The sequence below is a fragment of the Cheilinus undulatus genome, linkage group 5 (assembly GCF_018320785.1).
Source record: "Cheilinus undulatus linkage group 5, ASM1832078v1, whole genome shotgun sequence".
Lineage (NCBI taxonomy): Eukaryota > Metazoa > Chordata > Actinopteri > Labriformes > Labridae > Cheilinus > Cheilinus undulatus.
The window spans coordinates 1,519,561-1,663,739 of record NC_054869.1 but is presented as its reverse complement, the minus strand read 5'-3'; the positions used below and the strand labels follow the sequence as shown (position 1 = coordinate 1,663,739).

Genomic DNA, 144,179 nt, shown 5'->3' with positions numbered 1-144,179 from the left:
TGTGTGTGTGTGTGTGTGTGTGTGTGTGTGCGCGCATCCACTTTCAGCTTTAGGAGAACAAACCCAACAACACGTACACACTACACTGCAGGTTTTGACTTTAACAGCTCATTTTTCAGCTCCTCTTTATAAACTTTTCACACATTAACCACAGCAGAAGTCTCTGCTCATAATCACTGCAGCACTACACTACGGTGGCCCATGAAGGTCAACAACAAAAACATTTAAACAAATCCACAAAACAATTATTAAACAACATATTTTTTAAAATGCAAAAAACATTAAACAAAAAAAAGGATTAAATGCAAAAACATTTCACTAAATAAAAAAATCATTCGTGTAAAATAAGAGCATCCTGTGAGTCAAATGTTAATCGAAGCTTTAGTGCATTTATTTTTTTACTCTCAGGCTCTTTTGTCCTTTTCAACACTCTTTGGTTCAGCCACATCAGCGTCTTTTTTTGTTTTAACCTCCTAGCATGCACGTATGAGGACATTACATGTTGGCTTTCCTACAACAAAGTAATAATTTCTGCTATTAGAATTTTTGAGATTTTTGTCCAGAATTTCCACTTTAGTGTAATTACTGAGATGGACCTGGATGCTTCGGAGGACCTCCACTTCACACTGGAAGTCGGACGAGTGCCGCCATATCTCTTCTTCTAATACCGGAAGTCACTTGAACTGAACGTCTTCTTCGTTGTTTTCTTTGTGCATCGCCACCATGTTAATAGAGGCAAGTTCGTCACATAAAGAAATGTAAGAAGATGAAAATTATGTGACTTTTCAGACTAACAAGCACAGCAATTACATAACACTAATTTTACTAAATTGATTTATGACCCAAATTCATGTATCACTTTGCACAGACATAGTATGCGATGGGGGACTGGCTGGCCGGACGCTGACGTCACCGCCATGTTGCCAAAGGCTACGTCATTCACTACAGTAGACAAGGACGGTAGACATTTTCAGCATAAAAAGCTCAAACAACGAGATTACATGAATTTGAATGAATCATTTAATAAATGATCCATGTTAAAATAATAACTGATAGTGAAATATAAGTATATATAAATAGTCGTGAATTGTTCTTCATGCAGACGGTCCATTTTGGCGGAAGTGGTCCGGCACAATAAATGCTGAACCAGAAGTACTTTGTATACGAGTGAAAAAGGCCTTGTTGTGAAAGTTATAGAAATAAAAAGGCCAAACGATAAGATTTATATATAAATATTCAAAATAGAAAATATCTATACATATATGAAACTGTGTTAAATATAAAATTATTTTATTTTAAATCATGGAGTACATCTTTTCATTTAACTGAGAAAATACAAGAAAGCTGATTCTGCTTTTATGTTTCACTCTCAGTTATTATTTTAACATGGATCATGTATTACATGATTCATTAGAACCCATGTAATCTCGTCATTTGCGCTTTTTCATTCTGAAAACGTGACCAGTCCTTGTCTACTGTATTGAATGATGTAGCAACTTGCCTCTGGCAACATGGCGTCTACGCCGATGTCCGGCCAGCCAGTCTTCTCATATTCTGTCTGTGCTCTGTTTTACATTAATTTGGATCAAAAATCGATTCATTAAAATTAATGTAACATTATCCCTGTGCTTGTTAACCCGAAAAACTACTACTTGGTGGACTTGCCTCTAATAACGTGGTGATGACACACGAAGAAAAACAACGAAGAAGACGTTCAGTTCAAGTGACTTCCAGTATCAGAACACCAGATATGGCAGCGATTTTCCGTGAAGTGGAGGTCCAGGTGCCCGGTACTCTTGAATTAATTTGCTTGAAATGATGAGATACATTGCTTTTTGTTTATTAGGAAATTTGCTTGGAAATTAGCAAGAATTTTCATGAAAATATTGAGGAAATAAGCTGGTAAATTCTGGAGCATTTCACCGGAAGAGTTTTGGTAAAATTGCTTGGTGTTTTTTTTTTTTTTTTTTTTTTTTTTTGGCCATTTTCTTGGGAGATTGAGAGATTTATTTGTAAATTTTGGAAATTGAATTGGGAATTTTCAGGTAGAGGTTGTTTTTGTAACTTTTCAGGGATTTTTGGGAAATTTTTGGTAATTTATTTGGGGGTCTGGAGGTTTCCATCATTTTCATGAAATTTTGGAGTATGCAACGATTGTTTCTTTTTTTTTTTTTTTTTTTTTTTTGATGTTTTTTTTTTTCAGAATTTGCCTTTAAATTTTAGAGTAAAGTTCATAGATACTTGGGGGATTTGTTTGAAAATTGTCAAGATTTTGCATGGAATTTTTAGGAGATTTTTTTACTGGAATATTAAGGCTTTATTATAAAGCTTGAAAAAAGATTTGATGTTATCTAAAGGAGCTTTGGGGTACTTTTTAAAGTTTATTTTTTCTTTTGGTTTTTGGAGAGAACATTTTTCCAAGAAATTCCTGTTCAAAAACCTGATGTTTTAACTTATCAGACCTTTCTTATCCAAAAGATCAGCAGATTTCAAAATGCTTTCCAAACAATAGCTCTGGTCTCAGGAGGTTAATCTTCATGATTACAGCTCACAAAAATCAGAAATCCACTACCTCGAAGAAAAGTCCAGTTTCTTGTTGGTTAGTTTTCTCAGTTCAGTTTAGTACACACAACCACAATCATGGGCAAGACTGCTGATCCAATGGTTGTCCAGAAGACGGTAACTGACACCCTCCACAGTGAGGGTAAGCCTCAGAAGGTCAAAGGTGAAAGGTCAGGCTGTTCTCAGAGGCTGGATCAGAGCAGATTCATGACAGATGACTGAAGGGAAAGTGGTAAGAAAAGGAGACCAACCAGCAGGGCTGAGCTCAGCCTTCAGAGGATTGTCAGACAAAGAAAATTCAAGAACTTTGGGGAGCTTCACAAGGACTGGACTGAGACTGGAGTCAGAGGATCAGGGACCACCACACAGACAGGACCAGGACATGGACTACAAGTGTGGTGATCTTAGTGTGGAGCCAATCCTGGAAGACAGACGTCATCAGAGTCTCACCTGGACTAAGAAGAAATGGAACTGGACCGTTGTGGTCTCAGTGGTCCAAAGTCCTGTTTTCAGATCCAGGTCCCAGAGTTTGGCCCAGAATCCTTCAGGTCTTGCAGTCCAGTGTTTCCAGTCTCTACAGTCAGTGGGGTCCATGTCATCAGCTGCTGCTGGTCCTCTGGTCTTTATCAAGTCCAGAGTTCATGCTGTCCAGTGTTAATTTTAAAACTGTGACTAAAACTATGACTAAAAATGTTCGTCGGCAGCCTTTTTTTCCATGACAAAAACTACACTAAGACTAACAAAAATAGATCTGTGATGACTAAAACTGACAAAAACAAAGTTTAGTTTTCATCAAGATGACTAAAACTAGACTAAAATGTCATGTAGTTTTCGTTGTACATTTAAAATCCATGATATTTCTCCACTGTGGGTAAATCTGTCAAGAACAATGCATCTGCATCTATTATGCCTCTCAGCTGTAGAAAGCAGAGACCCCAGGTTTGGCAGAGAACACGCTACCATGATTTGGTACCAGATTTAGGCAAGAGAATAAATGCTTGGACTAAAAGTAAAGACTAAAGTGTGAGGACTTTTTATGGACTAAAACTAGACTAAAATGTTTTGTGTTTTTGTCAACTAAAACTAGACTAAAACTAAAAAGGATAGAAATGGCTAAAATGTGACTAAAACTAAAATGCATTTCATTTAAAGACTAAAACTAAGACTAAAATTGAAAATAGTTGCCAAAAATAACACAGATGCTGTCAGCCGTCTATCAGGAGATTTTAGAGCCCTTCATCAAGATTTATGGAGATTAGGGGCTGGGCAATTAATCATAAATTACATTCAATCTCATTACAGCCTGCTGCAACTTTCAAATTGCAGAAGTTTCAATATTTCTTTAACTTGAAATGTATCAAAATATCAGTTTAATAAATCAATTTTTGCAGCAGCAGAGATTTTATGCACATTATGCAAACATGCAAGTGTCATTTTCATGTTTTATGTATGTTTTTCTAAATCAAAACGAGTGACATAAAAATGATAATGTCCTTAAACAAAGCAAATGACATCACATTTGCAATATGAGCAAAAATAGTTATCTCATTCAAAATAAAACTGATGAAGCTTCACTAAAGTCAGACCCCAGCTGTGTTCAGCTGGTAGCCAGCCTCACCTCCTCCACCCCAGCCTCCTCCTTTATAGAGTACAGCTTCACCTCCTCCACCCCAGCCTCCTCCTTTATAGACTAAAGCTTCACCTCCTCCACCCCAGCCTCCTCCTTTATAGACTAAAGCTTCACCTCCTCCACCCCAGCCTCCTCCTTTATAGACTAAAGCTCCACCTCCTCCACCCCAGCCTCCTCCCTTATTTATAGACTGAAGCTTCACCTCCACCACTCCAGCCCCCTCCTTTATAGACTAAAGCTTCACCTCCTCCACCCCAGCCTCCTCCTTTATAGACTAAAGCTTCACCTCCTCCACCCCAGCCTCCTCCTTTATAGATTAAAGCTCCACCTTCTCCACCCCAGCCTCCTCCCTTATTTATAGACTGAAGCTTCACCTCCACCACTCCAGCCTCCTCCTTTATAGACTAAAGCTTCACCTCCTCCACCCCAGCCTCCTCCTTTATAGACTAAAGCTTCACCTCCTCCACCCCAGCCTCCTCCTTTATAGACTAAAGCTCCACCTCCTCCACCCCAGCCTCCTCCTTTATAGACTAAAGCTCCACCTCCTCCACCCCAGCCTCCTCCCTTATTTATAGACTGAAGCTTCACCTCCACCACTCCAGCCTCCTCCTTTATAGACTAAAGCTTCACCTCCTCCACCCCAGCCTCCTCCTTTATAGACTAAAGCTTCACCTCCTCCACCCCAGCCTCCTCCTTTATAGACTAAAGCTCCACCTTCTCCACCCCAGCCTCCTCCCTTATTTATAGACTGAAGCTTCACCTCCACCACTCCAGCCTCCTCCTTTATAGACTAAAGCTTCACCTCCTCCACCCCAGCCTCCTCCTTTATAGACTAAAGCTTCACCTCCTCCACCCCAGCCTCCTCCTTTATAGACTAAAGCTCCACCTCCTCCACCCCAGCCTCCTCCTTTATAGACTAAAGCTTCACCTCCTCCACCCCAGCCTCCTCCTTTATAGACTAAAGCTTCACCTCCTCCACCCCAGCCTCCTCCTTTATAGACTAAAGCTTCACCTCCTCCACCCCAGCCTCCTCCTTTATAGACTAAAGCTTCACCTCCTCCACCCCAGCCTCCTCCTTTATAGACTAAAGCTTCACCTCCTCCACCCCAGCCTCCTCCTTTATAGAATAAAGCTTCACCTCCTCCACCCCAGCCTCCTCCCTTATTTATAGACTGATGCTTCACCTCCACCACTCCAGCCTCCTCCTTTATAGAATAAAGCTCCACCTCTTCCACCCCAGCCTCCTCCTTTATAGACCAAAGCTCCACCTTCTCCACTCCAGCCTCTTCCTTTAGAGCTTAAAGCTTGTTGCACCCCATATTCAGAGTCATGCTACTATGGATTAACGCAGATTAATGCATTCATTGTTTTTAATGCACATGGTCTTATTCATGGAATGATTTATGGCTTGAATTTGTTAAAAAAACAGCTGGTCTCACCTGACCCCACCAGAGGATCTCTGGAAGATGAGAGACCCCAGACTCAACAACTCAGATGAACCAAATGATAAATTAACATAATTTTACAGAGGGTCAACACCTCTTTATCATAAATTATCTGTGATTTGTGTTTTATAATATTCTAATATTTAGAGAGTGGGTTTTTTATTTGTGTGAGCCGTAAACTGAAATGATCAAGATTCAAATGAAGAAGTCCTCAAATATGTCACTTTGTCTGAGATGAATCTAGAAATTATGGAAGTTTGACGTTATGAAAAATGAACTTTTTCATGATTTTCTCATTTTTTTAGACGCACCTGTGAATAGGTGTGCCAACTGTCCCATATTAGGTGGGATGTCTTGTATTTTCGGGTAAATGAAGCCTAGCATAAGTAGAAGCAGGAATGTTGATTTCCATTCATCCTGCACCAGTAATCACTCTCTCGTGTCTCCCTCCGTTTCCTGCACTGGTGGTCAGCTGGTACCGCCGTCTACTCGCACATTCTACCATGACCTTTCTCTAGAGCAGTCATACTCAACATGTGGCTCTTCTCTGAGGATTTGTGGCTCTTTTATGTCTTCATTTGAAACTTTTTTTCCCCAGAAAACCTTAAAAAGGAAATTTGACCTTAGAAATTATCCATTGCAGGTAACATTAATCAGTTTGTTTCCCACACTCACACAGTAGGCTTTAACTGTCAAACTTAATTGTCAACCTCTATTTTTTTGTCTGTATATTTCCATTGCTTTTAATGGTAATTTTTTTGCTACTTTAATTCCATTTTTACTTCTTTTAGCCCATTTTTTACACTTTTATCCAGCTTTCTGCATTTTTCTTGCCTCCTTTTTGCCACTTTTCGCCCAATTAAGCTGCATTTTGCATTTAAATGCTACTTATTTCCCTTTTCCCACTCTTTCATACTGTTTGGCCATTTTAGTCACTTTTCACTCATTGTTCTCCATGTTTTTCCAACTTTTGGACCATTTTGCCCCCTTTAACTTTTTTTTTTTTGCAACTTTTCACCCATTTTTGCTACTTTCTGCTCTATTTTGCAATTTTTTCCCCTTCATTGTCTTTTCTCGCCCATTTAAGCTGTTGTTGCAAATAAATCCCACTTTTTACCAATTTTTCACACCTTTTTTCTGATTTTTGCCCATTTTTGTCACTTTTGACTCATGTTTTGCAACATTTTGCCACTTTTAACTCATTATTTGGTCACTTTCCACCTACTATTGCGACTTTTCTCCCAGTGTTTGCTGCTTTTTAACCATTTTTGCCACTTTTAACTTATCTTAATTGCCACTTTCACCACTTAGATTGTGGCTCTTGCAAATGTATTTTTCAACAACCTGGCTCTTTGGTTGAGTAACACTGGTCTATCCAGTCATCCTGTTGCTGTCATATTTTAAATCTGTTCTCCTCTCCTCCACAGTCAGTCTGTTGTTTCAGTGGAACCGCTGCAACCCACCTCCATTACACCTCAGTGGAGTTAAAGTCCAGCTCCTCCATGCACCCTGCATCCCTTCATTGCTTCTCTAAAGTCTTCTCATCAGTGTCTGAGTCCAGCTCCTCGGAGGTCACATTCTTGTCTAATCCTACTCCTTCCATTCCCACCCCCAGAGTCTAGAGGGGGGTATCCTATCCTTTATGACCTGTGCTGCTGACCTCTTGGCCAGGTCACTCTTGTGAAAGAGATCCTGATCTCAATGGGTTTTACACTTAAACTTTGTAAATAAGTCAAACGGCACGGCTTTAATGCTCCTCTTGTTGTGTTGACTGCACAGGGAGCAGAGACGCTGAGCCATTATGCAGTTATTTGGGGAAAACCCCCATCCATGTAAATCGGTGTTAATGCATGAAGCCTCTAATCATTGGGCGGTGATAGCATGGCATAAATAAAGATTAGCCTACTGTCTGAGAGAGCTGATGGAAGTGTGTGGCAGTTTTTATGATGCACAAACTTTCCAGAGATCAGGGAACAATTCCACCTCTGTGTGACTGAAAAGAAATGATTATGTGTAAATACGGTCTGTGAATATTACTTTGACTTTACTAACAGTGACCCATATCTAAGAGTGATACTAATACTGTGTTTAAATACACTCACTCCATGCACTCAAACTGGCATTTAAAGGATTAAAACTCTTAAAATAATGTCATGCTTGGTAGTTTTGATCAGGACTGAAGTTGATGAGAAGAATTAATCACAAAATTGTGGAAAAATGAAATGAATGGAGGGATTTCCCAGTGGGGAAGCACGGTGGTGCAGGGGTTAGCGCTGTTGCCTCACAGCTATTAGGTCCCTTGTTTGCTTTCCAGTCAGGGCCTTTCTGTGCGGAGTTTGCATGTTCTCCCCGTGCATGCATGGGTTCTCTTTGGGAACTCCGGCTTCCTCCCACCACTAAAGACATGCTCATTAGGTTAATTGCTGACTCTAAAATGCGCCGTAGGTGTGAGTGTGAGCATCCCCTGTGACTGACTGGAGACCAGTCCAGGGTGTACCCCGCCTCTTGCCCAATGACAGCTGGGATAGGCTCCAGCCCCCCTGCGACTCCCAACAGGATAAGCAGAATAGAAAATGGATGGATGGATTTCCCAGTGGAAATTTTTGCTCATGGATGTCTTATTAGGGTGGTAAATCTGAATGATGCTGGAGTGTTGTGGATTTCCTACATGGCTGCATTTACAGAGACATTTGTACAAACCAACCTCAGCCCTCTGTTAGAGAGAGCCAAAGCAGAGAGTTTGTGATGTACATGCTCTGATTGACATTTCAAACAATGCCTCTCAGCCCTGCAGAGGAAGTGAGAGTGAATGTGATGGGTTAAATAAATGGTGGGAGGTTGAGTCTGTAAAAATAGCTGGTGACAAACAGAGACGTGTTCACAGTGATGCTGCTTTCAGCCAAAACATGACAATGACAAAATGATGCTAACGGGTAGAGAGGTCCAGAACACACCCTCCAAATCCAGATTTCTCTGCTGGGTTTAAAGATAAATATATAACGTAACATACCGCAGCCATTCTTTACCACCCATCATTACTGTGCAGCATGCTGCTGTAATGCTTCTGTGTGTCCACCAATCAAGGCTATTTAGAGGTTTTCTGCTCTGTGTCATGTTCCATATGTTCATTATTCCTGTTCATTAATCATCTTTAATAGAATTAGTCACAACAATCCTAGGTTTAGAAATCCTTGGTGATTGAAAGAAAAAAGAAGCCGACCTCACAGCTCAACACTAATGATTGAGATGTAAAGGTGGAAAAATATCTTCTCAGGATTTTTTTATGGCTGGATCATGATCTAAATTCTTTTTTTTCCCTTATTTTTCAGGCTAATTTGAAAGTTGCTAAACAAACAACAAAGTTATTTCTCATAACAGCCTGATGGTCGATGCATGGAGGTATTTACATACGGTACTCTGCAGAACTTTGAGCCGTGTTTGGGCTGAACACTGGGGCTGATGTGAGGTGTAGATGTGGCGAGCAATCCTAAGAACACCATCAGACAGGAAGGGGGATTGACACAACCCCAGTCCTGCTCTGGATGTGACCAGGGGCACGGGAGAAGTCCGCACTTTAAGGGTGGAGTAACAGATGAATGTGGGGATAAGTACAGCCTAGAGTACCGTCTGAGTGGGTAGCAGGGTATTTATACTGTGGATGTTCCACCGGCGGTCTCCAGCCATTTTACCAGGGGGGATCAGGTCCAGACTAAAGAGATGCCTGTTTGACCCTCAGACCAGTCAGGAGAAGGGAACAGGGGGATTTTCTTTGGCGGATCATCCAAACATTCTATTTCTTTGTGATCTAAGGGCGCTTTCACATTAGGCCCAGTTGTTTCAAACCACGCCGCAGTGCGATTCCTCACTTACTTGTGGGCAGGATCTGCTGTGACCTTCACCGGAGCACCTCTGTGTCATTGCCGCCTCGTACCACGGCGGCAGCAGCCGCTTTAAAAAAACGCTCGGCATTTCGGGGGACTCCTCCAGCAAGGAGGTGGTTTTCAGGGTAGTTACCGCGCGGCGGGGTGAACCAACTAAAGGCCTGACTCCAACTGATGAATCTGAAATCTGAAAATGGCTCATTTCAGCACACATTTTCTGAAAGGTGTGGGGGTCTTGATCTGATTCTTGGGGGTATTGTGGACAGGCCAGGGGCACTTTTTTTTGTTAGAAAAGCCTGAAAAACTGTATTTTTCATAATATGTGGCCTTTAAGTGTGCTCCGCCGTGGAGCAAAGCTTCACTTTTTCTTACATGACAGTTTGATGCAGCTAGATTTTACTGTAAGAATAATCACACAGGATTATAGTAGCATTAATCTTTCATTCCCTGACCTATTCCTATGGTGGTTTCATGAAGCTACGGGTGTTCTTTAACCAGTTTGCTTTCCCTTTTATGAATGCATTAAACATTAACGTCATGCAGCCGTGTCAGCAAACATGCATGGAGCGTGCACGAGCAGAACTGTGGTCGATGTTTAACATTAGTGTCTGTTTGCAGGCAGAAGATTTACATAAAGAGATTCTCTTTGATTTCACATTGATTTCCTGACCACCGGACACGCTCTCTCACACTCATCCTCAGGGGGAAAGTACACACATAACACAATAAACATACACACAACACAATAACACAAACACAAAAACACAGACCAACCTCGCAGGTTTCCAGAGTTTGCGCGGCGGCGGGATCAGCTCTCTCTTGTTGAGGGGGGCGACCCCGAGCGCCGCCTGCATGATGGTGATGAACTTCTTGTATTTCATGTTATGGCTCATCAGGACTCTGGTCGTATGGCAACACCTGGCTGTCAATGTGTTGTAGTTGCAGTCGAAGCGTTTGTCCGCCTTTTCTTCCAGGTGTTCGGGGTCCCAGCGAAGACTCGAACGGGTCGTGTGAAGTCCAGACCAGAGGATCAGCAGAGGAGGAAACCCACGATGTGTGTGGTTTGTGTTGAAGCATCAGTGTTACATAATTCTCAGAGTAAATCCCACCACAGGAGGATAATAGTGGTACTAAGCCTCCGGGTGCTTAGAGTTGTAATCCGCCTGATCCATCCTCAATTTTTCCTTTTTCTCTTTTTTTTTTTTTTTTTCTTTTTTTTTCACTGTTTGGGCAAACTCAGGTCAACGCCCACACAACGATGTTAAATCAAACACATTCTAGATCATTTTTACACATTAAACCAAAATCTTCATTAAAACTAACCAATCAGGAGTCAGATTATGAGACAGTACAGATCTGTGGAAAAGTATGTGCCCCATCATGCTTTCTTCTTTTTCTGGATATTTGTCAAACTTTAACGTTTCAGATCATCAGACTAATATTAGACAAAGATAACCTGAGTAAATACAGAAGTCAGTTTTAAAATTATGATTTCATGTATTAAGGGAAGAAGCCATCCAAACCCCTTAACTAGAACCAGTCTGACAAAAAGTGAAGCAGGCTCAAGGATCTCCAACAATCATGGAACCATCTAAAGAAGAACAGATGAGAAACAAGGTCACTGACATCTATCAGTCTGAAAGGATTACAAAGACATTTCTGAGGCTTTGGGACTCCAGCCAACCACACTGAGAGCCATTACCCACAAATGGAGAAAACTGAAAAGCGCTGAACCTTCCCAGAAGTGGCCGGCCTACCAAAATGGCTCCAAGAGAACATGGATGACTCATCCAGGACGTCCCAGAAGAACCCAGAACCACATCTAAAGACCTGCAGGCCTCACTGACTCAGTTAAGGTCAGAGTTCATGATTTAACAATCAGAAAGAGACTGGGCAACAACGGCATCATGGGAGAGTTCCAAAACTACTGCTGACAAAAAAGAACACAAAGGCTAAAAACATCCTGATGATCCCCAAGGCTTCTGGGAAATATTCTGAGGACTGAGCAGACAGAAGAGGAACTTTCGAGATGGTGTGTGTCCCGTTCATCTGGAGTCAAACTAAGGCCAGCCACACACTACAGGATTTTAAGCCCGATTTTAGCCAAGATTTGACTCCCCAATGATTGTGGGGACATATACTGACTGGAGCCTCGTCGCAAACGATTATTTGTCTGAGTAGTCCGCATGTGTGTGGTGTCAACACTTTTAATTTACTGCTCCAAATTGCGTTGTAGCCTCCCAGACCCTGAATCATAAATATCAAACATGTTTGATATTTATGATTCTAGGTCGTAGTGCCACTGACAGAGTACCCACAACAACCATGAGATCGAGCACACCAGTCGTGTCACCAGACGAATCATACATACTTTCACCGTTTACAACCATGAACACAACTGTACTGTAATTCCAGCCAGGATTTCGTCCTGAGTCTTTCCCCTGTTTTATGATTGTTGCTGCACCTGTAACGCATGCCAGGACAGCCTGTTGTGGAGAGACAACAAGACGGTATCGACAGACATCCGTGTTTTTTTTTCTGAAGTCACATGATCACACAAGGTCGTAGGCAGGTCGGCAGGTGTGTGGTCTCCAGTGATCTGACAATCTGGCTGAGTCGTCTAGTGTGTGCGTTCAGAGGATTAAAGATGAAAAATCTCTGGAAATCGTCCTGAAGTCTGTGGTCTCTCATGGTTTTAAAATTGTTTCAGATTAAAAAAATCATCTAGTGTGTGGCCGGCCTAACACAGCATTTCATCAGAAGAACATCAGACCAACAGTCAGACATGGTGGTGGTAGTGTGATGGTCTGGACCACTAACTGGACCACTAGAACCATGAACTCTGCTCTCTAGCAGAAAATCCTAAAGGAGATCGTCCGACCATCAGTTCTCGACCTCGAGCTCAAGCGCACTTAGGTTATGGAGCAGGACCATGATCCCAAACACACCAGCAAGTCCACCTCTGAATGGACTGAAAACTACATGAAGGTTCTGGAGTGGTCTGGTCAAAGTCTGGACTTAGATCTGACTGAGATGCTGTGGCATGACCTTAAACTGTCTGTTCATGCTGGAAAACCCTCCAGTGAGGCTGAATGAAAACTATTCTGTAGAGAAGAATGGGACAACATTTCTCCACAGTGATTGTCAGTTATCATAACAATCGATTTCACTCATTACACATGAATTAGAAACATAAATAAAACTGAAAAAGTAGACTTAAATTGCTGTTATTAGTTTGTTTTCCTAAGCGTTGATAGTATGGTTGCTAAATTTGCAAAGGATGCTGACTAGACATGATCAGAAATGTCAAATATGCAAGGATGTGGACGGTAGATTAATTAAAATAGTTTACATTAATTGGTACAAATGTGCATATGAGGTGAGGCTATAACTCCAGTAAGCTTTATTACAGGTCTTGAGTCACAGTAAAGTTAGAGTCCAATGGAAGGCCCCCTTAGCACAGGGGTGTTTTCCCACTTTGGGAACCAGCTCCATAGAGCATCATTATTTAATTTCTATGGGGGTTTATTTGTATTTACACTAGGGCTGGGCATTGTTAAGAACCTCACGATTCAATTCGATTTCGATTCTTTAGGTTGCGATTCAATATCGATTCAATATTGATTTAAAAGCTTCAATGTCGATTCAGTAAGAAGTAGAAATACACAAATAACCTGTCGACAATTTTTTAATAATTATTTTCATGCCTATGTGAACATATTTGGTAAGTCACCTCACATTTTAGAGCAATAAAACATCTGAAAATACAAATTTGCAAAATAATAACTTATTTGAGCAGATGGAGAACAAAAGTAAAAAAAACATGACAGTTCTGTATAAACACTAAAAAATTAAAGTGCATGTAAACTTAAAGACTATTTCTGTCCTCTTGGAAATTGAGATAAACCTCACATAACATGGTTATGGTTGGTTGTGGTTGTTTGGTCTAGTGTGACCTTCGTCCATACAACGTGAACCACACGCACAGCGACCCCCACTGGCCAGGAGGTGAATCGATTCAGAGGATTTGCTGAATCAATATTGAATTGGGGGAGGAAATATTGCGATGCATCAATTATCGATATTTTTACCCACCCCTAATTTACACGGTTGCTTTTGTTGTCTTTGTGTTGCTGCAGTGCCCGAGTTTCTGCTCTGGGATCAATAAAGGATTATCTTCTCTCTTTGGTGGTAAAATGTAAACACGTTTTATTTTCATTTTTCCATTAGCTCTCAGCATGTCAGCGCTCTCTCTGATCCCTCAGTCAGACTGTGGCAGCCGGTCTGATCCAGGATCAGGATCGTGCCCAGAGGATCAGCTGGTATCTGTGGTGAGGAGGGGGTCATATGTAGACACTGAATTCATCATAGACCAAAATATACTCTCCAGTAAATAAAGACCCTAAGACTAAGTACTATTTGTAACCCACATATTATATTAGAGGTGGAAGAGCAACGTTCAAAGTATTGATGAACTGTAGGAAGTACTGGACGAATCCCACTTTATTGTTCTTTGTTGTTTGCAGATCACTCTACATCAGCGAATAACTCCACCTAACCAAAATACTAAAGTTTGTGCCATTTACAGCTGCACCAGCAGGACAAACTAGGATAAGAACAACAACAAGATTAAAACAATTAACAATAAGAGTAGCGAAATGTTACGTCAAAAAGACAAAACGCTCATGGAGAAATATCAGCAGACAGATTAAAATCCTCCGCCTAAACTTAGAGGGGCCAAGTCAGACCACCCCCACATATGGTCCGTTTTCAACAAGCGGTCCAGTTTGGTTCAGTCCAGTTTGTCACAGTAAACCCCGACCTCTGTTGTGTTTCTACAGTTCATGTCTGTCCAGCCTCACTCATTGTGACAGGAAATCCATCTCTTTTAAGAGCTCTGGATCATTTGGCTTGGATCAGTCATCCAGCTCTCATTTCGTACCAGTTTGGCTTTTAAAACGTGGACTAAATAACAAAAATGAAAGAAAGGAGACTGGCTGTCAAACAGGACCCAGCTCCTGTCATTCATAGTAAAGTTAACCTTGCAAGGCAGATGGATACGCCCGTTTCTGTGTTTCTTACTGGTGAATCCATCTTGCAAAGCTCCCGTCTGAACCGTTTGGGGCCCGGTTAGAAAGTGAAAGGACCAATCAGCAACGAGGGGCAGTACTTTCAGGCGCAGCAGAGTCGTGGAGTAAGTAAGCAGCAACAAGAGGCCGGTGCAATCATGGCGGAAGAGATTAAAGGGGATGCTGCTAAAGCGCCAGTTTTCTCAGAACTTGACATTTCTTTGTTAAAGTGGAGGTATTATGCCTTTTTTCAAAGCTTTACACATCTCTCTGATACCCACGTAGTAACTTCACATGGTTTACAGCTCAAAAAACTTCTCATGTTTCTCACACTGGCGTCCTGAAGAACCCTTACGTTAACCTCCATCTGAAATGCTTCGTTTTCGCTGCTGCCTCTTTAACAGCCCCCCCTCCACGGACCCGCTTTCCTCCGGCTGGCTGATTTTCCGAAAGCTGGTCAGCAGCAGGACTCAATGTTTTGTGCCCGCCCCCTCCAATGTGGCTATGTTGCTATGCTAGTACTTGTAAACTTTGAATGAACTGGTCCGACCGAGTAAAATATGGCAAATTTTGATGGACGTCCGTACGTGTTAGACCTGGAGTCTGATCCTGATAGTTTGGGGAGAGAGGGGAAAGAAAACCAGCAGCAGTGAAGGATAGAGAAGGACGTATCTGTTTGGTGTTTAATTACTGTGTTACTAAATGGCTTTGATAATGGTGGACTTGTCCCTCGCCACACTTAGCGGTGTATTTATTCATCTCTGTTCATCTTGTGGGGGCAGTCTGTTCCGCTTTGCCAGCAGCACAGACAAACCATTCAGGAGATCCTATTGCGGTGACCTCATCAGTTCGCTCCATCAAAATCCCATCTCGGGAGGATCTCGGAGAGATTCCTAACGAACCGTTTTCATCAGTTTACACTCTAATTCCAAGATTCGTTTGAAAATTTGCAGACGTGAAGTATGGACACCCAACATTGTAACTTTGTATTTATGTTTAAAAAAATAAGAAAAGTACAATACCCCCTCTTTAAAAGAAGAACAAAGAACAGCAGTGAGTTGTTTTCTTTTCAAAACAACAGAAGTCATGTACTGATATGTCTACAGTTGCCATGGTTCGTGTTATTCCTCAGTAGCTGCACACGCGCATCTCGGGTGCGGCTACGTCACGTGTTTTGTTGCTTCGACTGGCCTGTAAAGATGTGACAGACAGAACATTCATCCAATCACACTCAGAGTTTTTTTCAAATCCTCTGTCCTTTCCCAAACGCTATGTATTGAAGGTTTCCCAGATGAATACATCTCAGGTTATAGAAAATACTCAGCTCATGGAACTGACGAGGAGCGAGGAAAATGGAGTGAAAAAGCCAACATCATTCCAAGCTTCCCCAACATTCCCTCCTCTACAGTTGATATCATCCTTTAAAGTCTATGAAAAACACCATACCTGCCTTTTAACATGTCATCCTTTAATGTATTGAAACATCTCTGCCTTTGCAGATGATTTCGTCCTCTAAAGAGCCTGTAAAGTGAAATCCAAAGTTTGTATCTTAACTCTCTAGAAATGTTGAAATATGGTTGCTGTAAACACGTGAAAACACTGAGATCTACATGTGACAGAATTCAGGATTTAGACTGTTTGAAAGTTTTATATTTTTGTTTTACTGCCTCATTTTTCATGATTTTGAGGTTTGATTTTATAAAACTTAGAAACAATTTATCTGACTGAAATTTGACCTGGTGTTCATAGTACAGCGGCCTGTCATACAAAAAAACCTAAATACAGATTTATTTTCACTTCAACAGAGGGGAAAAACTTCTGTATTCTTAACACCCGCCTATGTAGACAAGGCCACAGATGAAACATCACAAACAAACTGACGGCATCAAGAGGGGGCGGTCTCAATGCCGCCCTCTCTCTCCCATGCTCCTCTCTTCACCTGTCCTGTCTGAAAAAGGCAAAAAGCTAAAATATAACCTTAATGACCAATGTGATTTGTGTGGATGGTTAGGGAGACTGTGTGTGAGGCTCAAGATAAACATTTTAATATTTAATGACAATGTTTAATAATCACCTCAAAATAAAAACATAAAACACATTATCAGCAAAAATACAGAGAAGAGAAGCTCACATTTATGTCTCTGACATCACCAACGCCAGCTCTCAAAGCACACTGATAAATTATACATATATATACTCTGCTTTGGCTCTGTTTTGATCAAACAGTAGTGCAACTGGTGAACAAAGGTCCAGGTTATCTATAACTGTGTTTGGTTCCTGTGCAAACTCACAGTGGTCTGATGACGATCTGCTGTGGTCTGATGTGCTCTGACAGTTAACTTATGGTGGTCTGACATTGTCTGACGTGGTCTATTGGTGGTCTGACAAGGTCTACTCGTGGTCTGATGTGGTCTATTGGTGGTCTGACAAGGTCTACTTGTGGTCTAATGTGGTCTATTGGTCTGACGCAGTCTATAATGGTCTGACGTGGTCTATTGGTGGTCTGACGTGGTCTATTGGTGGTCTGTCTTTGTCTATCATGGTCTGACATGGTCTACTGGTGGGCTGACATGGTCTCTGATGGTCTGTCGTGGTCTTTCATGGTCTGACATGGTCTTTCGTGGTCTGACATGGTCTATCGAGGTCTGACGTGGTCTCCTGGTGGTCCGACATGGTCTATCGTGATCTGACAGTGGTGTACTGGTGGTCTGACGTGGTCTATTGGTGGTCTGACATGGTCTATTGGTGGTCTGACGTGGTCTATTGGTGGTCTGACGTGGTCTATTGGTGGTCTGACATGGTCTATTGGTGTACTGACATGGTCTAATGGTGGTCTGACATGGTCTATTGGTGTACTGACGTGGTCTAATGGTGGTCTGACATGGTCTATTGGTGTACTGACGTGGCCTATTGGTGGTCTGACATGGTCTCTGGTGGTCTGACATGGTCTCTGGTGGTCTGACATGGTCTCTGGTGGTCTGACATGGTCTCTGGTGGTCTTGGCTGTCACAGATGATGTGTAGAGCAGTTCTGCATCTCATCAGACGTGTTTGCCTCAGGAGTACGGCAGCACTGAGAGGTCCATGTTTCTTTTAAAGATGAGTGAAAACTCCTCAGAGAGCAGCTGGTGGAGGCCCATGCCATCGTGTGTATAAACCCAACGCTCGCCAGTCCAATCATAACGCTTCGGTCCACTGAGGGAGCAGAAAACAGAAACATGATATATAAAATACAACAGGGTTATTAGAGTCAACTAAAACAAAATTAAACTAAATTGTCAAAATCCTTGTGGGAAACTTTAACTATACTGTCCCTTTAGGGAAATTTCCTTTGCAGATGGGCTAAAAACACAAGAAACATAAGAATCACAATGACACAAACTCACACACAACACTGAAATACACAAGTACAAAATACTAGTTTATTTTCAGTTTTGGTCCTGAAATCCACTTGTTGTGTCTTTCATGAGACATATTAAGGTTTGTGTGAAGGAACTGTCCAGACGGTGTCTGTGTTCATTTCTCTGTTCACTGTTACATCATTTCTTTGAGCATCTTAACGCGCTTCTTATCCCTCTAAAGGTTATGTAAGTCAAGCTTTTGGTATTATGCTTTTATTCCCTTAGGCCGGTTCATACAGTATTAAGAAAAACAGTCCCAGACAGTCTGATTGTCTAGTCACATGACCAACAAACAAACAAACACGGTGAACAGAAAGAATTCTTTGTTTTCATGTTGTGAAAGAGGAAGGGCTTTAAAGGTTAAATACATAAATTTATCTTAAACTTGGTTGTTTCTTCTTCTTATTTTCCAGGATGATTAGTCAGACTTTGTCAATGGAAACCAAATTGGTATTTTCAGAAATGTTAGCACTCAATATAAAAGAAAATCAGAACATAGGAAGGGTATGCTCCAATTATCACCCTTCTCAGCCTCCTGGGGGAAGTCTACCCTAGGATGTTGGAAAAGAGGCTCCAGCCTGCAGTCGATCCTTGGATACAGGATGTGGATTCTGTCCCGGTTATAGGACAGTGGAACAACTCCTTATCCTTGCAGGGCTTTTTGGGGGCTCATGGGAGTTTTCTCATCCAGTCTACAAGTTTTGAAGAGGCATAAAATTGCTGGGAGGAGGGTTTCCTGTGTGGTGACCTGAGGATTTCTTCTTCTTTTGCAGATGATGTGGTTCTGTTGGGTTCTTAAGCCAGGGACCTCCAGGATGAGGGTCAGCACCTCCAAGTCTGAGACCATCCTCCAGGTGGAGAGTGAGTCTCTGCCTTGGGTGAAGGACTTTAGGGATCTTGGGGTCTTGTTTATGAGTGAGGGTAAAATGGAGTATGAGGTTAACAGCAGTGTTTGGTGCAGCATCAGCAGTAGTGAAGATGTTGTACCAGCCTGTTGTTGTGAAGAAGGAGCTGAGTGAAGAGGAAGGTAAGGCTCTCAATAACCGGACCATCTTTGTTCCAGCCCTCCCCTATGGGTAGGGATAGGTACCTTTTACATACGAATATAAATAAATGTTATTTAGTTTACTAAAAAATGTCACAACTTTTGAATTTTGGATTTTCATTTCTTATTATCAAAATACAATCAAATATCAAATATATCAAAACTAGGGCTGACAGCTTCCATTCGAATGGTCGATCGTTTGGTCAAGAAGCTTATGTCGGACCAAGATCACACTGCAAACCTTGCACACCCAGTCTGTGGCATTCTATTTGTATTCACAGCATAAAGTTGTAAAATGCGGCACATAGTTTCATACTGCAGTAAATATAAGCAGTGAGGATAAACCTGTGGATCTGCCACTCCTTCAAAATCACTCTGATCCATCCATCCTGACAGAGAGTACATACAGCATCAGCTGTGCCGAGTTGGAGAGATGCAGAGCAACTTTTAGGACGTACTCACACTGGGAAATCTGTGGACATATGCTTTTATCTGTTGTATTTCCATAGTTGATATCCATGTGATAAATGGGCAAATCACCGTGTTTAAAGTGAGGTTTCAGTGGGAACTTTGGGTAATGACCAACAGAATGAGATCATGGCTATAACTGATCTAAATGAGATTCACGAGGGTGTCTGGGCTCAGGCCCAGAGTTAGGGGGAGGACTTCAGACATTCAGAGGGAGCTGGAAGTCTACCTGCTGCTCCTTTCGCATCAAGAGAAGCAGCAGGTATCTGATAGGATGCCTCCTAGGGATGCACCGATACCGATCCTGGTATCCGGTATCGGCCTGATCCAGCCCCTCAAAGCTGGATCGGGTATCGGTGGGAAAGGGCCGATCCGTGGTGCCGATCCAGGCAACCAGCTCTAAGCCTTTTTTACAAGGTTGTTTGCACTATTTTCTCACAGAATTGTCACTTTGTTTACAGTATGTGGTTAAGAACACTTGTGTAATACAGGTTTGTACTGGAATGTTACATCTGATGCACTTTCTTTGGTTTTTGCTGCATTACCAGTCTACAGGGTATAAAAGTTTACAATTGAATAGTAATTTCTGTAAGTTCTGAAGAATTGTTTTGACCAAACTGCTGGTAAAAATTTAAACACTTTATAGTTTCACTAAATTTCAACTTCAGTAATCTATATGTACTCATTTTTTGCCTTTTACCCAAAACAATTACCAGTCTTATGTTACAGTAGGGCATGCAGGTTATTCTTTTAACACTGGTATCAGATCACTATCGGTATCGGTTGATACCCAAAGCCCAGGTATCGGAATCGGTATCAGGACCAGAAAAGGTGGATCAGTGCATCCCTAACGCCTCCTGGACTTCTCCCTGTGAGAGGTCTTCCATGTGTATTCAATTGGAAGGAGATCCCGGAGAACTTGCTAGAGCAGGGGTGTCAAACTCAATCACAGCAAGGGCCAGATTATGGATTCAAGTCTAACCTGAGGGCCCAACAGGGTCACCTTTTAAGCATAAACTGTCAACCTCATTTCACCAGTAATAAAATATGAAAAAACTTAGCATTTATGATAACTTATTTGAAATAAAAAAGAAATAAAAAGATAAGTAGTTTAAAGGCTCAAAATCATGGAATTAAAAGTCAAAATATAATTAAAATTTTTAAATTACGAGTCTAAAAGGTCAAACCATGAGATTATGAAGTCAAAGTCAGGAGTTGAAAATATGAGATAAAATACAAAATAATTAGTTTAAAAGGTCAAAATATGACTTAAAATTTAATATTATGAATCTAAAAGTTCAAAATATTATAAAAGAAGTCAAAATTATGAGTTGAAATGCGTAAAGTAGGAAAAAAAATTAAAACCAAAAGTTTGTTACTCCTCAATTTTTCAGATTGTATGACTTAACAAGGATATCTTAAATCATCAAGGATAACTTTACAGTTTTATTCTGGAGGAAATCTGCAGACCTCAGACTGATGGGCCAGTTAAAGCAGAAACGATATAATCTTGGGGGCCGGATTTAACTGTTCCACGGGCCGGATTTCACTGTTCCACGGGCCGGATTTAACTGTTCCACGGGCCGGATTTAACTGTTCCACGGGCCAGATTTGGCCCCCGGGCCTTTGACACCCCTGTGCTCGAGGGTTTATATATCTCCTTGCTTGCTTTCCTGCTGCCACTGCAAGATGACCCCAGACATGTTGTTTTTTTAGGACTGTAAGCAGAACGCTGTTCATAAAGAAAAGGATTACACATAGCTTTAATCCCTAGTTAAGTTAATAATGACCGATTTTTTTACTTTTTAATGTTATCTTGTCTTTAAAATCTTCTTTTCTTATCGTTGAGTGCTTAAAGCGGCATGTTTGAATGAAGGTTGTTAGGATAAAGTAAAAGAGCCGAGTTCAAACAAAGGTGAAGACTCCTTTTCCTGTCAAACCAATCACTGTCTGTTAAAATGTCTGTCACGATGTCCCAGAACCACAGCGGGTCAGAGGAGACAGACATCTGTGAACATGTGAGCAAAGGCCCCGTTTAACTGGATTTCTATCTGTTTAGGTCATTCAGAGACTGAGTGGTAATCTTTCATGCTGAGTACTCAGACAGTTTGATATCTGATAGCTCAGACTGCACACAGAGGTGGACTGGGATTCATCTGGACTAGACTAGTTATGTAGACGAAGTGGCACACATCAAAGACACCCCCCCCCCACCAGCTGATGTGATGTGATCTGCTGAACTCAGCTAGGAAAAAAATCTTGGCTTTATTTAGCCTCCATCTGAGCCATGAGAATCGTGGCTCTTTCCTGACCTGTTTACACTTTAGGTCATCTTGATATCAAGGTATGTGTTCGTTTACTCAGCATCAACGATCAGTCTTCAGTGGCGGCCTGATATCAGAACTCTGATTCTTACAACAGCCCAAACATCATGTCTGTGGCTCTCTGACTCTTAGTGTCCCTACATGCTGTCTGCAGCTTATAAAAGGATATATATAAGAGACTAGCGGTTAGGGCGGGGAAATTCATCGAAAATTAGATTAAATCGCAATATGTCCCGCTGCAATTTTCAAATCACAGAAGGTGTAATATTTCTTTAACCTGAAATTTGTGTCAAAATACCAGTTTACAGTGTTGTTTAGCGGCAGAGGTGTTAAGCATCACAAATCATGCAATCATCTACAGGCAGTTTATTAGAATAGTCTACTAACATCCTACTTTTTGCAATGTTTTTCTTATGAAATATGAGAATGACATAAAAATCATAACTCCCTTCAATACATCAGTTCCTATACAAATTGCAACATGAGTCAAAATCATCACAGTTAGATATTGTTCAAAATTGTTCAGCTTTAGTTTTATCTAATTTTGTGTTGGTTTTTTATATCGAATGATTTATTGCTTATGTTTGTTGGTAAAAAAAACACAATTTAAGGAACTTAAGGAATAATCACATGTAAAATCACAGTTCCAATTAGATTATTCTCCCAAATCATTTAGCCCTACTAGCAGTCCATTTTTAACAGCTTTTCTCCCTTGTTTTGCCATAAAATGCTTTTAAAAGACACAATGAGATCATATTTAGCTGATAAATATTGTGGTGTACTGGTTAGACTTGATTGACAATATACTCTCTACAGCGTGGCTAACATTAGCAGCTAGCCCCACCAGCCTTTTTTCCTCTTTGCAGAATAATATCATGCTTTGATGTGTGGCCTTTTCATGTCGGCTGAGTAGTTATACGTGAATTCAACCCTTGACAGCCGACATAACACTTTATTTCCATTTATGACTTAAAAACTGTCTGACTGGGCTGTTCCTACTACATGGTAACTGCTAAGCTAACGCTGAGCTTCTCATATTCATATCCGTTGAAGTGCCAGGGGAAAGCTCTGACAGGAAGGCAGCAGCCATTAACTGAAGCTACAGCGGCCTCTAGTGGTGGGAGGTCCATCACAGTTTAAAAGAGCATTAAAGTCTGGGATTTCAAGCTTGTGTTTATAAAAAAATGATTGGTGATTACTTTAACTGACTTGTAAATCTCACGCGGGCTAATTTGATAAACAAATTTAACCATTTAACCGGTAAAAAACGTCTTGTTTGCAAAGTCACAACACTTCTAGCTGGTCAATGGTCTTGAATTGAGCTGTTTTTTTATCCCACCAGGTTTATGTTTTTCAGTAGGACTGAGAGGAGCCATGACTGGTACCAAAAAAGCCACATGCAGCCAGCTCTGGAGCTGAGGGTTTAGAATCACAGGTGTAGAAGACAATGTGAAAAAGATGTTCAGGTGTGCAGCATTACCTGGTGGGAGAGGACAGCCAGATCTGTTTGTTTGGAGTCTGTTTGTTGATGACGTAGGTACCGTGGTCTCCGCCCACCTTCACCGTCAAAACACCACTCTGCACACAACACACAGAAACACACTTTAATAGACAGATTAGTCCACAGAAAATTAAACAAACTTTACACACCAGATTAAATAAATCACACAAATCCTCTTCCTGACCCGCACATGACCTCACACCTACACCGGGATGTGTGCATGGTTGTGTGTTTTTAGACGGATCAGGGAGGCATCAGGCCAGACGGCATGTCACGCTCCTGTCTGAGGACGGAGCCGACCAGCTGAGACCCATCTGAGCACGCCGCTTCAGTTTGTGTGAGAGAGAGAGATGAACATATTTATCCTGGAACAGCAGACACAACAACGTGACGTACACATGGCGACGATAATAGCCCGGCACATGCAGACAGTAAGAGATCATATAATAAGGTACATCCACCAAAATGTAGAGAATCCATAGATGCATGACTTTGAATGAAGTTGACACAATGAACTGTGGGTAATATTTCCTTCTCTCCTTTAGAAAAGGATGGTCCAGAGGAGATAATACGGGAAGCATGGAGGCTTCTTTTACGCAGCACGGCAGTGAACGACTTAGCGCTCACATCATGAAGGTTCCTGGCTTGAATCTTGGTCCGTGCCTCTCTGTGTGGTGTTGGCATGTTCTCCCCATGCAAGTGTGGGTTCTCTCAAGGTACACTGGCTTCCTCCCACTGTCCAACAACATGCTGGTCAGTTTAACTGGGGACTCTGAATTGCCCGTAGGTGTGAGTGCAAGCTCTGTGATTGACCAGAGGCCAGTCTGGGTTGTGACCCCGCCTCTCACCCAATAACAGCTCGGATTGGCTCCAGCCCACTGCGACAGTATGAACGGTGATAATAAATGGAAGAAGCTACTTTCCTTATTCAGATCAGTGACACTCAACGCGTGGCTCTGGAGCCACATGTGGCTCTTTGGTGATTTGTTGTGGCTCTTTTATGTCTTAATTTTAAATATTATTCCCCCAGAAAACCTTTAAAAGGAAAACTTTTTTTTGCCCTTTTACAACATTTTTTGCCACTTTTAGGCCAATTTAAGCTACCTTTTGCCAATAAATACCTCTTTTTTCCTATTTTTTGTCCCTTTTTGCAACTTCTTTCACCACGTTTTGCCCATTGAAGCTAACTTCTGCCGTTGAATACCACTTGTTTCCTATTTCTTCCCCATTTTTTCACTTTTATCTTATTTTTGCCTTTTTTCTGCCACTTTTCACCCATTTAAGCTACCTTTTGCCATTAAATATCCCTTTTCTTTGCCCATTTTTGCCACTTCTTGTTGCCACATTTGTCCAACTTTGCCACTTTTGTTCTGTTTTTTTGCCTCAGGTACCATTGGCCAACACTCAAAATTTTCCAGGTAATTTCACTAAGTCAGGAACCACCTGACCAAAAAAGGCTATGAGGCAGGGCCCCTAAATAAACTTTAAATCGAAAATGGGTAGGAGAGGAATTTGTCCATCAAAAACTGCTAGCAAACACCTACATGCTGTCTTAACTGCACCCAAACACTGAAAACACAGCAATATTATGCTGTTGTATGTACTGTGAAGGAATTAACCTGCTGTGCTCCATACTAGAGGTCTAGGTCCTCCATTTTTGTGGCTTTTGTAGCAAACAGATGTGATACAGTTTTATTCACTGCTATCATATCAAATTTCATGATTAACATATCAAATCTGAGATATTCTTCTATTTCCTAGGTGTTTATCTTCTGATTGGCTGGAAAAAACTATGCCATGGCTCAGGGTGCTGGATTAAACATTTTGATCTAAGTAACAGAAACACAGAAGTTGTCTGAAATTAAAAGGAAGCTGCACACAAGAAATCCTGAGTCCCAGGATGAAATGATTTCTGAGGTCATGAAAGCCTTCAGTCCATCACACGTACCATGCTGCTCCCTGCTGGCCTCTCAGGGTTAGTGCATGCTGGGTGCATGTGTTTGTTTCAGTCCAGTGTTTATGTTTACATCAGTGCTGCAGGAGTAATCTGATTACAATCACAATTTCATTTCAGACTGCGAGATTACATGATTGCATAAAAAGCATCAATTATTGAACAGTGGTACTTAGAAAAATGTCTGCTGAAAGGCCTTTAGGTTGACAACACTACAGACCTTTAGAGAAGCACCTTTATTTTCTAAAAAGGAAAAGCTTTAATTTTTTTAATATCAAGTTATTTTGAAAGCAGTACAAACCTCTAATTATTATGTAAGCTAAGAGGTCTGCAGTGATCTGGATCCCCTCCTCTCTAGGTAGACCAGTTCACCTGTGGTAAAAATCACTTTTTTATGAAGGGTAGGGGTCATAGCTGATGGATGTAGAAATGATCTGATAACTGCAGCGTGCAGCGCCACCTAGAGCTTTAACAGACTAACTTTATAGGTTGCCGGGCAACCAGAGCAGTTTGCAGCAAGAAAGATGCACTCTTGAGTTATATCTTGGGCTTGTAGTGTTTTTCACAATTAAGTTGACAACATATGTTGAAACCTATGATAACAATGAAGATGGATGGTCCAGGACACCTTTGAGAGAGAGAACCAGAAATTTCCATCAAGAAAAACCCCAAAAAGGTGAAAAGAAGACCTCAGTCTCAACTATAACTCCTGGCTAGCTTAAAAGCTAACAACAACTGCCAGTAACGCAGCGGCCCGGCGCTCCATCACTTGCAGCAAGACAAAGCCCTACACTTACACCAGAACTGACAGCGTGCCCACAGAGTTTATATCTTTCCTGACAGAGACTCGGAAACTGAAAGGAGGAGGTGGAGCAGCACGACATCGACAGCCAGGTAGGGAGGAGGCAGAGACGGCGTTGTGCGAGAAGGTGGAAGCGGGTCAAATAAGCTGGGCTGCGGGCTAGTCTAAGAGCGGCCCCACTCAAACCTGTCATACCAAGCTTCTTTCTCCTGGATGCCTGCTCCCTCACCAGCAGGATGGATGATGTGAGGCTGCAGATTTCTAACCACCGCTTGGACCACTGTGTTTGCTGCTACAGAGGAGACTGCCAAATGTTATTTCACTGTGTTTTTACTAGAGCTCGACCGATTTATCGGCAGGCCGATTAATCGAGCCGATTATAGCATTTCACAGGTTGATCAACATTGGCCAATATGAAGCCGATTAATTTTTTTGCTGCGCGGGGATTTTGTCTCTCTTTTTTTTTGCTCCTGTCGCTCTGTGTGTGTCGCTCTGTGTGTGTGCGGAGCTCAGCCTGTCCCCTCCCCCTCACACACAGAGTGCAGCAGCAGCTCTCCCTCACTCAGTGTTGCCAACTTAGCGAATTTGTCGCTATATTTAGTGAGTTTTCAGACCCCTCTAGCGACTCTTTTTCAAAAAAGCGACTAGCAACAAATCTAGCAACTTCTTCTGGTGTTACTGGAGAGTTTTGGAGACACTGACGTGAAAGTGCGTATCATGGTTGCTCTTCTCACTGAGTAACGGGTGCAGCCGTCCCCGTCCCTGAGCACTCACATGCAGCCCAATCCCTGCTGCAGTCGGACTCAATCAGCTTGTTTTGCTACTTGCGTGTGCCGCGCGTGTCAGCTCTGTTTCCTGCCGGTGTGGCAAACACACACAGGGTGTGTGTTTTCTGCCTGTCAGCCACATTTCCCTGCTCTCAAAGCCCTGTCCTTCTTCATAAGTTTTATCTCAATAAACCCCCCTTATAAAAGCGACTTGCTTCAGTGTACAGAGGAAGTGTTTCGAGAACTTTTCAAAATAAAAGCATTCTGTAAAAGTGAACGGAGTTTCTCTATAGAAATGCTAAACCGGGCTTTTACTTTGAAAAGCACAAACCAGAAAAGCATTCATACGTGTTTATCTTTCCTGTGACATATTCTACCAGTGTGGAGACAGAAAGTTTCACTAATAGATCTTTAAAGAACAGTTTTATAAAACAGGCACATTTAAGCTTGTGGCCTTCCTCAGGGTTATCAAGAAACACAATGTAAACATATTCTATGTGCATAATTGCCACAACGATGTAAATATGGCTCTCCATTTATTGTTTTCCTGTCTAATATGGTCCACAGCCAAAATGTAAGACTATTATACAGCATTTTAACGCAGTCTTTGTTGCATCTTTGTGAAATCAACAAAGATAAATGCAACTGGTTATTTACATGTCCACATTTGTGTTCATGTACAATATATATCCTGTGTGTATCAATGTTCTTATTTCATATATTGGCCGATATATCAGTTATCGGCCAATATACTGGATGTCAGCCAATATATCAGATATCGGCTTTTTTTTAGCCCCCAATATCGGTATCAGCATCGGCCCCGAAAATCTCATATCGGTCGGGCTCTACTTTTTAACAAGGCAATGACAATAAATGCCTATCTAACTATCTATTTACTACATTCACAGTCAGGACTGAGTTCACAATATTGATTCTCCAATTCAGATCGATTCTTTTTATTTAAAATACAATATCGATTCATATAATCCAAAGATTGAACTTTAAATAAAGGCCATTTCTGGGATGGGCAACATGGAGGTAAAATAGTAATTTAAATATTACTAGTTTTGGGGTCATTTTTTAATGCAAACCCTGATATTTTTTGGATTATGTGCCTTGTTGGAACCTCTTTTGTACTATTTCAAATAGAGTTCTCTGACAATTTCTTTAAAGTTGAAGCAACATAGGATATTTTTGCTAAAATAAATCAACATGAATAAATATCAAATTGACAGCAAACTGAATTTATTGAATTTTTTTAATCAATTGGGACCTTGCAAATCAAAATCGAATCGATTCAGGCAATCAGTGGCGATACCCAGCCCTATTCACAGTGAGTCATTACTGTGTTTGTTCTCTCCCTGACCCCTGTCACATCCAATCAGGACCATGTGACTGCTAACAAGCTAAAAGAAATAATAGATAGAAGCTGATTTTGTCACCTCTATTTTTGGTTTGCACAAGAGCATTTCACTTGAGAGCAGTGTTACTCAACCCTGCTCAACCAAAGAGCCGAACTGTTGAAAAATATTTTTGCAAGAGCCACAATCTAAGTGTTGAAAAGTGGCAAAAACAGCTTGAAGTAGCAATAATAATAAGGTGGCAAAAATGGTCAAAAAGCAGCAAAGATGGGTGAAAGGGGCAAAAATAGGGAGAGAAAGTGGAATAAAGGTCAGAAAGTTGCAAAAATGGGCGAGAAATGACAAAAAAATTAGTTACAGGTGGCAACAAATGGTCCAAAAGTGGCAATTAAGTGGCAAAAAATGAGTGAAAAGTGACTAAAATAGGCAAAAAGCAATCAAGGGTGGCAAAAACGGGCAAAAAAATAGGAAATAAGTGGTATTTAATGGCAGAAGGTAGCCTAAATGGGCAAAAAGTGGCAAAAAATGTGAAAATGGCAAAAGGTTCCCTTTTAAAGATTTTCTGGGGGAATAATTTTTAGAATTAAGACATAAAAGAGCCACAAATAATTTCAAAAGAGCAACATGTGGCTCCAGAGCCCCATGTTGAGTGCGTTCACTGCTTTAGACCGTAAGCAGGAGTTCACCTGTAATTATTATTAAAACCAAAAACGAACCCGTTCATGGGTGCCAAGGCCGTGTGTTTTGGCTGATATCTATATATTTAGATTGCCACTGGAGCTGTTTTGAATTTGGCAGTCTGATATCCTGATGATCCTGGTGTTGATTGGACCTCATGTCGCTGACTCAGTGCCCCCCTCTCCCCTCCTGTAACGTCTTCCTCCTCTTTCCTGTCAGCGCTGCGTGAGAAGTAGATTAATAGAGCTGTGTGTGCGGTCGTGTGTGTTTGTGTGTTTTAATCATGGTGGTGGGACAGAGGTTGTCTCTGCTTGCTCTGACTGATTGGCCGGTGTTCTGATCTTGGCAGATGACCCCCTTTTTTCGAGCGTCTGCAGTGACATATGGGACCATAAAGCACACACAGACAGAGCAATGACTGGGCTGGCTAAATCAGATCCAGCCTCAGTCCTTCACACTGCAGAGTGTCACAGAGTACATCTTAATGCAATAATTCACAAACACTTCTTCATCTCCTCCTGCTGTTTCCTGTTTTTCAAACCTAAACGGAAACATGGGATAGATTCCAAACTGTCTACTACAGAGCTTAAAAGTGTCAGAGGCCCGGTTTCCAGAAGTCAAATTCAAATCCTCCATAGACATTTCACAAAATCCTTTTGCCCCACTCCTCTCTACAGAATAGTTTTCATTCAGCCACACTGGAAAGCTGGAAAGCATGAACGGCCTGTTTAAGGTCATGCCACAGCATCTCAGTCAGATCTAAGTCCAGACTTTGACTAGACCACTCCAGAACCCTCATGTAGTCTTTAGTCCATTCAGAGGTGGACTTGCTGGTGTGTTTGGGATCACTGTCCTGCTCCACAACCCAAGTGTGCTTGAGCCTGAGGTCATGAACTAATGGTCGGACATTCTCCTTCAGGATTTTCTGCTAGAGAGCAGAATTTATGGTGATCCAGGTCCTGGTCCAGACCATCACACCACTACCATGTCTGACTGTTAGTCTGATGTTCTTCTGATGAAATGCTGTGTTAGTTCTACTCCAGATGAATGGGACTCACACCTTCTCGAAAGTTCCTCTTCTGTCTGGTCAGTCCTCAGAATATTTTCCAGAAGTCTTGGGGATCATTAGGATGTTTTTAGCCTTTGTGTTCTTTTTGTCAGCAGTGGTTTTGGCCTTAGAACTCTCCCATGATGCCATTGTTGCCCAGTCTCTTTTTTGATTGTTGAATCATGAACTCTGACCTTAACTGAGTCAGTGAGGCCTGCAGGTCTTTAGATGTGGTTCTGGGTTCTTCTGGGACCTCCTGGATGAGTCATCCATGTTCTCTTGGAGTCATTTTGGTAGGCCAGCCACTCCTGGGAAGGTTCAGCACTTTTCACAGTTTTCTCCATTTGTGGGTAATGGCTCTCAGTGTGGTTGGCTGAAGTCCCAGCAGCAGTGGCAGCTGATCAACAGGGGGCGCTAGGGCACTGCCCCCCAATGACTCCCCACAAAGAGAGGACAGATCTTAAGTTTATTGAATACCTTTTTTTAAACATTTGCGTTCTAAGAAAGTGCCTTTACTTCCTGTTCACTCATTTCCTCCAAACAGCCTTCCATAGACCTCCATTATAAGCTGCGCATGCACATTTGCATGCACATTCATACCAGAAATAGGAGCACTGTGGGAGCTACATGAGTGCGCCCTCGAAGGGATTACCACTAACCACTTGCCAGATGCCAACAGGTGGCAGCAGAGAGATGGGCTTCATGATTTGAGACACTGAGGAAGTCAGGCACCGTGGCGGTACATCTCTGGCTTTCAGCCAGAAATTGCGCCTGCGTTCGTTGTTTAGCTCATCAAGAGATGCTAGGAAGACAGAAGATTGCAAGTGTTTAAGAAACACTTGGAGTGTTTAAGAAAAAGGCGTTTAGAGAGGAGAACATTGAAAGAGAAACTTAGATTTAAAGAACGTGGACCTGACTGGCCAGATATCAGGATGAAGCAACAAAGCTGTGACTAATATTCAGAAGTAAGTAAATAAATCAATAAATAATAGTTTTGTGGGTTTAAGCATTTTTGCTGCATTCAGGTCTGGTAAATGTTTTTTTTTTTACTCATCCAGTCACTATTGAAGCAGTGACTACTGTCACCTTATGCCTTTTATAAATGTTTCTATTTAAAATAAACATTCAATCAGCTCTTTAACATAATTCTGTCATGTATTGAGTTGATAATGTGTGATAAGTTAAAAAATGTAAGTTGACTGTGATAAGAGTTACTACTTGTGGCTGCTGATGACACTTATTATTGCCGTCTTATTTTAATATTTGTTCACCAACCAAACAAATGCAGATGTAAACTAGAAAAAAGTACTCTGAGAGCGCAGACCTCCGCCAGTAGCCCTATCTCCCAATAGTACAGAATCCTTTAAAAAATTCCTGGATCAAGACAGTGATCCGGATCACTCCCAAAATCTAATCAGTTCTTCCTTATGCCATTTCTGACATTTCCTGAAAATTTCATCAAAATCCGTCTATAACTTTTTGAGTTATGTTGCTAACAAAACTAACGCACTAACGAACAAACTAACAAATCCTGCTGATCACATGACCTCCTTGGTGGAGGTAAAAAGTCATATTAGTAAAACTTAACTCTCAGTGTAGTAACATCTTTTGATGTACCTCACATACATAACATATCAAAATTGGATTTTATTGCAGCCCCCTCCCGAAGAAAAACGCACCAGCCCTTGCCCAGTAGCTTACTTCACTTTGTCGGACCGGTTCTATTTAAAGGGTTTCTGGATTTAATGGGTCTAGGTGTGGATACTCAAATCTCATTTAGTTTTCCAAAAACTGTGGTTAATCACAGTTAACTCGTGATTTATCTGGGGGACAATGACTTTTTCCCATAGGGCCAGGTAGGTTTGGACATCTGTTTTTCCTTTAATAAATGAAATCATCATTTAAAACTGACTTGTATTTGATCAGGTTATCTTTGTCTTATATTTACATTACTTTGATGATCTGAGAATTTAAGTGTAACAAGTGTGCAAAAAAAAAAAAAAAAAAAAGAAAAAAATCAGGAAGGGGAAAAATAGTTCCTGACAGCAGTGTATGTGCACTGGGCTGCACGGTGGTGCAGGGGTTAGTGCTCCTCATGGCAATAAGGTTCCTGGTTTGCTTCCTGGTCAGGGTCTTTATGTGCAGAGTTTGCATGCTCTCCCCGTGCATGGGTGGGTTCTTGGGGTACTCTGGCTTAATCCCACCACCAAAGACATGCTCGCTAGGTTACCTGGTGACTCTAAAGTGGCCAAAGGTGTGAGTGTGAGCATGCCTGCCTGTCTTTTTAAATCTTATATGTCTAGAATGGATGAATGCACATCCCTCCACCTACTGTGTAGGTATAAGTAGACCACCAGGGGCTTAGGTTCAGGGTCAGGTACAATATAACACAGGCGTGCCTAAAGTGAAAATGCTAAGCTGACCTCTGCATCTCTCCAGAGGAGATGCCACTAAAAAGTACTGGGTCTGATCCATCATTGAAAATGAACAAAAATGAGTAGGGCTGTGACAAGTTGAGCCAGAAATGGAATCAACTGAAAGTAAACAAAGGGACTTACAGAAAAGATGACGTCGTAGTCTGCTCCAGTGAAAGATTCGTCTGTCAGGTCTTCAAAATAATCCGCCAGAGCATCCAGGGTTTCATCAGCCAGCTTCTCATAAGCTGCCTCTGACAGCTCCCTTACAGACAGACACACAAAGTAACATATTCCTTTAAACATTTAGTATCTTTCTGGTGACGCTGCCTGGGAAAAACAGCCAGCATATGTTACCTGATCTGCACAGGTGTGGGTTTCTCCAGCCTCGGTGCTGTTAGGTGGATGTTGTTCCTCCAGTGAAGGCCATCCACTCTGCTCTGACACAAGCACTGACACAAAAACACAGATCAGACAGTAGATCTAGAAACTGTAAACTAGGACACTGGCATTTTTCGAAAAAATACTTGTAAAAATGCTAAACAGTTTATCCCTTATTTCTATACTTAAATGTGCTTTAAATATAACAGAAAACAGAAAAACGTATCTAGCATTAGACTGTCAGGGTTGATCATTTATACTCTTTAAAAATACTTGTTTTAAAACAATACAGTCTCTATCTGTGCTGTATCTCTGAAGGATTACTGAATGATTCAGTAACAATGTGACCTTTGTGTCATTTATAATGCTTTACCACTACAGTACCTGCTCTCTTCATCTCCACTCTACTGGGTTAAAAACATCCTCTAGGTATGGAGCTGGTACCAAACACTTCATGAGGTATCCCTCTGACGATGTTCTAAATGAGCTGAGCCAACGCTTAAATTTGGTGGAGAGACTGCCGCCCACTGATTAGTCAAAGAGTACCTGGACGCTGGATTAATACCCTTTGTCATCAGCTTCATTCTGCTGAATGACTCCCCAAACTCCACTGTGCTTGATCGGGTTTAGTCTTGCTGCTTGCCCCAGCTGACTGGTGAGGAGGGAGGGTTCTTCACCAGTTCTACCTACTTTTCCAAAGGTTGCCAACATCCCCCTCAGCTGTTTTCTGTCACAGTGCTTTCTACTGAACACAGTTGAACTTGTGGACCAGCTACGCATTCACCAGTGTCACTCCTCTCTGCTGAAAATGCCAGTACATCTGTGCATTTTCCAGATTTCCTGGTTATTTTTTCTTAAAGAGAGGAAAACGTAACTTGACACACCAGGTAGACTGTTTCATTTAACAGTTGCATGGACATAATTCACATTAATCTGGGAAACTTCAGATAAAAAGTGCTTTCAAAAAATTCTTGGACAGTGATTGGATCAGGTTCTGTCACATTCATTGCGGGCCAATCAGAGCAACAAGCCAAACTGAGGTAGGAGGCACGTGCGGCTCCAGCAGTTACCTGAGCTCAGCTAGTGCTGTTCTAGTTTATGAACAGTGGAGCCTGCTGGTGGATAAACTCATGCTGAGGCCGGTCTGAAGGGTAAATAGATCTTTGGCTTCCACCAAGAAAAGTTTTCAGTGGCTCTTTGCTCCTCTTTCAGTGAAGAAATGCCATCACACTCTAACTGGGGATGGGCATTTGGAAGAAACCAACTCGAGCATCTATAATGTTAACGATCAATTAATTGATTAATCATTATGTACATATAAAAACATACATACATGGGCATATATATATATATATATATATATATACAAATATATATATATGTATAACATTTCCCTATATAACAAAAACAGGTAACTAATGAGTGTGTTTCTCAATGATTTATTCATTTTCACCCTTCAAAAGCCTAGGCTCAAACATGAACAAGGCATGGTCTATTGTATTACCTATTGTGGGGATGCGCAAAAAAATATGCAAGCATCTCAAAAAACTATTCAAACCCCAAAACAACCACAACAAACAATAGCCTTAGTTGGCTGCCATTTTTTTTACAAAATAAAGTTTGAAGGAATCCAAAGTCAATAGCCCATCACATAACAGAGAGCGGGCCCCTTAAAAGAAAAACAAACAAAAACAAAACCCACTCACAACGTAATGAAGGTAGATATTGTTTTATTGTTAGTGCAGAGAAAGACGTGTTTAGTCTCTTTATAATATGCCAACATCAGATCGATTAAATTCTCAACAACCAATTAATCGATCATCGATTAATTGTTCCCATCCCTAATTTTAACACTTTCTTGCCATCTTAGCTACATTTATTTGTTTATTTGTTTAATTTTTATTTGTATAGAGACAAGTATGAAGCAAGTAAACCATTGCAACATGCTACAGCATTTGTAGCTTGAGCTAATTTACATCTGAGTTAATCCTTACACCAGCAGCCATGGTGTATATCATCTACTAAACTCCACCTGTAGTGACCCCTCATTCTCCTTACAAAGTCCCCTATGGAGAGAAAAGCCATTATAACTTATTTAAAATAAACAGTTGGAAGAAACACTCTTACATTAAAGTCTCTAAAAAATTCTGAAAAACATCTGTATTTTGGGTTTGTTGAATGACAGACAACTGTGTTCTGATTAGGGCTGAACGATTTGCAAAAATAATCTAATTGCGATTTTTTCCCCAAATATAAGAATCAATATGCGATTATTCTCTGGTTGATCTTGTATATTTTTCAACAAATTCAAGCAATAAATAATTCAATAAATAAGACCATGTGTATTAAGAACAATTAAATTATATCCATAAGCAAATAATCCATAGTATCATGAATTTGAATATGGGGCTGCAACAAGCTTTAAGCTCTAAAGGAGGAGGCTGGGGTGGAGGAGGTCAAGCTTTAGTCTATAAAGGAGGAGGCTGGGGTGGAGAAGGTCAAGCTTTAGTCTATAAAGGAGGAGGCTGGGGTGGAGGAGGTCAAGCTTTAGTCTATAAAGGAGGAGGCTGGGGTGGAGGAGGTGAGGCTGGCTACCAGCTGATCACAGCTGGGTCTGACTTTAGTGAAGGAATACTAGGCTTCATCAGTTTTAGACAGAATGAGCTAACTATTTGTTTAAGGGTGTTATCATTATGTCACTCATTTATAGTAAGAAAATCATCAATAAACACAAAAAGTAGGATTTCTGTAAACCATAAAAAAAGTGACTGATTGAATGTTTGTATAATGTGCATAAAATTTCTGCTGCTGCTGCTGCTGCTGCTGCAAAAAACTATTAAACTGATATTTTGACACATTTCAAGTTAAAGAAATATTACAATTATGCGATTTGAAAATTGCAGCAGGCCATATTGAGGCTGAATCTAATTTGCGAATAAATGCCCAGTCCTAGTTCTGAACCACCTAGTTCTGGGCTACATTTCAGTCATGACAAAAATCCCCAAGTTTATGAAATTAAGCTTCAAAATCCTGAAAAAATAAGGCAGTAATATCTGCTCTAGGTTGGTGTGGGCGTGTCTATAAATGAGTGCCATATCCATTTCCTGAGAGGGGTGTGGTCAGGGGCGGAGTCAGACAGACAGACACAAAAACAGCTGGTTCTGAGCAGGGCTGAAACAGAGGGGTTTTTAGACATGCAAACATCTAATACTGGAGTGTTTTACAGCAACAAACTTCACAGGCATGTTTGGGGGACCTCTGAGCCCCATATAAACTTGGCTTAAAGAGTGAAATATGTCCCCTTTAATGAGGGCAGTGACATCAGCTAACAACAGATGTGCTGAGATCAATCACTAATGTGTTTTTATAAAAGGGTGGGTTAATTCCCCATCAAGACTGGTGATGTCATGGGCTCAGATTTTTGCCCTGCTTCCAACATATCAGGTGGATTAAGACACAAACTTTGGATTTCAGTGCACAGGAACGTTAAAGTTCTGGGTACCACCAGTGGAAACCCACAGTGGACAGAGGCCACGAAAACGATAAATATCCAAACATAGAGAGTCTAACAGCATCATTATGATACTGTGGAATCAAACAGGTGTCCGAGTTTTCATTCTGACCAAAGAGTTTAGAAGTTATTTTATTAATATTAATAATAGTTTTACCCCATCTCCTCTCTGTATATGTCTTTCTAAGACTCTACATTAAAGCCCTGCCCCCTCTCTGTATATTATACTTACTATAACAGGTCAAATTTAGCACAAACCCTTAAAAATAGCGAGGTTAAAATCTCATCTTTAACTGTTAAAACCACATACATCTTTGAAACTCCATATTTCACCGTATTTTAATAAACTTACGTTGTTCTGAGGGTAACAGACCGGATTCTGGACGGGGTTGTGAAGCTTTGTGAGCTGGGACAGACTCCTGATCTGAAATAATAAATAAATTAAAGTTATTTCAGAGTTAATGACAGATTATCTAACAGTCAGCTAACTAGCATACAATGCTAACAGTCAGCAGAGGTTAACTACGTAACAGCTAGCTTTCTAAACTTACCTGAAAATAAAGATTCCTACTTCTCTGCGCTGCCGCCATGTTGGATTTTATATTCCTGATGTGGCAGATGTTTGAAAGAAGACATGAAGTTTTGTTAAAGAGCATCATGACAGCTGTCTGCCTATTTACACTCCACTAAGGTTCATCCACACTGGAGCGCCGGGTCTTCTTCCTCTGTGTCAGCTGTTCAGCAGCGGAATCATGTTCAGGGCTCAACACTGCCACCATGTGGAGAGACAGACAGGTACATCTCTGTTTTAATCTCAACACTGCCACCATGTGGAGAGACAGACAGGTACATCTCTGTTTTAATCTCAACACTGCCACCATGTGGAGAGACAGACAGGTACATCTCTGTTTTAATCTCAATGACTCAGCGATATAACCTGCTCCCTCAGGTTTGAGTAAAACCTCTAGCAGGCCCTTTACTTGGGTGAATTGTTTATAAAAACCTCCTCATTGGTGCCCTGTTAGAAAACAATGAACCAAAAACAGAGCTCACTGTCTTCTTCAGCTAACACCTCCTCATTAAACCTTCTTAAAAGGACATTCTTTGAGTGCTGAATCTTCAGCCTTGTATGTCCTGAAAGTAAGATTTTGCAATGTTCCCTCTAAGGCAGGGGTTCTCGACCTTTTCAGCTCACGACCCCCAACGTAAAGGTGCCAGAGACTGGGACCCCCACTGTACCTGAAGGTGGTTGATCACAGTCATGCACATTCAAGAACAGTCATGTGGAGACAAGGCTGCTCATAAGGGGGGACATTTCTGGGACCCATTCCAACTGGGAGCCCATGTTTAAGTTAGGGTGTGATATCCATACATCTAACCTGAATCATAACCACTTTTACCAAAGATACCCCTAATATATTTTCTCATTCATTTGTGCCTTAGTATCTTCTTAAAATGTAAGCCAATCTTATTTTCAGTAAAGTGGGTTAAAAATAGCTAAAATGGGTTTAAATGGTAAAAAAAAAAAAAATGATGGGAAAAGCAGTGTCATGGGATTTTAAAAGTAGCAGAAAGGGGATAGAAATGGGAAAAAAGAATGGCAAAAATGGGTTAATGTGGCAAAAACAAGTGGCAAATTTGGTGAAACGGGATTTAGAAATGGAAATGGTGGTTTGAACTGGTAAAATTGGGTTAACTGAGGCAGAAAAATATGCAAAATTTGGCAGAAATGGGTTGAACTGGCAAAAATGGGCAACACAAATAGTGAAATGTGGTTGAAATGGGCAAAAATGGGCATCAAAAGTGTTAAAAAGGGGCTAAAAGTGCAAATATTGGGTCAACAGAAGCAACAACAGGCTGAAATTGACAAACCAGTGTAAAAAATGTGTTAAAAAGGTTAAAAATAAAGGGACAACTGCTTAAAATCAGGCAAAATTGGAGTAAAGTGTCAAAAGTGTAAACTAGAAAAGCACTCAGAGAGCGCAGACCTCCACCATTAGCCCTATCTCCCGGTAATGAAGAATCCTTTTAAAAATTCCCGGATCTGTCCCCATGTGCCCCCCACCACGGCATTTGCCGATTACTCCCTCCCAGGTAGGGTGGAAACACGGTGAGGCAAAGCATTGGCTTCGCTACGGGTGCCATCAGATGCACCCATGGTCTCACTGGACGACTGGAAGTCGTGGCACAGGGTGAATATTCCTCTATTCCTCCCAGCATTGTGAGTATTCTCGCTACAATTCGCTGTCTTTCTCTCTGTTACGCTCTGACTCGTCTCCTCGACTGGACATGTGTCTTTCAAACTCTATAAACTCCAAAACTTTGAATAGAAACACCCAAAATGCTGCTGGGATTGAAGTTACTCATGTCCTCATCTCCTGGTGTAAAGTGGTAACAGCGCAGACCTCTGCCAGTAGCCCTATCTCCCAATAGTACAGAATCCTTTAAAAATTCCTGGATCAAGACGGTGATCCGGATCAGTCCCAAAATCTAATCAGTTCTTCCTTATGCCATTTCTGACATTTCATTAAAATCCCTCTACAACTTTTTGAGTTATATTGCTAACAAACTAACAAACTAACTAACAAACAAACAAACAAACAAACAAACCCACCTGATCACATAACCTCCTTTGCAGAGGTAAAAAAAAAAAAAAAAAAAAAAAAAGTGGCAGTAATGGGTCCAAAGTGTGCAAAAGATGATGAAGAGTTGCAGATGATTGAGACAAAATTGGGCAGGGATAGTGGCTAAAAAGTGGCTCAAATATATTTCAATATAAAAACCCTAGAAAGTTTGACACACTCTTCATGGGGGAACAGTTATTCAGGATGCTACTGATAAAACTGTATCATTTTGTGTTTAACTAATTTCATACTTATATTTCATTAAAATGACTAAAATATACAGTTTGATATCATTTTAAAAATTTTCATTATTTTTCTTAAGGCATCTGGTGACCCCCTCTCAGTGTCTCGCAACCCCCAAGGGCGTCCCGACCCCAACATTGACAACCCCTGCTCTAAGCCCTGTGAGTGGATGAATGGTTGAAAAAGTGCTCCAAGGTGGGCAGGTCGCTCTTTAAGCATTCAACATCTGACTACGGGGCCTCTAGGGCGACGTTTAGCTGGGAGAGTGGTTTAAAAAAAGTCCCCTAAAAGTAGTCCAAATATAAGGAAATGCCCTCATATGTGCCCTGAAAGTAGAAATAATTTGACTAAGGGACTTCTGAGGTGCCCTTTAAAATAAGTGCCCTGTAATTGGGGCAGATTTATGTTTCAAGAGTTCCCCTCAATAGGAGCAAAATTTGTGAAAAGGCCCTCATTGGTGCCCTGTAAATGGCTGGTTTAAAACATGGCCTTAAAAGTGGTCAAAATTTGATGAAGTATCTCTTTGGTGTAATGTAATGAAATCAATTCAACAATGTTCCATCTAGGTTGCCTTGCACGTAGACAGAATGTGACAAAGGGATCTCTAAGGTGCCTCTGTAGTGGCTAAACTCTTTACAAATGCCTTAAAATGGGGTCAAAATCTGATTAAAAGGTCTTTTTAGTGCACTTTATGGGAAAAAAAAATCAACAAAGTCTCCTCTACGATGTCCCTATGTGGGCAAACTGTTTAAAAAGTTGTCTTAATTTGATGGACAAATTTGGCGAAGTTCCTCCAATGACTTCCTCTACGTTAGAGAATTGCTCTAAAAGCATAATTTGGCAAATTGTCCTCTTTGCTCCCTGTAATGAGGGGAAAACATGATAAGTCATGATTCTATGTCTGTTTTATTATTGTTGTAGAGGTGTAGTGGGTTTAATCATGATGAAATATTCAGTCTTAGCCAGGATGTGTCATTATTCCACTGTAAATGCAAGGTAGCTTTTCTTGCACTGGCAGTGTTTCTGAGGTCACACACTGATGTTGGACCAGAAGGCCTGGCTCTCAGTCTCCGCTCTAATTCATCTCAAAGGTGTTCTATGGGGTTGAAGGTCAGGACTCTGTGCAGGCCAGTCAAGTTGATCCACACCAAACTCTCTCCTCCATGTCTTTATGGACTTTGCTTTGTGCACTGGTGCACAGACATGTTGGAACAGGAAGGGGCCATCCCCAAACTGTTCCCACAAAGTTGGGAGCATGGAATTGTCCAGAATCTCTTGGTATGCTGAAGCATTCAGAGTTCCTTTGACTGGAACTAAGGGGCCAAGCCCAGCTCCTGAAGAACAAGCCCACACCACAATCCCCCCTCCACCAAACTTTACACATGGCACAATGCAGTCAGACAAGTACCATTCTCCTGACAACTGCCAAACCCAGACTGGTCCATCAGATTGCCAGATGGAGAAGTGTGATTGGTCACTCCAGAGAACGCGTCTCCACTGCTCTAGAGTCCAGTGGCGGCGTGCTTTACACCACTGCATCCCACGCTTTGCATTGCTCTTGGTGGTGTCTGGCTTGGATGCAGCTGTTACCATGGAAACTCATTCCATGAAGCTCTCTACCACTGTTCTTGAGCTAATCTGAAGGCTACATGAAGTTTGGAGGTCTGTAGCCATTGACTCTGCAGAAAGTTGGCCACCTCAACGCACTATGACCTCAGCATCCTCTGACCCCGCTCCCTCATTTTACGTGGCCTACCACTTGGTGGCTGAGTTGCTGTCGTTCCCTGTGGCTTCCACTTTGTTCTAATACCACTGACAGTTGACTGTGGAATATTTAGGAGCCAGGAAGTTTCACCACTGGACTTGTTGCACAGGTGGCATCCTATCACAGTACCACGCTGGAATTCACTGAGCTCCTGAGAGCGAGCCATTCTTTCACTAATGTTTGTAGAAACAGTCTGCATGCCTAGGTGATGATTTTATACACCTGTGGACATGGAAGTGATTGGAACACCTGATTTACATTATTTGGATGGGTGAGTGAATACTTTTGGCAATATAGTGTATATTGTAAGCACAGGCTGCAGAGAAACGTTTAAACAGTCTCACCTCAGTAGTGCATACACAGCAGCAATGAACTAGTGTGGTTTCAAGTGCACAAACATTAAATAAATATTTGGGTCTGGCTAACAGATTATTATAGTAGTATTTTTAGGCATTACCAGTGAGATCGATCCATATTATCTATAATGCAGCAGGCAAAATCCCAGAGAATGGGCCCTCCACAATTGTGATTTAATACCAGTATTAACCCATTTTAACCCCTTTTTGCCTCTTTAACAATTTTAGCCATTCTTTAACCCTTTAAAGACCCTTTCCCTGCATGTTTCATACACTTTGTGCCACTCTTATCCATTTTTGCCACTTTGTCATTACATTTTGTAACAATAGTTGCAACTTTTAACCAATTTTGCCACTTTTCACCCATGTTTTGCTATTCTTTAACCCCCTTTTGCAACTTTTAACCAATTTTTGAGAGTTTTTGCCCCTTTTTGCCTCCTTAACCTAATTTTTGCCATTCTTTAACCCATTTAAACCACTTTCCTAGCATGTTTTATTCCCTTTGTGCCACTCTTTTATCCATTTTTGCCACTTTTCTTATATTTTTGACACTTTTTAATCCATTTTCATTGCTTGTTTTAACTATTTTTGTAATTTGAAACCAAATTATAAGACATTTTGCCCATTTTTCCCTCTATCCAATTTTTGCCACATTTGAACCTCTTTTCTCCATTTTATCCAGTCATTTTTGCAGCACTTCTGCCAACCTTAACCCTGATTTTAAGTATCTACTAATTATGACAGTAAATTTCTGTAAAACAGATCAAATGTTAAGTCATTCTCAAACTATTTCAATATTCATTGTTTGTGGGATGGATTTAACAGCTGCAGACATTTAAAGCCAAAGGATACTCTTAAAACCACAACATCTTTTCTGAATTTACTGATCCTTCGGGGGCCGGACAGGAAGCTTCGGGGGGCCTGATATGGCTCCCGGGCCACCAGTTGATGATCAGTGATCTAGATACACCGTATTCATACTAGCCTCTTCACTAATGTAGAACAGTGTTACTCAGCCAAAGAGCCAAACTGTTGAAAAATACCTTTGTAAGAGCCACAATCTAAAGAGGTGAAAAGTGGGTGAAAGTGGCAATAAAAATGAGTTAAAACTGGCAATAAATGTCAAAAAGCCGCAAAAAAGTGTCCAAAAATAGGTGAACAGGGGTAAAACAGGCAGAAAATGACAAAAACCAGGTGAAAAGTGACAAAAAAATGTGGAGAAAAAGTGGCAGAAATGGGTGAGACATGACAAAAATATGACCTACAGATGGCAGTAATGGGGAAAAAAAAGTAGCAAAAACTTGATTTACTTTGCACATTTTAAAATACAAAAAAATATAACAATAATGGACGGACATTAACAATAAGCAATTACATTTTAAAAGGCATGCTGGGAATTCCCAAAAAATCCTCAAGGGGCTTGAAGAGGAGGGCTTCCGGATACAACAGTAAAACCTTAAAGAAAAAAACAATCTAGACAAAAAAATGAGTGAAAAATGACTAAAATTGGCAACAAGCAGTAAAAAGGTAATGGCCAGAGGCACCTTAAAGAGGCAAGAGGTGGCAATAAAGGGACAAAATGAAATTTGCCAACAGCAGGATAAAAAGGCACTAACTGGTGAAAAAGGTAAAAAACGGGATTCAAGTGGCAATAAAGGGTTAAAAAATGTAAATAATGGCTATGTAAATATATACAGACAAAAACACTGGTTGACAATTCAGTTTGACATTTAAAGCCTGCTGTATAAGTGTGGGGAACAAACTGTAATGGAGAATTCTGAGGTCAAAGTTTCCTTTTTATGGTTTTTCAAAGGAATAATTTTTCAAATGTAGACAAAGGTTGAGTATCTCTGATAGAGGTTCTGTTGTATATGAGGGTGATTTATTCCACCGTTAGAGGACCGCTGTGCTGGAGGATATTCCTCTTAGATTTAATCTAACCTGACAGTGAAAAACAATATCACCTCATACTTCCATGTTCATTTTTCTATCATCAGACTAAACCAAGGAACCCTCTCATGATGTGGTCTACCTTGAATCCAGAATCAATCAGATTTACAAGGAGCAGAGGAGAAGACAGTCTCTGTGTATTAAGATCAGTCTCTGAGGCTGTTTGGACTCTCCAGGTCTGTCATGTTACACAGCAGAGGGATTTTTAGATGCAGTTTGTCTCATGTAGTTCTCCTTCTGTCCACCAGGTGTCCTCAGACTCCTGTCTCGCCTGTCTCCATGTCACTCTGGTCCTGCTCCTCTTGCTCGTTTCCATCTGTAATAGATGTGTTTAACACAGTAACACGGCTTTGTTAAATCCTCTTCAGTGTTAGAGGAAGATTTCTGCATCACAGCCGTTCTTTAGAACAGAGGTTCTCAATCTTTTCAGCCCATGACCCCAAAAATAAAGGTGCCAGAGACCAGGGACCCCCACCTGAAGGTGGTGGAACACAGCCATGAACATTCTAGAATAGTCATGGGGAGACAAGGCCTCCATGGGGGGGCGGGGGGTTGGGGGGCTTTCTGGGGACCAGCCAAACTGGGGGCCAGCAAAATCCTGGTCCACTGTAAAGTTAAGCTGTGGTATTTTAAATTGAACCTGAATCATAACCACTCTTCTCACAGAAACAAATATCTCTTTAATTCATCTGTGCAGTAAGTAGCCCTCTTAAAAATGTTAATCCTTTTGTTTAAAACTGAATTAGAATATATTAGAAATAACTAAAATGGTTTAAGGTGGTGAAATGAGATTGTAAAAGTAGCAGAAATGGGTTAAAGTGCCAAAAATTGAGTTAAAGTGGCAAAATAACCAAAGATGGCAAAAATGGGTCACAGTAGCAACAACAGGCATATTAAGTGATAAAGGGGGATTAAAAAGTGGCTGAAATGGCATTAAAGCAGCAAAAATAGGTGGAAATTTGGTGAAATGGGATGAAAAATTGATATAAAGTGTAAAAAAGGGTTTGCTGAGGCAGAAATGGGCAGAAATGGGTTAAACTGGCAAAAATGGGCTTATTAAATTGTGAAATGTGATGTAAAAAGTGGAAAAGCGGGGTTAGTAGTGGCAATGATGGGTCACCAGAGCCAACAACAGGCAGAGAGTGGCAAGATTTAGTTTAGAAGTGGCAAAAACAGGCTGAAAATGGTGGAAAGGGTTTAAAACTGAGAAAAAATGCAGTTTAAGTGGCAAAATGTGTTGAAGTTCGCAAAATTAGTGGAAAAAAGTGATGACAACGGGTTGAAATATGGCAAAGTTGGTGTGAAGTGGCAACAGTGTAGGATTAAAAATATTCCTAGTTTTCTTAAGGCGAGGAGAGCCCCTCTCAGTGTCTCATGACCCCCAACAGTGTCCTGACCCTGATGTTGAGAACCACTGCTTTAGAGGAGCTCTGTTGGCAGTGTAGGCTTAATTCTCACATGACAGTGCTCTGACTTCACGTCACTTATTCAGAGATCCTTGACTTCTGTCAGGTTTGATGCTACGGTCATTTCAGGGATTTCTCTCATTAATCTGCACTCATAATGACAAAGTGAATTTAGACGTGTTTGTGAATTTCTATTAAAATAGGAACCTTCAGAGCAGCAGAAATGTTTCTGTAGTCTTCCCAGATCTGTGCCTGTCAACAATCCTGTCTCTGAGCTCTGCACCTCTGACCTCTGACCTCATGGCTTGGTTTCTGCTCTGATATCATTGTCAGCTGTGAGGCCTCCTATAGAGAGGTGTGAGACTTCAGAATCATGTCCAATCAGGTTAATTTAGCACAGGTGGACTCCAGTCAAGGTGTAGAAACATCTCAGCAAAGACCAGAGACATGGAGGAACCTGAGCTACAGTTAGAAAGGTTCTGAGTCCTGAGCTGTATGAATCCATCCTTCTGCTTTGTTGAATATAAAAACTGCCTGAAACATTATTATTCATGTAGAACAACAACCATCATTCATTACTGATCAGTTCATCAGTGAAAACTTGAAAGTAACAGTCTGGACATGTTCGAAGAATCAGCAGTATTTAAAAGTCAAAGACATGAAAGTTCAGTTTACTGCAGCTCACATCTTTACTAACAGACACACATGAAGAATACACACTAACTACACACACTGTGTGTTATCCACAAGTTCATTCACACCGTGCACATGTGTGTGTTTTAACCCTTCACAAGTTTAACCTCCTCATCATTCATCACCATGTGCTGCAGCTTTCAGCCAATCAGACGCCTCCCAGCTGGTGAGATGAGCAGGGCCGTGGTCTGATTGGCTGACAGCGGCTCTGGTGAGGCCAGCAGTGACGGATCAGAGGAGGATTTCAGACGGTGAGGAGATGAGAGGAGGAGGGAGCTAAGGACGGATCATCTCATTAGACGGAGACACTTTCACCGACACTCCAGCGTTGACAACTGAAGACCATTTTAGACAACTTTAGACAACTTTAGACCATTTTAGACAACTTTAGACAACTTTAGACAACTTTAGACCATTTTAGACAACTTTAGACAACTTTAGACAACTTTAGACAACTTTAGACCATTTTAGACAACTTTAGACAACTTTAGACAACTTTAGACCATTTTAGAAAACTTTAGACCATTTTAGAAAACTTTAGACCATTTTAGAAAACTTTAGACCATTTTAGACAACTTTAGACAACTTTAGACCATTTTAGACAACTTTAGACAACTTTAGACAACTTTAGACCATTTTAGACAACTTTAGACAACTTTAGACAACTTTAGACCATTTTAGACAACTTTAGACAACTTTAGACCATTTTAGAAAACTTAAGACAACTTTAGACCATTTTAGACAACTTTAGACAACTTTAGACAACTTTAGACAACTTTAGACCATTTTAGACAACTTTAGACAACTTTAGACAACTTTAGACAACTTTAGACCATTTTAGACAACTTTAGACAACTTTAGACAACTTTAGACCATTTTAGACAACTTTAGACAACTTTAGACAACTTTAGACAACTTTAGACCATTTTAGAAAACTTTAGACCATTTTAGACAACTTTAGACCATTTTAGAAAACTTTAGACAACTTTAGACCATTTTAGAAAACTTTAGACAACTTTAGACCATTTTAGAAAACTTTAGACCATTTTAGACAACTTTAGACAACTTTAGACAACTTTAGACCATTTTAGAAAACTTTAGACCATTTTAGACAACTTTAGACAACTTTAGACCATTTTAGAAAACTTTAGACCATTTTAGAAAACTTTAGACAACTTTAGACCATTTTAGACCATTTTAGACAACTTTAGACCATTTTAGACAACTTTAGACAACTTTAGACAGCTTTAGACAACTTTAGACCATTTTAGACAACTTTAGACCATTTTAGACAACTTTAGACCATTCTAGACAACTTTAGACAACTTTAGACAACTTTAGACAACTTAAGACCATTCTAGACAACTTTAGACAACTTTAGACAACTTTAGACAACTTTAGAACATTTTAGACAACTGTAGACAACTTTAGACAACTTTAGACCATTTTAGACAACTTTAGACCATTTTAGACAACTTAAGACAACTTTAGACAACTTTAGACAACTTTAGAACATTTTAGACAACTTAAGACAACTTTAGACAACTTTAGACAACTTTAGAACATTTTAGACAACTTAAGACAACTTTAGACAACTTTAGAACATTTTAGACAACTGTAGACAACTTTAGACAACTTTAGACCATTCTAGACAACTTTAGACAACTTTAGACCATTTTAGACAACTTTAGACAACTTTAGACCATTCTAGACAACTTTAGACCATTCTAGACAACTTTAGACAACTTTAGACCATTTTAGACAACTTTAGACAACTTTAGACCATTCTAGACAACTTTAGACCATTTTAGACAACTTTAGACAACTTTAGACCATTTTAGAAAACTTTAGACCATTTTAGAAAACTTTAGACAACTTTAGACCATTTTAGACCATTTTAGACAACTTTAGACCATTTTAGACAACTTTAGACAACTTTAGACAACTTTAGACCATTTTAGACAACTTTAGACCATTTTAGAAAACTTTAGACAACTTTAGACCATTCTAGACAACTTTAGACCATTCTAGACAACTTTAGACAACTTTAGACCATTTTAGACAACTTTAGACAACTTTAGACCATTTTAGAAAACTTTAGACCATTTTAGAAAACTTTAGACAACTTTAGACCATTTTAGACCATTTTAGACAACTTTAGACCATTTTAGACAACTTTAGACAACTTTAGACAACTTTAGACCATTTTAGACAACTTTAGACCATTTTAGAAAACTTTAGACAACTTTAGACCATTTTAGACCATTTTAGACAACTTTAGACCATTCTAGACAACTTTAGACAACTTTAGACAACTTTAGACAACTTAAGACCATTCTAGACAACTTTAGACAACTTTAGACAACTTTAGACAACTTTAGAACATTTTAGACAACTGTAGACAACTTTAGACAACTTTAGACCATTTTAGACAACTTTAGACCATTTTAGACAACTTAAGACAACTTTAGACAACTTTAGACAACTTTAGAACATTTTAGACAACTTAAGACAACTTTAGACAACTTTAGACAACTTTAGAACATTTTAGACAACTTAAGACAACTTTAGACAACTTTAGAACATTTTAGACAACTGTAGACAACTTTAGACAACTTTAGACCATTTTAGACAACTTTAGACCATTTTAGACAACTTTAGACAACTTTAGACCATTCTAGACAACTTTAGACCATTTTAGACAACTTTAGACAACTTTAGACCATTCTAGACAACTTTAGACAACTTTAGACCATTTTAGACAACTTTAGACCATTCTAGACAACTTTAGACAACTTTAGACCATTTTAGACAACTTTAGACCATTTTAGACAACTTTAGACAACTTTAGACCATTCTAGACAACTTTAGACCATTTTAGACAACTTTAGACAACTTTAGACCATTTTAGAAAACTTTAGACCATTTTAGAAAACTTTAGACAACTTTAGACCATTTTAGACCATTTTAGACAACTTTAGACCATTTTAGACAACTTTAGACAACTTTAGACAACTTTAGACAACTTTAGACCATTTTAGACAACTTTAGACCATTTTAGACAACTTTAGACCATTTTAGAAAACTTTAGACAACTTTAGACCATTTTAGACCATTTTAGACAACTTTAGACCATTCTAGACAACTTTAGACAACTTTAGACAACTTTAGACAACTTAAGACCATTCTAGACAACTTTAGACAACTTTAGACAACTTTAGACAACTTTAGACCATTTTAGACAACTTTAGACCATTTTAGACAACTTTAGACCATTTTAGAAAACTTTAGACAACTTTAGACCATTTTAGACCATTTTAGACAACTTTAGACCATTCTAGACAACTTTAGACAACTTTAGACAACTTTAGACAACTTAAGACCATTCTAGACAACTTTAGACAACTTTAGACCATTTTAGAAAACTTTAGACAACTTTAGACCACTGTAGACAACTTTAGACAACTTTAGACCATTTTAGAAAACTTTAGACCATTTTAGACAACTTTAGACCATTTTAGAAAACTTTAGACAACTTTAGACCATTTTAGAAAACTTTAGACAACTTTAGACCATTTTAGAAAACTTTAGACCATTTTAGACAACTTTAGACAACTTTAGACAACTTTAGACCATTTTAGAAAACTTTAGACCATTTTAGACAACTTTAGACAACTTTAGACCATTTTAGAAAACTTTAGACCATTTTAGAAAACTTTAGACAACTTTAGACCATTTTAGACCATTTTAGACAACTTTAGACCATTTTAGACAACTTTAGACAACTTTAGACAGCTTTAGACAACTTTAGACCATTTTAGACAACTTTAGACCATTTTAGACAACTTTAGACCATTCTAGACAACTTTAGACAACTTTAGACAACTTTAGACAACTTAAGACCATTCTAGACAACTTTAGACAACTTTAGACAACTTTAGACAACTTTAGAACATTTTAGACAACTGTAGACAACTTTAGACAACTTTAGACCATTTTAGACAACTTTAGACCATTTTAGACAACTTAAGACAACTTTAGACAACTTTAGACAACTTTAGAACATTTTAGACAACTTAAGACAACTTTAGACAACTTTAGACAACTTTAGAACATTTTAGACAACTTAAGACAACTTTAGACAACTTTAGAACATTTTAGACAACTGTAGACAACTTTAGACAACTTTAGACCATTCTAGACAACTTTAGACAACTTTAGACCATTTTAGACAACTTTAGACAACTTTAGACCATTCTAGACAACTTTAGACCATTCTAGACAACTTTAGACAACTTTAGACCATTTTAGACAACTTTAGACAACTTTAGACCATTCTAGACAACTTTAGACCATTTTAGACAACTTTAGACAACTTTAGACCATTTTAGAAAACTTTAGACCATTTTAGAAAACTTTAGACAACTTTAGACCATTTTAGACCATTTTAGACAACTTTAGACCATTTTAGACAACTTTTGACAACTTTAGACAACTTTAGACCATTTTAGACAACTTTAGACCATTTTAGAAAACTTTAGACAACTTTAGACCATTCTAGACAACTTTAGACCATTCTAGACAACTTTAGACAACTTTAGACCATTTTAGACAACTTTAGACAACTTTAGAAAACTTTAGACCATTTTAGAAAACTTTAGACAACTTTAGACCATTTTAGACCATTTTAGACAACTTTAGACCATTTTAGACAACTTTAGACAACTTTAGACAACTTTAGACCATTTTAGACAACTTTAGACCATTTTAGAAAACTTTAGACAACTTTAGACCATTTTAGACCATTTTAGACAACTTTAGACCATTCTAGACAACTTTAGACAACTTTAGACAACTTTAGACAACTTAAGACCATTCTAGACAACTTTAGACAACTTTAGACAACTTTAGACAACTTTAGAACATTTTAGACAACTGTAGACAACTTTAGACAACTTTAGACCATTTTAGACAACTTTAGACCATTTTAGACAACTTAAGACAACTTTAGACAACTTTAGACAACTTTAGAACATTTTAGACAACTTAAGACAACTTTAGACAACTTTAGACAACTTTAGAACATTTTAGACAACTTAAGACAACTTTAGACAACTTTAGAACATTTTAGACAACTGTAGACAACTTTAGACAACTTTAGACCATTTTAGACAACTTTAGACCATTTTAGACAACTTTAGACAACTTTAGACCATTCTAGACAACTTTAGACCATTTTAGACAACTTTAGACAACTTTAGACCATTCTAGACAACTTTAGACAACTTTAGACCATTTTAGACAACTTTAGACCATTCTAGACAACTTTAGACAACTTTAGACCATTTTAGACAACTTTAGACCATTTTAGACAACTTTAGACAACTTTAGACCATTCTAGACAACTTTAGACCATTTTAGACAACTTTAGACAACTTTAGACCATTTTAGAAAACTTTAGACCATTTTAGAAAACTTTAGACAACTTTAGACCATTTTAGACCATTTTAGACAACTTTAGACCATTTTAGACAACTTTAGACAACTTTAGACAACTTTAGACCATTTTAGACAACTTTAGACCATTTTAGACAACTTTAGACCATTTTAGAAAACTTTAGACAACTTTAGACCATTTTAGACCATTTTAGACAACTTTAGACCATTCTAGACAACTTTAGACAACTTTAGACAACTTTAGACAACTTAAGACCATTCTAGACAACTTTAGACAACTTTAGACAACTTTAGACAACTTTAGACCATTTTAGACAACTTTAGACCATTTTAGACAACTTTAGACCATTTTAGAAAACTTTAGACAACTTTAGACCATTTTAGACCATTTTAGACAACTTTAGACCATTCTAGACAACTTTAGACAACTTTAGACAACTTTAGACAACTTAAGACCATTCTAGACAACTTTAGACAACTTTAGACCATTTTAGAAAACTTTAGACAACTTTAGACCACTGTAGACAACTTTAGACAACTTTAGACCATTTTAGACAACTTTAGACCATTTTAGACAACTTTAGACCATTTTAGAAAACTTTAGACAACTTTAGACCATTTTAGAAAACTTTAGACAACTTTAGACCATTTTAGAAAACTTTAGACCATTTTAGACAACTTTAGACAACTTTAGACAACTTTAGACCATTTTAGAAAACTTTAGACCATTTTAGACAACTTTAGACAACTTTAGACCATTTTAGAAAACTTTAGACCATTTTAGAAAACTTTAGACAACTTTAGACCATTTTAGACCATTTTAGACAACTTTAGACCATTTTAGACAACTTTAGACAACTTTAGACAGCTTTAGACAACTTTAGACCATTTTAGACAACTTTAGACCATTTTAGACAACTTTAGACCATTCTAGACAACTTTAGACAACTTTAGACAACTTTAGACAACTTAAGACCATTCTAGACAACTTTAGACAACTTTAGACAACTTTAGACAACTTTAGAACATTTTAGACAACTGTAGACAACTTTAGACAACTTTAGACCATTTTAGACAACTTTAGACCATTTTAGACAACTTAAGACAACTTTAGACAACTTTAGACAACTTTAGAACATTTTAGACAACTTAAGACAACTTTAGACAACTTTAGACAACTTTAGAACATTTTAGACAACTTAAGACAACTTTAGACAACTTTAGAACATTTTAGACAACTGTAGACAACTTTAGACAACTTTAGACCATTCTAGACAACTTTAGACAACTTTAGACCATTTTAGACAACTTTAGACAACTTTAGACCATTCTAGACAACTTTAGACCATTCTAGACAACTTTAGACAACTTTAGACCATTTTAGACAACTTTAGACAACTTTAGACCATTCTAGACAACTTTAGACCATTTTAGACAACTTTAGACAACTTTAGACCATTTTAGAAAACTTTAGACCATTTTAGAAAACTTTAGACAACTTTAGACCATTTTAGACCATTTTAGACAACTTTAGACCATTTTAGACAACTTTAGACAACTTTAGACAACTTTAGACCATTTTAGACAACTTTAGACCATTTTAGAAAACTTTAGACAACTTTAGACCATTCTAGACAACTTTAGACCATTCTAGACAACTTTAGACAACTTTAGACCATTTTAGACAACTTTAGACAACTTTAGACCATTTTAGAAAACTTTAGACCATTTTAGAAAACTTTAGACAACTTTAGACCATTTTAGACCATTTTAGACAACTTTAGACCATTTTAGACAACTTTAGACAACTTTAGACAACTTTAGACCATTTTAGACAACTTTAGACCATTTTAGAAAACTTTAGACAACTTTAGACCATTTTAGACCATTTTAGACAACTTTAGACCATTCTAGACAACTTTAGACAACTTTAGACAACTTTAGACAACTTAAGACCATTCTAGACAACTTTAGACAACTTTAGACAACTTTAGACAACTTTAGAACATTTTAGACAACTGTAGACAACTTTAGACAACTTTAGACCATTTTAGACAACTTTAGACCATTTTAGACAACTTAAGACAACTTTAGACAACTTTAGACAACTTTAGAACATTTTAGACAACTTAAGACAACTTTAGACAACTTTAGACAACTTTAGAACATTTTAGACAACTTAAGACAACTTTAGACAACTTTAGAACATTTTAGACAACTGTAGACAACTTTAGACAACTTTAGACCATTTTAGACAACTTTAGACCATTTTAGACAACTTTAGACAACTTTAGACCATTCTAGACAACTTTAGACCATTTTAGACAACTTTAGACAACTTTAGACCATTCTAGACAACTTTAGACAACTTTAGACCATTTTAGACAACTTTAGACCATTCTAGACAACTTTAGACAACTTTAGACCATTTTAGACAACTTTAGACCATTTTAGACAACTTTAGACAACTTTAGACCATTCTAGACAACTTTAGACCATTTTAGACAACTTTAGACAACTTTAGACCATTTTAGAAAACTTTAGACCATTTTAGAAAACTTTAGACAACTTTAGACCATTTTAGACCATTTTAGACAACTTTAGACCATTTTAGACAACTTTAGACAACTTTAGACAACTTTAGACAACTTTAGACCATTTTAGACAACTTTAGACCATTTTAGACAACTTTAGACCATTTTAGAAAACTTTAGACAACTTTAGACCATTTTAGACCATTTTAGACAACTTTAGACCATTCTAGACAACTTTAGACAACTTTAGACAACTTTAGACAACTTAAGACCATTCTAGACAACTTTAGACAACTTTAGACAACTTTAGACAACTTTAGACCATTTTAGACAACTTTAGACCATTTTAGACAACTTTAGACCATTTTAGAAAACTTTAGACAACTTTAGACCATTTTAGACCATTTTAGACAACTTTAGACCATTCTAGACAACTTTAGACAACTTTAGACAACTTTAGACAACTTAAGACCATTCTAGACAACTTTAGACAACTTTAGACCATTTTAGAAAACTTTAGACAACTTTAGACCACTGTAGACAACTTTAGACAACTTTAGACCATTTTAGACAACTTTAGACCATTTTAGACAACTTAAGACAACTTTAGACAACTTTAGACAACTTTAGACCATTTTAGACAACTTTAGACCATTCTAGACAACTTTAGACAACTTTAGACAACTTTAGACCATTTTAGACAACTTTAGACCATTTCAGACAACTTTAGACAACTTTAGACAACTTTAGACCATTCTAGACAACTTTAGACAACTTTAGACCATTTTAGACAACTTTAGAAAACTTTAGACAACTTTAGACCATTTTAGACAACTTTAGACCATTTCAGACAACTTTAGACAACTTTAGACAACTTTAGACCATTCTAGACAACTTTAGACAACTTTAGACAACTTTAGACCATTCTAGACAACTTTAGACAACTTTAGACAACTTTAGACCATTTTAGACAACTTTAGACCATTTTAGACAACTTTAGACAACTTTAGACCATTTTAGACAACTTTAGACCATTTTAGACAACTTTAGACAACTTTAGACCATTCTAGACAACTTTAGACCATTTTAGACAACTTTAGACCATTTTAGACAACTTTAGACAACTTTAGACCATTCTAGACAACTTTAGACAACTTTAGACCATTTTAGACAACTTTAGACCATTCTAGACAACTTTAGACAACTTTAGACCATTCTAGACAACTTTAGACAACTTTAGACCATTCTAGACAACTTTAGACCATTTTAGACAACTTTAGACAACTTTAGACCATTCTAGACAACTTTAGACAACTTTAGACCATTTTAGACAACTTTAGACCATTCTAGACAACTTTAGACAACTTTAGACCATTTTAGACAACTTTAGACCATTCTAGACAACTTTAGACAACTTTAGACCATTTTAGACAACTTTAGACCATTCTAGACAACTTTAGACAACTTTAGACCATTCTAGACAACTTTAGACAACTTTAGACAATGTAGGACCGCTTTAGACAACTTTAGACCATTCTAGACAACTTTAGACAACTTTAGACAACTTTAGACCATTCTAGACAACTTTAGACAACTTTAGACCATTTTAGACAACTTTAGACAACTTTAGGTAACTTTAGACAACTTTAGACCATTTTAGACAACTTTAGACAATGTAGGACAGCTTTGAATAACTGTAGCTCATTGATCATAGACCAGCTTGGTCAGGGTCCTGGAGGCAGAGATCAGTCATAGGTAGCATTTAGCCCCAGCTGACAACATTCATTAGTTTTATTTAACACATGAAAAGAAGGATTTTAGATGCTGAGTGAACGAAGGACACTGTCTGGATTTCTTTTTCCATGTTTCCTCTGACCACAGAACAGTTTTCCATGTTTCCTCTGACCACAGAACAGTTTTCCATGTTTCCTCAGTCCATGTTAAATGAGCTTTGGTCCAGAGAAGACAGACCACGGTGTTTCTGGATCCTGTTCACATCTGGCTTCTTCTCTCCATGATCCAGCTTTAACTGTCATTGGTGGATGGCACGGCCAACTGTGTTGACAGACAATGATTTCTGGAATGTTCCTGAGCCCATGCAGTGATTTCAGAAAATAATCACGCCGTTTTTAATGCTGTGGCCCCTGAGGGCCCCTTCAGCCTTGTCCCTTGCTCACAGAGATTTCTCCAGATTCTCTGAATCTTTGATGATATTATGGACTGTAGTTGGAAGGAGATTCAAAGTCTGAGCTATTTTATGTCGAGGAACATTTTTCTGATATTTTTCCACAATTGTTAGGTGCAGTTTTTCACAGACTGGTGAACCTCTGCCCATTTTCACTTCATAACACTTGTGTTTTTCCTAAGTACCATTTTACTTTCCAGCCTTTTGTTGCCTGTCCCTACTTTTTTGAGATGTGTTGCTGCCATCAGATTCAAAATGAGCTAATATTTTTCCTGTCTGAGCTTCAACATCTGATGTGTTGTTTCTGATCTATTGTGAATCAAATATGGGATTATGAGATTGGACACTCACTGACTTCTGTTTTTATTTGCATTAACAGAGTGTCCCAACTTTTTTGGGATTATGCTTGTAAAAGAAATGTTGTTTTCTGTCAGGGTAGGCTACCGGAGGCTTGTGATAATGGGACTCCTTTACACTGAAAGTCTGGGACCCGCTGATCTGATGAGAGATTTCAGATTTCTTCATAAATAAAACTCCAGTTTAAGGCATGAATGATGTATAAGAGTGTAAAACATGGGTGCTAAAGTCTAAATAACCTGCTGAAGCTGAAAACTTAAGTGTTTGAGGAAGCTCAGAGTCAGCACTAGTAGATGTCTAGGGTTAAAGTTCTACTAGCAATGTCTGAAACATCCATTAGATCACTATCTACAGCAGCGTTACTCAACCCTGCTCACCAAAAGAGCCAAATTGTTGAAAAATGCCTTTGCAAGAGCCACAATGTAAGGGGTTAAAAGTGGCAAAAATGGGTTTAAGTGGCAATAACATAGGTTAAAGGTGGCAAAAAATCGTAAAAAAACTGCAAAAATGGGTTAAAAGGGGCAAAGTAGGCATAAAATGGCAAAAACTAGGTGAAACGTACAAAAATAGGGAGAAAAAGTGGCAGAAACGGGAACATAAGTGCAAAAATGAGTGAGAAGTTACCAAGAAATGAGTTACAGGTGGCAAAAATGGTCAAAAAACAGCAAACATGGCAAAAAAGTGACTAAAATGAGCAAAAAGGTAGGACAAATGGAAACAAAGCAGCAGAGAGTGGCAAAAATGCTGACAAGAGTAGCATTTCATGGCAAAACGTGGCTTAAATGGGTGAAAAGTGGCAAAGGAAAAAACTGCAAATAAGAGAACCTGGGTCAAAAGAGGCAAAAACAGGAGAGAAGTGGTAAACATCTGCAAAAAAGTGGAAAAAGGGCAAAAGTGGGCTCAAAGCAGTGCAAATGGACTAAAAGTGGCAAAAAATTGAAAAAATGGCAACTAAATCCAGGTGTATGAGTGTGGGAAACAAATCGATTAATGTGATGTAATGGATCATTTCTGAGGTCAAAGTTTCCTTTTAAGGTTTTCTGAGGGAATAATATTTCAAATGAAGACATAAAAACACCACAAATCATTACAGAAGAGCTACACCAGAGTCTCACCGATCTACAGGTCAGCTCTGCAGCAGAGCATCAATGAAAACACAACAGTCTGTTATTGTAGAGGTATTTTGTATTTATTACAAAAAATATCCAAAATATTCTCCATCCACTGACAAAACTGACATGGCTGAATCGCTTTCCTTGCTGGATCCTCAGCTGTGCAGGCTCACGTAGGATCAGTATGAAGGCTCTGCACCAGGACACCTTTACGTTCCTGCAGTAAACAGGCTAAAAAACAGACCGAATGAGTTTTTCCTTTGGTTTGGAATCAGTGCAGAGGTCAGCTGATTGATTTCAGGATTTGTTGCATAGTGGTATTAGCTGTGCAGACGCCTGGATATACCGTATTTATTCTCCCTTTTTTAACGGCCTGTTGTTTCTGCACAGACGGGTGACGGAATCGGCCGAGTCTGAGCTCTAAAGTGCCTCATGGATCCAAAAGTCTTTCTTCATCTTTAGCTATTTATTCCAAATCTGAATCATTGAGTCTGCTGAGCTGTGGCGGCTTCCTGAAAGTTTAAAGAAACTACAGATTGATGAGGGTCTGATTCACTGAAGGAGAGCACAGCACATTTAGCCACTGAACCTACAAAAGAGCCAGAGGAGAAATGTTTATGTTGGTATTAACGATCCATTTTGGTCATTCAGATACTTAGCATACCTTAGCAACCAGCAGCCCAAACGTCATTTATGCAGTTTAGTATCCCTACATGATAAGAATGAATGGGGGCCAGTTAGCCACCAGCTACGAGGCTAGCGGAGCCTCTTTAAATGCTTTTCTCCCTCAGGTTGTTACAAACATGCTCTGAAGGGATGCACTGATAGATTATTTATAGCTATTTAGTCCTGTGAAGTACTGGTTAGACTGGGATGACAACTGGGAGGCAAGATGTCATTTTCAAAGGTAGGGCCAGTTCTGACTCTTCCAAAACATGCCAAATAAAGAGCCACCTGGGAGCTGAAAGACCGGCTCTTACTACTAGTCGGGACAGATCATTCAGAGCTCTGAAAAGTTCCCATCGCTGTGACTGAGGCTGAACGGACATAAATAAAGCCAAGGTTTTGGTTTAGAAGCAGAAAACAGCAGGTCATGTCAGCTGCTGGGGCCACTGCATCTACAGAACCAATCCAACCCACACGGGGACATCCTGGACCACCTCTGTCTGCAGAGCTATCAGATATTCGACTGGTTTCTGTGCACACACACACGAAGGATTACAGCGGTATCTGAATGCCCAAAACAAACAAATGTGTGTTAGTGTGAGGTAAGAACCAGGTCTGCTGAGGTGTGTGTTTCTAAAAGACATCACAGTCAAACTTTCCAGTGATCAGGAAAACAATCCCTCCTTCCTCTGCTTTCAGGCTTTTTCTGCAGCCTCCAGAAAGTTCTTGGTGGCTCTAGAGACAAACAAGCAGGCACGCTCACACTCACACCAATTAGAGTCACAAATTCACCTATGGAGCATGTTTTTGGTCTGTGGGAGGAAGCCGGAGAACCTGGAGAGAACCCACACAAGCCCAGGAACAAAACACCAACCTCATACAGAAAGGCAGTGGCGGGGATTTGAACCCGAAACCTTCTTGCTGTGAGGCTACAGCGCTATGATGACAGTGTAAGTGCTGCTTAAGCTGCTCACAGCAACTCGACTTCATGCGCCTGAATGTCAGAGATAGAGGCTTGGTGAATCTGAGCAGAGACGGATGAGAGAGAGGAAGACAGGGATGAGCGGCTGTATTCCATTCTTAGTGAACCACACCCTCAGACCCCTTCCACCATTTCAGAAATTCTCCTCTTAGCTATTTTAGGTGTTCAAAAGCTTCATTTGGCAACAGGACAGCAGGAATGTTTCATCTGAACCCAAACTTTGCAGAAAAAAAAAAAAAAAAAGTTTAGCTGCTCTGTAAAGATAGAAAAGCAATGAATCAACGTCCACAGTCTAATCAGCTCGTGTGGATCCTTTAATGTCCAGCATACAGATCATCCTGAGACAGTGCCGTGTCTCGATGAAAGCACTTGAAGACGTCAGAGTTCTTGTAATGATTTTTTGTCCATGCGTTACCAAGCTGCTCTCAGCTTCTCAGGACGCTTTAGCAGTGCAGCTTCCTGAAGTCTCCTGCAGGTTCGCCTTCGATCTGCATGCAGAGGAAAAAAAAACACCCAACTATCAGTTACATGTCTCTACAGAACATTAGTTCTGCAGTAAATAGAGAGATAATCAAAATATTAAAGCCAATGCTTATGTTAAAACAAACAAAACTATGCAGAACCAGCGGGCTTCTGTCTATCTCCCAGGATCCGACCTCAGTTTGTAAATCTAACTCCGCTGCATGACTCCTCTGGCGCGCTCCGTTATGGTGAACGTGTACATGTGTTGTCTGTCTCCCTGCTGGTCTGTCTCCAACAGTTTTACCTATCCTTGATCCTTGATTCACAGGGAGCTGAGCTAGGTGTGGTTTAGTTGGAGCGACTACAAGCCTGTAAACAATGGTGGCTGGTGAAGAGAACAGCGTTGACGCCGCTGTGGAAGGCTCCATACTCTGAAATAATCCATGTCAGTGTCTGTGATTCAGCTCCATTGTTCTCACCTGTTGTGTGTCATGTGACTCTTGACCAGGTGTCCAGCAGCGAGAGCCGCCATCAGCGAGAGTTCTCCAGCCAGAACCGCACCGCAGACGACCCGGGCCAGCTGACGGGCATTCTCACCGGGACAGTCCTGGCTGGCCCCCTGCACGCCCAGCATCTGAACACAGAGAAAAAAGAAATGATGACCTCAGACAGTGAGATTAACATGGCAGTGCATGGGTGTGACACCTGACACAGCAAAGGTAAGAAGAATCCAGAATCGTGATGATGTCATCCACAGGACGAGTCCTCATTGGTTAAACATGACCCATGAATATTTAACCTCATCCAGGATTTTGAAAAGGAAAACTATCTTACTGACCGGCTTTATACATTCCAGTAAACGGGATTTATGTTTTCTTTAGGCTTTCAGATAAATGATGCTTCGTCTCCAAACATGTGGATGCCGTGTTGAGCCGCTGACAGCCTTGGACCTATGTAAGGCCCGGTTACATCAATAACAGTTTACAGCAGTGATACTCAACATGTGGCTCTTTAATGTCTAAATCTGAAATATTATTCCCCTGGAAAACCTTAAAAAAGGAAAACTTTATTACCCTTTTTGCCACTTGAATTCCATTTTTACCCTTTTTCACCAGTTTTTGTCTCTTTTATCCTGCTTTTCACAAAAGGCATTTTTTTTTCCTTTTTTGCCACTTTTTGCCCATTTTTTGCCATTACATGTCACTTTTCACTCATTCCCCCCACCTTTTTGCTGCTATTTACCAAATTTAGTAATTTTTCACTCATTTTCCCCACCTTCTTGCTGCTTTTTACCAAATTTAGTAATTTTTCACTCATTTTCCCCCACCTTCTTGCTGCTTTTTACCAAATTTAGTAATTTTTCACCCCTTTTTGGTCAAGATTTTGCTGCTTTTTTTTTTTTCCATTATTGCCCCCTTAAGTTATTTTTTAAATCACGTCTCACTCGTTTTTGCCACTTTTTCTTTACACTTTTGTCACTTTTCACCCATTTTTTGCCACTTTTTTGTAGCTTTATTTACCCATTTTGTTACTTTTAACTTATTTTTATTGCCACTTTCACCCACTTTTCATCACTTAGACTGTGGCTCTTGCAGAGGTATTTTTCAACTCTTTGGCTCTTTGGTTGAGCAGAGTTGAGTAACACTGGTTTAAAGACTTTAGTTACATGTCTTTTATTTTGAAGTCAGGCAGGAGGAATTGTTTTCTTGGTCTTTGGAAACTTTGAGTATGACATCTCTCAGAAATACTGCGGTGTAGTTACTCCTGACTCCTGACATTATTTTGACCTGGTTTATACCTTACTTTAACAGGGATTAATACTTCCTTCAGGCATTCAGGTACCAAGTGGTACTCCTTGAAGCTTTTAGTGGACACAGCTCAGTGAGTGTACCAAACTGGTTTGATATCTTTTTGCTGCTAAAGTGAATTTTGTGGTCAAGTGTACTCAGATCTGGTGAAACCCCCCTACAACTGATGAACTCTGCAGAAGGGATCAAATCAGCCGCTGTAACTGTCCTCTTTCTATCTATGAGGATTTATATCACCCATCTGTGCAGCTGCCTGCATGTGTACCTGCAGACAGGCCTGCTGGGGGGGGAGGTTGGTGCCCCCTCCCACAGTTCCCAGTTCGATGGACGGCATGGTGCAGCTGATGTAGAGATCCTCCCCAGTTGGTCCGGACGGCTCCATCAGAGTGATGCAGTTACTGCTGCCGACACACTGAGCTGGGTCCTAAAACACACAGATATCAAAACAGATTCTCACTAACGCGGTACAACCCAATCGTACCATGGCGTTGGTCTTTAACCACGATCGTACCTGTCCACAGGCGATGTAGATAGCAGCCACCAGATTAGCAGCCTGAGCGTTGTACCCTCCAACGCTCCCTGCCATTGCTGAACCCACCAGGTTTTTACTGACGTTCACCTCCACCAGAGCGGCCGTGGACGTCTTCAGTACCTGCAGCAGAGAACGCCAGGTTATCACGCAGAAACGTTAGCTGTGAAAAGCTGCTAGAGTAGATGAATCCATCTTTTTAGACTTCACACTCTATGATTAACTGTCAGACAAAAGCAAGGACAGCCAAATAAAGTTTAGTGGTACCTCTCGGACCACTTTAGCCGGGATGGTGGCTTCACAGACTGCAGACTTTCCTCGTCCTTCGATCCAGTTGATGGCGGCTGGTTTCTTGTCTGTGCAGAAGTTTCCACTGATGGCGACGACTCGCAGATCGGGGAAGTGCTGCTGCAGTTTGCTGAGAGCCTGCTCCGTGCCCTGGAGAGTACACATGAACCTCATCTTTGTGTTGTGTATTTAAGTTGATCAATAAATAGAAATATAAATAAGTCATGTAATCGGCTGATAAAAATTTTACAAATATAGGCTCAAAATGCATTATCTTTAATAAATTTCATTAATCCATAAATGTCAAATATTAATTTATAGCCTCTTCAGCACAGCAGACTGGAGCAGATGCTGAAATAGGCCCATCTTTTAAACTAGTGGCACAAAAATAATGTGATGGTGGGATAGACGTGGTAAAGCATGGCAGAAAATGAGGCTATCTGGGCTTCATGGAAAACACATGACAGCCGGCTCAGAGTTTGAAAAAAACTTAATAAAAAGCCAAGCAGGCTTGTTTTCTTTGAGGATAGTCTCCATCTAGCCACTCCTCCATAAAGCCCAGAGCAGTGGAGGGCTGCAGTGATGGTTGTCCTTCTAGAACTTTGTCCCGTCTCCATACAGGATCTCTGGAGCTCAGTCAGAGTCACCATCAGGTTCTTGGTCTCCTCTCTCTCTCTTCGGCCCTTCTCCCCTGATTGCTCAGTTCCAGTAACCACTGGCTGACTGATGCGACCGTTACAGGTCATATCCAACCATATAAGTTTGTGTTAGGGCATGAATAAGGAGCTGCTATCCCTTTCCTCTTAATAAAGCCCTGATGTTTGTCTTACTCTCTGAAAGGCAAAGATGCTCATCCTGTTACCTTGGAGATCATGTTCATGCCCATAGCGTCTCCAGTCTTTGAGTGGAAGCGGATGTAGAGATTCCGTCCTGCCAGAGCGACCAGCAGCTTCTGGAGCCGAGCGAACCTTCAAACACAGACTCATTAATTTAAAAACCACGCCGTGGTTACTCCGTCTACCTTCAGGTGTGCTGTTTCTACCTGCTGGTGTTATCGAAGGCTGCTTTAATAGCCTGGAACCCATCTGAGCTCTCCAGCCAGGCTTTGACTTCCGCCGCCTGGCACGCCGACGGCAGCCTGACCACGGGGCCTCGAGTCATGCTGTCCGCCAGGATACGACTGCTGGCTCCGCCCCCCAGCTGCAGAACACAACAGACAGACACACATGAACAAAGGAGGGGATATTTAAGGGTATTCTCTATGACCTAATGTAAATAAAGCAGTTTTATCTGATATGATCGGTCTCAGATATTAGCTGGAAACAGACACCTTCACCTTAAATAGTCAGTGAATTTCTCATGTAAGCGTCTGCTACTGTCCTGCACAGCTAACGAAACGACAGGTGTAAACATTCAACCTCAAACTCATACCGTATGCGTCAGCCACCCATAACGCCATCGTCTTATAAACAAACAGCCCAGACATGCTTTCTGCTGACGTCAGCGCGGGGAAACGCCACCTTAGAAACAAACACCTGACACTCACAGTGATGGCTCGACAGCCACGGTTCGTGCTCGCCACCAAGCATCCCTCTGTGGTTGCCATGGGAACCTGGAACTGCTTCCCGTCCAGGTGCAGGGGTCCGGCGACGCCCACCGGTACAGGCATGTAGCCAATCACATTCTCACAGCAGGTACCCATCACCTGGGATCAGACGTCACAATGAGGAAATCAGGGAGTTTAAGACTAAATAAGAGCTTTAAAAAGACTAAAGGGAAGAAAAATCACCATAATATCTAAAATATAAGTCACAATGAGGAAATCTGGGAGTTTAAGACTTAATAAGAGCTTTAAAAAGACTAAAGGGAAGAAAAATCACCATAATATCTAAAATATAAGTCACAATGAGGAAATCTGGGAGTTTAAGACTTAATAAGAGCTTTAAAAAGACTAAAGGGAAGAAAAATCACCATAATATCTAAAATATAAGTCACAATGAGGAAATCTGGGAGTTTAAGACTTAATAAGAGCTTTAAAAAGACTAAAGGGAAGAAAAATCACCATAATATCTAAAATATAAGTCACAATGAGGAAATCTGGGAGTTTAAGACTTAATAAGAGCTTTAAAAAGACTAAAGGGAAGAAAAATCACCATAATATCTAAAATATAAGTCACAATGAGGAAATCTGAGAGTTTAAGACTTAATAAGAGCTTTAAAAAGACTACAAGGAAGAAAAATCACCATATTATCTAAAGCAGGGCTGTCAAACTCAGGTCTAACCTGAGGGCCTAACAGGGTCACCTTTTTAACCAGGAACTGTCAACCTCATTTTATTTTAACCATTAATAATACATGGAAAAGACTTAGCACCGATGATAAATGATTTTGAGGTTAAAAAAGTAAAGAAGATAAGTTTACAGGCTCACAATTTGAGAAAAGTACATTTATTTGTTCAAAAAGGTCAAAACATGACATTGAAATTGAAGATTATGATTTTCAATGTAAACGTATAAGAAAAAAAAGTCAAAACCATGAGTTTAAAGGGTCAAAATATGAAATAAATTTGTAATCATGAAATTAAAATTCAAAAAATGATTCAAAATTTTAAATTGTCAGTCTAAAATGTAAAAATCAAAGTCAAAGTAAGGAGTTAAAAATATGAAATAAAAAACAAATTAATTATTAAAACGGTCAAAATATGACTTAATATTTTAAATTATGAATCTAAAACCTCAAAATATTGTATAAGAAGTCAAAATCATGAGTTGAAATGCTCAGAGTACAAAATAAAAAAACGAAAGTCCTAAGTTTGAGTCTGTATTATGAGATGCAAAATTGAAAATATGAAATCAAAACACAAATTAATTTCTTTTCCCACATCCCTGACTTCTTATCTAAATATTTTTACTCCTCAGTTTTTCAGATTTTTTGACTTAACAAGGATATCTTAAATCATTAAGGATTAGTTCACATTTCTATACTTGAAGAAATCTGCAGACCTCAGACTGATGGGTGTCCAGCCTCTGATAAGGAAGAGTCAGTTTTTTGGGGGGAGTCTTCTGTTATTGTTTGGGCTTCTCTCACCCTGACTGTGTTGCAGGTCTGCCACACCTCAGGAGTCTGCAGCAGCTGAGGCTGATCTGGCTCATCTGAGAAGTTACAAAAGACACCCAAGCCAGAGCTTCACTCTCTGTCACTCCACTCCTGAGCCATGACAATGCTGTGTGTGCCTGTTGTAAGCTTGTTTCTGTTGGTACTTTAGTCAGATCAAACCATTTTAGTTTAACACAGAGGGAGGGTCAGGGAATCTGCCATTTTTGTTAGATTTTGGTTTTCTCCTGTTTTGTGGTTAGTCAGGGAGTTTAGGATTGTATTTTAATTTTGGTACAGATAGTTAAGGTTGGTTGTTTTGTAGTTAGATTTGGAGTTTTGTTTGTTAATTTTGCCTTTGAGTTCCCTGAAGTCAGTACTTCCGTTTGAGGTTTTCATTAGTCTTTGTTAGCAAACTTTTTCCTTTGTTCACCTTGATCAACTAAGGCTTAATTTTGTTATTACCTACTTTCATTGTTAATAAATCTTTGAAATTCTTGCTGTTCTAGTTTGGGAGTCAAGTTCTAAACAGCCTTTTCTGCAGGTCAACCTGGGCTTTAACACTGTGTGTTGCAGCAATGTCACTTTGATTTTTAAGAAGAGTTATAGGGCTGTAAAGACAAAAGAAAAAACTGATAAATTAAAACTCATAGATGTTTATGTATTAAACACAGTAAATATTCATGACTATCAGTTTTTTTACACAAACTTATTCTTCCATCTCTTTGGGACTAAATAATAATAAAAAAATGATTCTGTGACAAAAAGTTTTCAGAATATCCACATTTTTACAAAAACAGTCACTGCTCTTTCGGGAGTTTGAGTCATTATTTAAAGTGCAGTGACTGAGGGACAAATTACAGCCTCCCTGTGTTTATTTCTCTCTATCATGAGTCACTCAGACTCTCTTCTTAAATTTTCAAGTCTGTACACATGCCCTGTTGAGCAAAGCATGACTTGCTGATCGAACAGCTTACCATTGGCTGCCACATCCCAGTCACAATGCATTCTGGGATACAAACAGACAATATGGCGGCGGGCTAACCAGCTAAAAATTGATTATTAATGGATGAAAAGACTTTCAATATTGGATTTACTGGTGTGGATTAGTCAGCCAAGTTTCAGGCTCACTAGAAAACGCTATGAATGTGTGGAGAACATCATTAGAAAGGCAGAACGGAGAGCTTTTAGAGAAATAAACAAGTGCCTACGACTTATGGTTCAAAGGTTTCCAAGCAATTTACAAAGGATGTACCTGCGGCATGGATCTCTAAGGTAGTGGTTCTCAAACTTTTCAGCCTGACACCCCCAAAATAAAGGTGCCAGGGACCGAGGACCCCCACTGTACCTGAAGGTGGTGGAACACAGTCATGCAGAATATAACAAGAGGGGAGGGGGGCTTTATAAAAATATAAATCCATTTTGTTAAAAAAAAGCATTAAAATAGGTTAAAAATGGCTAAAATGTGTTAATAATGGCTAAAAATGGTGGAAAAGGTAGTGAAATTGATTTAAATTAGTAGAAATGGATTAGAAGTGGCAGCAATGGAAGTAAATAGTGGTAAAAGTGGCTGAAATGGCTTTAAATGGGCAAAAATGGGTGGAAATTTGGTGAAATGAGATGGAAAAAATGAAATAAACTGGCAAAGAATGGTTAACTGAGACAGAAAAAATAGGCAGATATTGGCAGAAATTGGTTAAACTGGGCATATCAGTGAAATGCGGTTAAAATGGGAATCACTGGGTGTAAAAAGGGGTTAATAGTCACAATAATGGGTCAACAGAGGCAACATTGGGTTTAAGTGGCAAGAACTGGTTTAGAAATGTCAAAAACAGGCAGAAAAACTTGGTGGAAAGGGTCTGAAATGGATAAAAATAGGTGTTTAGTGACAAAAATGTGTTAAATTTGGTGGGAAAAATAATGAAAAGGGGTTAAAATTTGGCCAAATTGGAGTAAAATGGCAACAGTGTAATTTAAAAAAATATTATTTGTTTTTTAGGGCATCTGGAGACCCCCTTTCAGTGTCTTGTGACCCCCAAGGGGGTCCCAACCCCAAGGTTGAGAACCACCGATCTAAACAATGAAGAGTGCAAGCTTTCAGCTGAATTTCTTCTTCTTGGTTATGTTTGAGGAATTAGTGGTTTTTTTGGGGGGGGAATCCTCAGTTTTGATTCCTACTGTTCTGTGTTTTATGGAGGGTTTTTTGCATCAGTTTGCACATTTTCTCCTGATCACTGTCGGCCATTTCCTGTCATTTTCATATTGAGGCCAAATTTCCTCCAAATGCATCCTTGTCTTCTCCTTGTTCCTGTTATTTGTGATTTAAGAATGCTGCTGTAAAAGCTGCAGCTGATTGGTCACCTGAACAAACAAATCATTAAAAAAGAGACTGATAAAAGGAGATCTAGACTTCAGACATTTCTCATACACAGTGCCATATAAATCTAAGACATCTCACTGGTAATGAGACAGTTTATAGACTTAAACTATTGAAAATATTAATGAAGAGTTTTCTCGAGGATCTGCAGGAACGTTTACAGACAGGTGTGCTAAAGGAGGCTCGTGTCTATAGATGAGTTTACCTTGGAGTAGTCATAGTTCGTGTACGGCAGCGAGGACAGAACGGAAGGGGAGGGGAGCTTGGCGGAGATCATCTGTCGGCGTATGGCCACGCCCCTCTCTGGTCTCTCCATCATGGCCTCCAGCTTGTATGCAGGGATGTGTTTGGAGTTGACCAGCAGCATCACCTCAGCGTCGCTCAGGAAACGAGGACCAAGCTGGAACAAACGGCCATTAAAGGAGTGAAAAGCAGCTTTATCAAGTCTATGAAGATCAGACCGGTGGACAGATACAGTCCCTCCACAAGTACTGGAACGGTGGGCCCAATTTAGACCTAGACGTAAATACCTGGAAATAAAAACTGAAATGTTCATCGATTGTCTCAAACCCAAATGTTGTTAGTCTACAGTGAAAAAAAGGAATTGGGCCCATCGTTCTAATACTTTTGGAGGGGACTGTATAAGCCTGACTGACTTAGATTGACATTAGAAGTTTAGGGTAAAGGAGGGTTAAGCCATTCAGAGACATTGATGTTACATTAAAGGATTGTGGGTAATGTAGTGCTAAGTGGCAGAGGTTTTGAATAAATAATGTTTTGCTTAAAATAAGGTTGATTCCATGAGATAGAGTCTGTTCTCCATGCCCATCTATCCTGGTTTCTCCCTCAGCTAGCTCATGGTAGGTCTACCTTGACTGCTTCTGACAATATGGCTAATAACCATAAAGCCATAATAGCCATAAATGTGGCTAATAATCAAACCTATAAAGCAGCAGAGACTAAATGATGCTGTGGCTGATGAGGGACAGTAGGAACCTCAGCTGAAACTCTGGACTTTAGTTTTGTTCATGTGTGAAACCAGTGTAGATGCAATCTTAAATTTCCATTCAGCATGTTTTAAATCATTATTTCTCTGTTTTAGTCATCTTAACTGTCTGCAGGTGGCAGGTTTGGCGTTTTATATGTCCTGGCTGTGGAGTGAAAGTGATCCCAGCTGCCACCATCGTTTATGCTCCTTGCCCTCATTTGTGTAAGCAGCATTAAGCCAAGAGTTGGCGAGCTAAACGTCTGTGCTTTGAATAGACAGGAACAATCACATCTCACATGTCCGACTGATAGACATGACAGCTCTCTGTGTGGGAAATAAATTCAGCATGTGATGAAAGTTAAAAAGAGCACTGAGACGGCGCCGAGCGGGGCGGGGTGGATGGAGGAATCACTTAAAGTGTCTTTCTACTGTCGTCACGCTCTAATTGGTTCATCCTCACAGAGATAGTGGAGGGACTAAGCTCATTACCCACGAGTTAAACCACACGGTGTCTTATTGGTGGGAAACGGCGGCAGAGAGTGGGCCGAGGTGACATAACCATTCAGCCGTCTGAGGGTGGGGTTTATCAGCCGGTTACCTCGGGGTCGTTGAGGATGGACACACATTTGTCCAGGTCTCGGGGCTTCGTGTCAACGATTGGCTGATGGCTCTCTGGCATCTTCTCCTCGTCCTCCCCCACGACGAAGACGCTGTTCACCTGAGGATCAGCGGGCGGAGCCGACAGCGGCCGGATCACCTCATCTGCAGAGAGAGGGCAGAGTCAGACACCACAGTGCTTTAAATGTGCTCTGACCACGGTGCTCAACACCAGAATCTGAAAGTTTGGTGTGATTTTAGTACAAATCAAACACTGTTGATAAGAGTTTGACACCAGGATCACAAAAACAGACAACCCAGCACCCAAAACATGGTAGGTTTTTGTTCTAAACTCCAAATCATCAGAGGAAATACCCACTGTCTAAACTGCAGAAAAACAGGCAATGTTCACTAGAATAAAATGGTCTGAGAATGTGCCAAGAGGCTTCTGTTTGTTTTTGTTTTGTTTTCAGCATTTTTGTTAAAATGTGAATGATGAGTTTGTTTTGTTCCAGACTTCACCAATATTGAGTATTTTCCTGTGTTTGAGTACCAAAAATTGCAGGCAAATGTCTAAATTGGACAGTGCTGAAATGTTTTAAGGAGACATAAGATTCCTGCAGCCTTCAGCCTAAATATATGAAGGATATTCTTTATAAACTTTGGTGCCTTTCTAGAGTTTTTTTCGTCCTACAGATCATTGAAATGATCACTGTTGTTTTGGTTGAGATCAATGGGTCAATGGGAGAAAAGTCCGCAAGTATTCTCAACTCAGTTGCTGCTTATTTTGAACACAGTGCAGAAACATTGTCATAAACTGTGTGTTATTTAGACGGCATGTCTGTGTGTTCATTCTTCTCCTGCACTTTTAAAACACTTTTGGAACTTTTGAAATTGATTATGTTTTTTAAGGGGTTGGTAACTTCACCTTACTATTGATCATTAGAGGAGTAAAGGATCTATCTGTTGTCAGAAAACATGGTTAATTTTGACATCTTCATCGCCCCGCTCTCACTCACCTCTCTCTGCATTAGTTGCAGGTGTGGTGGCGGGTACACTCGGGGCAGTGGTGGGGGGTTTTGGAGAGGGCATTTCTTTCCTGCAGCAGGTGTCAGCGGATCGTCGAGGGGCAAGGGTGGGCGCAGACATGATGGGGTTCTTCAGTGACAGCGTGGACTCCATCTCCACCTTCTCAAAGAAGATGTACTTGATGGCGAGCAGCAGCGCCAGAACCAGGCAGATCACCTGCTCCACGTCCATGGTCCACATCCTGCAGGTTACAGACCGGAGTTATCACACAGGCAAGCAGATTCCAGAGGCTGTGCTAGATGTTTTTGGCTGCCCATCGATCCCTGTCCTCAAGCAAGCAAATATCAACGGAGCCTTTTCAGATATAATTTACCGTTTAAAATATATCTTAAATATCTAAATGTCAAAGTCTAAAGGCCATAGACCAGTGTTACTCAACCCTACTCAACCAAAGAGCCTAAAAGTCGGAAAATACCTTTGCAAGAGCCACAATCTATGAGGTGAAAGTGGCAATAAAATAAGTTAAAGCTGGCAAAATAGGTAAAATAGCTGCAAAAAGGTTTCCAAAGATGGGTAAACGGGGGGTAAAATAGGCAGAATATTACAAAAACTGGATGAGATGTGACAAAAAAAATGGCTTACAGGTGGCAATAACGGTAAAAAAGCAGCAAAAACATGGCAAAAAAAAAAGAGTGAAAAGTGACTAAAATTGGCAAAAAGTAGCAAAAAGGTGGGGGAAAATGAGTGGAAAGTGACTAAATTTGGCAAAAAGTAGCAACAAGGTGGGGGAAAGTGAGGGAAAAGTGACTAAAATTGGCAAAAAGTAGCAAAAAGGTGAGGGAAAGTGAGGGAAAAGTGACTAAATTTTGCAAAAAGCAGCAAAAAGGTGGGGGAAAATGAGTGAAAAAAGACTAGAATAGGCAAAAGGTAGCAAAAAGGTGGGGGAAAGTGAGGGAAAAGTTACTAAATTTGGCAAAAAGTAGCAACAAGGTGGGGGAAAGTGAGGGAAAAGTAACTAAAATTGGCAAAAAGTAGCAAAAAGGTGGGGGAAAATGAGTGAAAAATGACAAAATTTGGCAAAAAGCAGCAAAAAGGTGGGGGAAAATGAGTGAAAAAAAGACTAGAATAGGCAAAAGGTAGCAAAAAGGTTTGGGGAAAATGAGTGGAAAGTGACTAAATTGGGCAAAAAGTAGCAACAAGGTGGGGGAAAGTGAGGGAAAAGTGACTAAAATTGGCAAAAAGTAGCAAAAGGCAGCTTGTGGCTCTTGCAAAAGGCATTTTTTAATACTTTGGCTCTTTTGTTGAGCAGGGTTGAGTAACACTGGTATAAAATGTAAACCCCAACAGCAGCCACAGCCAGAGAAATCCTGATTTATTGCTTCAACAGTGCGTTTCTCTTCTTTGTCGCCACTGCTGCCATGACAAGACTTGACACGTTTCTTGTGAAAACACCCAATCTGTCCTTGAAGACTGCTGCAGACCAAAGATTCAAAGTTGCAATGCTGCGATGGGCCGCCCTGCTAGCTCTGAAAGTTGAATGGTTCACACCGCTGAGACAAGAGACGATGCATCACTTCCGTAGAAAGACTCCGCAGTCACCCGGTCTAAAGGAATTTATTCCTGCACAATAAATCTGTCCCCACAGCAGGGACAGAGCTGCACATTTACTGGCTTTTCGTGTGTTTTTTTACACAGGATAACATCAAATTCATCGACTGACACTCTGACTAAAAATGGTCATCAACTATGATTTTTCCAAGAGGAAGATGACGAGCTAAAAATAGATCTTCTGTGATAGAACTCAGATGAAGAGTCAGTTTAGTTTCATCAAAGAGAATAAAACCAGACTAGAATGTTGGTGCTAGGATTTTGAAAAAATCCAGGATATTTCTCCACTGTGTCAATAAAGAGTGTCAGTCTTTACTCAGTGTTTTTAAATCAGTTTAAGTATTCATAGTGCATTAGTATGACTGTTTTAAATGCATTATAACCGTTTAAGTTTGCTGCTTTGATTTGGTCAAAATAAAAGTAATAAAACCAACTAAAATGTTTGAGTTTCGTCGACTAAAACTTACACATGATTAAAATGGGACTAAAACTAAAAAGCATTTTAACATAAAGACTAAAACTGAGACTACATTCATGATAACTGCCAAAAAGAGCTCTGATGTACACAAAAGTCATTAAAAGAGCTGCACATGTGAGTTCTTTTCCTACTAGCCCCTCTGTAAAACATCCATGTAAAGTTGGGATGAACAGCAGGGAACAAAGGAGAGCCTATCAGGATCCTCACCTGGTCAGGTAGAAGTGCCACAGTGGTGTGTCAGGCTCGATCCTCCTGGGAGAGAGGCGGTCCAGCTGCATGCCGACCTGCGGTATGTCGACGGTGGTGTTGATGGAGAGTGGTTCAGCGATCCAGCGGCTGTGGGCATGAACCATCACCAGACCGAGAGACTGCAGGCACAGAGCAGGGAGATCGGCATGAACACCATGTTTATGTTAAATTTAATATGGAAAGAAAAGAAGGAAGAGGAGGTTCAAATCAGAATAAAAACGACAGAGGAATTGATCCTTGGTCTCTGATTGGTCCACAGCCAAGTGCTGGATTACATCCAGTTAGACAAACTTTCTCTTAGGCCGAGTCTTTTCAGTGCCTGGCGGGGAAATTGGGACTGCCAAGGGTCCTTCAACCAGCTAAAGTTGTGTTTGGGCAGTCTGCAAGAGCAATTCCAGAAACCCACATCAAAATCCAGGAGACTTTGTCTTCCTCTCTCCTAAACTGAAGATTTATCATGAAAAAAACTCTGTATCTGACTCTGTGGATGAAATTATTCAATACTGGTGATATGGGATTTTCTCCTTATGAAAAGCAGCTAGAAGAGAACTTAAGAGTAGACTTAGTAAAATGCACAAGAATTCATAGTTCCACGCAGTCGTGTGATTTTGATGACATGGGAATTTCTGTTTAGGGGTCAGGAAGTAGGGGTCTGCGATAGGGTCTTTAAAACCTACCATTGTTCAAGTCTGCCAGGACATTCTTACATTTTTACATACTGTGGTGCAGTTTTTGGGAGTATTTTTACTTGCTTTATATCAATATAACCCTTATATCCAAAGTTTATTTGATATATATATGTTTTAATAATATGTATTGACCTATGTCTTCACTACTACAATAAATTGCTTGAAAGTGCAATAAACGTAAAAAAAATGAAATTTTTTTTTTTCACATATATTTCAAAATACAGAAATTGCACAGCTGTATTCCTCGAATTTTTTAAATGTAAAAAAGTTGCACAATATCCTTTGGAACCACAGGAAATGTATTTGGAGTCTGTACATAACTTGCTTTTTGAGATATAGTCAACTTTGTAACCTGTAAAAAAAAAAACGAGCCAGATGAGTAGTCGGACTCTTCAGCTGACGCTGTAATTAGTTTCGAAAGCTTCACCCCAGCTGTAAAACCGTTGGAGCGACCAGGTTTTTGCGGCTCCATAACTACATATGTGTGAAAGTGTGTCAGAGGTATGTGTGATGGATGTCTGGTGTGTGTAGGTTGTGTGTCTGAATGTTTTTGTAAAAAGAGTATGTGTGCAGGCTAAGTTCTTCAGTGTATTCTGCGGAAAAAACTACAACTCTCAGGAAAATACTTTACTTCCCGTTGTTTGGGGGGCTATCGGGTAGGGACATGTAAGAATCATGTGACAAGTCATGCCCACAACATGATGACGTTTATTTCAACGTAGAAAATGCAGCAAATACCCGTGGTCTTGTTTATAAAGATTTTTGCTATCACTGCAACGATAAAGCTTTCTGAAACATGGTGAATGTGTGAAATGTTAATGTAACTCCCCAGATTTTATATGCCAAAAGAATGATCGATCTATCTTATCCTTTTTCAAATCTACCGCCGATCAAAAATGAATATGCATATCATAGCACAGGTGCTATGCTGGGTTCTATAGGGTTAGGAATGAATGAAAAACAGTGGAAAAATAATACTTTACAGCTCAACATGGACCTGTATGCTGCAATTATGATCAGAAATTTTCCAAAGAACTAAAAGGTTTAAGAATGTTTTGGTTTTCACACTTTGAATGCTTCACATAGAAGTGGACAGGGCCTTTTGTAAGAGTTTCTCTATGCAGAAATCACTTCTTGCCCCCATCTGGAGTTCTCCACTAACCAGTAACCACAGAGCGTAGTTACCATGATCATCTTGACTCTCTGTGTTACAGGGTTGGGCTTGTTGTCCTCCTCCTCCATCACTCTGGAGAAGTGGCTGAGCTGCCAGATAGGATGACCCTCCTGACTCTCCCGGGACAGCTAAAGGAGGAAACACAACATGAAAACCCTTCTGATGATGGCACAAACAGAGCAGGCATTTTAAATGAAAAACATGGGCTTACCTCCAGCACCAGGGAGACGCACGCTGGGAAGAACGTCATGAACACAAAGTAGTTCGCCAACACAGACATGCAGCCAAAGCAGCACATGATTTCCAGCTGACGCACTCCTGAAACACGCAGATGGCACCCAGGTGTTAGAGAAGAAGATTTCACCTAAGAAACCAACACTTCATGATCAAACGCACCAAAAAACGTAAGAAAATCCCTAAAAATCTGTTTTAGTTTTAGTCAGAACCACACAGATGATGTGTGGTTCTAAATCTTTCCCTTATTCGCAGTTATTCATTTGCACACTCATTGCTGTTTTTTATATTCTGCGGTGTGGCTGTTCTAAGATCCCTGCCAGGATTCCTGCCTTTCCTCTGCCTACAAAGACAACCTGAGGCAGAGAGAGAAGCATCAAAAACCCAGAGCAGAGCAGGCATCAGTGACAACAGGATGACACTGATTAAGGCAGGAGCAGAGAAATGGAGGAGCTGGGATGGAGGAGAGTTGCAAAAAGCAGCTTGCAGAGGAAACAGCAGGCTAGAGTGGTTTATATACAGTATCGTGAGTGTGATTAGCCAATAGGGTGCTTAGAAGTGAATCAGCTGACCATCAGCTGGTGAGATCAGCTGATCCCAATTATATGGCAGTGCTTAGCTTCGTGGACTGCCTGAACTAACGCTATTTGGTCTGTGGTGTTTTGTGCCCTCAACATTTTCCAGCTCTTCCTTGGGAATTCTAAGGCATTCCCAGACCAGATAAGATATATAATCTGTCCGCCAAGTCCTGGGTCATTCCTGGGGTCGCCTCCCAGTTTGACCTCCACAGGGAGGCGACCAGGAGGCATCCTGATCAGATCCTTTTGAGATGGAGCAGTGGCTCTACCTCCAGTTCCCTCTGGATGTCCGAGCTCCTCACTACATCTCCAAGACATCGCCCTGAGGAATCTCATTTAGACCACTTGAACCCGGGACCTCCTTCCTTTAGACATAACCCTGAGCTCATAGGTTAGAGCTGGGATGAGGACTGATGGGTAAATTCATAGCTTGCCCTTCCGACTCAGCTCGCTCTTCACCACAACAGACTGGTAGAATATCTGCAGCAGAGTTTCTGTCATTTGCCGGTCTTTGGCCAGTTTCAAGAATCATTTAATATAAACTCTAAGTAATCTTCCAACACCTACTCTTCGTGCGGTGCCTGGGTTATCTACTCAGACAGCAAGCAGATGGCTAATTTAGGTGCGTATGTATTCACATAGTGAAGCATCTGATGGCAAACCAATCCCATGTCTGAGTGAGTTCAGAGCTACTGGAAACTTTGCAGGTAAATCTTTTCTAAAGCACTCTTGGATAACAGAATTTTAATCTCAATGAGGTTTTTCTGGTTAACCAAAGGCTTAATATTATCAGTGATATGGAGGGATTCTGAGTTAGTCATCGCTGCAAGGGCTAAAGAGGCTGAAACAATCGGAACTGTTGAGAGCTGAGCGGCTGAAACACCGATGCAGCAGCCGGGAGAGAAAGGCCTACGCCGAGCAGAGCTGTAGTGGACATTGATGAGTGGGTAAATCCACCTTTGACTGATCTGAGGGGATCCAAATTAAATAAACAAACACAGAACGGCATGGGACCACTTGGGCTGATAGCGAGAGCTCTATCTCTCCTCCTTGTAGCTGGTTGTTAATGCTCGGGGTGTCCTGGCTAATTAGCAGCAGCAGTGTTGGATAAGCCATCCATGAGAGGATGACTGGACTGAACTATTCTCTGTGGAGCTTTTGTCTTTTTGGGACTGCTACCAATAAACCACGATGTCTGGATTGAGGGGCGAACAGTCAGGCCAGCCCGAGGATGTAGATCTGCCACCCTGTGGGCCATCAGCCGCAGGGTCCAGATCAGGGGTTGGGTTAAGAGGGGCAAAACCCTTTGTCATGCATTCCGAATGAAAACCGCCTCTAAAACCTCTGTTGGGTTTCCTACAAACAGTAATCATTTTGAGGCTCACTTGTGTTCTGTCTTCAACCTGGAGAATAATTCTGTTTCTGTGACCAAAACTTCTCAGAAACCTCCTCTGACGTTTTCTGTTTAAACCAGCATTCCTTTATAAAACCTGACCTAAGCAAGCCAGATAAAACTGATTAAATAACCCATAATGCACAGCTCTGGCCTGATTGTTGACATTTATTTTACCCCGACTTCCTGCCTTTACTTTGTTAAAGCTAACTCTGGTTTCTACAGGTGTGGTATAGATAAGGTTATCATCTACAGAATAAATGCCTTTGACCGTGAATACCTGACATGGTTCCCACTCCAATCACCAAACACTCCACCAGAGCGTCCAGCGTGAAGGTCGGTCCCAGCACGGCCATGCCCCGAGCTATGTTATCCCTCACTTCATCCTGGAAAGATGGAGGAACGTCATCTCACAGGATGTCTGTTTTATTCCATGTCAAATATTGCTTAATGATTATTTATCTCTACCTGAGAATTGGAGCTCAGAGCGAACTTGGCGAGGGCGCAGGCTTTGGAGAGGTCAATGAGGAGCAGGAAGAAAGGCAGAGCCTCACTGTGGGTCAGAACATGCAGGTATGTCGGGGGTTTCACAGAAATAATCATTAAAACAAGAATATAAAGGTGACGTGTTCTTACTTCAGGCCTGTAAGCTCTTTATCCAGAAAGTGGATGACCACGGTGCTGAAGACGAAGCTGGAGAAGATGGTGAAGAGGCCGGCGATGCCTGGCATAGAGGAGATACGGACAGTTTTAGCTTTAGGGTTTAAGCGGGAGATCCTGATCCCATACAACAATAATAATAACACATATATAAACATATATAAGACATGTATAAACAGGAGTTTACCGAGGATGTATTTGGATCCAAGCTGTCTCAGGTTCTGGAACTGGAAGTAAATGTAGACGATGGCGATGCAGCGTGTGATGGTCAGGATGATGATGTCACTGCTCAGGATTTGCTATAAAAAGTAAAAAAGTTAAGTCAAGGAAAGGTAACTTCATTTAAACCTGGAGGTTTATTGGGAAAAATAAGTGATATTTAAAACAAAATGTTTGTTATACAAGGAATAATCATACAGAACTACGGTGGCCCTCGAGGTAAACAAAGACATTATTCTCTCAAGGGTTTTCAAAAAACATGAAAACAAAAAAATCACAAGAAAAACATCCAGTGACTAATCAAGAAAACATTTCACAAAATGCACATAAACACAACAAAGGGGAGCAGGTGGCCTAGTAGTTAAAGGTGCTCCCCATGTACGCAGGCTGCCCGGGTTCGAATCCAGTCTCAGGCCCTTTACCGCATGACTGTTTTTCTGCCGAGGCGGCAGTCAGTCTGCTGCTGTCAAAAACTTAAACAAAGGAGATTTTGATTCATTTAATTTTAGTTTGCTCTGTAAGCATAAAAATTTTTCTAGTTTTAGTGACATTTAAGTCATTCCTACCCTTCATAGTTTTAGTCCACAAAAATCAAATTTAGTCTTTACTTTTCTCTGTAAAATAACTTCATTACATTAACTGTAAAATCTAAATGGACTTCTTTTCTCGTGACATTTGAACACATCATAAGGTTTTAACTTTAATCCCCCAATAGTCAATAGTCCCAGCCCCTATTAAAGGTCACATGTTTTACCCTTTTAAGACAAGTTTATATCGGTCTCAGATGTTCCAAAAACATGTCAGTGAGGTTTGTTGCTGAAAAAACACTCCAGTATTGGATTTTTGCACATGTAAAAACTCCTGTTTCAGCCCTGCTCAGAATCAGCTGTTTCTGTGACTGTGGCTTTAATTGTTACTAAGCTCTCTGACTCCGCCCCTGACCACACCCCTCTCAGGAAATGGATGTGGCTCTCCTGAGCCTCCTCTCAGCTGAGAGGAGGCTGGAACTTTCCTTCAAGCAGGGAGGGCCAATCTGGGGGCGGGGCTAACTCCCCACATGACATCATGAGGGGAAAATCTGAGAACGGCTTGTTTCAGCAAACACTTTCTGAAAGGTGCAGAAAGAGAGGGGGGAGCGAATGGATTTTTCTGGTGCTTGAGGGCTGAGTTTCCGTTAGCTGGTAATTGCCGGTCATTGGCCGGCAGAAAGGGCGGAAGTCCGGCAGATAAAAATATAACCGGTCAAAATGTCCGGCAGAAAACATGCAAATGAGCAGATGAGTAAATACTGAATACTTATAATATTTTGTGTAACCTAGAAGATATGTTGCGAGTATGCATTAATATAAACTAAAAGTTGCCTAATCTTACTACATCCACTGTCCTGTGGTGCTGGGGTTGTTTATCTCCTCAGAAGGCAAGCACATGGCTAATTATGTATGCACGATGACGTCAAAGTGAATCTATCTCTCTACTGCGCCTGCTCATTACTGCTTGAGACTTTGCAACAGTCACTCTGCAGGGAAAGTTTGACCAGAGCTTTCGCATAAAGCAGAATTTTAATCTAAGTGAGGTTTTCCTGGTTAACCTTAATATCCTAATATTAATAATAAATAATAATAATAATAATTGTAACCTGGTTAGCCTTAATATCATCAGTGGTATGGAGGGATTTTGAGTATGTCATCGCTGTGAGTAATGAAGAGGCTTAATCAAAGGGAACGGTACAACAGAGCATCTGAAACACCAATGCAGCAGCAGAGAGAGAGAGAGGCCTACGATGGCTAATTAGCAGAAGTAGTCTTGGATAAGCCGTTAATGAGAGGGGGACTGGACCGGATCTGCTGTGGAGCTTTTATCTTTTCGGGACTAGTCCAAATAAACCAGGATGGTTGGATTTACTGCTTTATTGGAGGTTACAGTGATATCATCATAAGGACTGATATTAGCACCTGACGGTAAGACTCATTTTTCATTTGAAATGTAGAGTTCTAACGCACTGTCTAGTTAGGAGAGCACTTGTCGGTGGAGGATGGTATTTTGCTGATGTAAGCTACAAAGAACTTAGCGGCCAATGAGCTAACAGGCTAACGGTACTAATGTGACACTAACTGTTGTTTATGAGTTTAACGTGGGCGTATATTGTGTAACCGACTGCGCGTGTAAGGAAAAATGCGCAGCTTTCATTTTGATACTTTAAACCACTTACACAAAGAAAAATAAGAGAAAGTCTTTGTGCAGTTGTTCTAGTGTCTAATCACGTTGTCTACCAGTTTTGTTTACTGTTGGCTTGGTTTCTACTGTCTCGGTTTTGGGTCAGGTCTGGAAATAAAAACGTGTCCTCTCTCCTGTTTAGCGCAGACTTGTATGTATCGATGTATCACAGAATATCAGATTTATGCGTTTTGCTGCTGTTAATGCAGCAAAATAATGTTAAAGCAAATGTCTGGTTGTTGCTCTAAATGGCCGGAATTCTTTAGGACTGCCGGTCATTTTGACCGAGGACAAAAACGTCTAGCGGAAACGCTGCTTGAGGGGATTGTGGACAGGCCAGGGACACATATTTTTGTTAGAAAAGCCTGAAAAAGTGATTTTTGCATAATATGTCCCCTTGATGCCTGATATTGCATCATGCCACCTCGTTTAGTTTTCTAATTAGAGTTTATCTCGCTGATTTTAATGCAGATTTTAACTTCGGGTTAATATTTTTAACTACCAGGACATACTAGAAGGTTTGGAGTTCTTATTACGGCTGCTCTGACCCAGAATGAGGAGGATTTCTGCACAGCAGCAACAGCAGCTGATATCAGGAGTCTCAGCTGCTTTTACAACAAGTCACAAGTAGTTTCACTTTTGTTTTTAGTTTTCGCTGGAATACAGAGAAGAGCTAGAGGTTTAAACAGCTCCTCTCTTTGTCATGCTGCTTCACACACCCCGGCTCGCCCGCTCCTCCCCTCTCTCTCCTCTGGTCATTCTAACAGACAGCAGGTTAGACACACAGACCCTGAACGTCCATAATCCAGCACGTGTTTTTGTCTCATCCCATCTCTGTAACCAAAACTTTTCTTAAGTTTCCTCTTTATTATAAATTATTTAGTGAAACATAAAAATATTTCATGGGATCAAAAATCAAACACGTCTTATGAAGCCCGACATCTTGTGACGCTGTGACGTTCCAACAAGAGCATCAATCATGGAGGGGCTCTTATCATCTACAGCAGGGCCTCACAGTCGGGCCCTGAGGGCCTCAGACTCACAGGGCCCTCCTGTGCCAGGGGCCTCTACCTGTCATAGGACGTCTGGAGCAAAGCTTCAGGCACAAACACAGAGGGACGAATAGAGACACTTCATAGGGGCCGCCATGGACAGCCTGTACCATCTCTTAATGAACACTGTGATCTGACACTGTCTGACTTTTCTCTGGAGTATCATCCACCCAGACTGCTCTCAGAGACCAACAGGGGGACGAGTGTTATGTAATGCCTCTCCTTTGTCTGCTCACTGTATTGATGTCTGCAGCAAAAGGTAGAAAGAGAGTTTGTCTTCAGATCATAAACTTAATCTGGAACCTCTCTCTTCGCGTACAGGAGGAAGGGATTACCAATCCTTAACAGGAAACAGCAAGATGTGGAAACTCTCAGAACCGCAGAGACAACCTTAACTAGAACTAGAAAAGCTTTCATATGAGGGATCCTACAATGTAGGACATCATCACAGGTTTAAACCTCAGTGACCTTCATTGAGGCACACGGAAATCCAAACAGACAGGAACCATTAACCATACTGTGACTGTTTCAGACAGTAGTGTGTGGTTAGGTTTAACTAAGTCTTATCAGTAAAATACGATCTGAAACACAGTAACGGGACGGTCCTGAGGGTCTGGCTCACTGGCCTACTTCCTGTTAAAGGTTGACGTATCCCGCACTCACCTCCTCAGTTTTGGGACAGTCAAAGTTCCAGCCGCAGATCTGGTCGTTCCCGGTGAACATGTTCATGGACATCATGCAGATGGTGAGCGTTACCGTGCCAACGATCACCTCCCAGGGGTGGGAGGCCACCAGGAGGCCATGCATGCGGAACAGACGGGTCAGCATGGTGCAGTGGGCGGAGCTGTGGAATAACGCCAGAGGGGAGAACCTAAGTGAGTTTTGACAGAGACGCTACGATTTCACATTAAAGGTTAAAATTAGGACTTCAACTGAGTTTTATTCATGGAGGGTACTGGTATGGAAGCCCGTTAACGCCACTTAAAAAAGAGAGAAAAACATGAAAGTTAGGTAAATACTTAGGAAAAAACCTGAAGTCAAAATTATGAGTATAAATAATTATGAAATAAATTTAAAATGACAATAGAAAGTTATGAGATGAGTAAAAAATGTAATATTTTATCTTATATTATAGATTTATTAAATAATTTTGATTTACCATCTCCTAATAATAAAAAATACTTTTAACTCTGACTTCCTATCTTCAGGACCCCCTTGGAAAAGACGATGCACCTCAGGGGGCTTTCCTTCAATACATTCAAATTCATAATCAGAACAGTTTAATTTCAATTTAAATGTTCAATTTCAGAGTCTGTACCTCTTATTTATGACATATTTCATAATTTTGATTTTCTAACCTCATAATTTTAAAACTTTTTTATCTCAGAATTTCAGTTTTTTTATCCCTTAGGTTTGACTTTTAATGCATAGTTTTGAATTTAAACCCTTAGTTTTGACTTTTAATCTCATAGTTTTGATGTTTAACCCCATAGTGTTGACTTTTAGCCCCATAGTGTTGACTTTTAACGCTTAGTTTTGACTTTTAACCTCATAGATTTGACTTTTAACCTCTTAGATTTGACATTTAACTCTTAGTGTTGACTTTTAGCCCCATAGTGTTGACTTTTAAGTCTTAGTTTTGACTTTTAACCCCATAGTTTTGACTTTGTACTCTTAGTTTTGACTTTCAACCTCATAGATTTGACTTTTAAGGCTTAATTTTGAATTTCAACCCCATAGTGTTAACTTTTAACCCCATTGTTTTGACTTTTAACCCCATTGTGTTGACATAAAACTCTTAGTTTTGAATTTTAACCTCATAGATTTGACTTTCAAACCCATAGTGTTGACTTTTAACTCTTAGTTTTGACTTTTAACCCCTTACGTTTGACTTTAACCACATAGTTTTGACTTTTAATCTCATAGATTTGACTTTTAACCCCATGGTTTTGACTTTTAACCCAATAGTTTTGAATTTAAACTCTTAGTTTTGACTTTTAACCCCCAAGATTTGACTTTTGACTCTTAGTTTTGACATTTAACCTCATAGATTTCACTTTTAACTCTTAGTTTTGACTTTGAACCTCATAGTTTTGACTTTGTACTCTTAGTTTTGACTTTTTACCTCATAGATTTGATTTTTAACTCTTAGTTTTGACTTTTAACCTCATAGTTTTGACTTTTAACCTCATAGATTTGACTTTGTACTCTTAGTTTTGACTTTTAACCTCATAGATTTGATTTTTAACTCTTAGTGTTGAATTTGAGCCCCATAGTTTTGAATTTTAACTCTTAGATTTGACTTTTAACCCCATAGATTTGACTTTTTACTCTTTGTTTTGACTTTTAACCTCATAGATTTGACTTTTAACTCTTAGTGTTGAATTTGAGCCCCATAGTTTTGAATTTTAACTCTTAGTTTTGACTTTTAACCTCATCGATTTGACTTTTAACTATTAGTTTTGACTTTAACCCCATAGTTTTGACTTTTACCTATTAGTTTTGACTTTTAACTCTTAGTTTTGACTTTTACCCCCATAGTGTTGACTTTTAACCTCGTAGTTTTGACTTTTAACTCTTAGTTTTGACTTTTACCCCCATAGTGTTGACTTTTAACCTCGTAGTTTTGACTTTTAACTCTTAGTTTTGACTTTTACCCCCATAGTGTTGACTTTTAACCTCGTAGTTTTGACTTTGTACTCTTAGTTTTGACTTTAACCCCATAGTTTTAAATTTTACCTCTTAGTTTTGACGTTTAACTCTTAGTTTTGAATTTTAACCCCATTGTGTTGACTTTGTAATCTTAGTTTTGACTTTTAACCTTATTGATTTGACTTTGTACTCATAGTTTTAATTTTTAATCTCATAGATTTGACTTTCAACCCCATAGTTTTTACTTTTAACCTCATAGATCTGATTTTTAGCTCTTAGTTTTGACTTTAAACCTCATAGATTTGACTTTTAAGACTTAGTTTTGACTTTTAACCTCATAGATTTGACTTTTCACCCCATAGTTTTGACCTTTAATAACCTTGGTTTTGACTTTTACCCCAATATTTTTTACTTTTAATCTCATAGTTTGAATTTTTAATGCCATAGTTTTGACTTTGTACTCATAGTTTTGGCTATTAATGCCATAGTTTGGATTTTTAATACCATAGTTTTGACCTTTAATACCATAGTTTTGACCTTTAATACCATAGTTTTGATTTTTAATACCATAGTTTTGACTTTTACCCCCATAGTTTTTACTTTTAATCTCATAGTTTGGATTTTTAATCCCATAGTTTGGATTTTTAATATCATAGTTTTGACCTTTAATACCATAGTTTTGACCTTTAATACCATAGTTTTGATTTTTAATACCATAGTTTTGATTTTTAATGCTATAGTTTTGACCTTCAATACCATAGTTTTGAACTTTAGTACCATAGTTTTGACCTTTAACACCATAGTTTTGAACTGCAATTCAATGGTTTGGACTTTTAATACCATTGTTTGGGATTCTTTATCCCATTATTATTTCTTAATATCCCTAAATTTACACTTTCTTCACAGAAATTAGACCTTTTATCTCATAACTATGACTTACAATCTCTTCATTTTTAAATTTTTAAAATTTTGAATTTTTTCATTCATTATTTTGACGTCACATTTTATTAATTAGATTTTTTGGCTCATGCTTTTGGCTTTAACTCTTATCTTGACTTATTAGCTCATAATTTTGGCTTTTAATCTTTTAATTTTTAATTTTCAGCTCATAATTTTGATTTTAATCTTATTATTTTGACATTTTAGATTATAATTTGACTTTTAATCATATCATTTTGACATTTAATCATAAAATTTTGACATTTAATCCCATAGTTTTGACTTTTTGGCTCATAATTTTGACTTTTAATCTCATTACTTTGACTTTTAATCATAATATTTTTACTTTTAAGCCCATAGTTTGACTTTTAAACATATCATTTTTACTTTTAAGACCATAATTTTTAATTTTGCCTCCTAATTTTGACAATTAATCTATTATTTTGACTTCTTAGCTCATTATTTTGATTTTTATGTCATTATTTTGACTTTATAGCTCGTAATTTTGAAGTTTAATTGTATTATTTGGACTTTTCTGCTCATGATTTTGATGTTTAATCTTTGTATTTTGACTTTTAAACTCTTTTACTTTTAATCTTATTATTTTAACTTTCTAGCTCATGATTTTGATTTTAATCTTATTATTTTGACTTTCTAGCTCATGATTTTGATGGTAATATCATAATTATGAGGGGTTTCCTCGCTCCTCACCGGTTCCACCCACCTTTCCCAGGAAGTTTCAGAGAGAGGACCGTCAACATGAGGGGAAGGCTGCCGTTATATCTGTTCTTATAGTAATAGAGAGCTAAGGTATGCTGAATCTTTCTGTGATTGGCTCTGAAGAAGCTGTTCAAGTTCTGATGAAGTTCTGGTAGTGAATTTGAGTATTAAGCTTTCATATTTGGATCCTGTAGTTGACTGGATTTAGTACCTGAGAAGAGAGGCCTCTGGATATTTTCTTTACTCTCTTTTATCTGAACAGGGAGGGGCCCATACTGGTTTTTGTCTGGGGCCTCCATATTACTAAACCTGCATGTTCTACCTTAATGGATTTATAGTTACCAACGAAAAAGGTGCTATGACAAAAACGGGAATCTATTTCAAAGTTTTCAAGTTACTGTTTAACTCGAAATAGTCAGAGAGTATATCTCAGACACCTAGAATAAAACCTTGTCCAGACAATTTCTATATATAAAAAATGACTGAGAAAAACAAACAGGGTTCCTTTTGGAGAGTTTTAGGCATATAGGGCTACTTATCAAAGTTTTTATTTGACTCTCTAACAAACTGTGTCGCTTTAAAGTGAACGGTTATGTAACAGATTACAGCTGGACTTAAAAACCGTCAAAATCATGATAAACTCTACTTTCACTGGTAAAAAACAGAAGATTTTTTTCTGTTAAATCTTCGTTATTCCACATAAACTCTGATATTCTTTAGCTGTGAAGAAGGTCATTTTTTAACGAAACGTCGCTCTTGTTTTATTCAGGCTGCTGAGAGAAATCACTTTATCTAACTTCCGTCTGCCCCGCGGTAACAGAGCAGATCAATCCGCTGTGTCGAACTCCTTGGCCGGGTCAGCGAAGCGGCTTTGTTCGGTCTATTTTGGACGTACCTGCCCCGGTTCAGAGTAACCTTTACAGCCGTTAATTTAATCCACACTGCCCTACAGCTGGTATCTAACGGCCCTTACCGTGAGTGTTGAAGGAGAAGGGTCTGTGAGAGTGTGCTGTGACCGTCGACTTCTTCCAGCCTCCCCGCTGTGGTGCTCAGACAGCCGGCCTCGCTCCTCCGCTCCTCACCGGCTCATCACCGCGGATGGAACGATGATGGCACGCTTCTACGTCATACCACCCTTCAGCCAATCACGGCGATCACCTGCTTCACGAGCGCGTAATCCACGCCCCGTTTCCTAGGCGACGGCATGGGAGGGGCATGGTCAGAGCGGGGCCGCCTAATCTCACCACGCGCTGACAGAAAGAGTACAACCAGCCAATCAGACAGCAGGAAGGTTTCTATGACAACTACTGGAGACAATTTTTACTGCGATTCACAAGATTGAAATTTGATGCCGTTTGACTCTGTTTCAACGGAATCAGGCCCTGAAAAACGTTTGAGGGGCACATTATTTGTTTTTCATTACTGAGATAAAGTCAAAGTTCTGAAAAACTCCAGAATAATCTTAAAATTCTGAGGGTTTAAAAGTCAAAATTCTGAGCATGCATTCTCAGAATTGTATTTAGGTTTAATAAAGAATGGGGGGGGGGGGCAGAATAATCTCAAAATACTGTGGAAAAAGATTTTTTTAATTATTAATGTCTGACTTTATTCTGATCTGACTCACTTTTCACTTTTTGTCAGAAATATGAGATTAAAGTCAGAATTCTGACTTTTCTCAAAATTAAAAAAAAAACCTAAGTCAGGATTTTAGCTTTAAACCCAGAGTTATGACTAAGGCCTTCCCTGACAGAGACGTTGTCTGGATGGGAGCATATGTGTCTCTAAAGGCTCTCTCTGCTTTCCAGCATTGATAGTTCCTTTCCAGATGTTAGAGCTGCCCACGCCATAGGCACTAATGCAACCCCATACCATCAGAGATGCAGGCTTTAGACCTGAGCCAGGAGAACAAGCTGGATGCTCCAGATCCTCTTTAGTCCACAGGACACGGCATCTGTGGTTCCCTCTGACCACAGAACAGTTTTCCATGTTCCCTCAGTCCTGTCTCAGTTTGAGCATCTGATATGTTGTTTATGTTCTACTGTGATTAAATATACGTTATGAAATTTGACAGTCATTGCATTTGGTATGGAGTTACATTTAACAGAGCCCCAACATTTTGGGAATTATGGCTGCAATACATTTCTGCAGTCATTTCTAATAACGTCTAGTTTACACAGACTCAAACTGTTACCATGACAGTCACTGGAGTCAAAAGACAATCAGGAAGTATGTTTTCTCATGTTTTCATGGACCTTAAGGTGAGTTCCAGTAAAAGAGCAAAAATAAGTATGCACAGTTACTATAAAAGCCTCTGTGCTTTTTAGGTCAGTCCACCATAGACAAGCACTGGGACTATTCTAAGAACGACAGGAGCAACTCATCGATCTGGACTTTGTCGGTGGGTCAGCTAGTTACTGAGCAATTGGTTCAGCCTTGAACTTAACCTTGAATCACAAAACCACTGTCCTAGATAATGCTTGGAGAATCCCATTACTAGAGTGTTCTACTTTGAGAGATTTACCCTCAAATAATGTTCCAGTAGAGTCATTTAATGAACACAAAGTGTCCTCATATCAGGAAGAGATACAGGACAACCACAGTATGAAGAAACATGTATGGCAGACCTGACTGACCTCATATACAGTGTGCTGATGTTTCAGGTATCAGGTCATCATATTACTGCACTTTTTCATTACAATGACAAAAATCATTCATTAGAAATAGCAACAAAAAACGGCCAAGGTTACAAACAGTCGTGGTGATGATCTGAGTTGGTGCCGGCTATTTATGAACATATTTCGGCACTTAAAGTAAGGGTATGAGTCTGGATCGCTGTTAACAGTCACAGTTTGTTTTTGTAACTTGAAGAGTGAATAAAGCCCCCGCCTCCACTAAATGATTACATCAAACAGAAAACAATCAGTAAGTCTTCAATGAGACCGACCAGATCCACTGTCAGAGGGGACTGTGAGAGTCCTCATACCTTTCAAAGGGAGCACACTGTGGAACACTTTCCCCCTCTCAGCTCCAGCTTTGCAAATTTCCAGGGTCATCTGAAAGTGTGGCTCAGGACAAACCAGAATCATGACCATGTCTAACCGTTTCAATATCTTTATGCATACATACTTATATACAGCTATGTATGCATGTTGTGTGCAATATTACATTCATGGAAACTGTTATGTATGCTTTTCTGGTGTCTTTTCTAATACAGGCATAAACACATCTGTTAATGCTAACTATGTGCAATAATATTAGCACTTTAACTAACCTGGCCAAAGGCACACTCGTGATATGATATGTTGTTAATTCTCTATTGTGAATAAAATATGAGTTTATAAGATTTGAAAATCATTAACTTCTGCGTTTGTTGATATTTGACTCAATGACCCAACTTCTCTGCAATTGGACTTGTATCAATATTTAATTTAAATTATGCTCCATATAAATATTAGTCTATTATGTCTATTATTATTGTTCTGTGAGAGCTGTCGCAATAACTAGGACAAAAGAGCAGTAGCCTAGTAGGAAGGCGATTGCTGTGGGCCAAGTGGTCTAAACTACACAAGGTGAATAGAATTATTATCATTTTTTAAAATTTCAATCTGACGCTCTGATTTTTCTCCCTTTTTTTGTTTTTTACTGTCACTCTTGGGCCTCCATACACCGTCGTTTTTCCTTTTTAATGCCACTCTGGAGCCTCCATACACCGTCGTTTTTCCTTTTTAATGCCACTCTGGTGCCTCCATACACCGTCGTTTTTCCTTTTTAACGCCACTCTGGTGCCTCCATACACCGTCGTTTTTCCTTTTTAACGCCACTCTGGTGCCTCCATACACCGTCGTTTTTCCTTTTTAACGCCACTCTGGTGCCTCCATACACCGTCGTTTTTCCTTTTTAATGCCACTCTGGAGCCTCCATACACCGTCGTTTTTCCTTTTAACGCCACTCTGGTGCCTCCATACACCGCTTTTTCCTTTTAATGCCACTCTGGAGCCTCCATACACCGACGTTTTTCCTTTTTAATGCCACTCTGGTGCCTCCATACACCGTCGTTTTTCCTTTTTAACGCCACTCTGGTGCCTCCATACACCGTCGTTTTTCCTTTTTAATGCCACTCTGGTGCCTCCAAACTTGCTGTGTCTCCGTTAAGGAGAAGCACGATGATAGCTAGGAGTGAAGCCCAGGCTAAAACGGTAGGAAAACTAAGACTAAACATTTCATCTTTCTTTTTCCCTTTACAAAGAGAACAGAAACGTTAACATGCCGATGTCCTCAGAGTAAAAATCTACTTATTTTTCTTTCTATGGCTAGCAAACATTACAGCAGCTAATGCCAAAGATAGCATGCTAACATTTCATGTTTTTGTGTTTAAGTAACAACGTTTAAATCAGATATTTAAAATTTTAGGAACTAAACTGAATGTTTTCAGTTTTTTTAGCTGTTTAAAATGGCTTAGCTCTTTTCTAACGTGACCACCTTCGTTTTTTGGATAGGTGTTGCGGTGTAAAGAAAGACCGTGTTAACTGGTGACTTGCAGGCTGTGGTCTTGGTTGCTGAAGATGACGGAGTCCTCCTCACATTTCTCTCTTGGTTTATGTTGTTTTAATACACATATAGAGAGTATTAATTTATCATGATTAGAAAAATTAAACAAAGATGTATTCGTTTGTACACAATCCGTTTTCAACAGTAGACGCTGTCACCAGGTAACACGGTCACCATTTAAACCGTAACACCGATACTGTAACGTCGGTGTGCTGTCATATTTGGGTTTTTATCAAAACGTTTGTAACTAGTCTTAATAACCTCCTGAGTCCTTGGTTTTATAAATAATATAAATATATAAATTTAAATACGGTCTGATAAGTTAAAATATCAGTCTTGTGGTTGAAAAGGAATTTCTTGGAAGTTTTCCTTTCCAAACCCCCCAAAATTCCATAATTAAATAAAATGTCTTTAAAATTTTTTAAACATATTTTTAAAATATCTCATGAAAAGTACCCAAATATTTCTTTAGTCAGTCCTCAAATCTTTTACTGAAAATTCCTCATAAAGCCTGAAAATTCCAATAAAAAATTCCCCCAAAAATTCCTTAAAATTTTCAGTCAAATTCCTCAAATATTAAAGTAAATTCCTTCTTAAATTTCATGGCACATGCTAGAAATTTTCAAAAACATTCTCCAAAATTCCATGAAAATAATGGAAACATAGAAAAGGGGGTTTGGGATTTTTCTTAGTTTTCTGAGAAAAATCCTGAAAAATTCAAAGGACAATCCTGAACCCCAAATTCCCAATCCAGTTCCCCCAAAATTTGGTAATAATTTCTCCATATTCCCATGAAAATGCTTTAAAAAAACTTAAATAAATTAAACGGCATGAAACCCTCCCAAAATATACAAACGTTTTGTCTTAATTTCCATAAAAATACTATAAATAAATAAATTCCAAGCAAACTCCCCGAATTATCCAAAGAGCAAATTATCCCAGCATTTCAAGCAAATACCTTACACTTGAATGGACATTTTGGAAAACACCAGAAATGATTGCTATAATGTAGGAAAGCCAAACTGTAACGTCCTCATATGTGGATGCAGGCTCCTAGGAGGAGAGCTTAAGTTCACTAATGTTATAAGACAGTTTTCATACCAGTATGACAAATCTGTGAATTTCCCTCCAGGGATTAATAAAGTATGACTTTACTAAATCTATTATATAAAGATCCATTGATTGAAAAGTCCCAAAGCTTGAACACCTATATTTTCATGAAGCAGATGTCTAGGAAAGAAATGTTCCCTGAAAACTGTAGACCAACTTCAAAATCAGGTAAATAAAAATAATTATTTAAATTAATTTGAGCTTTCTTTAATTTTCAGAGGGAAATGTTGGCTGTGCAGTTTTTACAGTGTGCTGGATTTTGCCTACAATTTTTCTGTGAAAAATCTACAGAATAGTTATGTGTCTTATGAATGTATTTTCCTTGTATTATGTCAGAACATATATTCCCATAAGCATGTATTACAAGTTTGCAAATAGGCTTTATTGCCATGGAAATCATTAGTTTTATTGCCAAAGCAATGTGCAAAAATAAAGTAATAATAATATTAGAAAACATGATTAATGTTATCTCTCTCCTCTCTCTCTAGAGTTGAATTCCATGCATGAATGTGTTGCCCCACACTGAGAACCACACCCATGCATCAAATCCAGAGATTTTTATTTAGAGGCTGGATGTGGACTCTGTCCTCCTCAGGACTTCAGAGTTCAGGCAGTCTCAGTAAACATCGTCTCTGTGTTAGCTTTTGCTGCCACCTAGTGACCGAGGTTGTGATAGACCAGTGATGCTCAGCATGTGGCTCTTTTATGTCTTACAGTTTTTTTTCGATTGCTTAAATACGATTTTGAAAACAGGGCCCATTTTGTCAAAACACTACACACAATTCACACAACCACACACACAAGTAGCAGAACACGTCAGATCCTTTGCAAAGTGAAACACTCTTGTAAAAACTATACACTAATTCTAAAAACCATTTTTTGTTACCATATGTAACACACACGCTTCATATGACTTAATTCTGTTTGAACCAGTTACACACTGCTGTTGCTAACCTAAAACACCCTTAGCAATTCTCCTTCTCAGTGATTAGAGCGCTGTAAGTGAAGCACACAGAGAAAGAGCAAATATACAATAAATTCACCAAACATGACACATGACCAATGCTGCAGACTGATGAAAATATCATTTATTTCTCTCCATATACCCAAATCAGTCAAAATGTCAGCATGGAGAATCACAACAACACATGTTCATGCTACTACAGTAGTGTGCAGAACACTGTAAGCTCAGTAAATATCAGACAAACAAAAAATACTTAAACCAGCACAGGTTACTATTACAGTAAAAAGAAAAAGTCTGAAAAAAACTGAAAATACAGTACAGAAAATACTAGACATTATCTCTTCACCTAGCTGGATCTGGCCAGAGAATTTCATCGACATCACTGGCGATATCCTCATTGGCAAGACAACATGGAAGAACCGTCTTGAATGTCGAATCCATCCTTGCACAGCTGCAGTGTCGATTTGGTCACAGGCCTCCTCCATGGCCTGAATGAGGGGAACCTGAGCCTGGGGCCAGAGAATGTAAACCCTCCACTACCATGCCAAGAAAAACTCTTTGATTGGGTTTAGATGTTTTTGATGAATTTGGTCCTCTTCTTCTTTCAGCATGTTCTCTTTTTGCTTCAGTTCTTCCTCTTCCTCCTTCTCCTCTGCGGATTCCCCCTCTCACCCTCAGTCTTCTTCTTCTGACTTCCTTTTTGGTTGAAGACAGGTGAACTCACCTGCTGCATTTTTATAGAGCTTAAACCTGGTGGTGTGTCTATAATTAGGCAATCGTGTGTTTGTGCATCTGATGGCTGTGTTTAACCAACTGGCTCATAGGTGTGGTAATTTGACAGTCAGTGCTTTGGAATTGCAAGGAAGTGACATCGTGATATACTTCTGTGTCTAATGTATTCAGGTGTGTTTAGTGTTTTGCAAAAAGTGTGAGGCTGACATTGTGCTTATAGTGGTGCAAATCTGAGCCGATGTTGTGCTCCTTGAGTGTAAGGTTTTGATAATTGTGTACTACTTTTAATTTTAGTGTTCATGCAGTCGACAAAAACTGTAATTTTAAATATTATTCCCCCAGAAATCCTTGGAAAAGGGAAACTTGTTTTTTTGCCACTTTTCACCCATTTAAGCTACCTTTAGTCATTGAATACCACTTTTTCCCTACTTTTTGCCACTTTTTGCAACTTTTTCCAAATTTTTGCCCTTTTTCACCATTTTTAGCCCATTTTCGTCCATTTAAGCTGCCTTCTGCCATTATCTACTACAAGTTTCCTATTTTTTTGCCCATTTTTGGCCACTTCTTTTAGCCACTTTTATTCCATTTTTGCCTTTTTCACAATATTTTGCTCATCTCAGCATCCTTTTGCCATCAAATACCACTTGTTTCCTATTTTTTGCCCATTTTTGTGAGTCTTCACTGCTTTTTGCCTATTTTAGTCACTTTTAACTAATTTTTTTGCCTTATTTTTGCGACTTTTTCTCACCCATTTTTTTGCTACTTTCTGACTCTTTTTCCACTTTTTCTTCCCATTTTTGCTGCTTTTTGACCATTTTTGCCACCTTTAACTTATTTTTATGCTACTTCAAGCTGTTTTTTTTTTTTGCCACTTTCACCTCTTAGATCGTGGCTCTTGCAAAGGTATTATTTGACATTTTGGCTCTTTGGTTGAGCAGCACTGTGATAGATGTAGAAACACAACAACACACTTGCTATCGTTACTCCAGGTATTCTCTGACTGCTCTGGGCTGCTCTGGCTTTGAACCAGTTTATTCCCAGTATAATGGCTAGTGCTGAAGCCTGAAATCATTTTAATCTTTGTTATAATTTAAACATTTTTCCCTGTTGATTTCTGAATAAAGAAAAGGAGAATACTCTGAGATGGCTTAACTGAGATTTATTTTGGCTTAATGATGAACATGTAGCCAATAGCTAGAGCCTAAATGGATTTTTAAGTAATAGTTTATTCCTCAAACTTGACACATTGATGGAGAAAAGCTGTTAAAAGTCACCGCCCTGGTAGAGGTTGTGCTACTTGCAAAGTATTTTGGGTCTGCTTAGGAAGACCACTTTTAACAGCTTTTCTCCTTCATAATGGGAAACTGATCCACAAAATAAAATTGTTGGTTTATTGCAGTAAATAAAACTGTGGACCACGTAGCTTTCCATGTGTCCCCCAAAAGATTTTTAATTTCAGAAAATGTGCAGAGGAAAATTATGGTTTGGTACTTATAGGGTTTATCATATAAATCCCTACCAACTTTAAGACTACACTCACTCTGCAGTTAAAAGTGACCTAAATCTGATTTTTTTTCTTGTGCTTATGTGACTCATATTTAATTTTTTCAGACTGTGTGAACAGCACAAGTCACATTTAATCTGATGTTTTACATCAGCTTAAATTACTCAAACTCAACCAGTCCCTGAGGTATTTTTGTGCTTACTTCTCTTTTCAATGTCCCGTTTGATTAATCAATGAAAATGAAAAAATCAATGTTTTTGCTAGATGTTTTTAAGAATCATAAAAGTATTTAGAAAAGGTTAGTGTGATGATTTCAGCACCAGGGAGAAATCATGAAAACATCTGGTCTTCTTGTTTAAACCTTAAAGCTTATGTTTGTCGTTTCATGTTTTCAGAGATTTCTCAGGTGTCAGGAGAATAGGAGGTGGGCCCAGGTTGGTTCTGTGTTTGACCACTAGGTGGGGCTATAGTTTCATTCATCAGTGCTGCAGCAGGACTGGAAGTGAAGGTGGGACTGCACATTCAAATGTTTAGGTTTGATGTTGGCTCTGTTGATTGTTTTATTTTAGTTAGGATTAGAAATAGCTGCTGAGGATATTACAGTCAAAGAAAAGCTGTGTACTTTACTGAAGTAATGGAGGACAGTTAAATTCAAGTTTGGAGCTGCAGAAGGAGGTGTTTCTTTAATCGGATCCTCCTGCAGCTCAAAGAGGCTGAGTCTTCAGACTTAAAATGAAAATGTTTAGCTCTAAAAATTGGTTCTGTGCTTAAAAGAGACCAGCATCATTTAAAAAAAAAGGCCTTACCAGTTTGAAGCCGAAAGACAAAACAAAAAACAAAATCAATATTAAAATAGCTCAAAGAGGCTGCAGGCCCCAGGCAAACAAATACTACCACTAATTATGATAACAATAATGCTAATGAAAATAGTATTAATTATAACAATGATAACAATCATGCTAATGAAAATAGTAATAACTATAATAATGATTATAATCATGATAATAATAATAATAATGATAACAATAATGATATTGATAATAATAATAATAATAACAATAATGATAATAACAATAATAATATTGATAATAATAATGATAATAATGAAATAATAATAATAATAATAATAATAATAATAATAACAATAATGATAATAACAATAATAATATTGATGATAATAATGAAATAATAATAATAATAATAATAATAATAATTAAAGCTGCAAGCAGCATTGGTCGGGTTCTCGCTCTGTTGCACGTCCCTCATGCCTGGTTGACCTCCACTTTGAGGGTTTCATCCCTTTTTGACCCTTTGACCTGCTCAAAGTTAGACTGAGGTGTGTATCTGCAGCTCTGTCAGGAGCCTCAGACATTATAATGGGTGTGTATTACGCATTTCATTTTCCCGTCTGCAGTGGGTCACATGACCAGCTGCACGGTAAGCTTATGTTCAAAAAACCTGCATCTGTAAGACACACAAACACACACTCACGCGCACTTTGCATGCTAAAACACACACAAATGCACCATCTCTCCCATTCACTTCATATGGGATATATGTGTGGCTGTCTTTGGCAACGTTGCCAAAGACTTTATGGGGGACTGTATGTGGTTGAGAAGCCACCCACAGTACCAACCATCCCGTTAAAGCATTGTTTAAATGGGCTGCTTTATTGGAACAGCTCCATGTGTGTGCGTGATCAGAGCTAATTGAGGGCTGCCCGGTTACCATGGTAACAAATGCCTGCACACCAGCTGCTTTGATCTGTCAATCAGTGAGTGACATCATCACCAACTGCTCTCTGTTTCAGGAGTGAAATTGACTGAAATTTTTTTGGGTCCTGACTCGCCGGTTGAGACCCCTGCCTTATACAACAGTGAGTTTTTGTAAAGGTTTAATGGTGTTCAAAGATGAATACTGCCCATGTGATGTGAAACAGATGCATCTGTGCTTCTCTAGACAAATATTCTTCAGGATCTCAGTACAGCTGTAATTCTTTCTGCAGAGACGCAGCAGAGATGACCAGTGGGTGTAATCAGCAGCCTGAGATGACGAATGAAGCATCCTCGGACGAAGACTCAATCAGCTTGTTGATTGATCATGATTACCTTCAAAGTAGAGTAGCCGCTAAATTCCTGGGGATAAAGGAGAAAGATTCACAAGCTGGGAGAGAAAGTCAAGAAGATGAGGATGAGACAAACAGAAGCAAGCCCCCTGAACCAGAGACCTGCAGCATGACCATGAGTGCAGTACGCTGTGATAAACGTCTGACTCAGTCAGGTAACAATGAAGACAAACTCTTAAAATCTAATCCCCTGTCTACTGTACCTGAGGCCACATGGATCATGCTACAACAATTAGACAATTTGGAGCGTGAGACCTGACACCTGACGTCTGTAATAAAGATTTCCCTGTGGAGGCTCCACAGACATGAGATGTCAGTAACTCACAGGCCTCCAGAGGAAAAATAAACATGGAGGACATGAAATCCTCAGCTGGCTGTCCTGATGTTTGTTATAGCTGCAGAAAAAATGAGGAAAAGAATAAGGGTGAAATCCTGGCTGAATGTGCCTCCTGGTCTGCCTGCTCTCATCGGTTATTGCAGGCACTTCATCAGAGCCTTCCTGATCTGGAATCACAAAGATCTAACGCAGAGGTTTTTCAAGTGTGATGCAGGCCACCCCTGGGGGGTGCCACAGGACTTGAGGGGAGGCACGAAACCATAAACCACAAAAAGGTGATTTGCTTTGCTAACTTCTGCTGTGCACGGGAAAATTGGACAGATTTATAGTTAATGTCCAGTCGACTATTAAAGTTAGGATTTTCCTGCATTGGTCCTGATGATGCCCAGTGGCCACAGTGTTTAATTTTTTGACAAGAAGTAAAAGGAATTTTGGTCACTGAAGGTGAGAACTTTGGTGCCATAAACACTAAGACAGCCTGTGTGAGAGTGGGTTTTTTGCACCAACAATGACCAAAAGTGATTACCAGGAAAGGCTGAAGGAAGAGGATGATCTGTTGTTATGCAATCCTACATCAGCTGCATTGATGCAAACTCATAGTTAAACCCACTAAATAAGAGGGTAGAGCATAAAAATCAGGTCGTATTGGCAATAAGGTATCACTGAAACCAAATTACTTACTGCCTTGGAGAGATGGATGTTTAAAAATATATTCTGAACAAAATATGACAATGTTAAAATAGAAATGGTTAAAGATGAGACAAAGGTTTGAAAATAAAGTTGCTAAAATCGTATTTTTTTATGGGGGTGAGTTGTTTCCTTTTCAAAAACCACAAAAATCGTGTACTGACATGTTTACAGTCGCCATGGTTCGCTTTATGCTGTTTTTTATGGCACTCTTTCGTTAGGGGCACAGGCGCAGCTCATTAGCGGCTATGTCACGTGTTTTGTTGCTCTGATTGGCCTGTAAAGATGTGGCAGACACAAAGTTCATCCAATCACCCTCTGAGTTTCTTTTTTAAAGCCTCTGCCCTTTCCTAAACGCCGTCTGTGGAAGGTTTTCAGGTTCCAGGTTACAGAAATGTATGAAACAAGTCTTATGGGTAAAAATCCAACTTTCATTTAAAGGACTTTATTTGGGGGAATAAAACACTGAGCTAAAGGGCTCTGCAGCAAATATGTGTGGAAGATTACATAACATTTTAGCAAAACAGCCGTAATAAGAAACTGGCTGAAGGCAGGACAGGTGGAGGATTGCTCAGGCTGCTCAATCATGGCATAAATCCTGGTCATCGTTATTCAGATTGCTATTGAGATCGCAATTATTAAACATGATTATTCATTGATTTTATTACATCTGCATTACATGCACTTGTCCAACTTTAACATACATAACAATTTAAAAAATAAGCAATAACTGAGTAAAAAATAGATAAAAATAATGATAAATAAATAAAATTATTATTTATGGCTCAGAAAGTAGCTCAGTAATCATTAAATCACAATTATCTTTTTTTCATGATTATGGGAAACAAAAATTGTGATTAAAATTGAAACTGGAATTATTGCCCAGCACTAAAGGCTAGAAAACACTCAGCAACCAATATATTAGGTACACCTTGTTTGTACTGGGTTGGACCCCCTTTAGCCTTCAGAACTGCCTTAATTCTTGTGTCATAGTTTCAACAAGGTGTTGTAAACATTCCTCTGGCTATTTGTGTTAACAAGCAATTGAACAGGTGTACCTAATAAAGTGGCTTATGAGTGTGTTTGATCAATGATACAAACAGCGTATGCACATGTATGGTATATGCTGTGAAAACGTATTGCCCTCTTCCTCTTTTTTTCATACTTGTCACACTTAACTGTTTTAGATGATCAAACTAATTTGATTATTACTCACAGATAATCTGAGTAAATACAAAAGTCAGTTTTTATATGACGATTTCATTTATTAAGGGAAAAAGCCATCTAAACCTACCAGACCCTATGTGGCAATGCCATTGGCCCCCTCATGAATTAACTGTGATGAACCAATTTTTTTAGTTCAGTTTGACTATCCACACCCAGACCTGATTACTGCCAGACCTGTTGAATGAACCGTTCTGACAAAGTGAAGCAGACTCAAAGATTTCCAACACAGCATGGAGCCATCTAAAAAAATTCAAGAACAGATGAGAAATAAAGCAACTGACATCTATCAGTCTGAAAGGGTTACTAAGACATTTCTGAGGCTTTGGGACTCCAGCCAGCCATGGTGAGAGCCATTATCCACAAATGAAAAATGCAAATGTTCGGGGACCCCAGAATTCCATCTCTGCTGTTTGCAGATGATGTGGTTCTGTTGGCTTCCTCAGCTGGGGACCTCCAGCAGGCACTGAGATGGTTTGCTGCTGAGTGCGAAGTGTTGGAAATAAGAGTCAGCACCTCCAAGTCCAAGGCCATGGTTCTCTCCTGGAAAACAGGGGATTGCTCCCTCCGGTGGGGTGTGAGTCTCTGCCTCAGGTGAAGGAGTTCAAGTATTGTGCCGGACTGTTGTGGGGAAGAGGGAGCTGAGCAGAAAAGCAAAGCTTTTGATTTACTGGATGATCTACCTCCCAACCCTCACCTGTGGTCAAGTTTAGTTATCATGTGACACATATACCGAAATAATACCAAAAACAATAACAGAAAATCAATGACTTCTATTTCATATCCTCATTTATGTCACATATCTCTTCTTTTTCATGCAGTGAATGTCCAGCAAAGTCAGAAAATCCCAAAGAAAACCAACCTCAGTAAGAGAGACGGATGGGGAGAGACGTGGCTGCACAAAGCATGCAAGAGAGAAGATCTGCAGATGGTCCGAGAGCTCGTTCAAGCCGGGATCAGCATCAACACGGAGGATAATGCAGGTGTATTTATAGGCTAGAGTCAGACACGTTTCACCTCTGTCAGTTAGCTGTAAAACAAATACAGTGTGATCAGTAACTGTCGACCTCATTGCCAGGATGGACGGCGCTTCATGAGGCTGCCGTGAGGGGCGATAAGGCCGTGGTGGGGGAGCTGCTGAAGGCCGGAGCTAACGCCAATGCCAGGAACTGTGATGGAATCACACCTTTACATGATGCTGTTATGTCAGGACACTATGAGGTAGGCCTGGGCAATACAAATGGTCAATACCACAATAAAATAATTAGATATGATTCTAGTAAACGTGGAACCATGTGGAATAGAGGTGCTGATTAACATAAGAACCTAAAGTATTTTATTCTGCAGTTCTGAACTGATTCAAGATGTCCAAAAATGGAAATACTGTATTTAGTCATACTTTATTTTAACCATTTCAACTGTAGAGCACAGAAAACCCTGCTGCTAGTAGTTTTCTCCTTGCACTGCCTCTAAACAGATGCAGCAGGAAGGCTATAGCTCATTAGCTGCTCTGTTAGCATTATCAGCGCTAACTCTTAGCATGGTAATGTTTACATGGCTATGTCTAATGGACTGATGCGATGTCTGGAGCAGTGAGAAACACGTTCAGACTTACTGTGGATTCTATAGTCCCCCAGGTTAAAGGAAGCCATTTTGGTATTTCTGAAGTTGAGTTGTCGGAGAGACTGTGATAGCAGTGGCGTTATCCTCCAGTGATTTTAGCTTGCGTTGCCCTTGTGAGCATGAGGTGCTGGAGAAGCTGTAATGTATATTTAGTATGTTTCATGGAAAAATTGTCCAAAAACCAGTGTTGGCTCAAATGTATACTATATGAAACATTTTTGAAGTGCTTTATTTTCCACCCAGAAATCCTCTGTTTGGTACTATCATTATTCCTTAGGAGCTGAGACTCCATGTTCTTCTGCCTGACAGCTGTTCCGGTCTGCAGGAATAAAGAAAACCTCTATAGTAATTTAAAATGATCAGATGTCTCCACTGATGCCCTCACAATTTGTCATGGATCAAATTCCAGAAAGACTCTGTCTATCATGTTCATATGCAGGTAGTGATGCTCCTCCTCCAGTACGGGTCGAACACGCTCCACAAGACCACAGGAGGCCAGAGCGCTCTGGACATGGCAGACGAGGAGAACATTAGAGAGCTGCTCTTAACTTGGTCTGGTGGTCATGGGATGCCTCAGGAGATGTCTGCACAAGAAACTCAACCAGGCAAGCTTCACTGATCAGTCTGATCACTTTTTATCACCCATGAGGAAAGACAAAAAAAATATTTACCTCCTTCTTGATTTATTTTTTCCATAGTTTTCAGACTTAAATGTTTCAGATCATCAACCTATTTTGATATTAGACAAAGATAACCCAAGTAAATACAAGAGTCAGTTTTTAAACGATGGTTGTTTAATAAGGGAATAAGGCAATCAAACCTACCTGGCCCCTAAACCTGATAACTGGTCGTTCTATCCTTAGCAGCAACAACTGAAGAAAGACGGTCTCCTACTAGAGGTGGGGATCTTTAGGCAACTCACAACTCAAATCAGTTATGATTCATAGAGCTACGATTTGATTCCTAATCAATTATTGATGCATTCTGATGCACTTTTTAATTTTTTTTTTTACTTTTTTGTTGTTTTCACTGTGTCAAACATAATAGAGACATTACATTAGTGTTAAAAACAAAAAGATAAATCAAATTTCCACTATCTTCTGATGGTAGATGTGTGTAAACTGGAAATTTACAAACCAAAGGTAGCAGCATCCTTTCCCTGAAACATTACTGAAATTACAGACATAAAAATGTCCTTTTTCATGGATGAACAACTGGTAATCTAAACCTTGCTGTTACGTGCTGCGTGTCAGAGTTCCACCTTTTTGTTCCTGGTATTCCACCGTATTAAATGTTTGAATTATTATTAATTATCGATAATTTCACATTTAGAATCTTCCACCTCCACATCACGATGCATCTAAGAATCGATTTTTTCTCCCACCTCTAACACCTGCCATAGACTTTTGCTGGAGTTGTTATGTTTGTGTGCACAGATTAGTTAAGAGCATGTATTAACACTTTCTACACCGTATCTCCAATAATAATGTGTACTTTAACTTCTAATATTAAAGTGATATGTTGGACCACCTGTTATTGCCTGAAAAAAACACTTTAAAAAATACAAATATGAGTACAGTTGTATGTTCAGAGCAAAATGTTTATATTAGTTTAGTTTATTAAAAAGTCTGGCTCCCAGATCATCTGACAAGACAGAAGCTGGACCTTGCAAAGGTGTCATCATCACAGAACCACGCTGGAAGTCTCTGAGCTCTTCAGAATGACCTGTTTAGGATCACAGATGTCAGAGACTGCATGGCTAGGTGATGATTTCATACACCTGTGGGTCTGACTTAAACACACCTAAATACAATAATTAATAGGTGTGGCCAAATACTTTTATTCATGTAGAGCGTGTTTTCTTCCACTCAAGGTCCAAACTGCGAAACATTCTTTAAAACTTGAATGGTTGGGAATATCTTTTGGGTCATCATGGAGGTGGTTTTGGGTTCTTAGGATAGAAAAGTTGAGAGCCACTGATGTAAAATAACTGGATTAAGTCCATTTGAGCCTGGTTTGTCCTTTGTGTTTTTTAGATCTGTAATTTTTCTTACAGATGTGCAGAGTGGGACATACTAAAAGTGTGTAAATTGTTTTGAAACCATTGCTTCTATTAGGCTTGAGAAAGTCTTGGACTTCTCTGAGTGTTTACTGCGGCTGAAGTCTGAGTTCAGGATTCTTTCAGGTTGTAAATCTTTGGAGGCCTGGTGCCACAAACAACTCTGCAGCCAAAGCGTCAGTCCAAAGGAACGATCCAGAGAGTCGGATGACAGAGACGGAGCCAGCGAGCCGGCTGACATTCAGCCTAGAGAGAAACACACCAGCAGTGAAAATGTGAGAGCTCTTTACACCCTCAGCTCCTCTGACTCAAGAATGCATGAGGTGAAAAGTCTTAAAGTAATCCGCATATTGTCTTTTCTTTCAGCAGAATGATTCAGAAACTGTGACGATGCTTTTAGAGGAGGTTAGGAAGAAACAATCAGAAATATCAACCTGGACTCTGGCAGGTCCGCAGGATGCAGGTAGAGCAGCACTGCAGAGTCTGTCTCATCAAATGGGGTCAAAATCATCAGAGGTGGGGAAAATAATCTTTTCTACGATGCATCCTGATGAGGATGTGCGTGATTCTGTATCCATGCAGGGACAGAATCGGTGTATACCAGTGTTGATTCAAGATTTTCCCACCAGTTTTACCAGTTTCCCGTTAAAACAGTGCAGCTTTTAATGCTTTTCATCGGTGTTTCTCACACATAGACAGTACATGAGCGGGTATATCCACAGCCACCTAAGTATATTTGCTGTCCTGTTTTTGTTTTAAATGTCTTCCTCTATCTGTGCACCAAAGAGAGACATTCAGTGGTACGTCAGTCCCATAAATGCAGCGGCTGAGATGTTATGTCTCGTGTTAAATCTTTAAGGGTAACTGCTGCCCACAGTCTCAGCTGAGCTCCTTCCTACTGTCCCTTATCAGCCACAACATCATTCAGTCTTTGCTTCTTTTTAGACTTGACTTTTAGCCAAAATGAACCATTCATGGGAGACTTCATGCCCACTAAGAAGACACCAGCACTTCATTACCCACAATCCCTCTGTTACAGCAATGCTCTGATTGGCTGAATCTTCCTTTTTGCACCAAACTTCTTGGCTGATTAAGCTGTACTGTTTCAAATGGAGAAAACTGGGACTTTTTTGTTAGCCCTTGAATACCCAGACATTAACACATTTTTATCCTTTTCTCGCCCTGATCTCTTGTGCGCTGTTAATTCCATGTACATTCTTGAGTTTTCCCAGAGATCCAGAGTCTGAAACAAAGTTTACACTGAGTTTTTCTCTTTTGGGTTTTATTCTCCAGACCGTTTTCTTGCTGCTCTGACACAGATCCAGGATCAGCTGATAGAGGTGTTTGATAAGCAACATTTAGAGAAAGATCATCTCACCCAAAAGAGTCAGTAAGTCCAGAAACTTCTCTCATCACTGACTTAAAGTCCATGTTATGTAATAGTGTTATTCTCAGAGCACAACACAGTAACACAAGTGGAGGAGCACTTAAATATTTCAGATCATCAGACTAGTGTTAATATCAGACAAACATAATCTGATTACCGCTAAAGTCAGTTTTTAAATGATTATTTCATTTATTAAGGGAAAAAAACATTCAAACATACCTGGCCCTGTTTGAAAACAGGGTTCCCACGGGTCCTTAAAAAGTCTTAAAGGGATACTTCAACATTTTGGCAAATTCACCCATTGCCATAATTCCTATAGTCTTAGTAACAGGTTCGTTACCTTTAGTTGTCAGTGCAAGCTGTTTCTAGATCGGCGCTGCCGAGTTCGGACCTGCTGTGCCAACTCAATGTAAGCAGATGGTATTCCGGCTTTCCCTCATCAAACTCATCAAATACATAATCCAGCAACTCCAAAACACTCTCGTGGACAAGTTGTGACCTGCACATTCGCCACACTATGAAATAATAACGTATAATTATGAAACATTACAACACATGAAGCAAATACTTGGAACTATTTCTTGAGTAAACCACTGGGCGGAGTGACACAGTGCAGCAGCCATGTCTGGAGTGTAGTTCCGGCTTTGCATTTAACTTTAAAACATTTCCGTCTCGTTCCGTGATTATTTCATAGCGTGGTGAATATGCAAGTCACAACTTGTTCATGAGAGCGTTTTGGCATTGTTGGATTATGTATTTGATGAGTTTGATGAGGGAAAGCCGGAATACCATCTGCATACATTGAGCTGGCACAGCAGGTCCAAACTCGGCAGCGCCGATCTAGAAACACCTTGCACTGACAACTAAAGGTAACGAACCTATTACTAAGACTATAGGAATTATGGCGATGGGCGAATTTGCCAAAATGTTGAAGTATCCCTTTAAAATGTCTTAAATTAAAATCTGGGTAATTAAGGTCTTAAATTCTCTTAAATTTGCTGTAAATTTGCTTTAGGTATTCAATTTCAGCCGGTGCAATTGATGCAGATGGGAAAGCACAGTGGTCCACTGTAAAACATCTTATAGTGTTTATTTGTTTAATTTAGTATGCTGTTGTAATTGAGAGTCTCGACGATTAATAGTTGTTCTATGGTACATCAGCTAAAGATGCTGACGATGGGCTGTGTGCTGCCATTACATGGTTGACAAGGTGAGCAGTTCAACATGCAAAGACTGGGAAGTGCAAATTCAGCTACAAGTGGATGGAAGAGGATGGTGGATGGCGCTGGATGAAAATATCAGTGAGACAATGTGCAAATTCTGCAAAAGACTTCTTCATTAGGGACCATGGGGCTCAAAGCCATCGAGTCGCTCGTGAAAGGATAAAAGCACCAGCGGTACGTGGCAGCAGCAAGCCATAGTGGGGCTAGGCTAATCCGTTGTTTGCCGCACAACCTAACGACATTACAAGTTCAGATGCCACCTCTCAGTCGGCTATGACAAAATTCATTTCACCGCCGGACACCCAAAAGTCAGGTGTACTGTGGGTTCTCCAGACTGTGACGAGGCACAATTCATTTAAATCTAATGAGGACATTCGTGATGGCTTTGCAGTCGTGTTTTCCGATTCGCAGCTTGCAAAGTCATTCACCTGTGGTGAAAATAAAACGACATGTCGCCAATTATGGCATCGCTTTATTCATCAAGAAGGAGCTATTGCGCAGCGTTAGTGAGAAGCCATATGTTCTCATGTTTGTAAAATTTAGGAATGTTAGTGTGGTCCAAAGCTCCTATGCTAGCGGTGTAAACACCAACACTCCCCAGGTGCTCAGTGCTCCCAACCTGGGCAGAGTCAGCAGTAGACTGGTAAGTCACGGGTCTATGGTCACTGTAACAATCTAACAGGTAACAACACATTAGCTCAGAAATTAAGGGGTGTAACTGTCGGGAGATGTGGTTTATTTTGTTTAAATATGTCGAATTGTTATTTTATGGGTTGCTGTTGACAGTTTGGCAAGTCTAGCTGCTAATGTAGGCTGTCACTTGTTGCCATAGCAACAGTAAACATTCCCATAAGGGTTAATGAGCTGTAAATGGGCTCTATGCACGAACTGCTTCCACATTTGGCATTAGACTGCTCCCACACTTCCAGTCGGGAGAAGAGAATGGGGTATGATGGCAAAATCATTGCGGTTTACTCGCTGTTTGTATGAGTTACCTGAGCTGACTGTCAATGACGAGTTAAATTTAGCTGAAGATGAACATTGCAGCACGCAGCAACGATGTCCAGAAGTGCTTTTACAGTTTTTTCCAATTGCTAACACACTAAAATGACATGCATAGCACAATTATTTAAACTGACACACAGAGAGCAAAACCTCTTCTCAAGTCTTCAAACCTCTAACAACATTTTCTGCTTTACACACATTTTGCAATTCAAAATGGCACCTCTTAAATGCACTGAACACAGTTCTCTGCATAAGACACAACAACCTGACATAAAGTCAAATTTTTGCCATTTTGAAACACTGCCATTCAAAATGACTCAAAATGACATGAGCTAATTGGCCAAATATATGTGCCACCTGGCCAAACACCTCAATGATTAATTGTTAGCACTTCAATCAGGAAGTAAGCACTATAAAAAGACCACAGGTGAGAACCTTTTTTTTTTTTTTTAATTTTTTTTTAACAACAACAATGGAAGACGTTGCAGAGAGAGGAAGAGGGAGGGTGAGAATGAGAGGGGGAGGAAGAGTGAAAGGTAGGGGTAGAGCTGGTAGAGGAGTTCATGGCCAAAGAAGACACCTTTCAAATGAAATCAGAGCAACCTTAGTTGGCTTGTGCAGGTTATGGAAGAGGCATAGACAGATAGTAGGGGTGCAACAATACATGTATCTGTATCGAACCGTTCAATGCAGTGGTGGACCGAACCGAAACTACTGTATTGAACAATACGCAATTTTATATTTACTTTATCAACTTCTGACGAGGCGCTCTGTGCTGAAAGCTCATTGGATATGTTCTGCACAGCAGAACATGTGTCAGGTATAGCTGCACCAGATACATTTATTGTTCAATCAACGAATAAAAAAAGGCATGGAAATTTCTCTATTTTTGTATCGAAAAAGTATCAAACCATGACAAAAACGTATCGAACGATCCGTAAATTTTGAGTATCGTTGCACCCCTAATAGATAGATAGATAGATAGATAGATAGATCGATAGATCGATATTCGTTCTCACAGGCACTGTCAGGTACATAAAAATACACACATTAACATGGCATGTGATGAAATTGATGTAAGTGCGATTCAGGGATGGATAAGGCACTCAAGGCGCGTCTTCCTTCGATGTCTGGCAAGGGAAGATATTGCCTGTGATGTGGACGAGGCGTTGTAGCCAGACCCAGCTGTGCGGCAAGATGCTGCCTAATTATCTTTATTGCCTCTTTTTTTTTCTCTGTATTTTTTCTGCACATTTTTTCTGCAATTTTCTTTTTCAGTTCACTGTTTTTTGTGAGCTTGTTTTTGTTCACTCCGATGTAAATATATCTGCTGTGCATATGTTGCACTGACTTGTTTGATGAAAAATAGAAAAGTAAATGTTTCAACAGCGTGTGTGTATCTGCAAATATTTCTGTGCATGTGAACAGTCTGAAGAATTTTCTACAATTTGAACTATTTAAGTACTAAGGCAAGCATGCTAAAGATGAGAGTGCTTTTCATTATGCTCAACAGTGTGTAGCTGGTTAGACAAAAATCTGGTGATATGAGTGAAGTGTGTGCCATTTGGTGCAAAGTTTGATTTTGATAATGCTATATGTAGTTTTGGCTGCAGTGCTTCATTTTGCAGCATATATGAGGTATTTTGCAGTTTGGGTGTGTGGTTTGGTGAATTGTGTTAAGTATTTTGATAAAACCACACTAGTTTACAAAATTGTGTTTTAGCAATTGGAAAAAATTGTAACTTGTTTTTGAAACATCATTTTAGCATGTTTGGTTGCCAAGTGATGATGGTAGAGTAAACACAAACAACAATCGAAACCAAAAAAAACAATGAAACAGACAAATTAAGGCTGTATAGGAGGGTTTAGATTCCGTTTTGGCCTAGCACATATCATTAGGCGGAAGTTGAGAACCGGTCTTATTTTCCACCGGAAATACGCCACCCCCTGCCGTGCACAGAGCCCACTGAGACACAGTGTCAAGCTATGTTGTAAATACACATTAGATATGCTGTATTTTAGCACAAAATACATGATTTTAACAGTTAGTAAATCTATAGACAATAATAATTATTTACTTAATTTGCAAAATTTACCATTAAATTTATAGGCCACGCACAGAGAAAGACCACAGTGACCATAGACTGACTTGAATAGAGCTAATAACCAGTACTGTTACTATCTGCATAAAGTATTTTAGTATCAAAGCCCATGTTTTTAATGTACGACAGCATCCTGTATCATAACTGCACATCTGCCATTTTTAATAAAACAAACCTGAACGCTGAATTGAATTCAGTCTTCCATATACCAATTATATTCCAAAGAAATTGTTATGTTTATGTAAAATATGTTTTTTTAGGTCTTAAATTATATTTGTTAAGGTCTTATAAAGGTCTTAAAAAGCATTAAATTTTACTTTTAAAATGGTGCAAGAACCCTGGAAAAAGGCATTGCCCCCCTTATTGAATCATGAATTCACTGTGATTAGCCACATTTTTTTTAGTTCAGTTTGACTATCCCAGGGGTCAGGAACCTTTTTGGTTGAAAGAGCCATTTTCAGTCGCACCCCCTTCCAGAAAATCTTTGAAGAGCCGCAAAATTCATTTGAACCTTCCGATGAAGGTGACGCAGTCAGTTAGCTTAAGTCTTTGTCTATCAACATAACTGACTGAGCAGAGGTATGTAGCCATCCACTGATATGATTGATCTCACTGATAACTTTCTACTTAGCATTTCTGTTTTTTTTTTCTTACTTGGCACTTTATCATAATTTTCATTTTGATGGATTAATGGATTTAGAACTATAATAGAAACAACTGTGTACATATTTTTATTTTTATCTATAAGTGCTATTTATCAGCCAGTGATGATTTATTTTTATCCTTAATGATAGTGATATAATCATTATCATTACTTCTTTATTCATGCACACACACACTCCTTACACCTGCAGCTGTCTGCTGCAGAATATTGTAGTAGCCTATTGTTCACCTACAGATGAAACCTCCGCTTTATCTCCTCTCGCCAAAAATATTTAAATAATCATCAAATGTTTCACTCTTCTGAACGATGATATTGACTTCACAGCAGCAGAGTAGAGTACAGTGTCGGCGTCATGGGGGGGCATTCGCGATCCATGCCCCCCACCGATGACCCACTGTTCCCCCCCACACCACTCCAGCCACTGTACAGGCCTGTGATGTGGAGTTCAGTAAGGTGTGGGACTCGGCCTTCGCTGCCAGCGCGAGCGCATCCTTAACCGCTGCAGTGCCCAAACGTAGACACAAAGCAAACACAAACTTGGATATGTATACGGTTCTGGGAACTACAGGTCACAGGGAAGAGGAGGATCAAAAAACAGAACTTCTGAGGCTGTATTTCAGCACTATCGATGTAATGCTTGGTGAGATGGATTCAGGATTCAGTAACTCAAAAGCTGGCCAGTGTGCTTGTGGCACTGAGTCCTCAAAAGTGAGAACTTTCTTGATGCAACGGCTGTGAAGCACATAATGAACCTCACTGGATCGCCTGTCATTGAGAGTGAGTTGGAGGTCGCCAAACAGTTTTTCAGCCGACAGAAAAATTTCAACAAAACGAAGAACACTGAACAATACAGTGTGTTCTATCAAAATACCATGCACATCTGGCCGCAATGCCCAGTGTGCTGACTGCATTCAGACATGCAGTCCATGAAACTTGCATGTTGAATGATGTTTATTTTAAATGTTGGTGCGCCAAAGCTCAAATAACTGTGGTAGAGAATGACAAAAAACATGAGCTTACCTGTTTATTTTCCTCAAACAGCCCCCTATTGATCCCTTGGCCTCCTTTCTCTCTTTCTTCACCTGACTGATGCTTCTAAGTGTGAACTTGTCTTAGTTTTTCAGGCTGTTATTAACATTATCAAAGTTCACATTCTCCGCTGACACTACTTTAGTCCAACTGACGCACCGGCTTAGTATGAAACATATCAAAGTTGACTGTCGTTTTCACATACCAACCTTCCGTCTTGCTGTGTTAAACCAGGTTTCAGAAATTCAAAACTTATCTCGTGTGATGAGCACAAAACTCCTGCTTCAGGTGTCATTTGTGACAAGACAGGAAATCACCAGTGGGTGCTGTGCCATAGAGTCACGATATGATGCATATTAGATTGATAAAACAGGCCTATCTGTAAAAATAAAGTTAGAAGTGAATGAAAGAGCTGCACGATTTATGGATAAAATATACAAAACTATCTCTATATAGCATTACAGAAAATATTCATTTAATATTAAATAAAAAGTTTCATTTATTTCAAATTTGGGACAGCTGCAGAGAGCCACTTGGGAGGGGCAAAAGAGCTGCATGTGGATAGTCTGGAGCCTTGGGTTCCCGAACCCCGGACTATCCACACCTGATTTTGTTTTGATAAAAGGTACAAGGGTCGATGATATTCTGCAGAGCTCAAGGCACACACACAGGGGCAGCTTTTGGATCTGCTGGCTGCACAGATAGGCCCTGATGAAGGACAAGGACCTGGAGCCAACAATGCAGAGAAGCTGAAAAGATACCACGACCTGGTTCTTTGTCATCGATGCTGGGTGAGATCATGCAAGAAGAAAGGCCACAGCAGGCCATCCCAGCAGTGTCACAGTTGAATGTCTGCCTGTCAGAGCCAGTCATCCTTGGGGATGCTGACCCACTGGCTTACTTGAGAGACAATCAGGATCACTCTTCTGCCCTCACTACTGCTGCAAGAGCTTACCTGTCTGCTCCCTGTACAAGTGTGGACAGTGAGCACCTATTCAGCGCTGCATCCAACATCCTGGATGATCGAAGAAGCAGGCTTTCAGCCAGTAAAGTTGAGATGCTCCTCTTTGTTAGAAAGAATCTGCCATTGATGTTTAGGCATAGACATTTAGCCTAAGTAATGTAGCAACTTGAACCCCCTTTCTCAGTTGAAAGGAATGTTTGTTTTGCCTGTGGGCTGTCATTCACATTTTCTTTAGTACATGTACTGTACTACTTGGCTGCTATTTTTTTTATTTTATTTGTTAGAAATACATGTGGCCTGGGTGCCATATTTTCTGTTGACCTGAGTGTCATTGTTTATTTTTAAGCTGGCCAATATTCTGGTGCAGCATTACTGCCCTTTATTTGCACTAGTGTGACTGTTAATTTCATGGAGTTGTGTATGAATGTTCTGAGGCAGCATTACTAATACTACCCTTAATTTGCACTGGTGTGGCTTTTAATTTCATGGACTTATTATATATATGAATGTTTTAGGGGCAACATTACTGCCTTTTATTTGCACTAGTGTGACTGTTAATTTCATGGAGTTATATAAATGTTTGCAGGGTATCCGCGGGGTAGTAAAAGGTAGTAAATGAAGTTAGCTCAAATTAAGGCCATTGAAAGGTAGTAAAAGATAACAAACACAGTTTGACTTGGTAGTAAATTTTTCATCACCCCTTCAATATATTATGACTTTTGCATTGATACTGAATTTTTGTTTGAAGTTCCTTTAACTAAAAAATATCTAAACTAAAATACAGTGCTTTATATTATACAGTGCTTAACAAATGTATTAGACCACCCTAACCCTAACCAAGGTAAGGTTTATGCCACAGCTGCCCTAAATTTAACAGCATTGCTAATTACCAAAATCATTTTTTATGTTTCTGCAATGGTTAATACACCAATATGTAGAAGCTCTTTATCCCAAATGATATTTTTAATGTTAAAATAGAGTTATTATTGTTATCCATGAATTTTCACATTTACTGATTTACAAAAAAACTGAAAAAATAGTAAAGTACATTAAAATTCTTGATGAATATGTAAAATTATAGTTATTTACTGTCATTCCTGAACAGAAAAATGAGTTTTAGTGGTTGAATGTTATGCTTGATTTATTTCTGACTTCTCAGAGAAGCCCAGTGAGTCGGCTCAAATTTGGGTATAAAAAGATGAATTCAGATTGAAATTAGTTTTAAACAAGTTTTTTGAAAGATTTCTGAAAAATTTATGTTTTCTCATTTTTATGGCAGGTGGTCTAATAAATTTGTGAAGCACTGTACGTGTGGGCAGGACGGCAGGACCTGGGTCGGCGTTGATAGCCATGATTGGCTCCGCTGCCCGATCACTGCCTCACCTCACGCGAGGCACACCGCTCAACCCTCGGAGGCTCAAAATCAAGTCGGACAGACTTGAGATTTTATGAAGTCTAAATGATGTTAAATTCGAGTATCAGTCAGATTAATAATTCGTCCTGTAGATACTGTAGTTCCCTTTGGTTGCTTAACGAGCCAGTACGTGTCTGTATTAATGTAGCGCTCTGAAATGAGGCAGATGGACAGACAGCGAGGATGAAGAGAGATGAGGAGAGAACTGTTACAGTCAGGAGTAAAACACAATGCAGCATCAAACTGCATGCACTGTTACATATTGAGAGAGAGAAGAAAAGTCTAGGCAACAGGTTTACTTTTAGTTACTGTCACTGTCTGTTTGAGGGAAGAGAAGGATGTCTTCATTTACATTATAAACATCAGTTAGGATGTGATTATAAATGTGAATGTGTCTTGAAATGTTGGAAATATCTGACGGTTACACCGGTTATAATTTTATATCAGGGATATCCAAACAACGGCTCCTGGGCCAATTGTGGCCCTTTTTCAATAAATTTAAGGTTATTTCTATTTAATTAGTGAACATTTGATTCATTTACACAAACAAAACACTTTTTATGGTTAAATTAGTGGAAAGATTAAAATGGAATTCCAAAAACTTAAAACAGAAAAAACAGAATTTGGAAAAAAATGAAACAGAATTTGCCAAAAAATTAAACGTATTTCATTGGGTCCTATAAATGTGTTACAGCGTTACGGCGATCAAATCATACTGAGAATCCATCTAACATAAGCTCAGCTACGAACACAAATATTGCATGTTGGTAATAAAAAATATTGTAGAGGTATTAAAAAAGGTAATAAAAGGTAGTAAATTCAGCTCTAGGATTCCTGTATAAACCCTGGTTTGAGGCGGCATCACTCCCTTTTATTTGCAGTATTTACTTGTTACTGTAAAGTAATTTAAAGGAGACATATTATGCAAAAATCACTTTTTCAGGCTTTTCTAACACAAATATGTGCCCCTGGCCTGTCCACAATCCACTCAAGTACCAGAAAAATCCATTCCTTTTCCTCCTCTCTTTCTCTACCTTTCTGAAAATGTGTGCTGAAACAAGCCGTTCTCAGATTTTGCTCCTGGTGACCTCACCAGGAGCGTAAGCGCCCTCCCCCACTTGGAGGAAAGTTTCGCCCTCCTCTACTGATCCTCTCACCTACCAGCTGAGATGCTGGATAGCTCAGTGGGTTATCCTGCTGACTACAGTCTTGGAGGTTGATGGTTCAAATCCCAGTCAAGGCCTAAACTTTGGACAAAAGTGTCTTTGGTACCAGGAGTGCTGCATTCATTTCCTGAGAGGGGTGTGATCAGGGGGCTTAAAGCAGTAAATTTAGATGGATAAATAAACAATGGATAAATTCTGAGGTCAGAGTTGCCCCTTTTAAGGTTTTCTGTGGGAATAATATTTCAAATGAAGACATAAAAGAACCACATATCTTCACAACAGAGCCACATGTGGCTCCAGAGCCATGCGTTGAGTATCACTGCCTTAATGATAATAGGGGCTGTTCTAGCGCTCTCTCGTCATTTATTACTGTTGCCATGATGGTATCAGCATCCAGAGTTTACTCCGCTCCCTGGTCTGTGTGGGAACTTAGATTTAAAGTTCACTTGTCTGCACATATTCAGATCGTACCCAAACTCCTGTACTGGGAGAGTTCTGTATGAATACTAGTGATTCTCGTCCATGTTAAGGTGCATTTACACATTTTTAACCTCCTTTTTGATTACAGCTTTAAAATTAACTCCATTACCATATCTCTGGTAAATAAAGTTTGTGTTTTTATTGTTTCTGGAGCCGTCCTATCACCATCTATGGGGAAATAAATGTCTAAATGGAGCTGTGCTGCTCCCCCCCTCCTTTTCTCTCCATCACCTCTTTAGTAGATGTTGAAATTCAATCAAGATAAAGACTCCAAACATTGCTGTTATTACAGTATGGTGCCAGCAGACTACTTATCTAAATAACAGCAGCGTTGTTTGATCCTCTGCAGGAGCGTTCCCATCTTTCTCTGGCAGCGTGTGATGAAAAGTCGACTCGCCTCCCTCGCCTCACATCAGAAGAACTTGGTGGGGCTGTTTCAGAAGCAGATGCTTTTGGTGGAGATGTATGAGATGGTAAGGGCCAGAGAGCAGGCTCAGCCATCAGACCATCAGCAGAGGAACAGAGACAGACAGAAGAGCGAGCAGACCTCCACTCCGGTGTTCAAGTCTTCAGTTAATCAGAGCCAGCGTCAGGTCACCGTGTTCAGATCTGCAGCCGAGCGCAGATCCTCCAGACCTCCTGCTCCGACACCAAGCCAGGCAAAGAAAGCTCCCAGACACTCCGTAGGTTTACATGCAGTTAGAAAAAGTGCAGTAATGGTGTGTTTTTGTAGGCTTACCCAGTGTTAGCGTTGATCAAAATCCTGTGGGTTAAGCCACTTTTTAGCAACTGCTGTTTGAATTCAGAATTCACAAGTGGGTCATTTCTGATCCAGACCAGAGCTGAAGATGATGGCAGACGTCTCTCTGAGCTCATCCGGAGGAGGGTCCTGAAACCAGGAAGTTATCTGTACTTCTCCACCAAGGTGAGGCTCCCGTATGACACCATAAATCTGACAGGCTTGTAGAGTCATCTATAAACACACTGGTTTACAAACAAGGCTTTGTGTTCCAGACAGCCTTTCACCTGACAACAAGGCTTAATATGAGACACTGTGAAGTCTAGAATCAAACACCCAGCTGATGCTTTCACAGGGATTTATACCTGATTTAGTCACTAGGATACCAATCCTTACTTACATGTGGTCTTCCTGGCATATATAATCTGCAGTCTGTTTTTTGCAGTCTCCCAAAAGGAAAAAAATGTTAACGCGTCCTCCTGTGTGAAAATTTCCATTCCAGTCAGAAAAAGATCACTACGGGGTAGCTCAGTTGGTAGAGCGGGCGTCCATACAGCTACAGTGCTCAATGCACTGGTCACATGATCACTTCTTGGTCTCTGTGCTGTTCAGTGCACATCCTCCCCTACACTTGCTCCATATTTCCAGTCTCTCTTCACTATCCTATCTAAAAAAAAAAGCAATAATAACCTTAGAAAAAAGGCGGTCAGGTCCTGTGCAGCTGTGTCTGTTTTGACCGTTTCAAGTTAGCACATTTATTAGCTATGATCGAGTAGATGAGCTCTCAGCCTGCGGGGATTGTGGTGAGACTGACTCACAGCCCATGAGTCAGCCCTTAACTGAGCAGTTTCCATCAAAACAGAGCTCCACAAGGTTTATTATTCAGTGTTTTCTCTGAATGACCTTATGAGGAAGAAAAGCGGTTGAAAAGCGACACCAATCCCACCAGTTCAGTGTGGGTTGTAATGTATTTCTGCATGTTCTGAGCACTGAAGTGGTTGCTTCTAATGCACAAATGGTGGGTTGATTTTCGGTCTTGTACAGGGTCTGACAGTGACGGCTTCACACACACTTGTGTTTAGACAGCCTGACTCAGCACTTATTGTTCACATCGGTACATAGGACACAGCCAACTTCATAGATGAAAAAATATGCACTGAAAGTGCTGGTTTTGCCTGAGTTTACAGTGCATCCATCCAGCCTTGCTCAGGGTGATGGGTGATGCAACTCTATATAGAGAACTGGATGATTTGTCTCAGCTCGGTAATGAGGGACAGTCTCTCAGCTCCTAACCGGCGCTTCCTGTCGTACCTGTCTGCCTTTTTTCCCTTTCTAAAAATAAAATAATTAAGGTTAGACTTGTCAGAGATGGATTAACAAGCCCCTCTTGGGAGATCTTACATACCAAGAAATGACAGAGTTGTAGACCGATCTGGAGGGAACGGTTTCGGTTGCTTTTGATTTGGTGTTTTTTTCTGAATTATTCAGAAAATCTCATTGTGAATATACTGGAAATATTTGATGAATTTAAGTGTAAGAGTATCTTTCATTTTTTGGGAGTTTTTTGTTGGTTTTTGAACCAAAGGTTTTGAAAAGAGTCCTGGAAACTATTTAAAACTTGATCTAGAATGTGTTAAGACTCTTTCATACTCCTAAGGAAAACTTTAGGATATTTTCCTGAATCTCTTTCGTCATGTTTGGTATTGTCTGAGGTCCAAACAGCATTACATGTCATTGAACTAATATGTCTGAAAATATATCAGATTTTGGTTTTAGGAGTTGGTGGTGGTTCCTGAGGCAGACCAGATGAGAGCCACAGCTTTATCACTCTTTATCTGCTGTAATTTGATTATTGCTGTTTGTTATATTTCTGCACAATATAGTAATAATGTGCAGTTACAGTTACTCTGGACCATGTTACAATTTTTGAAATGATCCTTTATTTGATATAGTGAGTCTACTTGCTTAGTTATCAATGGAAATGCAGAGATAAATGATGGTCTAGACGTGTGTATTTCTCAGCTCAACATACAGATATTCAGTGGCATTACAAACATAAAACGATAGTTACGTATGTAACTACGGTTCTATGAATCCCGGATGACCGCCAGAGGCGGTGCTTTAGCACTGGATTGTCAGTCTTGCATATGTGCAGGTCGAGTCTTATATACCAACAGAGTCACTTGTGACCCCCTGATGACCTCGGTGAGACTGTATCTTCTGGTGTCATCAGGGGCTCAGTCCCTCAATCTTCTCGCGAACCACGAGGATTCCGAGTGACTGAGTCCTCTGGCGGTCATCCGGGATTCATAGAACCGTAGTTACATACGTAACTATCGTTCTATTTCATCCCTGCTGACCGCCAGAGGCGGTGCTTTATCACTGGATGACTTGTATCAACAAGGTCACGAGGAATCATCAGGATGGATGGCTAAGGCACATACCTTAAAGGGAAGAAGTAGAAGGGTGTTGCTGCAGGACCGCCTCGAATGGCTGGGCTGTTGCAACGTTCACCCTGTAAAAACTAGAAAACGTACTGTGTGATTTCCATGAAGCTGCAGCACAAATAATATCAAGTGGCAAACCCTTTAGAGCAGCCCATGATGTTGCCACACCTCTTGTAGAGTGACATCTAACTCCAGATGGTTGTGTGTGGCCACCTGCCACATATGCATGGGAGATAGTTTAGAAACAGCACGGCCCTTTTGGGGACCCCCAAAGCACACAAACAGGCATTCTGACTGTCATATGGCCGCAGTGGCATTAATGTAAGCCTCCAATACGTGTACTGGGCAAAGAGGCTCAGAAGGAGTGCCCGTGTCAAACTGTACGAGACGAATCGGCTGACTAAGGGTGGATGAGGACAGCACCTTAGGGGGAAAGGAGACGTCAGGCCAGAGTGTGATGCCTGACCTGCCAGGGCTCCACCTGAGACAGGACTCATTGATTAACGGAGCCTGCAGCTCACTTACACGTTTAGCTGATGCCATTACCAAGAGGAATACGGCCTTCATTGACAGCCACTTAAAGTCCAGGTGCCCCAAGGACTCAAAAGGATATAAACATAAGGCATCCAGCACCAGTGACAGATCCCACACTGGTGCAATGGGTCGTGGTGGAGGGTGCAATCTACGTGCACCCTTTAAAAACAGGGATACCTGTTGGTGGCTACCAACTGTGCTGCCGTCCACATCAGAGTGCTGACAGGATATTGCGGCAACATACACCTTCAGGGTAGACGGAGACCGTCCCTGATCTAGCAACTCCTGCAAGAATGTCAATATATCTGAGACTGGGCAGTGTACTGGGTCCACATCCCTTTCACAGCACCACCTGTTAAAAAGCTTCCACCTGTTAGCATACAAAAGTCTGGTGGACGGGGCTTGTGCGTTTAGAATAGTGTGTCAGACTTTATCACTGCACGTCGGCAAGGCTCTCAACGTCCCTGCAGGGGCCAGACCCAGAGCTGGAGGCAACTTGGGTTGGGATGCAATATCCGACCCCCCAGCTGGGATAGGAGATCCTTCCTGGTTGGGAGGCGCATGGGGGAGCCGTTGCAGAGTCTGCGCAGCAGATAAAACCAAGTCCTGGCTGGCCAGAATGGGGCCACCAGGAGTAGTCTGTGGCCCTCCTGAAGGACCCTCTGAAGTGTTGGAAATATGAGGGACAATGGGGGAAACGCATACAGGAGGACATTCTGCCAGTCGTTAGCCAGGGCATCCTGGCCCAGAGAGCTGGGTTTTTCTGCCAGAGAGAACCACAGGGGGCAGTGGGTTGACTCTCTGGAGGCAAAGAGATCCACCTCTGCCCTCCCAAAGCGATCCCAGATCTGCTGCACCACATCTGGATGGAGTCGCCACTTCCCCGGCGGAGGTTTCTGGCGAGTCAAGAAATCGGCTACCAGGTTGTGTTTCCCTGGTATGTAAACAGCCCTTAAGCTGGCCAGATGGGGGGCTGCCAAGGTCAGCAGCTGCCAGGTCACCTGCAGCAGTCTTGCTGACTTGGTTCCCCCCAAATGGTTGATGTGATACACTGTAGAAGTGTTGTCTGATTGCACCATGACATGTTTCCCCTTCAGAAATGGGAGGAACTGCTGAAGGCCTAGCTGTACTGCAAGCTCCAGCACGTTTATGTGCTCGCCTTGGTGGCAAGCAGGCCATTTGCCCTGGCCAGTTCTGCCCTGCCACGTTGCACCCCACCCCCTGGGGGATGCATCTGTGCAGAGAACTTCCCGGCGTGACGGGAGGGCGCCCATGGGAACCCCCCTCGTAATATAATCCCTGTTCCTTCCCCAGGCAAGGGAGAGAAGGCATTGGCGGGACACCGATACCCTCCTCTATCTGTGTCTGAGTCGTGTGGTGTCCAGACCGAGGCTGGTCAACCACATCTGTAAGGGTCGGAGAGACAACAGCCCCAGAGGAACCACCTCTGAGGCAGCAGTTAGCATACCCAGCAGACGGAGAAACATGACGAAAGGCAGCACTCTGCCCAGTTGAAAAGTGGGGAGCACGGACAGAATGCTGTCCACTCGCTGTGCTGAGGGACACGCAGTCATAGTGAGTGAGTTCAGGGTCAGCCCGATAAAGGTGGTGACCTGTGTTGGAGTCAGGTTGCTTTTGTTGAAGTTTACCTTGAGGCCGAGACGACCTGCGTGATCTAGCAGCAGATTCGTATCCTGGGTCACCTGGTCTCGTGACGGGGCACAGACCAGCCAGTCATCCAAATAGGGCAAAATCTTCAGGCCACAGGGGCGAGAGGGCTGCTGCCACACATCTGCTGAACACCCTTGGTGAGAGGGAAAGACCAAATGGAAGAACCCGAGATTGGAAGTGCCGGCCTTGAAAGGCGAAACGCAGGAACTTCCTGTGGTGAGGTACAATTGAAACGTGAAAATATGCATCCTGCAGGTTGACCGAAGTGAACCAGTCACCCTGGGCAATTGCCTGAAGCACATCCCTGTTGCTCAGCATGTGAAATGGTATCACCTTTAAAAACACATTTAAGGCTCTCAGGTCCAGGACCGGGCGTAATCCTCCGGTCTTTTTTGGAACCAGAAAGTAAGGTGAGTAAAAACCTCCTGGGTCTGCCAGAGGGTCTACCAGTTCGATAGCACCCTTGGCCAGGAGTGTAGAGATCTCCTGGTTCAAGGCAATAGCTTTCGCCGGGTCTCTGATGAGTTTCATCTTGACCTGGCCTGAAACAGGGGGCTGGCGTCGGAATTGAAGGTGGTATCCTTGGGATAAGGTAGAAGTTACCCAAAGGTCTGGGGTTTGAGCAGCCCAGTAGCTGAGCTGCTGTGGGGAGAAATATCCGACCGCCAGCCCCGTGGCTTCATCTCCTAGCCCCCTGACCCTTTGAGGGCCTGGGGGGGCGCCGGGTAGGTCGAGGTAGGCGTGGGCCGTGAAGGCTGGAAGGGTCCTGTCGGTAGTGTACAGGCCTCTGACCATGCTGTTGGGTAGCCGGTGGTCCAGTGAAGGGGGCCGATGGAATCAACCAACCTCGGACGTCCATAGCACTCCTAGAGCCACTGTGGAGAGGCCCACATCTATTAAGTCCGGAGAGCTGCCTCCGGGTGTGTGTGGCTTGGGCAGTACATTCCAGGGCTTCAAGAGTGGCTGAGCCAAAGAGTTCCCCTGGGACTACAGGAACACTCCTTAGAGTCCGCCTACATAGCTCCGATAAGGGTGACTGTGCAAGCCAGACCTGGTGGCGCGCCTGTACCAGTGTAGAGAGCACGCGGCCAAGCTCCCTAGCCATTAGCGCAAAAGCCTGTAGCGAAGCGTCTACCAGGCTACAAATTGGGGCATCAACCAAGGCATCCCGCATGGAAGCAGAAAGGCCCAGTAACAGGTGGGACAGCGAATTTCCAATGCGGCTCATACGTAGGCTCTACAAAGAAAATTGTCTGTAACACGACATTGTGGCCGGGGGCACCTGGCATCTGCCCTGAGAGCTTCATCCAGGGACACAATGAGGGAAGCGATGGGAGGCTCCACTGCAGGCATGTGCCCAAGTCCAAACATGGGGTGCATCCTGCATAGCAGCAAGAGCCCTACCATCTGAGGTAGGATGAGAAAATGCCCTGTTATTGGTCCAGCAAGCATGAAGCTCCTTCAAATACTCCTCCGAGGGGGGTACTGCCAATGTGGAGGGGGTGGTAGTATGGCTGAAGAAGGCGCTGATAGCGGCTGGCAGGGACTGCAGCACATCCAGCTGTAGACGGGCAAGAGCTGTTCGGATAGCCGAAGAGACAGACTCATTTGAGCCCCCAAGTGAGCCTTCAGAGACCTGAGAGCCAGTCTCTGAAGCAACTGAGGCAAAATCTGCGAGACTCCCTTGAAAGTGAGTATCTGAGGCAGCAATGGAAATAGCATCCTCATCAACACCCATAGCTGTTTCCTCTGCCTCTTGGCTAGAAGCAACACTTACCTGCTCCCCTTAGCCTGAGCGCAGGGCTTGGAGAAGGGACTTAACCTGGTCTAGTTCAGCTGTTAACAGATCCATTCTAGCTGACATCCCCTCAGACCTGTCCTTCCTAGCCCTCTTCTTTGGGGCAGGTAATGTGGCTTCAACCAGGCCGCGCTTGTTGCTAACAGGCTGGCCTGGTGTCAGCAGGTCCAACTGGGAGCCCTCTGTCGGTCCTGCCTTCGACACAGCCTCGGAGAGGCGAGCAGCAAGGGTTGCTCTGGGCAAAATGCTGCAATTCATGCAGGGGTGGTCAGAGATACCCTCTCTTAAATGGTCACTGCCCAGACAGGTGGGACACAAGTCATGGCCATCATCAGGTTGGAGGGGTGCACCACAGGCCCCACAAGTTAGTGACGCTAACATTTCAGCAATCAACGCTCTAAACAACAGATCGAGCAGAGAACGCCACTACTGTCGAAATGCTGTAGCAATTATAAACCCCTGCAGCAGTGATAGTGGATAGTGGGAGGGGACTACACTGCTAACTTGTTATGATAAAAGTGGATCGGGCTGAGAACGCCACTACCGCTCCAAACTATATAAACAGTATTAATGACTGAACTTAGATAGCGGAAGGGGCGAAGACGCCTCCGTTTAATGAAACTAAATCAGACTGAGCAGAAACGCCACCACTGATAGAGGTGTACAAATATCAACATAAACCGTTAATAGGTATCGAAGTGTTAACGTGAAAACAACATAAACAGTCGCTGTACCGTAGGCTGTGATATCAACACAAAATCCCGCGTCGGGAGAGGGGCAACAGCACTGTCACCAACCGGTAATACAATTAACCAACTAAATAGTGTCGACAGCTACTGTGACACGTTCTAATAACTACTTGGGGCGAGACGCCGCAGTTACTCAAGAAACAAACAAACTAGGAATCACTCCCGAGCTCTGTAGGCTAGCAGTTAGCAGTGCTTACCTCAAAGCCAAATCAACACCAAGAACGGTAGTCACAGCCTCTGGAGGGCGAGACAATCCCGCAGCTCCGACCTGAGTCACGAGGCTACAAGCGACACGTAACAAATTCCACACAATCAGCTTCAGAAGCTCATATACTTGCTCCAGCAAACCTGCATGCGAGAAGATGAAAAGGGACTGAGCCCCTGACGACACCGGAAGATATAGACTCACCGGGGTCATCAGGGGGTCACAAGTGACTCTGTTGGTATATAAGACTCGACCTGCACATGCGCAACACTGACAATCCAGTTCTAAAGCACCGCCTCTGGTGGTCAGCAGGGATGAAATAGAACCTGAAGTTTATACAGTACAGCCTTCTGAAGCCATTTTATAGAAACTTTCAAGTACTACTTCATACAAAAATAATTGCAGGCTTGTGATGATGTAATTGCACAGCCGGGCTCTGTGATTGCAGTTATGCTGAGATGAATTGTGCAGGACTAGTGTGAAGAAACAAACTGGCTGCCTGTTTATAATGGCTGTATCTACCTAAACACTGAGCTGCAGTCTCTGATTCTTACAGTTCCTCATCTCAGGGCTTTTCCTCAACCATCAGCCATTCAACTACTCTCTAATTACAGACGGCTTCTTTTTCCTTCTATTGACTCGGTAAAATAGATTGACTAACAATTTTTTTATGTGCTTTTCTCGTATATTTTAGATTTATTTTATATTATTTTTTTATTTATAAGTCTTTGCTGCATAAGCAAACATAATCTTTGTGTTTATCCCTGGCTGTTATTTACTGGCTGTGACTTTGGTTTGAAACTTTGAACATCTGTTTAGAGCCATGAACAGAATTCTCCCTTGTGATTTTTCTGTTATATTAAACCACTCAATTTCTCTGGACGGCTTTCGTGTGTCTGTCAAAGCCTGCTAATCTTGTTAGTTTGCGTTTGAAGGAGCCATTTCAGTGAATTATGGGAACTCTCTTTGTGATGTCTCTGCAGGGCCGGCTTCATCGGGCTTTAGTCCTCGCTGATGGCTCTTTAAAGGGCGTTAGAGGTAAACTGCATCCGTCTCCTGAACGCTGGCTGGCGTCTGTCTTAGGACACGGCATCCCCGTCAGCTCAGCATACGCCTGGAATAAGGTGAGACTCTACCTGCCTGAAACAGACCCAACACTGACCATTCACTGATCAGTTATCCAGTCAGATGAAAGGAAGTCAAACGTCTTTCTGCATCGACAACTTTAAGCTATGCTCTTATTTTGAAATCCCTCCCACACACCTGTAGTTTCCAAGCTGCTGTGCGTCGTCTTGAGCTCTCTCTCCCCATATTGTCTGTCTTCAGCTCTCCCGTCTAAAAAATTCAAAAAGCCTAAAAAATAATCTTTGAAATAAAAAGATCAAAACTGCCTGACCTCAACGGCTGCTGTCTTTCTACTCCTTCTCTTTTCTTGTAACGAGAACGCCCATGACAAGAGAGATTGACCGTGAAAAAAAACCTCACCATAGGTTCTTAACAAAACATCACAGAGAGGCAGGGAACTCCCCTTGGGGGGCAAGAAGGGATTTCTGCATTGTTAAAAAGGCCATGAAATTAGTTGTTCACGGCTATGCCAGGTGTCAAAATGCCAAATAAAATATTTTTATGCTAAAGCTTCTTTTCTGTCCTAGCAGTAGTGAAATATTCAGGGAAAAAAAAAACAAACTTTAAAGAGACTTATGGTCAGTCTAAAGCCTGATCTGATTCCACAGAGAGGTCCGGTTTGGTCCAGTCCAGTTCTGTCCTGGTTTAGCTCTTTAAACTCTGATCTTACCCATGTTCCCTCAGCTGATGTCTGTCCAGTCTCTCTTATTGTGACAGAAATACGTCTCTTTTTAGAGATCCAGATCATGTGGCCCAGTTCAGTAGAGCTGGCTGCTCTTCAGTTTGTCTTTTTGAATGTGGATTAAGTAAGGATGGAGGATGGAGGAAAGGAAACTGGCACTCAAACAGGAGCTAGCTACAGGGGCTCACATTTAAGAGCCATTTAGTAGAACAGGCTCATTCCTCATTCCTCCGTCTCTCACCCCACAAGGTTTATTCTGTTGATAGTACATCAGAGTTTACATTAAAGCATGTTTGTGATTGAACCAGTCATTTTTGTACGGTATAAAGGGGCTCAGCTAGCCTCTTAGCTTAGTCTTGTATCCCTTCATCTGTCTAGACCAGGGGTTCTCGAAGTTTAGATGGCTGAGGGCCAATTTAGGAACCCAGCATTGGACTGAGGGCTACTGAAGGCAAAAAAAATGGAATAAAACAGGAAAAAGAACCATTTGTAATCATTTTAATGACCAGGTTGCATCTTTACAGTTTACATTAATTGGTCTGCATCCAGTTATGTGCAATAAACACATTTTAATTAATAAATGAGGCTAAACCAGGCAAAACTTGAGAAAACCTTGAGAAACATTGTAATGCACATAAAATCCCTGGGGTTTTCTGCCCTCTACAGTCAATTTTGGGATATAACAGTCCTGTGTGCAGTTCATTTCAGAATATATGTAAAAACCTATTTACAACAGTCAGTCTCAGTGTGCCTTGCCTCCTGTCTTAACAATTGCGGGCTGCCATTGGCTCACGGGCTGCACTTTGAGAACCTATGGTCTAGACGATCACTAAGGAGGTCTGCAGGACTGAGTAAATTGTGATACTGATTGCCTTTGCGCCAGAAAAATCAGGTAAACTGTGCTAAAAATCTTTGTTTTTTTAAGTGTAGGGATCCTCCTCAATCTATTTAAAGTGTCCTGATTATAACTCGGCATACAGGGCCATTTAGAGCTTAAACCCTTAGAGCTCTCAGCTATTTTTTAACCGCTGTGACTCATCTGGACTTACCGTCTTCAAAAGCTTGTAAAACATCAACCCTGTGGTTCACAGTCAAGTTCTAAACAGCCTTTTCTGCAGGTCAACCTGGGCTTTAACACTGTGCGTTGCAGCAATGTCACTTTGATTTTTAAGAAGAGTTATAGGGCTGTAAAGACAAAAGAAAAAACTGATAAATTAAAACTCATAGATGTTTATTTATTAAACACAGTAAATATTCATGACTATCAGTTTTTTTACACAAACTTATTCTTCCATCTCTTTGGGACTAAATAATAATAAAAAAATGATTCTGTGACAAAAAGTTTTCAGAATATCCACATTTTTACAAAAACGGTCACTGCTCTTTCGGGAGTTTGAGTCAGTATTTAAAGTGCAGTGACTGAGGGACAAATTACAGCCTCCCTGTGTTTATTTCTCTCTATCATGAGTCACTCAGACTCTCTTCTTAAATTTTCAAGTCTGTACACATGCCCTGTTGAGCAAAGCATGACTTGCTGATCGAACAGCTTACCATTGGCTGCCACATCCCAGTCACAGTGCATTCTGGGATACAAACAGACAATATGGCGGCGGGCTAACCAGCTAAAAATTGATTATTAATGGATGAAAAGACTTTCAATATTGGATTTACTGGTGTGGATTAGTCAGCCAAGTTTCAGGCTCACTAGAAAACGCTATGAATGTGTGGAGAACATCATTAGAAAGGCAGAACGGAGAGCTTTTAGAGAAATAAACAAGTGCCTACGACTTATGGTTCAAAGGTTTCCAAGCAATTTACAAAGGATGTGCCTGCGGCATGGATCTCTAAGGTAGTGGTTCTCAAACTTTTCAGCCCGAGACCCCCAAAATAAAGGTGTCAGAGACCAGGGACCCCCACTGTACCTGAGGGTGGCTGAACACAGTCATGCACAACCAAGAATAGTCATGTGGAGACAAGGCTGCCCATTAGGGGGGAAAAATGGGAGAGCTTTCTGGGGCCCAGCAAAATCATGGTCCACTGTAAAGTTAAACTGTGGCATTTTATATTTAACCTGAATCATAACCACTCCTATCAAAGAAACAAATATTTTTTTAAATTTCTCTGTGCAGTAATTAGCACTCTTAAAAATGTTAATCCTTTTGTTTAAAACTGAATTAAAATACATCAAAAATAGCTAAAATGGGTTAATAATGGCAAAAATGCTGGGAAAGGTGGTGAAATTGGAGTTTAAAAATAGCAGAAATGGGTTAGAAGTGCCCAAAATTGGATAAAAGTGGCAAAAAAAAAATTGGTTACAGTAGCAACAACAGGCATATGAAGTGATAAAATGGGATTGAAAAAGTGGCTGAAATGCCATTAAGTAGCAAAAATAGATTGAAATTTGGTGAAATGGGGATGAAAAATGTATATAAACTGGCAAAAGGGTTAGCTGAGGCAAAATAGGCAGAAATTAGTTAAATTGGCAAAAATTGGCTTATTAAATTGTGAAATGTGTCGTTTTATAGTGGCAATGATGGGACAACAGAGCCAATAATAGGCAGAGTGTGGCAAGATTTGGTTTAGAAGTGGCAAAAATAGGCAGGAAAAAAGTAGTGAAAAGGGTTTATAAAGGACAAAAATGGGGTTTTCAGTGGCAAAAAATGTGTTAAAGTTGGTAAAATCAGTGGGAAAAAAGTGATGACAAGGGGTTAAAATCTGGCAAAATTGGCGTTAAGTAGCAATGGTGTAGATTAAAAAATATTCCTAGTTTTTTTAAAGCATCTGGAGACCCCCTCTCAGTGTCTCGCAACCCCCAATGGGGTCCCGACCCCAATGTTGAGAACCACTGCTCTATGGGTTCAAGTGCTAACTTCCCTCTTTTCCCATTTATTCGTAATGGCTGTCCCGCACTTCCTGTCCCCCACTGGACATTTGGGTACCATCAGAATCATGTGACTGCAGAGAAACTATAGCCGTTTTAGCATTCCTGTGTGTTTATCATGACCTTGATGCTGTCTGCTACATGACGTCCTGCCAAAATGCCCCTCCGTCTCTGCTTTTACTTTGGTAATGAATATTGGCATGTGTTGCCCGTCACGTCTGGACTCGCCATGTTTGTATTTCACAGTGTGTGACTTTAATCATACTGCTGAGGGAAATACAGAAGAATAAACAGAGAAAGTTTACCATGAAGACACACAGTATGACAGAGGAACACAGGTAACACAACAGGTAAAACAGCACAGCAGCAACATAGAGCAACCTTTATCTCAAGGCACAAAAATGAACTTCTTACCACTGTATTTGAAGATTAAAGAACATGAGAAGTGAGCTTCTATACCTAAATGTACTCTGTTCTAGTTTTTTAGTTAACCTGCAGAGCAAACCTTGTAAATCGGTTCCTCCACTTCAGGGCTGTCAAACTCAATCACAGCAGAAGCTGGATTCTGGATCAGGACTAACCTGAGGGACTAACAGGGTCACCTTTTTAACCATAAACTGTAAACCTTGTTTCAACAGTAATAGAATCTGAAAAAAAAAAACAAAAAAAACTTAGCACTGATGATAAATGATTTTGACATTTAAAAAAGTAAAAAGATAAGCTCAGGCTCACGTCTGAGAAAGTAAATTTATTTGTTCAAAAAGGTCAAAACGTGAAAATGAAATTGAAAAATAATGTTACTTTTTTAATGGCTAATATATTAGAATGAAAATCAAAATCATGAGTTTAAAAAGTTAAAATATGAAATAAAATTTGTAATCATGAAATTAAAAGTCAAAATATGATTCAAATTTTAAATTGTGAGTCTAAAAGGTCAAACTATGGGATTATGAAGTTAAACTTTGGAGTTGAAAATATGAGATAAAATACAAAATAGCTGATTAAAAAAGTCAAAGTATCACTTAAAAACAAGAATTATGAACCTCAAAGCTCAAAATATATGAGAAGTCAAAATTATGAGTTGAAATGCTCAAAGTTTAAAATTAAAAGTCAGAATCCTAAGTCTGAGTCCTAATTGTGAGATGCTAAATTGACAATGTGAAATTAAAACACAAATTAATTTCTTTTCCTTTATTCCTGACTTCTTATCTAAATATTTTTACTCCTTACTTTTTTAGATTTTGTGACTTAACAAGGATATCTTAAATCATCAGGATAAGTTCACATTTTTATGCTTGAGGAAATCAGCAGACCTCAGACTGGGTCAGTTAGAACAGAAATATGAGATCATCTTGTGGGCCGGATTTAATTGTTCCATGGGCCAGATTTGGCCCCAGGGCCTTGAGTTTGTCACATGTGCTTCAGATGCTGTTAGAACTACTTTTAGGACACTTGAGTAGTACATTAGGCCTTCCTTTGTCAGCTACTTTATGGTTTCAAACCCAGGGTTTATTTCTGATGGTCTAAAGCAGTGTTACGCAACGTGTGGCTCTTTTGTGTCTTCATTTGAAATATTATTCCCCTGGAAAACCTTTCAAAAGGGAAATTTTCACCCCAAAAATTATGCTTTGCAAGTCACAAGTCTGGTTGATTCCCACACTTATACAGAAATAAGTGCCACTTTTTGCTGACTTTTCCCACCTTTTTGCTGCTTTTTGCTCATCTGAGTCACTTTTGGTGAATTTTTTGCTATGTTTTTGCTGCTTTTTTTTTTTTTTTTTAAGATTTATTTTTGGGCCTTTTCATGCCTTAATTTGATAGAGGAAGGACAGTGGATAGACTCAGAAATAGGGAAGAGAATGGGGAGAGACATATGGTAAAGGGCCACAGGCCAGATTCGAACCCGGGCCACCCGCGTACATGGGTAGCGCCTTAAACCACTCGACCATCTACCCTCCCCTTTTGCTGCTTTTTTGACTATTTTTGCCACCTGTAACTCATTTTTTGACACTTTTTCTTCCCATTTCTGCCACTTTGCACCTTTTTTTTTTACGATTTTATATCTGTTTTGCCCATATTCATTCATTTTGTCACTTTTTGGCAATCTTTGCCTCCTTTTTACTTATTTTTATTGCCATCTTAACCCTTTTTTGCCACTTTTCACCACTTAGCTTGTGGCTCTTGCAAAGGTAATTTCCAACAATTTGCTCTTTTGTTAGGCAGGGTTGAGGAACATTGGTCTTAAGTAAATAAAAATATAAGAAATTGTTCATCTGCACACTACACTAAGAAATACTCCCGTCATTTTCTTTGTCTCATTTTTATCTGAGCATCAGCACGTAGCTTCTATGTGACCATGTTGCTAATGTAACAGGTTAGAGACTTGATGATGCATGGGGTCTAAAATTGTTTGAAGGATGTTATTAAAAAGTATTAGATATAAAATCTGACTCTCTATGCCCTCTCTGCCCATCTCAGCTCTACGAGGTTAACAGTGGGATTCAGGAAAAATTCAGTTTAATAAATCCAGTCCATGCAGTGTTTTAACAGTCAAAGCTCCTCATTGGTGCTCCAAAAACAGTGTTTTTAGGTTGAATGTCTATTATTAATGGAGGATAGTAGAGTGTAAAGGTTCCCTCCTGCAGACTCATTTCCTTCCTTCCTTGTCGTGTTGAATAAAGTTCACGTCTTCTGTTTCCTGTGCCAGCAGTGGACTGTGACAGGCCTTAAATTATTGAGCGGAGCACCAACGCTCTGCTTCCCCCTTGCTATCCTTGATCGCTTAGTGAAAATTAAGAACAGACACTTGTTTGTCGGCCCTGCAGAGCTGCTGAAAGGAATCTGATCTCAAGGTTTCACATTTCTCATCAGGATGCAATGATGCTTGTTAATTATTCATCTCTTATAAACACGTTAACGCCAGGGCTGTCAAAGTGGTCGATACTTTTTATACAGTGGTCTGATTACACACAGCAGGGCTGTTCAATTATAAATTCAACTGGGCCAAATTTTAAAATCAAGAAATGTTGCCCAGTAAGCAGCTAATAATGTCAGATTTCAAACCAATACCGATCAATGTGATGAAAAATATGCACTTTGTATTCATAGTCCCCCTTTTGAATTTGTCAACATGACAAAAGCACATCAGAAAGTGCATAAAAACGCAACAACAGAGCTGTGTTTGAACCTAACCTGAGGTAGTAGAAATGTTTTTGCCCCTTGCATAAAAATAAAATTAAATGGAATGAAACAATAAAATGAAACTCTGTAAATAATAATCATGGTTACATCTTACCCAAGCATATCTTAAAGTGCATAAAAACTAAATTTGCACAGTTGTAGCTATATAACATTTGGTTCTAGTCATATCTGAACTTGCACCATTGTGGTACAGCTACGGCTGCACTTTCCCCGCTCTCTCCTGTGATCTGTCCAGGAAGTTTGACAGGAAAGTCGGTGTTTCTCCATGTGGTGCCTCCAGACATTGTACTCTTTTAGTACCCCAACGCACTCATGGAAAATTAAACACATGGTTTGTTGTTTGAGCTTGATGGTAAAATAAAGAAGTATTTGTTGGTCCACACAGGTTAAATTGCCAATTTTACGCTTCAGAGTCGGAAAGGCTTCAGAACAACGCGGTGCATTGTAGATAGACTGTTTAGAGGCCATACGGAGTGTTGCAATCACAGGCTGAAATACTGTGGGAATTTATGAAAACTTGCGAAACAGGTTGCCCTCTGCATCTCTGGCATGACCACAGGCTGGGCCACTTGGGTTTGGGTCCAGGACGCATGTGACCCCCAGGCCGCTAATTGAATAGGCCTGAAATACATTATTACCCACGCCGATGAAATCGGCAGGGGGTTATGTAAAGGGTTCTGTATCTTTGGTCGTTTCTTTGTTTATTTGTTTGTTTGTATGTGTACAAGATAACTCGAGAACAGAAAGTTGGATCTTCACCAAACTTTCAGGGAATATTGGCATAGTGACAGGGAAGAATCGGTTAGATTTTGGTGATGATCTGCGCACCTGTTCGGTTTTTCTCGCACTTCGAATTTTAAACGCCATAGTAATCAATGGGAGCGTGAGTTCCTCGGTGGCGCTGCTTAGGCATGGGTCTGCCACCTCAGACGGCCATTCTAGTCTGTTATTGGAATATATTAATTAATTAATTTTACAGGGACCGTGCATATTAATCAACATTTCTATAATACTGAAGTTAGCCAAAAAGCTAGTTTCCATCTAAAGTCCCTGGCCAGATGTTAAATTTGAATCCCAAAAAGTATAGAAAATAACTAAGAAAGGTTACAGGACAAAAGCAAACAGATGAAAATAGAGATAGAGTGCAAACAATTTCCTGCAGTGAAAATAGCTGAAAATGTGTATAGATCTAACATATCATCATCATCATCATCATCATCGTAGTGGGTAAGTATTCACAGTCACACAATTACATAAAACATGCTTGGAAAACATGAGCAGCATAAGCAAATATTTAAAAAACACATGAAAATTACACAGGAACAAGGGAGGGATTATTTACCTCAGGGTGAGACACTTGAAACTAACAAAAGACTATGGGAGAGACCATCGTTTCTTTAAATAAACTAAGAATCAAACACAATTAACAATCAAATCTCCCGGTGTGTGGCACAAGCCTTAAACAATACCTACACTAAAACATTAAAAGTTCACCCACACATTAACCAATTTACAATAATTATCAACAAGAGCTCTAACAAAGAGTGGCGTGGCCGTTGAGTGCACCAGAGTTCTCCCTGCTGCTGTGGTGAGGTCACTTCGCTCCTTAAATCGATGCCCAGCTCCGCCACAGCCTATCACCACTCTCCATGGGAACTTGGGCAGCCAATAAGTGGTGGGTACTGGCACACCTAATCAGGTAGATAGAGCCAAACTCGTGCCACACAAACTCAGCAAACACACACACACATCCTGCAGGCACAGCCAGTTTGGAGGAATATAAAAATACAACCTACAATAACAAAATACACAGATCGTCGTAACAGCCATGTGTCGAGCTCTCTGACTCATCAGTATTATCAGAAAGTACCAATATTTCAGGTAAAGATGGGAGAAAATGATCCAACTAGACTGAACTCAAAAAACAGTCACATGACTTTTGTCCATGGCGAGCTCATACGTCTGCAGGTGTCTGTGTGGAAAATTAGAAATGTTGCTGGGTAAAGGGACGTCTGCGCTGACTGCACAATGAGCCACTCAACCTCAGATGAGAGGATCCACGGGTGTTGGGGTACAGCCCCACCGATTTGGTACATGCCACTCTGGCCACCTCTGTTTTTACCTGCTTTTAGACCAGTGAAACCCAACCCTGCTCAACCAAAGAGCCAACTGATGAAAAATACCTTTGTAAGAGCCATAATCTAAGAGATGAAAAGTGGCAATAAAAATAAGTTAAAATTGGCAAAATAGGTAAAAAAAAAAAAAAGGCAGAAAAGTGGCAAAAAATGGGTGAACGGGGGTAAAATAGGCAGAAAATGACAACAACTGGGTAAAAAGTGACAGAAAATGTGGAGAAAAAGTGGCAGAAATGGGTGAGACATGATGAAATAAAGGCTTACAGGTGGAAATAACGATTTAAAAAAAAGTGGCTAAAACTTGGCAAAAAAAAGTAAAAGTGACTAAAATTTGCAAAAAACAGCAAATAGTTAAGGGAAAATGATTGAAAAAAGACTAAATTTGGTAAAAAAAAAAAAAGCAGCAAAAGTTGGGGGAAATGGGAAAAAATGACTAAAATTGGCAAAAAGCAACAAAAAGGTGGGGGGAAATGAGTGAAAAGTGACTAAATTAGGTAAGAGGTTATTATGACGTGTGCTGCTGACCTCTTGGCCAGGTCGCCCTTGTAAAAGAGATCTTGATCTCAGTGGGAATTATCTGGTTAAAGGTTAAATTAAAAAAAAAAGAGGTGGGGGACAATGAGTAAAAGTGACTAAAATTGGTAAAAAGCAGCAAATATGTGTGAGAAAATGATTGAAAAGTGACAAAAATTGGCAAAAAGCAGCAAAAAGGTTGGGAAAAATGAGTTTAAAGGGACTAAAATTGGCAAAAAGCAGCAAAAGGGGGGGGATGAGTGAAAAGTGACTAAATTTGGTAAGAAGAAGCAAATATGTGTGGGAAAATGAGTGAAAAGTGACTAAAATTGGTAAAAAGCAGCAAAAAGTTGGGGGAAAATGAGTCAAAAGTGACTAAATTTGGTATAAAGCAGCAAATATGTGTGGGAAAATTAGTGAAAGGTGACTAAAATTGTTAAAAACAGCAAAAAGGTGGACGAAAATGGGTGAAAAGTTACAAAATTTGGTATAAAGCAGCAAATATGTGTGGGGAAATGAGTGAAAGGTGACTAAAATTGATAAAAACAGCAAAAAGGTGGGGGAAAATGGGAAAAAAGTGACATGTAATGGCAAAAAAGGAAATAAAATGCATTTGCAAAAAGCAGGATAAAAGAGGCAAAAACTTATGTAAAAGGGTAAAAGTGGGATTCAAGTGGCAAAAAGGGTTAAAAAGGGCAAAAACAATTTCAAATTAGGGCAATGGAAATATACAGACAAAAATGTAGGTTGACAATTATGTCTGAAAATTAAAGCCTGCTGTATAGAGGGAGAAACAAACTGCAATGGATCATTCTGAGGTCAGAGTTTCCTTTTTTGTGGTTTTCTGGGGGAATAATATTTCAAATGTAGACATAAAAGAGTCGCACGTTGACTATCACTGGTAGAAACTTCCCTCTATAAAGATAAGTGACTAATCCAGTGTCTTCTGAGGTGGTCTGTGAGTCTTTGTTGTGGATTTTTAAATCTGTGAGTCTTGAGTCTTGTGGGTTTTTAGACTCCTAGTCTTGTTGCCGTAGTATCATAGTTTCTAAAAATGGATGAGTATCGTAAACTGGAACCAACATGGTACCAGTACCAACACATCCACTAAGTACTGGATCAAACTACCGCACAGGTATGGACACTTCAGTTCGACACCCTGCCACCCAGAATGAAAGGCAAGAAATACGTTATGGAATGTGTGTGACTAAAGTTACACTGGTTTCCTTTTCTTAACCCATGTTTTACCGTCAATTAAGATATTTGTGCCGATCATTTATGATACCCAGACAGCGTTTTTTTTTCTCCCACTCACATTGAACACACTTTTTCCCCTCTAAAGTATCAGTTCAGGCACCACTTAAGAAAAAACCCAAATACCCAGCCCAAGTTTTGGTATCATTTGTGTTTGACCTCGTATTCTCTCCTTCTCCAGGTGACGTTCAGAGATAAACCTTTGTCTTTCTATGATCTGACCACAAACGCCCATGGTGAGGATGGTGTTCAGCACAGTGGTGACTCTTCTTCTGCTGCGGATGATCTGACCCCAGGTCCGTACTTCCTGCCAGCTGATGCCCCCTCCCCTTCTCTGGCTCAGCTCCACATACATCCTTCCTGTGACTTTATTCCCTCAGCAGCTCGAACTCACAGCAACAGCAGGCAGGCCGTCACTGAAGCGTGGCTCCTTCACCGTCAATTATTAATCAGCTGCTTCACACATGTTCAAGCTGGATCAGCTGTGAGCCAAAGACACCAAACACTCCTCTACATCTGTGCAGGGCTGTCAAACTGGGTAATAGTTCTGTGTTTTACTGATCGATCCTATCAGAAAGGACCGACACTCTGATAAAACTCCAGTCATATTTAAAGACAGAGGGAATAACATACGGATATAAAAGGCTCAATCAGCGGTTCTGAAGGTGGGTTGTGGGGCTGTTTCAACAGAAGCCGTAAGTTTACATACATCCATATTTTTTATTCTATATAGTTTCCTGTTGTAACAGTTAAAATTTCTTAAACTGCCAAATTCAAATGAAAACTTGTATATTTTTACCATCGGATGCATGCTGGACGAAGGAATGTGTGGAAACAAAACATTTTGACAAATTTCTTCAGTCACTTCCTGTCAGTGCTCTCCCATACTCATATTTGACGATAATTTTTGCGCATCATCACCAACGAGCCAAACACACACAGATCACATTTTCAAATAATGTAAAATTGCGTAAAACTTGTCCAAACGTGGGTGTTTTATTTGATCTTAAATGTACTACTGATAAATACTGTCAAAGGGGCAGAAACAGAAAAATGAAAGCAACAAACTGGCAGAATGATTTGTGAGGGAGCTGCTGGTGTGAGGCAGGGTGGGTTTTAGCCATTTGGAGGCCCAGGGCAAAGACCAATATGAGGACAAAAAAATAGAAAGCATCCCTTTAAGTTAACAGAGCCACAGAAATACAGTAAATTTCCAAATATGAAATATAAATACCCAAACAGACACCCATTATTCATCAGCTCTTTGAAAAGCTTCTCATAGCTCTAAGTCGGCACATTCTGATATTTTAAAAAGACTTTAGCCCAGGTGGAACTTACATAAATAAAAACATACCCTCAGTCATTTTAACCACATTTTACTATTTGTGATGCCTATTTTTCTGCCTTAATTAACCCATTCTTGCCAGTTCGAACCACTTTTTTCCGCTTCTAAATCCCATTTCACTAAATTTGCCACCTGTTTTGCCACTTTAACCCATTATTGCCATTCTTTTCTTATTTCTGCCACTTCTAACCCATTTCTGCTACTTTTAAAATCCCATTTCACCACTTTTTCCACCACTTTTGTTTACATTTTTAAGAAGGCTATATACTATGGCACAAATAAAAAAGAAAAGATATTTGGGATATTTGTTGCTTTGGTAAGAGAGTTTATTATTCAGGTTAAATGTATGGATATCACAGCTTAACTTAAAGATGGGCCCCCAGTTTAAATGGGCCCCAGAAAGCTCCCGCTTATGAGCGGCATTGTCTCCACATGACTGTTCTTGAATGTGTATGACTGTGTTCAGACACCTTCAGGTACAGTGGGGGTCCCCGGTCTCTGGCACCTTAATTTTGGGGGTTGCAGGCTGAAAAGGTTGAGAACTCCTGCTCTAGTGCACATGAAGCAGTCCACTTGTGGTCACAGTGTTTAAATGAACTGGACTTAGGAGTGAGGAGTACTGGGAGTCAGGTCCCTGGGCTTAATGTCCTCCATTAGATTTTACCCTGTTTTAAGGCATTATTACATCCCTGAATGTTCTGTTTGTGCAGAGGAGGCGAGCCTGAAGCGTCTGTTGGGAATCCAAACGATCCGATTGGTGGAGGACGAGGAGCTGCTGCCGAGCGCTGTGATGGACGTTTACTGGGAGAAAGTCTTATCTGGGGACTGGTCAGACTCCGACTGGGACGACTTCTGAAGATTCTCTCCATTGTTTGGTTTATCTTATGATTCTTCTAATGTTTTCATTACCATTATTTATTCACCAGCAGAAATCTTTGCTCTGTCCCATGTTCAACAAGCTTGTTCAGTTTTAACTATATAGTTGATTTTGTTTTGTCTATAGTTGATTTTGTTTGCTTCCATGTGGTTAAAAGGATTATTACACTGTACAGGAAGACTAAATCTCATTCTAACAGCAGCCTCAGACTGGGCGCGTTTTGTAGATTATTATTATTAAATGTGGTTTTAAATGTAGTTTTAAATATGTGTTCTTATGTGTGGTTTGAGCCTCGTCAGAGAAGAATATCTGCCACTTCTCAGACAGACGATACATTTATGGACATGTTTCCTTTTTAAGCAGCATAAGTGGGCTTCCATAGAATCTCAGGTTGTTGGCGCAGTCGGCACAATAAATGGCCGCTATGGACACGGGCTTGATCAGCTGGTTCCTGTGGCTTTGTTGAAAGTCTTTAAAAAGATTTTTTTATATTCAAGGACATAAAGGGGTCTTAAAAAGTCATATTTAGAGGTCTAATATCTCAGATAGTGCTTAAAGAGGCATTTTTTAAAAATAAGTCATCATTGTACACTTCCTGGTTTTCTTTATGCTGTCTGTAGACCAGCTTTTACTGGTTTTAATGGGAGTATCAGACATGTTTGATGTTAATGATTCCAGATCCGTGAGGCTCTGACTGGATCGGGGGCAGTAAAGCAATCATTTGACTCTACACCACGTTCCACATTATTATGCAAATGATATTTTTCTCTTATTTTACTAAATATTAATGCAAATGGCAGAATATTTTTCCAGTCATCAGCCATTAGAGCATAATTCAAATGTTTTTGAACAAACCTCATAATGATAACCATTATTTAAAAAAAATAAAAAACTCAAGATGCACTGTTCCACATTATTAAGCAGGACAGAGTTTCAAAACATTTTATAGGTTGTAAAGAACTCGAAAGTTCATGTGTTGAATTTGCAGCATTAGGAGGTCATATTTACTGAAATCAAAGCTATTTCAATCAAAAACATTTTAACAGGACAAGTTCCATGTTAACATAGGAGCCCTTCTTTGATATCACCTTCACTATTCTTGCATCCATTGAACGTGTGAGTTTTTGTAGAGTTTCTGCTTGAATTTCTTTGCAGGATGTCAGAATATCCTCCCAGAGCTGCTGTTTTGATGTGAACTGCCTCCCACCCTCATAGATCTTTAGCTTGAGGATGCTCCAAAGGTTCTCAGTGGGGTTGAGGTCAGGGGAGGATGGGGGACACACCATGAGTTTCTCTCCTTTTATGCCCATAGCAGCCAATGACACAGAGGTATTCTTTGCAGCATGAGATGGAGCATTGTCATGCATGAAGATCATGTTGCTACAGAAGGCACTGTTCTTCTTTTTGTACCATGGAGGAAAGTGGTCAGTCAGAAACTCTAGATACTTTGCCGAGGTCATTTCCACACCTTCAGGGACCTTAAAAGGGATCTACCAGCTCTCTCCTCATGACTCCGCCCCCTCCTTGCTGACATCACAGCCTTGTTGGACATGGTGGCCATCCACCAACCATCCACTACTCCTCCATCTGGACCATCCAGCGTTGCACGGCACTCATCAGTCAACAAGCCTGTTTGAAAATGAGTCTTCATGTATTTCTGGGCCCACTGCCACCGTTTCTGCTTGTGAGCATTGGTTAGAGGGGGGCTGAATAGTAGGTTTATACATGACTGCAAGCCTCAGGAGGATCCTACACCTTGAGGCTGATGGGACTCCAGAGGCACCAGCAGCTTCAAATCCCTGTTTGCTGCTTTGTAATGACATTTTAGCATCTGCTCTCTTAATCTCATGAATATGTCTGTCAGAAACCTTCCTCATTATGTCTTTATCTGCACGAACCCGCCTGTGCTCTGAATCAGACACTAATGTCTTCACAGTACGATGATCATGCTGAAGTTTTCCTGAAATATCTCATGTTTTCATTCCTTGTCCAAGGCATTACACTATTTGAGGCTTTCAGCAGCAGAAATCCTTTTTCTTTCCCATATTGCTGAAACCTGTGGCCTGCTTAATAATGTGGAACGTCCTTCTTAAGTAGTTTTCCTTTTATTGGGCTCACCTGACAAACTAATGATCACAGGTGTCTGAGATTGATTTCAGTCAAAGAGCCCTGAGACACAACACCATCCATGAGTTTCACTGAAAAACAAAAAATTGAGTGTTTATGACACTCAAATCCAATTTGCTTGACAATCTTGAACGTGGTGTACACACACAAGGATTTTGAACAATTTGGAGTGGGACCCTTCCTCAAGTGAAGGAGTTCAAGTATCGGGATCTTGTTGGAGCCAGAGACTGACTGACAGATTTGTTGTGGTTAAGAGGGAGCTGAACTGAAAGGTAAAGCTGTTGTTTTACTGCTCAACCCTCACCCATGGCCATGAACTCTGGGTCATGACCTAAGAATGAGATTGCAGATAGAAGCAGTCAGCATCAATTTTCCTCTGGGAGTCTGGGCTTCTCCTAAAGCCTCCTACAGACTGAGCATTTTCAACAATCTTCTACGTTTCAGGGATGCTACGCTGTGACATGAATCTCATTAGCATCAAGTCTAATGTGTGCAGACTGTATGATGGCAACTCCCACTAAACACCACTGAGTCGTGGGCCACGAGTTTGCAGATATATCAAGAAATATGCATCATCAGTGTACGCCACGTCAACGTGAATTATCCATCCACCATGACGCTGCCAGTGTCATGGTAAATAATGCAGCAAAGCAACAATGAAGCTGCTGTAATCGTAGCATTCTTATGCTTAGAAAAACATCTGAGGTCAGTATTTTCCCCCTTGTTGAAATGCCACAAACTTCTGCTTCCTGTCATTTTCTCCATTCTAATGCTGACGTGTTTGACAGCGCCAGTGTCGTATTTGTTGTTATGCCATTTCTTGCTGCATTCCTATTGGTCGGTTTGTCGAGGTTCTAGCAGCAGTCACAACATGAGATGGTGATCCTAAATTTGACACAGTCAGATTTTATCCCAGGCTATTTTTGGTCACCATGACAATGGCAGTCCGTCAGCATGGCTCAGTGAGACGAAGAACCGCCGTTTAAGAGCCACGGCCAAAGATATCGCCACGATTGGTCATCTTAAATCTGGGACGGCCCAGAATTACACAGTGTAGACTGGTTCTCTTCCCAGTCGGGGCCTTTCTGTGCAGAGTTTGCATGTTGTCCCCGTGCATGTGGGTTCTCTGGATCCTCCAACCACCAAGAAACATGCTCGTTAGGTTAACTGATGACTCTAAATTAGCTGTAGGTATGAATATGCCTCGTTGTCTGTCTCTATATGTCAGCCCCGTGATTGACTGGCAACCAGTCCAGGGTGTACCCTGCCTCTCACCCAGTGACAGCTGAGATAGACTCCAGCCCCCCACAACCCCCAACAGGATAAGCGATATAGAATGGGTGTGTGTGTATATATATATATATATATATATATATATATATATATATATATATATATATACATACAGTGCTTAACAAATGTATTAGACCACCTGTCGTGTTTGTCTCAGAGACCATCCAGCATCATGAAGTGCTTTAATGCAGACTCTGATTTTCTGTGATCTCCCCACATTTTACCATTTTGAACAGGAATGAGGAATTTCAAACTGAATTCAACCAAATTTAAGCCGACTCACTGGGCTTTAGAAATGAATCAAGCAAAAAATTCAACCACTGAAACTAATTTTTCTGTTCAGGAATGACAGTAAATAACTATAATTTGACATATTAATCAAGAAATAATAATGTGCTTTACTATTTTTTCAGTTTTTTTGTAAATCAGTAAATTAGAAAATTCATGGATAACATTACTAATTATATTTTAGAATTAAAAATATCATTTGGGTTAAAGAGCCTTTACATATTGGTGATATTAACCATTGCAGAAACAAAAAATGATTTTAGTAATTACCAATGCTGTTAATTTAGAGCAGCTGTGACATAAACTGATTAAAAATTTTAATGCAATTAACCCATCTACAGCACTGACTCGAAAATCCCTGAAACATCTTTGGCAACACATTTCGGGCAGTTTGTCCAAGTAGGGTTACCGTTGAGCATGGTGCCGCACACGTACAAATGGGCCGTTGATCCGGTAGAGACCAACCAATTTGATATGGAAGACGCCAAAAAGCATGTTGGCCCTCTCGATGGGAAATTTGAGTACAAAAAAAAACATGACGGACAGTGGACCGACGTCAAGTATTATGCACATTCTGCAGGAAGGAGTTTTCTTTTCACTGAAATGCTTCCAGCTTAAAATACCACATTAATGTGAAGCATACATTTGTCAGAGATTGAGTCTGTTTGCTTCTGTAAAATGAAATGCGATTAATATAGATTGAAAATGAATGATATTTAATCATTATTAATCAAAATTAATCCACAGCAACCATGTGATTAATCTGATTACAAATTTTAATCGTTTGATAGCACTAGTATGTATATATATATATATATATATATGTATGTATGTATGTATGGGTGTGTGTGTGTGTGTGTGTGTATTACACACGTTTTAAATGATTTAATGTGTTTCATTAAAGAGTCCAGGTTTATTTGAATGTTTCTGTTGTTGGCCCACATGAGTTAAGTCTGAATAAAATGCTTTATCCTCACAGACAGAACAGAGTTAGAAATGATTGCGTAGCTTTGGGCTTCCGTACATGATGCATGTCGTATGAGTAAACCCATTATTGAGTTTCTGCCTGTTATTTATGACGTTAAACTGAGTAGCAGTAGTGTTACAGACCTGCGCAGCCGCAGTCTGCTCCTGTGTTTCAGTGCAGGTCGATCATTATCGTCTCGGTGCTGAATGTGTCGTGCAGCGGTGATGTGCTGCTGAGGTGACCGGGCAGGAGGCGGTCAGAGGCGGGTCTCTGCCCCCCGACACTCCCCTCAGTCCGCGAAGGATCCACGGACACGGAGAGGACCGAGGCTCCGCAAAGAGCTCCTTTCTTTACTCATGTGGTGAGTTTAAAGCTTCTTTTACTTCCGAATGTCTCATTTCAGACGTATGAAACGTTTTAAGGGTTCATGTTTTATTTCTTCTGACTTTATTTCACAATAAAAGCCTTCTTGGCGCTGTGTCGCCTCATGTGACTGAAGGAGAAGTCTGACTGCTGCCTATGAAAGAAAAAACATCTGATAAACTCAGCTTTAGAAATTCAACATTTAAATTCTGACTAAAATAAGGGTGTAAAATATTAACGGAAGGAAAACTTATGTTACAAGCAAACCGTTTTAGTTCTGCTGAATGGCTCCTGTAAGAAGTATTTTACTTTTAGTTTGAGATAAAGAGAAACTTTACCTGTGTTTGGAACAAAAATGAAATACTTCTTATTTGCTGCAATTCCATTTCCTCTGCCATGAACCATACCCAAAGGATTTGTTTATTATCTTAGCAGAATGTAGCTTTGTACGGTGGCCCTGGAGGTAAAATACAAAAGCACTCCACTGAGCACAAAAATGTTTAAACAAACCGCAAATCATTTCTCCTAAGTTAAAAACTTAAAGTCAAATGTTCTTAATGCATGTCTAAAATGTTTTTTAATTTTAATGTCATTTATTTAAATATTTATCATTCTCATCAATTCAACAGATATTTCACACGTGGTAATAGTTTAGAAAATGATAACTTTCTGAGCCAAAGCAGAGGTAAACTATATGGACAAAAGTATTCGGCCGCCTGACCATTCCACCAACAGGGACTGTGATGACACTGTGTTCTTATCCATGCACTTCACGACAGAGTTGTCCCCCTTTAGCAGCTCTAACAGCCTCCACTCTTCTGTAAAGGCTTTCTACAAGATTCTGGAGTGTTTTTGTGGGAATGTGTGTCCATTCATCTTGTAGAGCATTTATGAGGTGAGAGTCTGATGTTGGACCAGAAGACCTGGACCACAATCTCTGTTCTAGTTCATCCCAAAGGTGCTGGATGGGGTTGAGGTCAGGACTCTGTGTGGACCATCAGACCATGTCTTTCTAGTTCTTCTTTGGTCTCTGGGCCACAGTCATGCTGGAACAGAAGAGGGCCTTCCCCAAACTGTCGCCACACAGATGGAAGCATAGCATTGTCCAAAATGTCTTGGTCAGCTGAAGCATTTAGATCGGCCTTCACTGGAGATAAGGGGTCTAGACCAGACCCTGAAAAACACCCCATACCATTATCCCTCCTCCACCAGTCAGACAGGTAACGTTCTCCCAGCATCCTCCAAACCCAGACTCACCCATCTGACTGTAGACAGAGAAGATGATTGGTCACTCCACAGAACACGTTTCCACTGCTCCACAATCCAGTGTCGGTGTTCTTTACTCTTGCATACAGCTGTTGCCATGGAAACCAATTCATGCAGCTCCTGCTGCAGTTTTAGTGTTTACATTAATGCCAGTAGAAGTTCAGAACTCTTCAGCGATGGAATCAGCAGAGACTTGGAGACTTTTACCCATGAGCCTTAGCAGTTGTTCCTCTCTCTGTGATTTTACCTGGTCTTCTGCTTTGTGGCTGAGTTGCTGTTGTTCCTAAACTCTTCCACTTTCTAATAGCCTGATAATTTCCAGCAGAGATGAAATTTCACCAACTGTCTTATTTGCAAAGCTGTCATCATCACAGAACCACGCTGGAAGTCTCTGAGCTCTTCAGAACGACCGTTTAGGATCACAGTTTAGCAGGTGTGGCCACATACTTTTGTCCATAGAGTGTACAACGCAATAAAGATTTCACACCTGTCTTTTGTGCCATCATGGTGGGGTAAGAATCACACAGGAGGTAAATCTGGTAAAGCTGGCCCCACACAAGTTTAAGCCCAGTGACAGTCAAGCAGACTTGTCACGAGTCAAGACTCACTGCAAACCATTATTAGTCCAAAAAATCTGTGAGTACACAGTGTCCTCAGTTATTTTACTGCTCCATTCATACTACCAGCCTTAAAATGTAAATGTCAAACATGTTAAGTATTTAGGATTCAGTCAGAGTGTCTCCAATGAAATACCCACAACAGCCAATGAGAGCAGAGCAAGTAGTGTCACCAGTCAGGTTTTGATACATTTACAGCCCACAAACCGAAACACAACTGTACCAGTATCTCACCTCGAATCGCTCCCCTTTTCACATTTGACCATGAGTTTCTGTTAGACCTTGTTTGATCCAAACTGTAAGCAGCATGTGTGTTCTCAGGGTCAGGTGGAGCATGTGTGTTCTCAGGGTCTGGTGGAGCATGTGTGTTCTCAGGGTCAGGTGGAGCATGTGTGTTCTCAGGGTCTGGTGGAGCATGTGTGTTCTCAGGGTCTGGTGGAGCATGTGTGTTCTCAGGGTCAGGTGGAGCATGTGTGTTCTCAGGGTCTGGTGGAGCATGTGTGTTCTCAGGGTCTGGTGGAGCATGTGTGTTCTCAGGGTCTGGTGGAGCATGTGTGTTCTCAGGGTCTGGTGGAGCATGTGTGTTCTCAGGGTCTGGTGGAGCATGTGTGTTCTCAGGGTCTGGTGGAGCATGTGTGTTCTCAGGGTCAGGTGGAGCATGTGTGTTCTCAGGGTCTGGTGGAGCATGTGTGTTCTCAGGGTCAGGTGGAGCATGTGTGTTCTCAGGGTCTGGTGGAGCATGTGTGTTCTCAGGGTCTGGTGGAGCATGTGTGTTCTCAGGGTCTGGTGGAGCAGGTCCATTTAAATGATTAAAAGGTGGAAAATAAGCTGAAACTGTCTTTATGTTGTTTGTAAAGTTTTAACAGTTCATTAGTTTTCATTTTAACTTGATGTATGACAGCAACAAGTTTATAATTATGTTTGTATTTTCTAGTTGTGTAGAATTTGTTATAAAAGTAGAATCCCAATTCCAAAAGAGTTGGGGCGCTGTGTAAATGTAAATAAAAAACAGAAGCCAATGATTGTCAAATGTCACAACATTTCATTCAATATTACACAGAAACAACCTATCAGATGTTAAACTGAGACATTTTAACATTTCAGGAAAAATATTAGCTCATTCTGAATTTGATGGCATCAACACATCTCAAAATAGTAGGGACAGTGCCATGTTTATAACTGTGTAGCATCCCTCTTCCTTAACAACAGTCTGTTAACATCTGGGAAGAGAGGAGACCAGCTGATGGGAGAGGAATGTTGTCCCATTCTTGTCTGATGTAGGTTTCTAGCTGCTCAACAGTCCTGGATCTTCTTTCTTTTCTGATGCTCCAAATGTTTACTATTGGTGAAAGGGTGGACTGCAGGCAGACCAGTTCAGGACTGGTTTAGCATGGTCTTGCTGAAATAGTGGCAGCCTTCCCTGACAGAGACGTTGTCTGGATGGGAGCATATGCTGCTCTAAAAGCTCTCTTTACTTTCCAGCATTGATAGTTCCTTTCCAGATGTTAGAGCTGCCCACGCCATAGGCACTAATGCAACCCCATACCATCAGAGATGCAGGCTTTAGACCTGAGCCAGGAGAACAAGCTGGATGCTCCCTCTCCTCTTTAGTCCTCAGGACACGGCGTCTGTGCTTTCCTCTGACCACAGAACAGGTTTCCATGTTTCCTCAGTCCATGTTAAATGAGCTTTGGTCCAGAGAAGATGGCGGCGTTTCTGGATCCTGTTCACATCTGGCTTCTTCTCTCCATGATCCAGCTTTAACTGTCATTGGTGGATGGCACGGCCAACTGTGTTGACAGACAATGATTTCTGGAATGTTCCTGAGACCATGCAGTGATTTCAGTACAGAATCATGCCTGTTTTCAGCCTTGTCCCTTGCTCTCAGAGATTTCTCCAGATTCTCTAAATCTTTGATGATATAATGGACTGTAGATGAAGGGAGATCCAAAGTCTTCAACATTATACATTGAGAAACATTTTTCTGAAATTTTTCCACAATTGTTAGATGCCGTTTTTCACAGATTGGTGAACCTCTGCCCATCTTTACTTCATAACACTTGTGTTTTTCGTTAGTACCACTTACTTTTCAGCCTTTTGTTGCCTGTCTCTACTTTTTTTGAGATTTGTTTCTGCCATCAAATTCAAATGAGC

The 144,179-nt window shown here is 40.3% G+C and overlaps 4 protein-coding genes across 4 annotated transcripts in view; 2 read left to right on the top strand and 2 right to left on the bottom strand.

Moving 5' to 3' along the window:
• Nucleotides 1-17,455: 17,455 nt before the first annotated feature.
• On the bottom strand, nt 17,456-36,969 carry fxn (frataxin). The gene is made up of 6 exons (XM_041788098.1): nt 36,793-36,969; nt 36,594-36,665; nt 32,707-32,801; nt 32,494-32,614; nt 23,305-23,402; nt 17,456-17,781 (listed from the first exon to the last, which is right to left on the bottom strand). The coding sequence occupies exons 1-6, from the start codon at nt 36,898-36,900 to the stop codon at nt 17,643-17,645; spliced, it is 633 nt and encodes a 210-aa protein (XP_041644032.1). The 5' UTR covers nt 36,901-36,969; the 3' UTR covers nt 17,456-17,642.
• A 20,080-nt stretch (nt 36,970-57,049) lies between these two features.
• Nucleotides 57,050-85,706, bottom strand: hmgcra (3-hydroxy-3-methylglutaryl-CoA reductase a). Its single transcript, XM_041786556.1, has 20 exons — nt 85,575-85,706; nt 80,954-81,134; nt 76,993-77,104; nt 76,782-76,869; nt 76,614-76,698; nt 76,426-76,531; nt 74,152-74,258; nt 73,952-74,068; nt 72,036-72,196; nt 69,733-69,983; nt 68,715-68,878; nt 67,334-67,528; nt 63,205-63,363; nt 62,701-62,858; nt 62,521-62,626; nt 61,638-61,808; nt 61,353-61,493; nt 61,107-61,265; nt 59,513-59,667; nt 57,050-59,059 (listed from the first exon to the last, which is right to left on the bottom strand). Exons 2-20 carry the CDS (start codon nt 81,116-81,118, stop codon nt 59,005-59,007), a joined length of 2,655 nt encoding a protein of 884 aa, XP_041642490.1. The 5' UTR covers nt 81,119-81,134; nt 85,575-85,706; the 3' UTR covers nt 57,050-59,004.
• A 3,002-nt stretch (nt 85,707-88,708) lies between these two features.
• Nucleotides 88,709-135,381, top strand: LOC121509486 (ankyrin repeat domain-containing protein 31-like). Its single transcript, XM_041786909.1, has 15 exons — nt 88,709-88,797; nt 93,855-93,967; nt 95,270-95,335; nt 95,465-95,739; nt 98,654-98,815; nt 98,911-99,053; nt 99,895-100,060; nt 101,641-101,789; nt 101,881-101,977; nt 102,808-102,904; nt 113,298-113,631; nt 113,784-113,873; nt 122,075-122,215; nt 133,064-133,178; nt 134,938-135,381. Exons 4-15 carry the CDS (start codon nt 95,478-95,480, stop codon nt 135,081-135,083), a joined length of 1,902 nt encoding a protein of 633 aa, XP_041642843.1. The 5' UTR covers nt 88,709-88,797; nt 93,855-93,967; nt 95,270-95,335; nt 95,465-95,477; the 3' UTR covers nt 135,084-135,381.
• A 4,584-nt stretch (nt 135,382-139,965) lies between these two features.
• Nucleotides 139,966-144,179, top strand: part of LOC121510148 (beta-1,3-galactosyl-O-glycosyl-glycoprotein beta-1,6-N-acetylglucosaminyltransferase 4-like) — an 8,659-nt gene continuing 4,445 nt past the window's right edge. Inside the window, exon 1 of the mRNA XM_041788081.1 lies at nt 139,966-140,140. The gene's annotated coding sequence lies outside the window, so the exon portion shown is untranslated. The remainder of the gene's footprint in view (nt 140,141-144,179) is intronic.

Bases quoted from the DNA above. Each gene is read 5' to 3' on its own strand.
- fxn (XM_041788098.1), bottom strand. From the start codon at position 36,900: ATGATGCTCTTTAACAAAACTTCATGTCTTCTTTCAAACATCTGCCAC. The intron at 36,666-36,792 runs GTAAGTTTAGAA...TTATTATTTCAG, and splicing joins GTAGGAATCTTTATTTTCAG to ATCAGGAGTCTGTCCCAGCT. The intron at 17,782-23,304 runs GTAATGCTGCAC...CTGCTCCCTCAG, and splicing joins TGGCTGTCCTCTCCCACCAG to TGGACCGAAGCGTTATGATT.
- hmgcra (XM_041786556.1), bottom strand. From the start codon at position 81,118: ATGCTGACCCGTCTGTTCCGCATGCATGGCCTCCTGGTGGCCTCCCAC. The intron at 76,699-76,781 runs GTAAGAACACGT...TCTGACCCACAG, and splicing joins AAAGAGCTTACAGGCCTGAA to TGAGGCTCTGCCTTTCTTCC. The intron at 62,859-63,204 runs GTGAGTGTCAGG...TGTGTTCTGCAG, and splicing joins GTGGCTGTCGAGCCATCACT to CTGGGGGGCGGAGCCAGCAG.
- LOC121509486 (XM_041786909.1), top strand. From the start codon at position 95,478: ATGACCAGTGGGTGTAATCAGCAGCCTGAGATGACGAATGAAGCATCC. The intron at 100,061-101,640 runs GCAAGCTTCACT...GGATTCTTTCAG, and splicing joins TGCACAAGAAACTCAACCAG to GTTGTAAATCTTTGGAGGCC. The intron at 101,790-101,880 runs GTGAGAGCTCTT...CTTTTCTTTCAG, and splicing joins AACACACCAGCAGTGAAAAT to CAGAATGATTCAGAAACTGT.